At 37.1% G+C, this 144,179-nt stretch overlaps 7 protein-coding genes and 2 long non-coding RNA genes across 34 annotated transcripts in view; 4 read left to right on the plus strand and 5 right to left on the minus strand.

The window, feature by feature from the left end:
• The window catches only part of max (myc associated factor X), a 7,638-nt gene extending 5,667 nt beyond the window's left edge, over positions 1–1,971 (minus strand). For 2 of the 4 annotated variants that reach the window (XM_051874415.1, XM_051874414.1), the window contains exons 1-2: positions 1,733–1,953; positions 1,388–1,414 (exon numbers count right to left, since the gene is read on the minus strand). In XM_051874415.1, the coding sequence (XP_051730375.1) occupies positions 1,388–1,414; positions 1,733–1,768 (63 nt within the window). In that variant the 5' untranslated portion in view covers positions 1,769–1,953. Of the gene's footprint in view, positions 1–1,387; positions 1,415–1,732 lie in introns of all 4 variants that reach the window. The other 2 variants (XM_051874417.1, XM_051874416.1) reach the window with 1 other exon arrangement.
• A 3,002-nt stretch (positions 1,972–4,973) lies between these two features.
• Positions 4,974–19,372, plus strand: slc10a1 (solute carrier family 10 member 1). Of its 2 annotated transcripts, XM_051876528.1 has the most exons (7): positions 4,974–5,031; positions 5,169–5,570; positions 8,942–9,146; positions 13,498–13,680; positions 13,823–13,847; positions 13,956–14,019; positions 15,339–19,372. In XM_051876528.1, the coding sequence occupies exons 2-7, from the start codon at positions 5,206–5,208 to the stop codon at positions 15,433–15,435; spliced, it is 939 nt and encodes a 312-aa protein (XP_051732488.1). In that variant the 5' UTR covers positions 4,974–5,031; positions 5,169–5,205; the 3' UTR covers positions 15,436–19,372. The 2 variants fall into 2 exon arrangements, with proteins under 2 accessions (XP_051732488.1, XP_051732487.1); XM_051876527.1 differs by having other exon boundaries at positions 13,498–13,676; positions 13,823–14,019.
• srsf5b (serine and arginine rich splicing factor 5b) lies at positions 18,720–26,257 on the minus strand. 6 transcript variants are annotated; one of them, XM_051876529.1, is made up of 8 exons: positions 26,005–26,256; positions 25,616–25,744; positions 24,700–24,770; positions 24,384–24,512; positions 22,834–22,903; positions 21,317–21,390; positions 21,026–21,133; positions 18,720–19,887 (listed from the first exon to the last, which is right to left on the minus strand). In XM_051876529.1, the coding sequence occupies exons 2-8, from the start codon at positions 25,739–25,741 to the stop codon at positions 19,638–19,640; spliced, it is 828 nt and encodes a 275-aa protein (XP_051732489.1). In that variant the 5' UTR covers positions 25,742–25,744; positions 26,005–26,256; the 3' UTR covers positions 18,720–19,637. The 6 variants fall into 6 exon arrangements, 2 of the variants coding, with proteins under 2 accessions (XP_051732489.1, XP_051732490.1); XM_051876530.1 differs by having other exon boundaries at positions 25,616–25,741; positions 26,005–26,153; XR_007926982.1 differs by lacking the exon at positions 18,720–19,887 and adding an exon at positions 22,151–22,564 and having other exon boundaries at positions 21,020–21,133; positions 26,005–26,257.
• A 756-nt stretch (positions 26,258–27,013) lies between these two features.
• susd6 (sushi domain containing 6) lies at positions 27,014–56,576 on the minus strand. 2 transcript variants are annotated; one of them, XM_051876525.1, is made up of 7 exons: positions 56,319–56,576; positions 50,898–51,052; positions 35,597–35,788; positions 35,222–35,416; positions 33,693–33,831; positions 31,143–31,564; positions 27,014–29,361 (listed from the first exon to the last, which is right to left on the minus strand). In XM_051876525.1, exons 2-7 carry the CDS (start codon positions 51,007–51,009, stop codon positions 29,336–29,338), a joined length of 1,086 nt encoding a protein of 361 aa, XP_051732485.1. In that variant the 5' UTR covers positions 51,010–51,052; positions 56,319–56,576; the 3' UTR covers positions 27,014–29,335. The 2 variants fall into 2 exon arrangements, with proteins under 2 accessions (XP_051732485.1, XP_051732486.1); XM_051876526.1 differs by having other exon boundaries at positions 31,143–31,561; positions 56,319–56,574.
• Positions 56,577–56,744: 168 nt separating this feature from the next.
• acot20 (acyl-CoA thioesterase 20) lies at positions 56,745–71,501 on the plus strand. 14 transcript variants are annotated; one of them, XM_051876518.1, is made up of 4 exons: positions 57,090–57,889; positions 58,217–58,419; positions 58,558–58,958; positions 70,616–71,501. In XM_051876518.1, exons 1-4 carry the CDS (start codon positions 57,379–57,381, stop codon positions 70,818–70,820), a joined length of 1,320 nt encoding a protein of 439 aa, XP_051732478.1. In that variant the 5' UTR covers positions 57,090–57,378; the 3' UTR covers positions 70,821–71,501. The 14 variants fall into 14 exon arrangements, 13 of the variants coding, with proteins under 13 accessions (XP_051732481.1, XP_051732480.1, XP_051732484.1 ...); XR_007926979.1 differs by lacking the exons at positions 58,558–58,958; positions 70,616–71,501 and adding exons at positions 63,256–63,458; positions 63,606–63,796 and having other exon boundaries at positions 57,094–57,889; XM_051876517.1 differs by lacking the exons at positions 57,090–57,889; positions 58,217–58,419; positions 58,558–58,958 and adding exons at positions 62,354–62,906; positions 63,256–63,458; positions 63,606–64,006.
• Positions 71,502–73,245: 1,744 nt separating this feature from the next.
• Positions 73,246–84,431, plus strand: gpr176 (G protein-coupled receptor 176). The gene is made up of 3 exons (XM_051876327.1): positions 73,246–75,144; positions 78,942–79,194; positions 81,187–84,431. Exons 1-3 carry the CDS (start codon positions 74,910–74,912, stop codon positions 82,337–82,339), a joined length of 1,641 nt encoding a protein of 546 aa, XP_051732287.1. The 5' UTR covers positions 73,246–74,909; the 3' UTR covers positions 82,340–84,431.
• A 7,623-nt stretch (positions 84,432–92,054) lies between these two features.
• LOC127502963 (uncharacterized) lies at positions 92,055–108,072 on the plus strand. The gene is made up of 4 exons (XR_007926971.1): positions 92,055–92,332; positions 93,041–93,080; positions 105,467–105,613; positions 105,777–108,072. It is a non-coding gene; the product is annotated as an uncharacterized LOC127502963 (long non-coding RNA).
• Positions 108,073–108,158: 86 nt separating this feature from the next.
• LOC127502962 (uncharacterized) lies at positions 108,159–111,350 on the minus strand. Its single transcript, XR_007926970.1, has 2 exons — positions 109,064–111,350; positions 108,159–108,886 (listed from the first exon to the last, which is right to left on the minus strand). It is a non-coding gene; the product is annotated as an uncharacterized LOC127502962 (long non-coding RNA).
• A 10,586-nt stretch (positions 111,351–121,936) lies between these two features.
• Positions 121,937–137,405, minus strand: thbs1b (thrombospondin 1b). 3 transcript variants are annotated; one of them, XM_051874679.1, is made up of 24 exons: positions 137,277–137,405; positions 137,022–137,123; positions 133,182–133,265; positions 132,178–132,737; positions 132,018–132,093; positions 131,572–131,661; positions 131,359–131,468; positions 131,125–131,250; positions 130,231–130,327; positions 129,016–129,189; positions 128,751–128,927; positions 128,467–128,640; positions 128,255–128,382; positions 127,939–128,091; positions 127,631–127,849; positions 127,429–127,536; positions 126,851–127,010; positions 126,216–126,334; positions 125,354–125,588; positions 125,041–125,268; positions 124,341–124,612; positions 124,157–124,254; positions 123,914–124,053; positions 121,937–123,818 (listed from the first exon to the last, which is right to left on the minus strand). In XM_051874679.1, the coding sequence occupies exons 3-24, from the start codon at positions 133,243–133,245 to the stop codon at positions 123,811–123,813; spliced, it is 3,516 nt and encodes a 1,171-aa protein (XP_051730639.1). In that variant the 5' UTR covers positions 133,246–133,265; positions 137,022–137,123; positions 137,277–137,405; the 3' UTR covers positions 121,937–123,810. The 3 variants fall into 3 exon arrangements, with proteins under 3 accessions (XP_051730639.1, XP_051730638.1, XP_051730640.1); XM_051874678.1 differs by lacking the exons at positions 137,022–137,123; positions 137,277–137,405 and adding an exon at positions 133,362–133,541; XM_051874680.1 differs by lacking the exons at positions 127,429–127,536; positions 137,022–137,123; positions 137,277–137,405 and adding an exon at positions 133,362–133,541.
• Between the last annotated feature and the right edge of the window lie 6,774 nt (positions 137,406–144,179).

The following is a 144,179-nucleotide window of genomic DNA, read 5'->3' on the forward strand; positions in this document are numbered from 1 at the left end:
TGTTAAACTTCATAATGAAGGAAAAATTAGTCTCAGTCTAGTGTGTGAAGGGCTCTACAAACCCATTCTCTAGAAAAACAGAGAAGCCTGAGTGCATGCTGAGCAAACAGGTTAGGGTTACATATAAGACTTGTGTGCAGAAATGGGTACAAAAACAAAACAAAAACAAAAAAAACTGCATATAACTGCATTTCTACATATTTCTCATTAAAGATGCACGTTTAAGATATTCAAGCCAAGCTGCACTTGTGGAATTTGGATTTTCGTGATGTCATAATGGCAAAAACAAAAACAATGTGATTTAAAAAAAAAAAAAAAAAAGCCTATTGCAAATGCATGAGTAATTGTAAGGCGTGAAAGCTTGACAGAAACCAAGCGCCTTAATTCACTGGCCGGACTGGAAATTTTACAGTTAATTTAAAGTGATATTTCACTTTTTTTTAAATTGCATCATTATCATCAACGCCTTCACACTGATCCAAACCTGTATTACTTTAATAGAAAATATAGAAAATTTAAAACCGATTAATATTAGGGACTGACAAACTTAGTCAACATTTACATGCATCTTTTCTCATTCTCCCAAAGATCTTTTACATTTCAAAGAAAAAAATGTTTGGAACAGCATAATGATACATAAATGACAGAATTATCCTAATTAGTTCACACATCTAGATTGAATTACAAACCATAAATTCACACAAACAAATAATTTATATTATTTCGCTCTATATATACTTTTGTTTTTTTCCTCTTTTCTATCACTGTTTTGCATGTGTATTGATAATTTGGTATAATAATAATAATAAATTACTTTGAAAATTGAGAAGGGGGATGTTCCATAGTTTCAGGGTTAATATTTAATGTTGCTCATTCATACACAGTGTGATCTAAGAAAAACAAGATCTCATTTGGGTGAAAGGCATGTATTACAACCCTGCAGTCGCATGGAAATCGTCCAATAATATGCCATGTACACCTGCTAGCGTTGCGACACACTAGAACGCTCGAGTATAGAGAATTCGTTCGTTGATTATGACGCGAGCGTTCTAGCGTGTCGCGCCGCGCACTCGCATTGTAGATGCGGCTCTCTATAAGCCCTGCGCTCACGTCCCTCCCTCCTGCAGCAAGTGCCCTGCTGTCGAGCACTGAACTCCCTGAACCGACCCAAAACAAGCAGACTGTGTGCTCCACTGCTCGTGTTCATCGAATCCACCACATCTACCCCCTTTTAGGCTTGATTCTATCTTGTTTTGTCGTCCACCGATGCAAATTAGTTACGGCCGTTCAGTACCTACCCGGAAATAAATTGTAGCTAATCTCAAAAAGAGAAGATATTTTCGGCATTAAAGGCTAAACTGGATTAATTGCTCCGCTTATTACGCACCACAGAGTGAAATCTCGGTGATTCTTCCTGTAAGAAAACAGAACAGAAAGTACAATTGTAGCTACAGCTGTAAGAGTGATACTTAACTGGCTATTGATGGATGCAATGCACTGTTTTAGTACATAGCATCGTAAATGTACAAATATGGAGACAAGTATAGACTCGACCCCGTGTGTAATTACTCATCTGGCTGGATATTCTCATTAAGTTGGATAGAAAATAATTTCAAACGCTAGGTTGGCTAACTAGCTAACAGGCTAGCCTCGTATTGAGGCTCAAGAATCGAAAATAGAAGAGGTTTCATTCTCAAACATGCAGAGTACAAACACAAATAACTATACTCACATCACTATCGACCTCGATATCATCGTTGTCGCTCATTCTTCGGCGAAGATAGATAAAACTACACGAAATGTTGTTTTGAAAACAACATGAAATGGGGCCCAAATCAAATGAACAAACAGGAGAGATTCACTGCTTACACGAAACGAGATCAACGGACTCTCCACACGTGACTCGCCTACACACGGACATTTACCGTGGCGTGTCACGTCTGTGATTGCGGCGCAAAGCATTGTGGGACTTGTTGTTTTTTAGAACTATTCGGTCGGTTGATGTAACAACGAATCTATTATATAGAACTACAATACCCAGGCAGCATTTCGGGGTTTCGCCTCTACTTCGCGTTAAAGGAAAACCCTTTTATTGGGAATGCCTCATGGTAATTGAAGTTCATTTTATGTCACGCAACCAGCAAGACACGTGGAAAGTGGTCAGTGCTGTTTGTGACTAATGCGCTGATTACTAATACTACAAATATTTGTAAGTAATACTACACTAAAAACTTTTCGTGCATTGTTAATATTGTTATTTCATTATTATTATTATGCCTATTAGAATAATACAAACCACATGTCCATACTAAATAGACAGCCTAAATAGGTTTAAAACAAATCTAAATAAACTCCTAAATAAATCCCTATTTAGTTACTCTTCTGAAATACCCATTTTGATTTCTTATTGATATATTTTATATACACAAACAAAGCAAGTTGTAAAAAAAATAAAACATGAAAGGGTTGTCAAATTAGCCTTTTCATTCACTTTTATGAAATTTTACTACATAAAATCATGAGGTTAAAAATAAATTAAATAAAAACAGATTTAAAAAAAAAAAAAACCTTCTGCAGTTAATATAAAAAAAATTCCAGATGTCAATGAAAAATACTCTGAGAATATCAACATAATTTTTGTTGTTATGACTGTGAATGTCAAAAATTAAATCTGTATAAAGTAGGTTTTTTTTTTTTTTTTTTTTTTCATTTTGAAATTATAAATGCCTAAATAATGGTTTCAGTACTCTGACACACATACTATTAAAAATGCATTGTAACCAATAAAAAATACATACATCTTATGATCCTATCACACTAGATAAAATACAGCAGACCATTATCAAATGCATGTGCTGGTATTTTATAAGACCACATAACTTTTATATATTTTCTGAGAGACATGATTTAAAAATAAATTGTTCTGTACAGATTATAAATAAACAGTCAACATAAAGATCAACTGTCAGACTCCCTAAAAAGCAAGGCAGATAGTGTATTTTTTCCCTCTCTCCTCAAAATAGTGCTACAGATAAGGAGCTTAAACAGTGGATTATAAGAGCTGCTGGATCAGTAAAAGGGTAAAAACAAGCACATAGTTGTGTTCACTCCCCCACAAGGTCAGAGTACCAAACAGGGGGACTCGTGCAAACACACCAATACTGTCACTGACCCTTTCTCATTGCCCTATCTTTACTCTGACCCACCTTATACCCAAATAAATAATATGAGACCCACCAGCACCCTTCCCCCATAGTTCATATATATTAAGTAATCCAATTTGTTGGCTGTTATTGTGATTAAACATTCATTAACCAACCAACTTCTCATTTACTCATGCATTAGCTTTATTTCCTGCTGAAATTCTTCATTTAGGCCATGCACATTTTCTGAATCCATACTGTGGTAGAAGAATGTACACAAATGGGGTGTCAATACTGGGAATGCATTGCAGTCCTAAGGGCAAAACCCCTTTCAGTCATTTTCATAATGTTCCACCTCCATTAGTAATGATCCATTTCTGCACTTCCAACTGTCTGTTTTCTAAACACTAGTACTGGCTGTGGAGAATGAAACGGACTACAGGAGTCTGAAGCGGGATGAAGGGTGACTGCCTTAAAAAGCAGCTTTGTCTATGTGGCAGCTCACAACTATGAGCTCAGACAATCTATGTGACCCACCAGCACCCTTCCCCCATACCTCCTCAGGGGGGCTTTGCTTCACTGCAGGATTAATCTGTCCCACCCAGTGCCCTTTGGTGAACTGCAATGCCAGTGTACACACACACATTAAATCAGTCAAATTCAAAAATATAAGTACTGTCATAACCCTTCATAATGGTAGATGCACCGTTATATTAGATAAAAGCTTGCAAATACTTATAATATGACATGAATAACATAAGATTAGTAATTTAATTTTGTTGGACCCTAAAGTACAGTAACACTTTTTTTTATATATATATATATATATAATTTTATGTTTCCGATACATAGAATGTTTAGCAAGTATTTAATATTTAACACTAGATGGCACTATACATTAAGAATATGCCTAAGAAAAAGCTTTTCAGATTAAAATGATGTTCAAATGTTTATGATTGTTTGTTCAAATGATCTTGATTCATTGGAAGTACTGTATTAAAATATAATATAATAAAAAAACATAACTGGTCTTGATTTATTCATAGTACTGTTGTTGATAATATAATATAACATAACATAACATAACATAACATAACATAATATAATATAATACAATATAATATAATATAATATAATATAATACAATATAATATATTATAATAATCATGGGTTTGATTCCCAGGGAATGTAACCTGAATACATGTAAGTTGCTTTGGATAAAAGCGTCTGCCAAATACATAAATGTAAATTATAATACCTGGCCAGTTTTGTTTTTTCCCTTACCTGGCTGACTAACCTGAAATATACAGCTGCATTGTGTAGGATGTGGTTACAGACAGTGGGTAGCAAAGAACACGAGAATCTGAATCATGCAAAGATTTCAGCTTTGAAACATGAATGACAAAGAACACGAAAACTCATCAAGGAAATAATCTCCATAACAACAGAATTTGCTACAGAACAAAATATGGAGAAAAGTATGAGTGCAAACTGTCTGTCTCTGTTGGACTGAAACTTAAAGTAAAAAAGAATCAATAAATACAATCACTTTGCTAGTATAGGGTCGCATACATTTCTGATGCCTAATACATGTTTCAAATGAGTATATTTTCAATTATGTTCTCTTTTTTTGAAACAACTGCGTGAAAAAAGCTGAAATAAAATCTATGCGTGTTTGGTAATAACAGATCAGAGTACAACTGTCTGTTTTCAGAAATTATTACATTATATTAAATGTAAATGAGGTGAATGAAAATAATAAAGTCCTTAAAGGGTTAAGGATTAAATGAGCTGAAAAAAACTATACTAGATCAGAGGACAGATAGGAAACCTCTATTCTTTTCTCACTTGCACAGTCGCATTCACTCAAGCACTGCATGAATCAGAGGTAGGTTTAAGATTTATCTATCTACCGAAAAACAAACATACTACTTTTAACAATCTTAAAAAACTTTATTTGTTGTTGTTTGTGGATTACTTAAATGTTATTTTACACTTTAACTTTCTTTCTCTTCTATCTCACAGCTTATGAAAAACATAAAATAAATTCATCTAAAAAATAATGGACACTTTCAATCAAACAATCGAATCCAACTCTTCAAAGAATGTAAACACCACCACTGCACTGAATGAAAATGTGGAAAAGGTCATCGGTTTGGCCTTAATTGTCATTCTTTTTATCACCTTGGTGTCTCTTGGTTGCACAATGGAGATCTCAAAGATCAAGAATCATCTCACCAAACCTAAAGGGGTGGCAATTGCAGTTATGGCTCAATATGGTATAATGCCCCTCACAGCCTTCTGCCTAGCAAAGCTGTTTCGTTTAGGTTATATGGAGAGCTTATCTGTGTTGATTTGTGGATGCTGTCCGGGAGGAAACATCTCAAACATCTTTACTCTGGCCCTTCAGGGAGACATGAACCTCAGGTAATTCTTGAGACAATAAATACTTTCCAATAGTAGAATAAGGAAAAAGATGAGCTTCACCTTATTGAGATATCTGCTGCAAAAATGCAAGATCAATGGATTTCCTTTAAATAGTTTACATAGCCAATTGGGCAATAACAGATCAGTGACAATCAGCAAATCAGGTGGGTTTTTTTTTTTAGCCCAGTTGTTTGCATACCCTATAGAATGTTCAAGTAGCCTAGAGTGGTAGGTTAGTTAATTTGTTAAAACTATACAGCTTTTTTTTAATTATTATTTAGAAACCCTAAAAATAAAACAATTGCAGTTAATTTCATTATTTACTGTAGGTAGCACTCATTCCAATTCCAATTTTGAGGAAAGATAAAGCAAAACAGGATGTTTTTGTCACTGATTTGCTGCAGCCATCCTCTAATGCTTTCATACTAACGGAGCTTCAATTTATTGCATAAAACATATTGTTGGAATTATCTCATATATATTATCATATATAATGATGTGATATGGTAATAATAGCCACTTTAATAACATTAATAAAAATCGTTCCCCCGGTTTCACAGACAAGGCTTAAGCTAGACGAAAATGCATGTTTGAGCTGTTTTAAAATATTTCAAAATTATGTCTTAAAGTCCCCCTGTGGTGAAAATCAACTTTTTAATGTTGTTTATGTCTATGTGTTTTTAATCTTCTTTAAGACAAACCATGTGCAAATTCAAAAGTCAACACCATTGCTGAGTATTTTCTCTTTAAAACTGCAGTGATCTAAAGACAGTCTCAAACCCGCGGTTTGAAATCGCTGGTGTTTGTGACGTCACAAACTACCTTGTAACCAATCACATCAACGTGCCGGGGGGCTTTAGCATAACTGACCAACCAGGTTATCCCAGTATATTTTTTCTGTTGATATGATATTGAATAGATTTAGCACTATAGCAGGTGTATTACGATGCTATGATGAACTATATGCCTTTCTCCAATGATGTTCTAAGTTGTTCAAATCCATATTGATTTTTAAGCTGGGGACACACTTAATGACTACTGAGCTCAACACAGAAAGACTGTCTCCTTCGACTGAAGCAGATTTAAATACTTGCACACAGAATATAAACACTGACTGCAAACACCAACTGAATGCAACTGGCTGTAACTGCACGTTTGGGCATGCTCAGTAAGTATCAAATTACATTCATAATCGGCCTTACAGTAGTTAAGTGTGTCCCCGGCTTTATTAGAAGGCAGCTGTCTGACATGACGAACAGGAACATGGTTTGTGTAACATTAGCAACACATTATTAGCAGCTGTTTGATAATGTAGTCAAGCAAAAGGCCAATCATATTAATTGCATTATGTGGCTGACGTAAAAAGCGATACCATTGTGCAGCATTTACCTCAGTAAGTTGACAGAGTGGATCTCTGGGCTCACGAAAGTGAGAGGAGGCAGGGCTAATTAGCATATTCATTGATCTCTGTATAATAAATGAGACAAGGTGTAGAGTTACATTTAAGCTATTTTAAGGCATGAAGACATTTTTTTCACAGGAAAAAAACATTTAAATATGTAATTTTAGTGATCAAATATTAGTTTTAATCAGATCGCCTTATGCAAACACTCTAGAGCAGTCGCTAGCCAATTGCATTCATGCAACACCGGAAAGTAATGTGATTGGCTGTTATCACTATAACGGTCGCGTCGACACAAGCTTCAGACACGCCCTCCATCAAGCGTTAGCGCCGACCAGTGTTGCCAGACGTACGATAATTATCGTATTTGTACGATCATTTTGACCTCTGTACGATGTACGATCAATAATGAAAAAAATCCCATAATGTACAATAATTTCAGAATTTTGTGACACTTCAAATGATCGGCTTATATTCATTGATCTAGCTGTGAAACCTCTACGTCATGATTGTAAAAAGAACATAAACGTTGTTAGGCAGTTCTTCCATCTCATCTCATGTTACGTCTTCTCGGCCAATCATCATGGAGAATGACTCTCTCACGAGCACAAGTTAACGTTCCTGCCGCAGCGCTTTTAGGTCAGTTGATTCCCACTAAGGTAGGCTACGTCTAGTTATTTATCTATTGCGGTAATTTGCAGGTCATGTCAAAAAGTTGTTGGTCTAGATAGAAAGCTGTATTCTGTACGTTTGACTCATCAAGTCACCTTTATTTATATAGCGCTTTTTACAATGCAGATTGTGTCAAAGTATAGCTTTACAGAGATAGAGGGAACATAATTTTGGCTGTACAGCAGCTAAAATAGTGTGATTGTCCAGCTTGAGTAAGTTCAGTATTGATTCATTCAGTTCTAAAAATCACTAGTTATTAATTTAGTTGATTTACCTATACTAAAAACTTAACTACGATAATTTTCTTCCAAATACGATAATTTTGAGCTTCTGGTACGATACTTGGACATTTCCAATCTGGCAACGCTTACGCTGACGCCCCGTGTGAATGCAGCGTAGTGTGAGTACCAAGCAACATCTCCAGGTGCTCCCTTGAGAACCACACCAAAAAAATTATGTGCACCCCTGAAGATAATCGGACTGATTTTGGGCCGATTTTTCCCCTTCCGACAATCCCAAGTAATGTCCCTATTATCTTGATGGTTCTACAGATTATCTTATCAGATTTTCCTGTGGTGTGAGGTGTGTTAAGAGGGACTGAATCTGCTCGGAAGAACGTCGGAGGCGTCCTGATCGCGAATTGTAAATATTCAGCATGTTGGATATTTACGATCAGAAATCCTGATGTGTGGGGGGAACCCCGAGGACAAACGTGTGCAAGGAGATTATCACGTGAAACGAAACAATATCCACTCAGAAAGCGAGCTGACAGTAGACAAAAGCATAACAAACGGATTTGGACAGCAGAGATGGAGGATCAGTTTGTAGATTTGTGGCAACAGCACGAATATTTATACAACGTGTCCTGTAAAACATAACAAATATTCCAAACACTATCAACGCAATTTTTTTCCTGCCTATCGTCCGTCATGTTTATTCTGAAGTCTCAAGAGATTTTGCGAGATTTCCCGTGTTCACAGTTGGGATTCTGGTTGAAAATCTGTATGGTGTGCTGTCTTTGTCATATTACGGCACACCACACACTATAGGAGCAAAACGGTTAGATCTAGGATTTTTTTGTCCTCATGTTTGTGGTCTCTCACATTTTGAAAATCTTATAAGTAAATCTTTTAGTGTGTACCCAGCATAAGTTAGATGAATTGTATTCTAGTTTTTAGTTGTAGAATTTAGAGAAAAAATATATGTTTGCCAATATGGAAGGCAGCTTATGTTGCACAAAGTATTTCCTTATTTCTTAATTGAACTATTTCTCTTTCTCTCTCTCTTTCTCTCTCAGTATTGTGATGACTATGTGCTCCACAGCACTGGGATTGGTTATGATGCCCCTCCTGCTCTTAGTGTACAGCCTGGGTTTCCCAAACCTGGTGCAGTATGTTCCTTTCACTTGGATCACTTTGACCCTAATTTTGATCCTGGTTCCCTGCGGTATTGGGATCCTGATCAACTACCGAGTGCCCCAGTATTCTAAGATCATCATCCAGGTGTGTGTTAATTCATGTATGGATACTTTAACAATTTCTAGATTGTAATAATTTTGAAAAAAATGTATTTACAGTGCACAATATAAATACAGTATTTCTGTATTTACAGTGCACACACTTGCATTGTTCCTACGGCCGAATCACCGCCATGCTGATATTCAGAAAACAGCACCATAATGGGGTCATTCCTATGTTGCCAGGGTCTTATGTTTCCCAGATTAATATATGGCACATAATGAACACATGAAAAAGGGTCCTATGTTCCCAGTTCAATATCAATGTCAAACTGTTAACACACATTAAGTAAACTCCCACGACGACGAGTAACACTGCTTTTATCCAACAGTTGAGTAAACAAGATGATAACACTGCGTGGGGAAATCTTTTGTCCTTGATCATTTAAAAATTCCAGGGCCCTCATTTATCAACGGTGCGTACGGACAGATTTGTGCGTAATGAGTGCGTAAGAACAGTTTCGCGCAAAGTGTGGGATTCACCAACTTGTACTTATACGTAGAAATGTGTGTAAATATGAGCACACCTCTGAGCATGCTTACGCAGAGAATCTAGTGGTAGAATAGCGACACTACACATAAAAAGCATTTAAGAGTGTCACAGTAAGCAATCCACATATGTCCTGTGTTTCCTTTAATTATAAAACACTCAATTTATAATTTGTCTAGTTTTAAACATGATGCGTAATTGGTGTCAAACCCTATAAAAGACAGCTGTGAAAAATGTTTGTCCCAGTGCAATGGCTTATCTTGCGTTATTGGAAGACTTGGCAGTGAGGGGGTTTTCCAAGATTGTGCTGATCTGCTTGGCTAGAGCACAGAGTCCTCTCTGTCATTATTGCGGTGAGAAAAAAATACAATCACGTAATTTTTAAAGGGAAGTGTTGTCACCATATATGGTTAATTGGAGGCGTTTCCGAATGCTAATGACCGTGAATGTGAACGAGCAGGGTAACTGCGCACATGTGGGATTTATCAACAATGATTGCTTACTAATGTGCGTAAGAACTGCGTGCGCACATTTGATAAATGCGGATTTTCTTGTACTCTCTTGTAGAACCTTTTCTACGCACTGTTTATAAATGAGGGCTCAGATCCCGTGGAGTATTATTGAAATGACTGGATATTGCCTGTGAAAATTTGCTGAACAGCAATAAATGGGACAGCACTTTAACTTACAATTTAGATACAATTTCATTTAAGGCCCATTCACACTAAGGATAACTAGAACGATAACATCTCCAGTTACCAACATAACCTTGGTTCCCTGAAATGAAGGAATGAGATGTTGCATCATTCTATGGCACTATGGTGAAACACCTTTCCCCTAGAAATACTAAAGCCTAATTGCACCCCAATGGCCAATGGCATTCAAGCGGCCAAGTTAGGGGTGTGAAGACTACCTGACCAGCGTTTCAGGTGTTCAGTGTGAATGAGTTGGCTAAGAGACGGCAGCGCAGGCACTGCCTTGTTATAACAAACGTCATAGTAGAAGAGGGGACTGTGCTTACCCAGCCACTGTAAGCCAATGCCAAATCACAAGTAGGGATCGTTCAACCGTCTTGTGCTTTGTAGAAACTTGACCACCATGTCATTCCTGGCAGCTGATAAAATGATAAAAAGGCAGCAGCATATACTTTATAGAAGGCGTGCTGTTGCTGTCTAGGCGCTCTTGTAAGGACAGAATGACTGGAATTGAGCAATTCACAATGTTCTCCTCCCTTGAGCTGCACCAGCTCTCAAAATCTCTCCATTTATAAGCGTAAAGGCGCCTTGAAGAAGCTTCAGTAATCGTATTCAGCATGCACTGAGACAGAGTAACTAACGCCGCCAGATGTGCAGATCCACAATTCTGGATTGGGATGCCAGATTAAGCCCTTCGCTTGAGAGAGGAGGTCTTATCTGTTCGGGATGGACCGGGTTGGATATGAATATGATGGTGACAAGCCATTGTAGCATCTCTATACTTGAGCATGGAGGGCATACAGTCGCCGTCCAAGTAGGCCTACTGTTATATAAAAGACAAAGTAACTGATTCTGGGCAATTCTCCAGTGCTGTAGTCCCATGTTTCAGACCAGTTAGTGAACTCTACTAAAGCAACATCAGAAAGTGCCTGTGATGAGGGGCTGTCTGAACATGAGAGCAGACATATTTCAGGAACACAGATACACTATATTGCCAAAAGTATTGGGACACCCATCCAAATCATTGAATTCAGGTGTTGCAATCACTTCCATGGCCACAGGTGTATAAAATTAAGCACCTAGGCATGCAGACTGCTTCTACAAACATTTGTGAAAGAATGGGTCGCTCTTAGGAGCTAGGTGATAGGTTGCCACCTGTGCAATAAGTCCATTCGTGAAATTTCCTCACTATTAAATATTCCACAGTCAACTGTTAGTGGTATCATAACAAAGTGGAAGCAATTGGGAACAACAGCAACTCAGCCACGAAGTGGTAGGTCACGTAAAATCACAGAGCGGGGTCAGCGCATGCTGAGGCGCACAGTGCGCAGAAGTCGCCAACTTTCTGCAGAGTCAATAGCTACAGACCACCAAACTTTGTGTGGCCTTCAGATTAGCTCAAGAACAGTGCGTAGAGAGCTTCATTAAATGGGTTTCCATGGCTTAGCAAATGCACCCAAGCCTTACATCACAAAGTGCAATGCAAGGCATCGGATGTAGTGATGTAAAGCACGCCGCCACTGGACTTCGTTGGAGACGTGTTTTCTGGAGTGACGAATCACTCTTCTCTGTCTGGCAATCCGATGGACAAGTCTAGGTTTGGCAGTTGCCAGGAGAACGGTACTTGCCTGACTGCATTGTGCCAAGTGTAAAGTTTGGTGGAGGGGGGATTATGGTGTGGGGTTGTTTTTCAGGGGTTGGTTTGGCCCCTTAGTTCCAGTGAAAGGAACTCTTAATGCTTCATCATACCAAGACATTTTGGACAATTTCATGCTCCCAACTTTGTGGGAACAGTTTGGTGATGGCTCCTTCCTGTTCCAACATGACTGCGCACCAGTGCGCAAAGCAAGGTCCATAGTGGATAAAAGACATGGATGAGCAAGTTTGGTGTGGAGGAACTTGACTGGCCTGCACAGAGTCCTGGCCTCAACCCGATAGAACACCTTTGGGATGAATTAGAGTGGAAACTGTGAGCCAGGCCTTCTCGCCAACATCACTGCCTGACCTCACAAATGCGCTTCTAGAAGAATGGTCAAAAATTCCCATAAACACACTCCTAAACCTTGTGGAAAGCCTTCCCAGAAGAGTTGAAGCTGTTATAGCTGCAAAGGGTGGGCCAACTCCATATTAAACCCTACAGATTAAGAATGGGATGTCATTAAAGTTCATGTGCATGTAAAGGCAGGCGTCTCAAAACTTTTGGCAATATAGTGTATAATCCAGTCCCTTGGCCAATATGATAGTGAGGAAGAGCTGGAGGAGGAGCTCTGATACTGATGCACTTTGTGTTTGAAAATATACACATATATTACACCATCCAAAGGCGGGGAGTACTAACGCTCATGGATGGATGGGCGGAGTGGGAGGCACTCGGGCACTGAGATTGGTCACTGAGGTTAGAGGCCAGATGCTCATTCCACATGAGGGCTATCCGAATCTGGAGAATCCTGATGTTCATTACATCACAATAAGAGCAGTTAGAACCCTTATTGGTGTCTGATTACGAGTATTTTAAAATGTAATTATTTATAATGTAATTTGCATTTATAGGCTGTCTAAAAGCTGAAAAAGGCTGCGGACCAAGTTAAGCTCCACCCATTACATCCAGAGACGGGGTGCTGGACATCATTTGGCTCTTCAGTGAGCATTACTTGCTCTAACCCTAACCTTAACCCTAAACCTAATTAGGTTAAGCTCCACCCATTTGACCCATTTGACTCTGCAGTGAGCATCACTTGCTCTAACCCTAACCTTAACCCTAAACCTAATTAGGTTATGCTCCACCCATTTGACCCATTTAGCTCTGCAGTGAGCATCGCTTGAAAAAATCCCCAACACAAACAGACCGGAACATGAAAACACAGACATACGCAGGATTACAGTTATAATGAGATTTCAGTCTAAGGCTACCAAGTGTTTATGCCCTCACAGAACTATTGTCTGAACTTGTCATCTTGTAATTATGGTAATTCTGACATGTTGTGAAAACACTATATCACTATCAACACTTTAGAACACTGCTCGACCACGCAAAATGCTGTATTGTAAAGGATAATCCTCTTGCTAAGTGTCATCAGCATAATAGACAAATTATATAAATTATAAGCATGTTCTGCAACTATTTTCCTGTTTTATTCCCTGTTGGCTTGTAGGTTGGGTTGATGATCTTGCTGATCTCCTTTGTTGTCATTGGTGTTCTTGCTGGTATAACTGGTGGAAGAAAAATCTTCACAGTGCTATCTCCTCAGCTTATAGCCACAGCTGCATTGATGCCATTGACTGGATACATATGTGGATATTTCCTGTCCACTCTGTTCAGGATGAATGCACCGTATGTATGTCCATCGGGATATGAAATTGTATTGTATCTGGCCAAGGTGTAAATCCATTTTCAAGATAGTCAACCAATTGATTTATTGTTCAGTCACAGTGCATTTTTCATTAGTGTGATGTTTATTTGTGTCCTTGGGTCCTCAGTTGCAGACGGACTGTTTCTGTGGAGGTAGGTTGTCAGAACATCCAACTGTGTTCCACAATCCTGAAGGTGGCCTTTCCCGATAAGTACATGGGTCAGCTGTATTTCTTTCCTCTTATCTACGTTGTGTTCCAGATAGTAGAGGGTCTTATCTTCATAGTCCTGTTCAGATGCCTTCAGAAGCTGAGACCATCCCAAGGTACATGAACTCCAGTAAACTTATGAAATTGCATTTCTAAAGCCCAAAGTATACTTCACTTTTTACGCATACGCGAAGGTCAGCGTTTACAGTGCGCAACGCGAATTTCGTCATCAGAAGAGTATGCGCACCACCGCATTATTTTAACTGCACGTACTTTATACACGCAGGTCGCACATGCGCATTTAATTTTTTTTGCAGTAATTCGTTTTTCCACAAGGTGGCAACCGTGCCCTGGTGGTGTTGATTTACAAGGTAGTCGAAGAAAACCTGCATAAACAGAATAGACCGGAAAGCATGCAAGCTACAACGACAATGGCTGAATCCCAAATGGCACACTTCTATGCACTTTTGGTCTTGTGGACTTACAATGGCTGCGTGTCCATTAAGTCCACAAGACCGTAGAGTGTCCCATTCATCATTTTAGGTTTCAGAAGGGTGCTCGCGAGCGCCCACTTTGTGGCTGCTATGCGCACTTCAGCTGAGCCCGCAAGTTTGCGAGCTACATAGAGGACTTTACCTGGCAGTCAAAGCGGCATTACGTCACGAAAGTGCGGACTCAGAGGAAGTCTGTGAGGGTTTAGGGTGTCATTTGGGATTCAGCCATTGGCGGACGCACACACGGCAGCCATTGTAAGTTCACAAGACCGAAAGTGCATAGAAGTGTGCCATTTGGGATTCAGCCAATGGAGGCCTATAGATCTTATTTCCAGCAGAGAAATGTGCACGCAGCCATCTTTAGAATTTTGTCTTTGAGCTATTGTTTTTGCGGTAGCCCTGTATATTTCTATGGCATCTCTGTCAAAGAATAATTAGCTGGTGAAGTGGATTTACTTATTGTAGAGTTAACAAAAGTTATCATGAGCATTGTAATGTTTAAAGCAGATGTCTTAACAAATGTCAGTAGACCGGGAAGATTTTAAAACGAACAGTTCATTCGTAAATACATAAGATCGCTGTGGAAATACAAACCTGAAGTCAAAAGACCAACGAGTGCAGTGCTGGAAAGGGGAGGGGCTACATAAGGTGTTATAGACGACAGATTGTGCGAAGAGGTTAGAAAGTACCTTCATTTGTACAACTCTAGCATGAAAGAATACAAATATATTTACATGGGTTATAACTCGTGGCGAGAGATTGCTCAAAACTGCGCATGCGTCAAACACCTTGGTACGCGTACAAGTCAAGAAGTATACTTTGCAAGGATGTGCATTCGAACACGTACGCTAGTGTAAAAAAAAATTGATGTAGCACTTATTTTAAAATTATCATAAGTATTATAAATTCTAAAAAGAACTGTTTTCTCTTCTCTTACACAGGAACACAAGTGTACGCAGCAGTGGTGTACCCCCTGACAGTGACATCTTAGGGGACTCTATAGTGCTTATTAAGCTGAAAAAGCAATTTTATGACTAAATATCACTATACGCTGAATGGTCTTATTCCACTTTTTAGTTAATAGAAGAGTAAATAGATGAAACAGTAAGTGTAGAACTGAATGGTCAGTTTTAAAATGATTTTTGTTTACACTGAAATACTGCCAATAGCAATAAATTTGACTGTAGAACCTAATTGTTCTTTTGTACTGTCATCTAGTCTTGACTGAAACACTTTGTTTTAGGGTTAATAATTGTTTTAGGCTTAGTTCACCCAAAAATGAAAATTCTGTCATTAATTACTCACCCTCATGTTGTTCCACACCCGTAAGACCGTAAGTCCGATGGCTCAGTGAGGCCTGCATCGCCAGCATTAACACTTCCTTTTTCAGTGCCCAGAAAGCTACTAAAGACATATTTAAAACAGTTCGTATGACTACAGTGGTTCAACCTTAATGTTATGAAGCGACGAGAATACTTTTTGTGCACCAAAAAAACAAAAAAAAAAAACAAAATAACGACTTTATTCAACAATATCTAGTGATAGGCGATTTCAAAACACTGCTTCATGAAGCTTTACTAATCATTTGTTTTGAATCAGTGGTTCGGAGCGTGTATCATACTGCCAAAGTCACGCCCCCCAGTGGTGAACCATTGAAATTTCAAATTTCGAAAGACTAATGACATAACGAAGCCTCCTTTACTGAAATCTAGGGGGTGTCCCCGACTACGGATTTACATAGTCGAATCAGATTCGAATCAGATTGCCTAGAAAAACAGCAGTCCACTAGATAGTACGCACGAACTCTTTCCGCGCTCAAGGCCAAAGGAGTATAGGCTACTTTGACAGGCGCGCTCAACTGTGCACGAGATGGAGCGGGACGCGGAAAATGAAGTAAGGCCTACCGCGCCTTAAGACAACTTTTATTTTCTTTCACAAACAGAGAAACAACTTTCTAATAAAGCGACCAAACTGCCTGTCAAGTGATAGACGAAACTGATGATTTTTATCCTTTTTTTTTTTAAATGAAAGGCAATGTGGATAAACATTCACAGCCACGATGTACAGAACACCACACAAAGATAGGCTATAGAAGAAAATGAATAAAAACATTTTGGATCAATAAACCTTAAAAATATATATAAATAACTGCAGAAAGGCCACACTGCAGATAGATATGCATTTCACATGTCGGCAAATCGGCTAAATTGCCTGTGCGAGCAAGCTTTAACTCTACAGCGCAACATCGATGCTGAATTAGAACAGAAAATACCGTTCTAATAAATAAAAATGATTTAAAAAAAAATGAAATCGTCGTAATCAAGTCAAAAGTGCAAAATGCCTAAAGTGTAGGGGGACATATATTCAAAACTCAAGCCACAAATAGTTAAATTAGATAACACAGAGTGATCAATAAATAAATTAAAATTAAAGAAATTGTTAAAATAACGAAAGTATAGGCAGAATTGTCAACTTTGTCTTTTTAACTGCAGAGACAATAAACGCTAAACTGGAGTGGCAGTCTTTTTAGCTAAACATTCACAGCATCCAAAAATCAAATTAGAATCGGCTGAAATGTTTTGAAATCACTTGTACCCTACCTAATTGAGAGAAAAAAAATCCAGTCTTTCACGCGATCTGCCTGTGTCCGTTTGAGTCTTTTCAAATAGCGCGCTAGTCAGCTCGTTAACGTTGGCCGGCAGAAGTGCGCCGCAGTGTTTGTGGTTGTTAAATGGTAGGACATGAACTGCTGGCACAACTTGCATCTTACGTTTTTTGGATCATCTTTTACCATTTCAAAGTGCATCCAATTCTACTCTTTAGATTTTCTTATCCCAGACATTGTTAAAGATTTAATCCCTGCCGCCAAGATGCTCCTCTGTCGGTCACGGATCATGGAAAGTGAAACTTAAATCTGTCACAGGGGTGGTTAGATTTATTCACGCACATTAAAAATATTTATGAAAAACTTCTTTCTTTTCACATTTTTATTTACAGCATTATCATAATAGGTTGTATATTAACCTATTGGGAGAGAACCGGTATATGTAAAATCAGATATTGAGCACCCCCATATCTCGTCTCATAACACCTCTGCGAAGATTCAACTGTGAGAGTGAGATTGGTAGTATCGAATCGTCGACTATTCAGGTCACCCCTACTGAAATCACGTGACTTTGGCAGTTTGATACACGCTTCGAATCCTGTCTCTGAGCACTACAGGCAGTTCCTTTGACCTCATGGCTTAGTTTTTTGCTCTGATATGCATTTTCAGCTGTTAGACCTTTTATTGAGAGGTGTGTGCTTTTCCAAGTCATACCCAATCAATTGAATTTACACAGGTTAAGTCCACACGAAGTGTAGTAACATCTACAAGCAAAATCGGAATGCTCCTGAGCTAAATTTCGTGTCTCAGAAAAGGGTATGAATACTTATGCAATGTAATTAATGTTTTTTATTTTAAATAAATTTGCAAAGTTGTCACAAATCTGTTTTTTGCTTTCTTATTATGGTGAATTGAGTATGGAGTTTAGATTAATGTGGGGAAAAAAATTAATTTAGAGTAATTTAACATAAGGCAGTAACATAACAAAAGAGGTTTGAATACTTTTGCAAGCCACCTTATTTGTAATCAGTCAGTCAATCTATCAGTCGTTACATTCATCCTAAAAAAAAAATATATGAAGTATTAGGCTGTAAAACTATTTTTCTTTTCTTACACAAAACAAAAGTGTACACAGCAGTGGCAAGAACATCTTAAGAAACTAATAGATCCCAACAGTGACATTTGAGGGGACTGTATAGTGTTTAAATTGAAAAAAGAAAAGGAAGAAAAAAAGGAATTTGAGGCCAAAGTACAGTGGGTGCTGGGGACACAGAGAAGAATGAATGATATACTGAGGTGCAGAAAGTGCACTTTCTTTCTTCCTCCTTGATAAACAACAGCATCAGCCTGAAATGTTTCAACACAGTGTACAATTGTATGTGGTTGCACAACAGCACAAAAGTTACTGCTTTTTCAGCTGCCTTGAAACAAGTGCCTTTTTTTTTTTGAATTTCACCATATCTTATCACCAATCTTTTAATAAAATTATTCAATACATATCGAATCCATAAAACAAGTTATACAGAGAACAAATGACATATCATGAAGTAGTCTAATGCTTAATTTTTCAAAATAAATTATAACTTTTTTGTAATAAGTTACAATACCTACAGTAAATTGTGTAGTGTAGTTATTTTTTTATTTTATATATAAACATTATTGTCTAATGTGTAATGTTTTTGAGGTTTCAGATGAACAACTGACTCCATTACTAACACAGCTTTCAGGGAATTTATTTATTCATTTTGACAGTGCTACACAAACCTTATAAATGTTCAAAAATTTTTAATTAATATTTTTTAATTAATATTTATATCATGGTACAGCTTCCAATGAATGAAAAACATCAAAACATATCCAGACAAAACCTTACATTGATTCAACATGATATGATGTTCACATACTATAAAACAAAACAAAAAATATGAGTTTTATAATACATCAGAAATATGGCATATTAAAATCTCATCCTCTTTTGTTAAGAAAGAATAAGAGAATATGCATTGCAAAAAAAGCTGAATTTAATCGTACAAAAAAAAAATGTGTATACACAATAAGAAATCAAATGCATACATATGAATAGGCTGGTATATAATACAGAGATTCAAAAATGTGAAACAAGATCTCTTTATTCATGCGGCGTGAAGGGAACTCTTTCATTATAATTCAAGCATCTACATTACAAACAATTTGCATTATTCATAAAACCCTAATTACAAATTTTCAGAACACAAAGGGTCAAACTTACTGAAAACAATCATATTTACTGGCTTGTCCATAAATATGTTTATAGAATTAAAGAATCTCAAAAGAAATCAAACCTCACTCTTTATGTAGTAGGAAAAAAAAAAATATTACAACCACAACAAAACCCATTTCAGACATGAACTTAAAAAAAACAACACCAACATCAAAAATAGCTGTCTAGTCCTGATTTAAATTGATTCTCCTGTCAAATACCTTTAAATTAGCAACAGAGCCTGTGCTGTGAAACTCCTGGCATGGAGAGAGGACGTCCCTCCACTTTCGGGACCTAAATTGACCAAATGCGGGACAATATTGCTGCGATAAACATCATCAGCCTATTGCAGTGCCTGATCACAGACGCTTCCCTCAACACCCAGTGCAGCAGCGTCTAATGACGGCTGTCTGCAGACGGGGAACGAGACGGCGGGGGGCGCTGCGCTGGGGTCGGCGGGGATGCTGATTCAGCACGTGCTGCTTCTTTGGGCCGCACAGGAGAAGTACTGGCTGAACGGGACCGACTTCTTGAGTGGTTATGTGATTTGGGGCTGTGGGAACGGGAGCGGCTACGAGAACGGGATGCGGAACGCCCTCGTGAACGAGAACGAGATGAGCTATTCGAACGAGACCGAGTTCTGGATCTACAAGACAAGAGAAAGCAAGAGAAAATCAATTAATAAATGTATCTACACACTACCGTTCAAGAGTTTGGGGTTGATATGATTTTTATATTGTTGTTATCTCTCATGCTCACCAAGGCTGCATTTATTTGATCAAAAATACCATAAAACTGTAATATTGTGAAATATTATTACCATATAAAAGAAGTTTTCTATTTTTAATATATTTTAAAATGTAATTTTTTTTCTGAGGTGTCAAAAGTACCAAGTTGGTACTGAAATTTTAAAAATGTGACGCTTTGAGCACTGTTGAGTGGATTCGTAAACGCCTCTGATTGGCCATTGTGTTGACGTGCTCATCAGATATGTCTGTGATTGGCTACAATGATCAACGCTTCAAAAACGTTGTAAATAGTCATCAATGATGCTCTTCACCGTGTACTTATTCAGATACACATGGGAGCATTTGAAAGCAGGCGTGGACCAGTCCGCTGATAGACGCCTGCTTTCAAACGTTCCGGTTTTCAAAATGCTTTCAAATTCAAACACGCCCGTGCATTGATCATTGTAGCCAATCACAGACATATCCAATGAGCGCGTCAACACAATGGCCAATCAGAGGTGTTTACCGCTCAAAGCATCACATTTTAAAAATTTAAGTATCGATTGGTGCCGAAGTCGGTACCTTTGACAACTCTAGTTCTGAGATTGCAAAGCTGAATTTTCAGCATCATTACTTCAGTCTTCAGAATTCATTCTAATATGCTGATTTGCTGCTCAAGGAACATTTATTATAATCAATGTTTTTGTGGATTCTTTAATGAACAGAAATTTCACAAGAACAGCATTTATTTGAAATAGAAATCTTCTGGAACATAAATATTTACTGTCAATTCTGATCAATTCTATGCATCCTTGGTAAAAAAAACAACAACTTACTGACCCCAAACATTTGAATAATATTGTATAAATATTAGTAATAATAACATAAAATAATAGTAATCATGATAATTTTATATTTATTTAGATTTATTCCTTTTTATATATTCATTTATATATTGTATACAGTATTATATATTACATGTATTTTCATTAGTAATATATTTTAAAATAATAAACTTTAAACATTAACAGACAGCTAAAAACAAGAACAACTCACTTTTTCCTGGATGCCTCAACAAGTTTGATTTTCCTTCCATTGATCTCTTTCCCAGACAACTTCTCCAGGGCATTTTTTAGATCACTATGACTGGCAAACTCAACCACACTGTAGAAAGATACAATTATTAGATAAAACAGCCAAAAAGTATCAATTTAGACTCAATCCATGATTTGTCTTCATTGCGATATTCAATCATTTAACATATATTTACAGTTACTATAATTGATCGAATTCAATGCAAAAAAAACTTTACTGGAAGTGTAACAGGAAAGAAAATACCCAGCTCACCCCTCATTAAGCTTTGGTCGATGGGCATCTGCAAAAGTAACCTCTCCAGCTTGTCTCATGAAATCCTTTAAATCCTACACACAGTACAGCAGCATTTTGAGTTAGCTAGGTAACTTAGGTAAGCACATTTACACCTTTTATGAAGCATCAAGGTGAATTAACTATCAAAGTTGGGGTCCGAGAACCTCTCAGATCTTGCTCAAGCCTGGACCATGTTCAATATGCTATATATAAACATCAAAATGAAATTGAAGGTAAGAAAATCGCAGCACACAGATAGATTTGTAACCAACAAAAAGTGTAGGGTAACGTTCTGAATTAGTAAACAGAAAAGAATCGCAAAAAGCCAAGTGGACACTTAGAATCACAACATGGTGTGCAGCGAAGAGGTGAATCCAATTCACGGTCTTTCTAAGCTCTATTCAAAGGTTGTGATGGCAACCCTGGCTTCTCAAATGTGCAAACACAAAGACTTCTGTGTTTTATCGCCAAAATTAATGAGCACTGGAACAAAAAGTGTTGCCAGTGTTATCAAGGGAACAATGTTGACCTGGGAAATTTTGGCTTGCAATGCTGTGACATTCCCGGACCCCTGTAACTACAAGACTCAGACTAGCAGAGGAACTATGTGGAGCGGCTCGTAAAAAAAGGGCCCCACATGTAGTAAAATGTACATTTACATGGCAAATGCATTCTTACCAACACACAAGTGCATACAGTGTGGTAGAGCACAAGGCCTCCCTCCATCGATCGTACCCTATTTGTGCCGTCCCCTCAAGGGCACCGAGCGTAAACAGCGAGGAAGAGATTATAGACTAATACCTGGGAACGTACCCATCGGGCTGTTTTATCCTCGGCCACGTGTGTGGGACCACCAGAGAGCAGGGTGGGTGAGTATACCGATTGAAGCCTCTCAAATTACCGAACCCCTCGATTGACTGCGTAAGCCAGAGATTCGCTCTCTTTTTCTCTTTTTTTCGCTCTCTTTCTGCCCCTCTCTCTCTCTCGATCTCTCGATTTCACTCTCTGTCTCTCTCTCTCTTTCAGCTCGGCACCGTCACAAACTGCGCTTTGTAGCGGCAGCCGCTGCGTCTAGATCGAGAGGGCATCACTCACAGAGAGCTCTCGTGCGATCGGCGGAGGTCAACTAGGCGTGGGACACAATGGGAGTGGCTTAACCAGAGAGAGGGACCCTGTAGGGGTTAACTCCACCATTAGCGAGCTCTTCCATACGACACAACAGTCAGGCTGGTAAATAGAGGGGTGAACAATTGGTTAAAACAGAGGCAAAGACTCTTAACCTTACTGTTTCCTCAGTATTATATGACCTTGAATTTGAAAGTAATCTCAGAATGACAACTTCTGCCATTGACTTACATTTAATTGGGTAATAAATCAATTTAACTCTAAATATTCTAATTGTCTATGAAGGAATCCTTTTTTTGTGTGTGTTATTTGCAGTGTTTGGGAATACAACTGGCTCCCCAAAACATGACAGGAAATTGATGAACACTCACCTGCCAGCTGACTCTTGACGACAAATTCTCCACAATGAGACGATTCTCTGTGCGCATCGGTGGAGGGTTCCTGACAGGTGAAACAGTTATCGACTTGATTTCTATAAAATATAGTATGTTTACACAACCTTACCTGTGCAAACATGACTTTATGGTCACTTTTGATCAATTTAATGCATCTTTGCTGAATTAAAGTATTAAAAGGATAGTTCATCCTTTAAAAAATTAAAATTATCCCATGATTTACTCACCCTCAAGCTATCCTAGGTGTATATGACTATCTTCTTTCAGATGAACACAATCGGAGATATATTTAAAAATATCCTTAGTCCTCCAAGGTTTATAATGTTTGTGAATGGGGGGGCCGTGTTTTGAAGCCAAAAATAATGCATCCATCCATAAAAAAAAATAAAAATAAAGTAATCCATACGACTCCAGACCTTCTGAAGCGAAGCGATGCATTTTTGTAAGAAAAATATCCATATTTACAACTTCATTAATTCAAATTACTATCAAGTCGACTTGCGCCAAATGAATAATCCTCTGACGCGATGCATGACGCAGAATGTAGGAGTATTGTAAGCTTAGACCTCTTGCGGTTCAAACAAATATAAACTTATATCGAAATCCTCCGACATTTCTCTTTTAAAATTATTGTTTTAGACTTATAATCCGTGACCGGTGACTTGTTTTGCTCTATTCTCTGCGCCTCCACGTTCGTCATTACGTTGTGCGTTAGGTCAAAGGATACTCTTCCGCCGCAAATTGTCTTGCGCATTCTGCGTACGGTAGTGCGCCGGAAGCTAATTATTTCAATTTTTAAAGTTTTAAATATGAATATTTTGGTCACACTTTACAATAAGGTTCATTAGTTACAACATTAATTAATGTATTAACTAACATGAACTAACCATGAGCAATACATTTGTTACTGTATTTACTTATCTTCGTTAACGTTAGTAAATGAAAAATAGTTGTTCATTGTTTGTTCATGTTAGTTCACAGTGCATTAACTAATGTTAAAAAGATTTTAATAATGCATTAGTAAATGTTGAAATTAACATTAACAAACATACTAATAATAAATACTGTATAAGTGCAGTTCGTTATTAGTTCATGTTAACTAATGTAGTTAAATAATGTTAGTTAATGAACCTTATTGTAAAGTATTACCGATATTTTTCTTACAAAAACGCATCGCTTCGCTTGTCGTATGGATTACTTTTTTTATGGATGGATGCATTATTTTTGGCTTCAAAACACGGCCCCCCCCTTTCACAACCATTATAAACCTTTGAGGACTTAGGATATTTTTAAATATATCTCCGATTGTGTTCGTCTGAAAGAAGATAGTCGAATACACCTAGTATGGTTTGATTGAGGGTGAGTAAATCATGGGATAATTTTCATTTTTTGGGTGAACTATCCCTTTAATTTCTTTAAATAATAAAAGAAGTACTACTTAACCCAGATATAACAATATAATGTTAATGTGCAATAATAAAAAAAGGGGATGAGCAAAGTGTATTTAACAAAAAAATGATCCCTACCTCCGGCTGTCCTGGGAGCCACGACTATACCGAGCAGGGAAACGTCCTCCACCACCCCCACTACCTCCACCAGCACCACCACGACCTCGGCCCCCACGCAGGCGGACACGGGCATGTTCAATGGTCACTCTGCAGAAAAAAAAATGTTTCCTCATAGATGTGTCTGCCTTAGCTAAATCTCATTTCACTTCAAAGCTTCTTCTCTTCTTCTACTTAAACATCTTAGATTTTCCTTACCATTGTCGCCTTTTGGCTGTTTCGAAACATTATGTATTGTCAAAAGCACTATACAAATAGGCACTGATGTAAATTATACCTCTCATTGCAGAGCTCTTTCCCATCAAGATCATAAACAGCATCTTCTGCATCTCTTGGATCATCAAATTCCTGCAAAAAAAATAAGCAGTTAAGATTTACATAGGATTAATGATGCGTCTCCTTTCTTAAGCATTAGTTTATTTTCGTAATTAGTTATCCAATTAATATTACTTCAATATTAAAACAAATCCTTGTTGTTTTACATTTGTTAATTGTTCAATTTATTGTTGCAATTTCATATGTCAATATTATATGCACTACTGTTCAAATGGTTGGGGTCAGTAAGACATGTTTTTAAAAAAATGAATACTTTATTCTGCAAGGAAGTGTTAAATTGATTAAAAGTGACAGTAAAGACGTCACAGATTTCTGAAGGATCATGTGACACTGAAGACTGGAGTAATGGCTGCTGAAAATTCAGTTGTTTTGCAATCACAGGAATAAATTACCGTTTAAAATATATTAAAATAGATATTTTAAATATTTCACAATATTACTGTTTTTACTGTTACAGCCTTTGAGTTCCCCCTAACTTTTGAATGGTGATGAATTTGAAAATAAATAGTATTAAAATAACTTACTTATAACCTGAAATTATTTATATTATATATATATATATATATATATATATATATATTATATATACACACACACACACACACACATGAACACTTCATTAGGTGGCTGTCTAAAAACAAGGAGAGCTTTCTATCACCACAAGTGTCCCTGTAGACAGCTCACTAGGTTTTGAAACACAGCCCATGTGCTATTAATATTATTGAGGTTAAGCACTGACATACATACAGCACGTGAGCTTATCACTATAAATCACTATTAATTACAATGCAACACAAACAGCATGTTGTTGCAATATCTGTAATTTTATTAAATTGTTTACGAAAGGCAAAACGTACCACAAATCCGAAGCCTCTTTTCAGGTCAATGTCTCTGATTCTCCCATAACCCTTGAAGAACCGCTCGACGTCCTTCTCCCGAGCAGACGGGTTTAATCGACCGATGAAAATACGACAACCGCTCATCTTCTTTAAAACAAATGCAAACAATGTAAAAAAAACCAAAACAAAAACAAAAAAAAAACCAACCGTAATATGATGCTGTTATTTTGCAAGCGTCAAACACCTACGAAGGCTTAGAGGGCCTTTAAGAAGAACCACAACCCACATCCAAATAAAGCTCATTAACTGGTGAATCGCTCCACAAAACAGTCGGTTAAACAACACATCCCTTAAAAACTGAATTCATGCAAGTATGAAGATGAAAAGATTTACTCTCAGGTACAAACCTTTTTCTGATGTTTCTCCTCTGAATGAGTCGTGACTGTGCGAACAATCCTTTCACACAAAATGGAGTCAGTGAAGAGCTGCGAGATGCGAGCGACGCTTAGCGCTGATCTGAGATCAGTTCAGAACAGAACACTGTACTGTTCTACCGACAGACACAGTATACTCAATAATTTAAAGCATTATGTAGCTATATATGTGGAAATAATTAAATTAGTTAAAAATGTGTCAAATTTAATGCTGTACATGGTAGTAGTCCTATGATTTTGTTTAGAGACGAAACATATTCTGTAGTGTCAATGTTAATGCCAATAATTATTCTTTTTTACTTTAATAATCGGATCTGCCATATTTTTTCTGACCATAAAATACTTTTTATAATTGAAATGGCGTGTATACACTGCAGCGAATTATACTTTGATCGTCGGCTGTCTTCAATAAACCAGTTGAACCGGTTCACACAACAAGTGGTCTGACTGAATCGCTGAATTTCGACTCATTGTCTACATGTATTTTTGTCAATTTCGACTCATTGAACGGAGAACCGCGTCTTTTGGAACCGCGTCTTCCGACTCACATAAACCCGTCTGGTGGACTATTTAGCTTCTAGATGAGATCCATTATGGCTGCAGAAAATAAATTGTAAACAAGAAATTATAATAATTTCAATAGAAAACAGGTAATAAACAGCCGTGATGTCAGCAAAGACGTGATAAGTAATCGCGTCATGGGGTAAGTAGTTGCATCGTTCTTTCAAATCGGTTCTTTGAAAGAATTGTTCAAAAGAACCGATTCGCGGAAATGAGTCAGAATTCCTATTACTACTTACTTACAAAGCTCCACCACCAGATGGCATTAACGCACAACATTAATTACTTACTATAGGCATTTGCACTTTACCCTGGACACAAATGAATCCTTCGTCATATGACAATATGGATATAATACATCTAAAAGTGTTCATAGTGAACCATAACATAAAAAGCACCAAACTCACCAAAAATACACCACTTGTGCACTTCAAATGAAAGCTTTAATTAGAAATAGTTATATACACACTGTAGAATTAAATTAAACTTTATACAAATATTAAAATACTATCTTCACACCCACAGCAATGTACAAAGGAAAACCAAAAAAAAAAAAAAAGTTGTAATGGGGATGGGGAGCTGGGTGGATGAGTCAACTTAAATTACATTTGCAGAAAAACACCGTACAACAGTGTTTTACACACATCCTGGATATCCTTTTTTTTTTTTTTTTTAAATTGCGTCCTTTCTTTTTTTTTTTTAAACTTAAAAACATCCTTTGAATGAAACTGATAAACAAAAAGAAATAAAAACTCATAGGTTCATATTTCACAATCACTGGGGAAAAAAAAAAAAAAAGATTCTGAGGAAGTTCAGGTGGACAATCTTATGTCACATCCTCCAAAGGAGTAAAACCCTACGTCTGAAATTCAACAAGACATTGTTTATGCATAGAAAAAAAAAAAAAAAAAAGTAAGGCCATAAGGAAACTGAAGACAAATTACCATAAAGCCAGTGAGACAGAAGAAACATGTGATTACAAAGTGAGAAATGTATGAAATGTACAAGTTTTAAGGCAGCAGTAATATTTTGCCTTCAGTTTGCATGAAAAAATGTAAATCAATTTACAAAAACAAGCCAGGAACACAAAACTGAGGATGTGCAGATAGACAAACTGCCCTCTCTCTCCAGTCAGACACACACAAAAATATATATATGTAATGCATGATGACAAACATCAGAATCTCGCGTGAACCAGGGGATATACACATGAGGCCAAAGGGCAAGGATGTAAAACGCAAACAAAAAGTAACACAAACAAAAGATTCATTGGTTTTTCAAATGTTCATTTGCCAAAAGAACATGATGAGTGAAGAACAAGGCCATTTTCTAGAGCTGTATTTGAAAAAAAAAAAAAAAAAAAACATGAATATGCATTTAATTTATATATATATATATATATATACCTATACAGTGCATTACATCAATGCACAACCTATTTAAGATCTAATGGGATATCTGATTAATTCTTTATACAAATACCATCCTAACATCACATTACTCAAATTATTTATTAAGAAAACTTAATAGAAGGTGCTTCTATCTTTGATATTCATCTTTAAAATGTTAGCCACAGCTGGCTTTGCAAAGCATTCAAATATAATGTATGCGGTTTAATTTCCATTTAACAAATTAAAAGTGAATTAAACTTGCTTAAATTATATTACAAATATTATTAGTCCAAGTCAAAGCTTATAAGGTACAGCCCAGCAATGAACTTAGTCCACACCCAACCAAGTCCTCAGGGAAAAAGAACATACAAGTGAAAAAAAAAAAAGTTTTCTTTACTTGTGCGTGCAACACATAAACATGAGAGAGATATACTTGCTTTCAAAAGGAAGAAATAAAGTTGAATTATTTCTCTGATTGAGAACAGTGATCTCAGAGTACTGAACATACATCTCCCTCACTTTAGACAAACAGACATGTAGACAAGGAACATCCATCCTAGTTAAATAACATCTCGATTAGAAAATGGAGGTATTGAAAATGTTTCCTATTTTGGGGAAAAGAAGCCTAGATGATACTTCAGCCCTCTTTGAATCACAACAGCCACAGTCACACAGGCATCAGAAACACACACATACACACACACACACACACACACAGAGCACAGCACAGGTACTTCTTGACAAATAAAAAGGCAAGCATGTATTTGAATACAGTACAATGTAAATCAGTTCAACCCTGTGTCTCGCACAAGGGACAAGTGTCGAGATGGTGCTATGCGTCATGCTTCGATTGTGCCGTGCTCCTGTGTGTACGCGTGTAGAACGAAACAGAGAATAGAAATTGCACAGAACATGCAGCATCAAAGAGAAAAGGGCCTGGCTTAGCAAATCCTTGCTGAACTCTCCCCTTCGCAAGAGGTCACAGTCATTGACGGAGCAGAAGTCCACAACGTAATCTGAATGCATTCATTTGTAATTAGTGAATCCTCGCCATGACGAGGTAAGCCTGTGAGTGCAACTGGTTATTAAGCGCACCTGCAAGAAAAGTGTTAAACTCGAGCATTTGCGCATCCCTTTGAGGGGTAGTCCGGTCAAAGGTTCTTCCTGTGAAGAGAGCTGCCAGACTCCATGGGGGCCACGCAGCTTGTAGACTTGTTGGCAGAGGGACAGCTGACGAATCTTATTTAATGCTGTGTTCTGAAGGGTGGATGTGGGGTAAGTGTTTGGTGAGAAGCTTTAGGGGTTACAGTGCTGGCCAGCGATGACAGAGAGAGGGGGGGCTGCACACAGACTCAGGCTTCCTTTAGCAATGGAATATCTGAGGAAAAGACATAAAGATGGTATAAGGTTAGGCATAGAAATGAAAATGAGTATTGTAACAAAAAAAAAATGTGTAGCTCATTTTTTTAATTAAAGCTGCAGTCCGTAAGTTGCCTCTTTGTCGCCATCTCTGTTTGTAACCTGCAATTGCAGTTGTTTGCAGAATTATCATCTTTACGTGGGTTGTGCATCGGCACGGCTCCTCGGCGCAGATGAATCTAATGTTTGCTGTCAGTCACCACATCGGTGTGGATACTGTACTTCGGAATCACAGATTATGCGTCTTGAAAGTGTGACCAAAATAAGACTTTTCACCGGAAAATGTCATCTGAAAAAGTATGAAACAAATGGTCCACATGCCATATAGCCTACTAACTGGGACTCCTTCTTTATGTAAACAGACGTGACGTAATGATGCAAAGACGAACGGCTGCATGCTCAAATTTCCCGTGGAAACCCACCAGTACCACCCAAATTAGAAAACTTTATTACAAGCTTACCGTTGTGAATCGGGCTAAGGTAAAAAGATAGTTTTGAACACTGGCTGGTTATGTATTTGCTCAAAAATTGATTTTGGATCATTTTTAACCAAAAAAAGTTATGGACTGCAGCTTTAAGTCATGCACAAAATAAATAATTGAACCTTTTTATGACGTGGCCAGGTTAGTTCAGGTAGTAAAGTGTTGTTTAGTTGTAATAATACTACATAAATTAATAATACAGGATATTTGTAAAATAGAAAAAAAAAAAAAAAAAAAAAAAAAATATATATATATATATATATATATATATATACACACACACACACACACACACACACATATATAAAGAGCCATTACAAAAAAAACACTATGAGTAAGTATTTTAAAATACCTAATTATTTTATGATACGGTCAGGTTACTTCAGGTTGTAAAATATGTGGTGTGACTTCCCAAAACACTGTTTAATAATATAAGTAATTAATAATATTTGTAAAAAAAAAAAAAAAAAAATCAGAAATGTATATATAATATTTATATATTATATGGTATATATTTAATGATATTTGATATTTAATTTTATTTTATTGTAGCTCATTTTTTTTAAATTAAAAAAAATACTTTAATAATGCAATCCACATAAACAACGACTTGAATACACTTCTTCTATAATGAGTGTGTTTTTTAAATAAGGAATACAATTTATTTTGAAAGTTTTGTGGGAGCATAACATCAAAAATGTCTGGTGATACAACTGTCCTGACATTATAATAAAGAAAAAAGTTTTATTAAAAAAAAAAAAAATTAAGTCATGCATAAAATATAAAATAACTGAACCTTTTTCTGACGTGGCCAGTTTAGTTGAACAAGTAAAATGTTGTTTAGTTGTGATGCTATATCAAATACTAAATAAGTTAATAATACATGATATTTATAAAACAAATATTTTCATATATTTTTTTTTACAAACATTTTATATATATAATAAAATATGTGGTGTGACTTCCCAAAACATTGTTTAATAATATAAGTAATTCATATTTGTAAAAAAAAAAAAAAAAAAAAAAAATCAGAAATGTATATATTATACCTATATACAGTATTATATGTTATACATTGAATGATATTTGATATTTAATCAATAACTGAAATATAACCCTAAGATATATAGCATGCATTTTCCACATACTTTAGATTTCTTATTTTCTTTAAAGATTTTTTTCTTTATCAAGGACACTTCATGTTATATGTCATCAAACCACACATCACCTCTACATCTGGATTTGCAAGTTCACTCACCATCACCATAGTCTTCGGCAGAGGTGACTGAAAGCAAGCTGTGCTGATCGCTGCTCTCGCTGCTCTGCCTGCGGTGGAGAGGCGCAGAGGCACCAGGCTGCTCAGCAGCCCAGGAGCGAGAGGATGAGGAGGATGGAGAGGAGGAAGAGGGCACCTGGTGAACCAATACAGTCTCTGCGTGACACAAGGGCGCAGCAGTCGAGGTGGAGGGGAAACTGTAACTCGTCTGAGCCTGTTCGAGAGGTTCGTTCAAACCCTCTGCCTGCGGGCCCTCCGACAACACGATCTGAACCCGGGACTCAGGAGGTGGCACGGAACTGCCGCCTGCGCCATATACGGCCTCTTCATAGGAGGGCAGCGAGACCTGAACGCCCTCCACCATGATGGAGGTAGGCTGTCCTGACACACCCTGTTCCCGGCTGCTTTGAAAGAGAGAAGGAGAGATATGAGAATAAAAGTAAGGCTTAAACGGTATCAAATCATGACCTGTGGCTTACATCACAGTGGGCTGATTAGTGATTATGCAACAGAAAATTACTGGAACAAGAGCGCCGTAGGGGAAGTGCCATATTTGTTCATGTCAAACAGTTGGAATTAGGATTGACTTTAACCCTGCATGCTACTAAAATTAGTACATATTCTCATATAACACTTCAAGAAACTGTTTTTTTTTTTTTAACATTCTCAATGCATTCAGTGGGAACAAAAAAATACTGAAAAAGTACCAAAAGTAATGTATAATAAAATATCAAACCGAGTGGCATTTATTTGAAGGAAATAGAGCACAAACACACTTTTCAAGTACACTGTTTAAAATGCTAAAAACTAATATTTTGTTTAAAATAGTTCAGAATTAAGAAAAAAATGTTTTGGACACTTTCTAGTTGTCAAATGTTAGTAGAACACAATAGCAATTCATATAGCATATACGCTATAGTTCAAAAGTTTGGGGTCAGTAGGATTTTCCATATTTTTATTCAGCAAGGATGCATTAAATTCAGTGACTATAAAGACATTTATAATGTTACAAAAAATTCAGCAAAGGAATAAATTACATTTTAAAATATATTAAAATAAAATACAAAAGAATTATTTTGAATTGTAATAATATTTTACAATATTACAGTTTTACTGTATTTTGATCATATAAATGCTGCTTTGCTGAGCATAAGAAACTTTTTTTTTTAACAACCCCAAACTTGTAAACGATAGTGTAAATGAGGACAAATATCAAATATTAAATTTTTTAAGTGTCCTTTTTTAATATCCAAAAGTGTCTGAATAACGTTTTTACTTCCACTATTTATTTTTTTCCTGAAGCATTCTTATAACAACAAAATAGTCATACCCTTATGAAAAAGAAGTATACTTCAAGTTAATTTTTATCAAGTATACTTAAGTAATGTTCAAGTATATTTTAAGTATACTTTATGTAGTAAGTATACTAGTATCAATGTACTAGTAGTAAACTTGTAAATGTACTATCTTAATACCGCTTGGGACTGAATTGGCTCAATTGAAATATACGTTTAAGTGTACTATAAGTGTAAAGGTAGTAAACTTTAAGTACACAACTAGTTCACAGCTATGTTTCTCATTTGTACTGCATCTGTACTACAAGTGAACTTATAAGTATACTAGTAGTTTACTTTTTTTTATACTACACTTTGAAATATACTCTCAGTAAACTACTAGTTTAGTGCAAGTATACTTGTAAGTTTTCTTTAAGTGAACATAACATCACACTTATAGTTTACTTTTTATATATTATTTTTGCACTTTAAGTATACTACTATGTTCCTATTTAGGTATTATTTTTTTATACTTGAAATACCTTTAACTGTACTTTAACTCTTTCCATTTTAAAAACATTTTATTCTAGCTCCATGAATCCTTTTTTATCAACACTTATATGTGAGTAAGTTTCATAAAAAAAAAAAGGAACCATTTTAAACAAAAAGCTGAGAAAACTGCATTTTTGTCAAAGACTATGTCTGGCTGGGATTCAGAATGATGATCAAACACAGGTGGAGTAGATCGAGTCCATAAACACCACCAAAGCTTCATAGTCCTCATTCAGTAACGTTAGGCAGTTTTGATTAATATGCTGTTTAATGTTTGATGATCGCTTTATTTTCATTTGCGTAAGTAATCTTCTATCGCTTGTTTCAGCTTCTTCTTCTCCTGCATTTTGATCCGGAGATTCTGTGCTCTTTCAGAAGATGCGTAACAGCGCCCCCTACCATATAAGTCAAGTATACTTAAGTGCAATTTTAAGTATATTTCTCAGAAGTACATAAAGTATGTTTCTGAGAAGTATATGAAAAGTAGACTGAAAGTATACTTTATTATTTTTAGTTTAAAAGAAGTATACTAATAGCACACTTGAATAAACTTCATTTTCGTAAGGGTAATTTAGGTTTTCATGACCGTTTCCATCCTCTCCATTAAGTTTTTAGATCTACATGAGAACTCCATGTAAACTCCTTTGTGAAAATAAAACAATAGTCAATGAAAAAGATACGCTCAGTAAGAGAGACAGGGCCTCACCGGCTGTGGTGGAAGGACTTGAGTTTGGGTTGAAGCAAAACAAACAGCACCACCAGCAGCAGGATGAGGGCCACAGAACTGGCGGTGGAGGCCACAATAGACAGAGCCGGCATGGGCAGCGTAGAGCGCTGCTCCTCCCCTAGAAAAGAAACACGTTGTTTGAGTCACTGCAGTGCGTAAAGCCAAAAAACAAGGTTTATGGAAGTATATAACCAGATATGTTTGAAAAGCCAACTTAAACCAGCCTAAGGTGGTTAGCTGGTCTACCATCCTGGCTAAACTGCTTAACCTGGCCTGTTTTGGTAGTTTTAGAGGAGTTTGGGGTGATTTCATCAGGTTGTGATGGGAAACAGATAAAAAAAACCAGAAAACCACCTTGGGCTGTCCAGTGACTGAATATCCAAAACAATGAAATATGATTGTCCAACAAATAAATGATAGGTGATGATTAAAGGGTTAGTTCACCCAAAAATGAAAATTCTGTCATTAATTACTCACCCTCATGTCGTTCCACACCCGTAAGATCTTCGTTCATCTTTGGAACACAAATTAAGATATTTTTGATAAAATCCGATGGCTCAGTGAGGCCTGCATCACCAGCATTAACACTTCCTTTTTCAATGCCCATAAAGCTACTAAAAACATATTTAAAACAGATCATGTGACTACAGTGGTTCAACCTTAATATTATAAAGCGACGAGAATACTTTTTGTGCGCCAAAAATAACAAAATAGCGACTTTATTCCACAGTATCTAGTGATGGGCGATTTCAAAACACTGCTTCATGAAGCTTCGAAGCTTTACAAATCTTTTGTTTCAAATCAGTGGTTCAGAGCGCCAAAATCCCATGATTTCAGTGAACGAGGCTTCGTTATGTCATAAGTGTTTTGAAACCCCAATAGTTCACATGACTCTGGCAGTTTGACACGCGCTCCGAACCACTGATTCGAAACAAATGATTCAAAAAGCTTTGAAGCTTCATGAAGCAGTGTTTTGTAATCGCCCATCACTAAATATTGTTGAATGAAGTCGCTATTTTGTTATTTTTGGCACACTAAAAGTATTCTGGTCACTTTATAATATTAAGGTTGAACCACTGTAGTCACATGGACTGTTTTAAATATGTTTTTAGTAGCTTTATGGGAATTCAAAAAGGGAGTGTTATTGCTGGCGATGCAGGCCTCACTGAGCCATCGGATTTTATCAAAAATATCTTAATTTGTGTTCTGAAGATGAACGAAGGTCTTACGGGTGTGGAACGATATGAGGGTGATTAATTGATGACAGAATTTTCATTTTTGGGTGAACTAACCCTTTAAATGCTGCTTTCTGGGACCTAAAACTTCTGATGCTGTACTAAAGTCACAGCATGATCGGCTATCTACATTATTATAATTTAATATATTTCAATTGATTCTCTGTTCTCAACATTCGCCAAGAAGGAGGAAAACTTCTCATATGTAACATGACGGCAGAATATCCAAATGGCCGAGCGTGTGGATCAAGCTCCTGCTGCTGTGTGATGTACCTTGCACAGAGTGACAGCTGATCTGCATGGACGATTTCCACTCTCCATTGTCACAGGTTCGGAATTGGTACCCTCCTTTCAGAATATAACCCTCATCACAGAAGTACTCAATCACAGTACCCTGGGTCAGTCTGTGGCACGGCGAGGGGTGGCAGTTATATCCTCCGTTCTCCGGCTCACTCGGTGGTTGACAAACTATTGGGAAAAAAGCTTGAGGGTCAGTGTGACTGAGAGGAACCAGAGCTTTCATATTAATTTAGAACTCATAGAATTCATAATTCCAACATGACGTGAACACAGCATTAGCCTTCGTGAAATTAAATACTGATGAGAAAACAGGATCAGGGGACAAAGAGAGGGTTAAATTGAACATACCGTCATTTTTTATGCAGCGAGGGGGGTCAGAGGACCAATGGCCTGAGACTGTGCAGGTGATGATGCTGTAGCCATCCAGCGTGTATCCTGGATCGCAGCTGTACTGCAATAGTGTGCCAACAGGGAAGGAGCCACGGTTTGTTTCCGTCAGGTTCCCACGGCCATGAGGCACAACTGACGGTCTGGGACAACCTACAGGGGCAGAAAGAGCAGAGGTTAGCATAAAAACCATCACGCTCAACTAAAAAAAAAAAAGAGCCAGGCAGATTAAATTTCTCTTGGGGCCCGTTACTGTTATAGTGACCTTCAATAAGACTGCAGTACAGACTATATAAACAACAGTTTATATAGATGATGTTGGCAAGAAAGGCCATTATGAACAAATGGGTTGGGCATAGCCCTCCATTATATAGAGTTTGGCTAGTTATGATAAAGGATCTTATATCTTGAGAAAAACTTGAGTTTACCCATAAGATAGAACCTATGTCATTTAATAAAATGTGGGAAGAACCATTGAAGTACCTTGGGATTTGTAAAGATTCCAGTAAGTAACCCCCTCATTTATTTGACTATATACATATACTGTATGTTGATGTATATTGGATATTTGTTTGCTTCTTAGTTTTCCTCCATTGTGTTATAAAGAACATACTGCATATGTATTTTTTTTCTTCTTCTTATCATTACTATTATTACTATTATTATTTGGTTTGATTTTTTGTTTATGGTTGTGTGTAATACACTGGTTATTTTTTATTCATGTGGACATTGTTAAAATATCATTAAAAACAGAAACAAAACAAAAAAACAGTTATTTAATTAATGATACAAGCTACTTACTGACTGTAAATATAGGACAACAAATCCAACCTGAAGAAAAAGCTAAAGTCCTCATGAATTTGAAATTGAATCAAAAGGTGTGTTCCAAATTCACATACTTGTGCACTATTCTATGCTGTTTTGTAGAATGAATAGTGCGAGTAGCGTGTTCACACTGAAAATACCCAAAAAAAGTGCACTTTTTTGCAAAGCAACATTAATTGTGTTAATTGTGACTGCACCTTCAGGCTGCTTCGAAATGTTCTGAAGAAAAAAAAATAGTAATAAATTACTGTGTTTTCATGGTTGGTCATTTCTGTCACTTCCGAGTACTTAGGAACTAACATCACATGGTCTGAGGCTCACACCAAATGTTCAGAAGTGAAAGAACCCTAAATTTTATTTGCACTAACCCTAAAATTCATAACGTGTCAAAGAGAAAAAGGGGACACAAGTAGATCTTTTTCTCATATTGCTGTCTGGTATTTCATCCTCAATTTAACAAAAAACTTCACCCAGATCACACACATAATGTCCAGCTTTGAAAAGCATAACAGAATACTACATTTCTGCCCTCGGGCTTAATGGCATAAAGCCAGTGGTATCTCTTTCCCTCTCATTTTCTTCGTCTTTCTCACACAAGCAAAAAAACACATTTTTTTGAGCCTCTGAGCCGGAGCTTTATTCACACAATAGATCACTTGAAACACGTAAACATGTCTATCCCCTCATTACATTTATCCAGCAGAAAGAAAGAAAACAACTCAAACAAACAGGGTCTGTTTGGAGAGACCACCTCGGTCACTGTGTTCTCTAATCTGAGCTTTTAACATGCTCTTAAGCTGCGATCAGCCGATTATGGACTCAGAGGTCAGACATACAGCTCAATCTCTTCTGTTTTGACACTAGAGGAACATTCAGGATATGAACCACAGATGCAAAACTTCACAATCTATTATATCAAACGTGCAACATCTGTAAGCAGTTGTTTTTTTTTGTTGGGAGTCTACGATCTGTATTTTAATGCACTTTTTGAAATGGAAAGCTCTGATTCTGAGTGGATGAGCCATATTCGAAGTTGCCGTACATTACAATATACAGTATGATAAAAGTCTAAAAAAAGTGTACTGTTTCAGCTTAAAATTCAAATCTTAAAATATGTAGAAACAATTAGCCTACATGTCCCATACAGTCTTTTAAATGTAAAATAATAAAAAATTAAGTGTAAAAATATACATAAATTGTAAAAAGTACAAAAATGTAACTATAATATAAAATATAATAGTAATATTAATAAATAAAAAAGCCTGAAAACCAATTATTTGGCAAAAGAACATTCTGATTAATATAATTATTGTTTTTTATTATTAAATGTAACTACTTATTGAACTTGTCTATCGTGTTGGCTAGTTTTATACAAGCCACTATCAAATAATAAGCCACTTGAAACCATTTATTACATAGAGTTTACCATAATTATGTGGGTTTTAGGCACAACACAAAGCATTTTACCCCTTGGCCATGGTAAAGTCATTGTGCTTGGTTGGCTTATTGCTTTATTCTTGACTTATTTTGCAAATAATCATTTTACAAATGAAGACTGTATAACACAATAACCATGTGACCAAATGTAACTCACATTAAAGATATAATATATTGCAAACCTCAGCTATGTTGTTTTGCCTTAGGCCATTAAAACTGGATCTTCAAAACTGTGTTTTTCTTCCTTGTTGTCATTTCATTGTTAGTTCATGCGTCACTGAAAGCTAGGATCTATCAAGGGAAAACGTGAAAAGAATCTCAGATTTGCGGAAGAATGTTTGTAAATGACGGCTGCCCAGACCTGCTATGACAAGTTGGACTGGGCCTTCACAATATCTAAAACTGATTGTACACTTGACAATAGAGATACCTATCTAAGGAGTACCACATGGGATGGGTTATGTGTCAGGAAACATAACGTCCAAAATATGTACTAATGTTCCAAATGAAATCCCAACTAACCTGTTTGGCCGGCAGTAGTTTCGTAAAAGAAACTAGGTTAATTTAGTCTACCTTGAATAGCAGATCAAATTTACCACAAACAAGTTCCTAACGCACTCTAACTGGATCCTTGACCTAAACCTAAACACCAATAATCTGAATAAAATACACCTCATTTAGATAATGACAAGTGAAATCCCAACAATGAAACTAAATGTCAAGCACATGGTCCTGAACAGCCTTCACCCTCCATCTGTCCATGATGCAGCACCCAGAAGAAAGAAAGAAAAAAAAAAAAAAAAAATGAAGGGATTTACAACGGAATGAAATTCTAATTATCCTTCATTACAAATGGCTGTGGTCTAAAGCGGATCACATTACTGACCACTGCACTGCGCAGCTGCTCAGTGAGACCAAAACCCAGCGGTCCAGGCATGGATTAGACCCTGCTGTCTCAAAAAAATCCTCCCTGGTAAATATGTTTTGTTGGAGATCTCCTTATGACATGGGCTGATGTGTTTTTCCATCTCTATTGTTTTCCCCTCATCTCTCCTAATTCAAATCCCTTAGATTGTAAGCAAGCTGTCAGTAAATGTTAGGAGGGGGAAGTATTCTTGTTCCTCTCTCCCATTTATGGAATTTGTAGAAACTAAGGAGGGAGGATCTACCACGGACATAAACCCAACTACGGCATGGCTTGTATGACCGAAATCTTTAAATCACGACATGATTCATTTTATAATCTTATAATCACAACAACAGCATATCATGACTTCTTTTCGCTGGAAATGCAGCCCAAAATATTTCATAACAATGTGGTAATGTCTATTTTTAATCCTCTAGTCGAGTGACTTAAAATATTTAAAAAATGCTAATGACTTAATCTCATTAGAGAGAAGAAGAAGTCTGGTGTCAGTACAGAAACAGTTTCCATTTATCTAATACTTGAGTTTTTACTGAGTTCATTTTTGTTAACTGAAATTAGAATAAAAACTAACATAACTGTGTAAAACTGAAACCAAACTCAAATAAATTTGACAAAAATAACATAAAATCAAACAAAAATGGTACGCAGTACATTATAAAACATGAAATATTTACAACCTGCACGCATTAAGCTTGAAAATGTCAATAGATAGAAATAAAACTAGGCTGTTAAACATTTTTAAATTATACTAAAATACTAAAACTATACTAAATTAAAAAAATACATACTCAAAAATTAATCAATAAATAGAAATAAAAACTAAAATTAAGCAAAATGTTTCCATCTTATGCACGCGGCAAAACGGAATAGCTCACGTTAACATAGCTAATAAACAAAGGTTGGAAAAATACATAATTGTTCAAAAGTCTTTAAAAGAAATCTCTTATGCTTACAGAGGCATAAAACTCGTTAGCGTCAACTAGTGGCCGATTTCTTTCAAAATTCTTACAGACCTCTAGGACCATGAGTCAAACATACCCACTAAAGCACTAAAGGCTGATTCATACTTCTGCGTTGAATGTAGCCTGACGTGCACCTCTTCAAAAAAGTAACAACGCGTCAATTCTACACGGACCGCAAACACTGTGATTGGTCTGCTAGAACCACTTCCTCGGGTCAAAAAACTGGTGCGGAGCAATAGGAGAAGAGCGAGCGTTTTCAACTTCCATAGGAATGAAAAATGCTCTGTTTCAGGGGACACATGCAGTCAAACTGCACCAAAAGTCGTTACCTATTTGCTACTTCTCTGCCGCTTCTATTTGTAAGCTTCTCTGACAACGTACATGACAGCTGCTTCTTCTTCGGCTTTTGCCTTGAGACTCGACATGACCGCGGACACTGCCTGCTAGTGGTCTGCATGCATGTCAACGCGGACAACGACGCAGAAGTATAAATGAAAACAGACGCATAGCCTACGGCGCAGAGGCTCCGGCGTAGGTCCAACGCAGAAGTATAAATCAGCCTTAAGTTTCGTTCTGATCGGCCTCCGCTGACCTTGTCTAATAGGTGCCAATGGCGGCCATGTTGAGATACGCCAATGTCCTCATAGACAATCATGGCAACTTGGACCAAGACACTGCATACCAATTTTCAAGTCAATCTGACTGATGGTCGGGTGGTTATAGCTGTTTACGTGTTTTTTTTTCCCATGTTATAGCGCCACCAAGTGTCCAATCGACTAATTTTTTTTTTTACTGTGACCAAAGATTGAGCCCATACATATGTGTACAGAGTTTGGTGAAAATATCTCATTTCGTTCTCGAGTTATAGCCATTTTAGTAAAAGTGGCTCCTCCCATAACAAAGATTTTTACGCTCCTTAGCGACCATGAATCAAAATGTCTTTTTTTTGATAATTATTGATATTCAGACTCCAGAGAATCTTTCTGCACTGGTTTGGTTCTGATCGGGCGAAAAACCTAGGACTGCATTTCCAGCGAAAAGAAGTCATGATATGCTGTTGTTGTTATTATAAGTTTATAAAATGAATCATGTCGTGATTTAAAGATTTTGGTCATACCAGCCATGCCGTAGTTGGGTTTATGTTCGTGGTAGATCCTGAATATGAATAATACATACTCAAACACATACTCAAAAATAAATCAATAAAATTTTTGTGGAATTGGATTATTTAATGAATAGAAAGTTCAAAAGAACAGCATTTAATTGATCAATTTAATTATATTAACAAAGAGTGTTAAACAAATCTTACTGACCCTAAAAATCTATGGTATAGCAGAATCTATACCAGCTAACAAATTTTTGCCACCATAATGCACTGCTTCAATCTCACATGGTGATTCATTCATAATAGATGTTTGTTCATTAAACACTTAATACAGTTATCACCAAAGCCTGCTTTACAAACCTCCTGAGATATCCAGTGGCGTGGGCCAACGTGTTTATTGCAATGCAAGTTTGACGTTGTTGACGAAACAAGCACACCGCAGCTGCTGAGATATGAGACCCACCCGTGACAAAACATGTCTTGAATTGCTCTCAAAGGGCTAATAACAGTATGTGGTTTCCTTCTTGTAAGAAAATGCTGCATGAGGCCGCAAGATACTCGAGTCTCACGTTTCTGTGTACATAACACAGTTTGGATGACATGAATCCTACTGCAGGCGAAAGGGAGGAACGAGTTGATATGTGTGAGTGTACATGTCTGCGTCTACTGTTCCCACATGTGTTTGGAGCAGACTCAAAGGGTTAAAGGGAAACACAGCAGGGGCGTCGCATATCTGTTATGGGAAAAGCTGACTGCGAGAGATAAAGTGCACCCACAGACTCTCACGGCCGAGCAGGAAGGGATGTTAGGAAAGTTTCAGTGGAAGGGGTGTTATTCCTGCAGGGATAGAGGAGAGAGGAATGAGTTTCCACATGCACATGTCTAATAACATAGAAAAAAAAGACAGTTGAAACAAACGAACTTGGCTGCTAAAACACAACGAGCCCTGACAAGACATCCAGGAGACTCTCCCTGGATAAAACACTGATCCATCCAAAATGAAATCATGACTGTTTGAACAACTAATGCCTGAATCCACAGAATAATTAATATGCATTGACTCAACAAGCAAACATTGACCAAAATATAAAAAAAACTTCTCTCAGCCCCATAATAACAAGACAATTAACACTTGCAATGCCCAGAAAGCTACTAAAGACATATTTAAAACAGTTCATGTGACTACAGTGGTTCAACCTTAATGTTATGAAGCGACGAGAATACTTTTTGTGCGCCAAAAAAACAAAATAACGACTTTATGACAATATCTAGTGATGGGCGATTTCAAAACACTGCTTCATGAAGCTTTACGAATCTTTTGTTTCGAATCAGAGATTCGGAGCGCCAAAGTCACGTGATTTCAGTAAACAAGACTTCGTTATGTGTTAAGTTTTTCAAAATTTCAATGGTTTCACCACCGGGGGGCGTGACTTTGGCAGTTTGATACGCGCTCCGAACCAATGAATCGAAAAAAAGATTTGTAAAGCTTCGAAGCTTCATGAAGCAGTGTTTTAAAATCGCCCATCACTAGATATTGTCATAAAGTCATTATTTGTTTTTTTTGGTGCACAAAAAGTATTCTCGTCACTTCACAACATTAAGGTTGAAAAATTATTAGTTATAAAATTATTAGTATTTTAAAGATTAACTTTATTTGAGTGTTAGATGATGGCAAAGGTAATCTAAATTAGCATACACAATTAAATAACCAATATCAACAAAATAATAAACAAATACAAATACATTTAAAAATGTCCAGTATTGGCCCATAACCAAATTTGCTAAAATAACTGATAATATTGATTACTGGTCATTACAACAACAACAACAACAAAAGATAAAATAAATAAATAAATAAATAAATGACAGCTATCAATATCAGACAAAATTTCAATACCAATGCATCCCTAAAAAATACAGTATCTTTTTTATTTGGGAGCATGTGCACCCATCACACTCTGTTGCACACGGACAACAGAAGGGCCTTAAACGATGCCTGTATTCTGAGAGACAGAACAAAAGCATTAACCAAAGCTCCATGTGTTCTTTATTATACCCATTTACACCCCGAGGTCGGCAGCTGACTGATTTAAGCAGCTCGTCCTCACAAACCAAATTGACTAGGAGGGAAAACCAAGAGACACAATCTGACAGAAGACACAGAGGAAGACTCTATTGTTCCTTTAGCCTTTGTCACAGTGAAAAGTGGCAGATGGGTGTTTGCACCCTCCTGATTCTATTCGGACAGCTGTGAGGCACAAGTAACTCCTCTTCTGTGTACAGAGAAGGAAAAAAAGGAAGAAATAGAGAGCGAGAGGGGGCACCCGGTGCCCCTGCTGTGTCTGCTATCAGCGGATGGCTCTAGACACAGTGCTCTTGTGTTTGGGATCGGCTGTGCCTTGGCTCACCCACTCCAGGAATGCACTCGGCCCACAGCTAATGACAGACTGGAGCCTCTGTGGTGCACACAAGCAGTTGGAGCAAAAGCTGCTGCCAGTCAGCTGCCTGGATGGATCCTTGGCCAGCAGCTGTGCTCAAAGGTGCTGTCATCAATTGTGCTGGCTAATGGCTACTAGGATATTGAGTGCGAAAAGGGCATCTGTTTAAACGTCACTAGGTGACTTAGAGGGTCAACAGTGAATGCTATCAAACACTGTAAACAAAAACAGATGGTGCAGTTAGTTGTTTTGAAGCAAGGCTGGGTGAATTTTTTTTTTTTTTTTGGCAAGGCTGAGCAAAAAAGGGTGGAGTATTGTTTTCTCAGTAGTTTCACTTTTTAAATCTCACGCCAGTCACATCACGAGCCAAACCACCAAGGGATCAGTTCAGCACGCAACAGATACAAAACATTAGTCACAGCAATCTTACAGCAACTTTAACAGCAACCTTAAAATAATTGATACTGGTCAAAAATGTAATTGAAAAGTCTTGAATGGAAAGTTCACCTCATGTTGTGATTGATTATTCACAAACAGAACGAGATCAACCAATTCACTGAAAACATTCAACTTAAAAGAATGATTTGTTTATGAATCAGACATCCAATTCACATTTTCAGTGGAAAACAACTTTAATTGGGGGTTATCGTACAGGTTCAGTACTGCACTTTGTTATTCTTCTAGTTATTTACCCATAGCAACTAATAAATCAGAAGCCTCATACATTCACAGGAAATAACTTTCTTCCACGTTGAAAAGTAAGGTGGATACAAGCACTTTTATGCTGCTTTTGGATTCTTTTAGATGCCTGAAAGCTCCTGTCCCTGTTCATTGTAATTACATGGAAAAAAGCACCTAGAGCATTTTTCAGAATTTCTTCATTATTTTCCACAAAAGTAGACATACAGGTTTGAAATGAAGGACATTGTGCAACAAAGTGTATACTCCACATTTATGCAACTATTTAAATATCTACTAGGAGGAAAGAATCTAGGACAGTCCTCATATGAGGAACTGTGTCTGTTAGTCACTTTTACTTCCTCATAATGACTTTGACTGTGAATCAGTAACTCCATCTCGTCTGGCTATACAAGGCAAGACGTGGGTTCTGTAACAATTGAATCACTATAAGAGCCAGTGCCGCTAGAGTATTGTCATTGAAGGCGACAGCAGGATGAGTATGGGTTTTTATAAGCCCCAGCGGGCCAAACTGCATGATTTCCCTGATGTGTAATGAATATTTGAAATATTGACTGGTAGGTACTAAGCTACAAACAAGCGAAAATGTGAGCAAATAGATCAAAGAAATAGGGAGTAAATGTTATTTTTAGATTCGCAATGTCACAAATAGTTTCATATTATATCTACCCACGATAAACCAGACATCAATCTTTAAACTCAGTCATGCTATTGTGTTTGACAAGGGCGTGGATGGATAATAAACTGAACCAAACGCATCTTATATAAGATTATTAAAGGGTTAGTACACCTAAAAATGAAAATTATCCCATGATTTACTCACCCTCAAGCTATCCTAGGTGTATATGACTATCTTCTTTCAGATGAACACAATCATATATATATTTTAAAAATATCCTTGCTCCTCCAAGCTTTATAATGGTTGTGAATGGTGGGCCACATTTTGAAGCTAAAAAAATGCATCCATCCATAATAAAAGTAATCCATACGGATCCAGGGTGTTAATAAAGGCCTTCTGAAGCAAAGCAATGGGTTTTTGTAAGAAAAATATCCATATTTAAAGCTTTCTGCAGGCGGCCATACGCATAAATTTGCGGCGGAAGAGCAACTTCTGACCCGACACGATGTAATGATGAACGCGCAAAGGATAGAGCAAAACAAAACACCAGTCATGAATTAGAAGTCTAAAACGTTAATTTTTAAAGAGAAATGTCGGAGGATTTTGATATAAGAGAAGAGGAGCTTGAGTCTGTTGCACAGCCCTATTTGTTTGAACCGCGAGAGGCGTCTAAGCTTACGATACACCTACATCCTGCGTCATACATCACTTCGGGGGTTACTCATTTGGTGCAAGTCGACTTGCACAATATGCGTACACTCGTACGCCAGAAGGTAGTTATTTGAATTTATAAAGTTATAAATACAGATATTTTTCTTACAAAAATGCACCGCTTCGCTTCAGAAGGCCTTTATTAACCCACTGGAGTCATATGGATTACTTTTATTATGGATGGATGGACTTTTTTTGGCTTAAAAATAATTCCAGACGGCCTGTGCATAACACTGCTGGATAATTAATATCATCAATGTTTTTGAAAAAGAAACATCTTTTAGGAATATGACTGTCTCAAATAACCCAATCATAGTCAATAATGTCAGACGTTGGCGTTTGAGCTGACGCTGAAGAGTGAATGAACACAATAAACTGAAATGTGGTTAATAAACTCAACCAAACGTGTCTTATATGAGATGAATCAGATATATACACAACATAAAAGTAATATTACAACTTGCACCAGCACCAGCAAACTTGCGTGCTTGTCTGAATGCTCGTCTAACTCCCATTGTGGATGTGCTCTTCACATAACAACAACGCTGAAACACGGGCAACTAAAGCACAAACATTCTATTACAATAGTGTTCTCGTAGCGTTATGTATACGGCAGACTGGCGCCAGTCTGGATGGCATGCTGTCTAACGCTAAGAAATTAGACCTTAGGTACCGTCCATAATGCCGCAATAACCAATAAGAAAAAGATAAATATATTTTTTATATATATATATATATATATATATATATATATATATATACATATATATATATATATATATATATATATCATCGTTTTCCTGATTGATCGTCGCTGTCACATTCGCATACTTGAATACTCGTGCCCATCCCTAGTCCACAGAAGTGCTCATAGAAAACACGCACGGCCACAAGAGAGGCACTTGCAGCCTTCTGAATTATGAAATGACAAATGGGACATCCTACAGTCATATGTACTTCAACAACACTGAACTGAAGGTACAAAACTTCAAGTCCTCATTGACCGTTCAAAACACTATTTTTCCACAATGAACACAAGAGACACATGACCTATGATTCATATCATTTCTAATCAAAATTATTTGACGCACACAAACATCCTGTAAAATATTTGATATGAAATTTAGGGACTGCACAACATCTGCTAAACCTGTACTACTAGCATATTACAGCATAAAACTAAGTAAGCTTTGAAGGAAAAAAACATAACTTAGTTGGAGAGGGAAAGCAGACATTTACTGTTTCACACGGATTTTCCAAAGTATCAGGTCAGCCCTGAAACTCTTTTAAAGTTGCACTACAATATGATAGAACCGAAACTTGGGGAATGTAAAATTTATGATCGCAGTTCTCATTTTATTTTCACATGATGTGCCTCAATCAAACATCACTTCTATTGGGAAATTTACCATCGGGTAATGATGGGTACAAGGATTAATTTGCAAACATTTCTCAAACCCACACAAACCACTTCCTGAAGCATAAGAATGCTGCTTCTGCATTTATACAGAGAATAAATGACTGCACTAATACTTTTTTTCTAGCAAGGACACATTAAATTGATCAAAAGTGACAATAAAGAGATTTAAATCACAATTAATGATTTATTTAAATCACAATTAAATCACAATTATCACAATTTCCAAAAAATTACTAAGCAGTACAACATTGATTATTTGATGATGATTTCATGTGGATCCTGTGACACTGAAAAATTCACCAATGGAGCCTTGGTGACTTTAAGAGACTTCAAAATCTTGCCAACCCCAAATCTTTGAACGATATCTCGTCAAGTGATACCTCTAATGGTTTTAGCATGCGCATGAAAGTACCTGAAAAGAATGAATCAACATTAAACAATGTGTTGCAAAATTCAATTTAATTCTGCTTTTTAAAATTTAATTCTGCTTTTTGATTATTCACAATGGCTGAGGTGTAATCATCAGGTTTATGTATGTTAGCTCACTATGCCAGCACCTCATTCAGTGTCTTTCAGGTCATAATGGTTTGAAGTCTTTGCTGAAGTGAGAATTAACACTAGCTAACATATGGAACTATTATAGTGATAAATCAGAGTAAGAAGTGAGTAACATGGGAAATTCCTCTAGTTCACAATGTGCCTAGTGCTAAAAACAGAGCGACTTCAGCTGTGTGCCTTTAGGGAGCTGCTTTTCACTCTCACACTCTGAAATAATGTGAGTTGAGTCAAGCTCCAGAAACCCTAAGATCAGACCCTGAGCACAGTACGTTTTTTTTTGTTGCCTTCCTGTGCTACTTCCTCTTGTTTGTTTCTAGACACACGTGTGAATGTAGAGATTCAATAGCCGAGCCTTTTAAAATCGTTTCAAACAACATCATTTAATCAAGTAGGATCTGGTCCCTCTTTGTATCTAAGCTTTGTAGATCATTATCTAGGTACCTTGAAATGACATTGTTCAGTGAATATTTCAAGCAGTTCACTGTAAAGTTGTAATCCACAAACTGTGGCTTTGCAGGTCCTGTTCTGACATTAATGGCCTGCCAATCAATCTACATGACCAGAAGTATGTGCAGACCCAAACACCACAAATTATAGATACTATTAATTCATAAATAACAGCTTCTGCTAGTTGTTGGAACATAGCTGTGGGGATCTGCTCCCAGTCATATGCATTAATGTTTGGCGATGGTCTTCACTGGAATAGCAGAACCCATTAATAGAAGGGGGTGTTCACTAGTCGTAGGTTTCTAGTGTAGGATTCTTTGTTTTGGATCATTAGCCTACAAAAGCACCTACATATTTATCTATAGATCTCTGTCATCATCATCACTGTCTACACATCATTCTGAGGTTCCACTTTTATTACTCAGAAACTTCATATGCTTCCTTCAACATATTCTGCAACATTCAGACAAATATAGATCCAAGGTCCAAGGTTAAGGACTTCCCGTGAGGGGTCGATTTCATGCATTTATGCCCATTAAGACTTAAAAAGGACCTATTATGTTCATTTTTACAACATGTACTATAAGTCTCAGGTTTTCGCAGAATGAGACTGTAAAGTTTTAGCTCAAATGACCCCAGAGATCATTTATTTTACAATTTTGTAAATATCCTTTTTTGGGTGGAAGCAAAAACATACTGTTTTCATGTGTGTATTTTTAAATGCAAATGAGCTGCTGCTCCCCACCCCCCTTTCCAGAAGAGGGCAGAGCCTTTTAGAACTCATGCCTCCGATACTCTGCCAACAACAAACAAAACATCTGTTTGTTTGATTATCATTTGTTTGATTATTTGATGATCACAAGCAGATCATACAAAAACTTATAAATGAGATTGTATGAATTTATACAAAATCATGATTAATTCACCAAATTATAAAATACTTACAAACTGTCATGAGACTCTGTTTGGAATATTTTATAATGCCTTTTTTGCCTTAGATTAAAGGGTAAGTTCACCCAAAAATTCTGTAATTAATTACTCACCCTCATGAGGGGTTCCGTAAAACCATAAAGTAGTTTGGTTTTTTTCCCACACAAAAAGTATTCTCGTCGCTTCATAAAATTACAGTTGAAGCACTGTAGTCACATGGACTATTTTAACGATGTTTTCTTAATTTCTTAATTTGTGTTCAGAAAATGAAAAAAAAATCATACGGGTTTGGAACGACATGAGAGTGAGTAATTAATTAATGACAGAATTTTAATTTTTGGGTGAACTAACCCTTGAAGGATGACACCGTGTCCTAACCAGTCGTTTCTAAAATAGAATCGTCACGTGTCGCAGTCGCGGCTGGTTAGGACAAAAACTATGATTAACATGGAAAAGACACCTTTTATCGCGTGTCGCGGCGTTGCGTTGTGTCTTGTTAGGACACAGTGTGAAGCATGACATTTCTGCACCACTAGTGGCACCAAACTGAATTACAATCAGTTTCCACCATTGCAAAGCAACACTTAGTCAACTAATAGTGTAAAATTGTATCAGACTACCTGTTTGTCTAAAAAAATATATATTTTTAATACTGTTTATTATTATTATTTTTACTGCCACTAGTGGTACTGAAATTACTCCTTATTTAAGCACACTGAAGAGATGGACAGACCAAAAATGGATGCTTGGATGGATGAATGGAAAAACAGCCAAAAATATGGCACAATATCATCAACAGAATTTCATCAGATGACCTTGAAAAATCATCCCTTCTGTCCGCTGCTGGGTCTGTAGGAGGGCTAAACAAGTAGCTTCCAGCCGATGTACTAGATTCATGCTAAACACGTGTGAGCAGCCATACATCCATACATACACACACACACATTATTTGTAATCACTTGGGACACTTTTGTCCCTGGCTCGACTTTGTGGTGCTGAATCAATATGAGAATATGGCCATGTGGGATCAGCGGTCCAGCCCAATCCCACCATCCCTCAATCTATCCATTTCTATCATTTATTCTCCAAGTGCAACGCTTGCAATGACTCACATATTACATAACGCAAGAGACACTCATTTGCTCTTTGAGCCGCGTTCACGTGTTGTTAAGGGGAAATAGTGCACATTCACATAACATTTTTGTGGATAGATGATTTGAAATGGTGGGAATCAGCATTTCATGTCGATTTGTACAACACAGTTGTGTTACAATAGTAATATATTTCTATCTAGGAAATAATAATTGTACCATATTCCTCCCCATGTTGACTTCATTTGCCATTTACGTTGGATGGGATGCCAACAGTACTTCAAGCACCAACTGTTATTTTACCCAGAAAGTTTGCAGAAAGGTCTACAAGCACAAAATGGTAAACCACAAACTCATCTGACCTCACCAGACTAAAAACTAGTCCCATCTGTGTTAAAGAATAACTTAGGCTTTATAAAAACACACACACAAGTGCCCAAGTGACTAAGATCACACATACACACTTCAGTCTTTGAAACAACACATTGACCGCCTGTCAACATGGACATCTGTCTTAGTTCTCAGGCCAAAACTGCCATGTAGAGCATAATATACAGCTATTTTAGTGAGGGAGACTCTGGATGAGACTCTCAGAGACAGGGGCAACAGACATACACACTCCCTCAGTGGAGAGAAAGAAAGAGAGCGAGTGTGTGCCCAGCCCCCACCAACACCTCCCAGATGCTCGACTGAAAACAAAGAAATGATGCTCATTTTATTCCATCCAGTAGCTTAAGTCCAACGGCTATTTCTGTTATCAAAGCACTAACAGCGATAGAAATAAAAGAACAAAACCCTTTGTCTTTGACGTCAAGAATCATGGATGCCAACAGACAATACCGACCCACTGTAAACCATCTGTGACTCAGAATTATGCAGAAACTGAATTCAATATAATACAATGAAAAAGCATTCCGACACCTCCATCTTTGCAAGTTACTTTACATTTTTCATAATCTAAGGACATATTACTTCCTACAAAATCAATGAGGCAGCTGTCGGCATTTTAAATATCAATGCTTAAAGAGTGGATGGCAGAGGAAGGTTGAGGTGTAGAAGGTGTATGGAGGAGGTTTTTGTGAATAATCTAACCTGAAGCTTGGCCTGTGGGGAACACGCCAAGGAGAAGGAGCAGCAGGGATGTGGTGGCCACCCTGTGAGCGAGCGAGGCTCTCGTCTCACACGCTACCATTCCATTGCACATCTTTCAGCACTGCTTGTGCAGCAAGAGTCCTCTCCGGCTGAACCTGATGACACAAACACACAAGTATTACTACAGGGAGCTCAGTAGTAGTTAGTTTATTAAATGCAAAACAGAAGCGGTAGCTACAACACCCTTTATGAGCCCATTACCACACTCGCATGGAATCTGTGCTTGCAGAATTTCACCACAAATTAAGCAGAATTACACAGACTTCATAAAGTATTATACCAAGAATCAAAAACATTTTACCTTACATGGTGAATTGGCCATTTTTACTGGCTAATTCTCACTTTTAACTAGTTGCTTATTAGCTTGCATATTACTAGTATATTGGTTGTTTATTACTTATAAAGCATATATTAATGCTTTATTCTGCATGACCTTATTCTGCATCCCTTAATCATACCCAATACCTAAATTTAAACGTTACAAAAACTACCTTACTATCTATTAATAAGCAGCAAATTATGAGTTAATTGAGGCAAAAGTTGTAGCTAATAGTGAATTCGTGTTCCCTATACTGAAGTGTTACCTAATTTTTTAACCTACATGAAACTACTATATTTCATATATAAAAATATTTAGAATATAAATAGTATTTTAAATAAAACATTTTCAATCCCAATGAAAATGGGGTTTAGCCATTTAGCATCTAAGCCACTCAACAAACGTGACACACATACCTCACATATTTATAGTCAGATCATCATTCTTACAACATTATTTAATCCATGTAATGCTAAAGTTTCCAGTTATCAATCAACTAGTGATCATTATTTACTGGCCAAAGCTAGTTTTCACTCGCATTTGACATATTTTGTAATGTTTTTAGCTTCAAAAAGTGAATTTAATTGTTTAATTCCACAATTCTTTCGAATCACAATAGTTTTTAACATGTAAAAAACAGAGCATATAGCAGTTTAATAAACCAAACTAGGCAATGTTTTCAATTCAAGACAACTGGAACAAACATTTTAAAAACATCATTGTTCTCAACTAATGGATGATGTGAGAACTGAGGAACCTTGAGGAACTGAATTGCTCATGTCATAAAATACATTTTATAGTTTATAATAATAATAATAATCAACAAAATACAGAACAGATGCTGCAGGGTATCCATGTGGTGTATGGTGTTATTTATATTACATATTAAACCCATTAGCAAATATGCACTTAGGGAAAAAACTAGAGCACGGCCATCACACAAATGAGAGCAGGTGCAATGATGCTGCTAAGTAAGCACAAGCCATTTGTCAGCATTCTTCCAAAAGAATATGTGAGTGCACAAGGCAGATTAAGTTCAAAACATGGGGTGCACGAGTCCCAGAAACAAACAGGATGCTGATGGTGCAGCGACTGCTCCCACGTGATGGCAATCTGCCACCACCACACCTTTCTCCTCCTAGCTCCGGAGAAGCACTAGGGTGCCCAAGAAGCACAAGGAGTGTGACGCACATCCCACTGGCAGAGAAGAGCTTGCCTGCTGTCTCGTGTACCAAACAGACTGGTGCAACAGAACATTCTGCAACAAAATGCTCAGTGCCAACAGGATCCCAGAGTGGGGAAGCAGCAAATCAGCCTAGATTCAGTAAAAGTGACTAAGGTGTTGTACAGATGGCCACCCGAGTAAGCGTAATATTGTAATAAAACAAATATCCAAGAACAACTGCCTGGAATTTTTTTAAAATACAGATAAATGAGCGTATCACAAGCTGTTCAAGAACCAAGCTTATACAAAATGAAGCTAAAAACTCTAAAGTGGATTTAAAGTGTAATTTCCGGCCAAAAATGAAAATTCGTCATCATTTACATCATGTCATTCCAAACCCATAAGACTTTTATTCATATTCAAAACACAAATTAAGATATTTTTTTTTAAATGAAACCTGAAAGATTTCTGTTCCTCCATTGAAAGTCCATTACACCAAAACTTTTGACGCTTCAAAATGTTCATAAAGAGATCCATATGAATCAAGTTTAATTAAGTCTAAGAGGAGATATGAACAGATTTAATTTAGGCTTTTATTCACATATATACATCAATCTATGCACATATTAGAGCACATCAAATATGATAAATGGAAGCTCAAATGTGCTTGCTTGATGCGTGCAAAAAACCTCATTGGTTCTTGCTTGTCAAGCAAGCACAACTGGACTTACATTTTTGTTGGATTTATATTTTTGGTAACACTTTAGAATAGGGAACATGTATTCACTAACTACGACCTCAATAAACTCCTAATTTACTGCTTATTAATAGTTAGTAAGTTAGTTGTTAAGTTTAGGTATTGGGTAGGATTAAGAATGTAGAATAAGGTCATGCAGAATAAGGCATTAATATGTGCTTAATAATAACTAATAAACAGCCAATATTCTAGTAATATGCATGCTGATAAACAACTAGTTAAAAGACCCTAAAATAAAGTTACCATATTTTTATATAGGTTAAACTGCTTGATTTATATGGAAGTCTTTTAGAACCCATTTAAAGACTTTTTGAAGCATCAGTGTTTTAGTGGAATTGACTTTCACTGGAGGGACTAAAATCTCCCAGGTTTGACTAAAAATATCTTAATTTGTGTTTGCGAATAAGTAAAACAAACATCTTATGGTTTTGGAACAACATGAGGAAGAGTAACTGATTAAAGTTGCAATAGGTGATTCGCTACAGAGACATTTTTTGTAATACTGGTTGAAAGTCTCCTCATATCCTGATAGCGATCACTATGTTAAACGGTCTAAATGTATTTTTATAAATATATATCGTCTGTGAAAAGCGTAGGACCATAAAATGTTCATCCAATCATTATATTCAGTCCTAATGAAATAATACAATGTCCTACCTGCCTGTCAACGTATGTTTTTACATATGGGCAGACATCATATGTCATAATTGCGTTTCATGCTTTGTACAGTTTATACAGAAACTTCAAACACGGTGCACCGCAAACAAACAGCAGCCACCTTTTACAGTTCCTACTGAATCAAAACAAAGAGCTTATGCTGCGTTCAAGTCATAACTGTCGTAATTAAGAGATGGCAATCCGTGACGTTCTAACTGGAGCTGTTCAGTCAGACTAGGAATTATGCGTATCCATGTCAACACCGAAATGAATCTGCAGCAGTCAGTTACAAGCTGTCTAAGTTGTATACATTGGTTATTATTGTAATGTTATTTGCTTTGAGACAAGGTAGTTTAATGCCGTCTCTTGTGACACTTTGCAGAGAGCAGCTGTGTGTATGTGTGTGCATTCATGTGTTTTGGAGGAGGTGTGGCTTTGGACGGCGATTTGCAGGGAGGGTGGGATTGTATTGTCTAACGTTACCATTTCCCAGGTCACATACTGCACCTTTAATTTTTTTTTTTTTTGGTGAACTATCCGTTTAAGAGATCTATTTTTATTTTATTTTATTTGTTTTTGAAAGCATTTCTTTACCACTTTGTGGTTACATTTTTTTAACCACATTAGAAAGCCATAATCTTATCACACTGGTCACTTTTCTTTGAAGCAAAACAACAAAACAGGCCAGATGCCAAAAGTAACGTGGCACCACAGTTCCTGCTTCATCATACCAGAGCTGCCTTCAAGATCAAACATAAAAGGGTTTGAGCACGAAATATCCAAATACAGAGCCCTTTCAGGGATTTTAGTACAAGATGGGAGAGAGAAAGGGAGAAAGACAGAAGTACATAGCTGGGAATAGTGAAATTCATTCTGGCAAGAAGAGTCCAGGCTGCATGACAGTAAAGAAAAGGCCTTTTGTTGAGTATACTATGGCTCACACAGCCTCTTTATTAACACCTTTGCATACAAACATCAATGAGGAAGAGGTGATCATCCATAGGGAACCAACAAGAGTTTGTGAAGGGAAGTTTTTCAAAGCAACAATTACATTTGTCCACATGATATCATACTGAAACAACCTCTTGATCAAGTTTCAACATGAAGCTTCACATTTAAGTCAAGACATGCTACTGAGAAAAGCACAGTAAAGTTGTAGTTGGGTTACAAGTGGTACAAAAACAAAGCAACAACCAATGCATGCTGGCTCCAAATTAGAGATACCAGCAAATTATAAAGCAATTAGTCGTAGGCAGATGACACTAATCTTGTTTTCACTACGAGAAATTGCACTGACATTATCGCAAAAAAACAAAAACAAAACAAGCCGGGTATTTGGAGAGAACTAGAGTGCATTGAGGGACACGGTAACGTAGTTATTCTATGTAAGACAGAAATAAGCCCTAGTATGTCCTGGCTTAAAGTCACACGCGCCGACACGTGCAACTGTTCCGAGAGCAGAACAAGTACAACAAAGAGAACAGATCGCGTCCTGCTCTCCAACTACTGTAAACAGAACAATATTAACATATGCAAATCAAACAAAAACAAAGATGAATCACTAATGATCGCGATTAAGTTTCCTAAAGTAATAAACTTTGAGGTTGTTTCTCACTTTTCGATCACAAGTTTTTAAAGTCCTCCTGTTATGTGAACTGTTTACTGCACAACGCTTTGTGCATGTGCGCGTGCGTGCGAATGTATTTGAGCGTGTAGGAGTCCAATGTTTCGACATGTCGTTTTTGCAACGGTAGAAAAAACAAGATGTATATTACAATTACATGTTGACTGTAACTCTCTAACGTAAGATATTCACACAACGCAGGAAACCGGTTGACGCAAGCACAAAAGACTACAAGGAGGTCCGTTGCTGACCGAAATATTATTGTAACACAATGACGAATATACTTGTCAATGTATCTAAAACAAAAACAGCCGTTTAATAATACACATACAAATGATATTTAACAGTCTAGTAAAGTAAAATGGCAGCCTATGGGTAATAGGAAGCTAACAACAGGCTTTGTCCGCATCGCCGGACTGGCGACTTTAGTAATCGCGTTATGACACCCTAATTAACAGCCACATTTCTACTTTAAACTCGCCAGATAATGATCTAAGGACAATGTGATTTACATATACAACAAATACTTGTCTTGGTCATTAACAAAAAAGACCTTTCGCTCTGAACAGAACAGTGCTTTTGATTGGATTAGGATTCACTAGCGAGCTATATGGCTGGAATCGCTTCCTATGTGAATATTAAAGTCGTTATCAATCAATAACTTACCGACCTACTGTTTCTATATTCAAGTACACAGACTGAATAATTTGGCTACCGATATCTGTTAGCTTTTACGCTAACTAGTGATTCAGATCCTAAAGACCCCGAGTAGCTAACCGCGTTCAGCTAACTCGTAGCTCAGCTAACTAACCTTCACAGCGCAAAAAAAGAGATCTTACCAGTGAATGCCCTCCTCTTTAAAAACAGTATCGGGTCACCATGGAGCTGCGTCGAATAGATGGAAATCCCAGGGTTACTGTAAACGCGGTATATGTTGGTATGGAATATATTCTGAGAGTCTGACGGCCCTTTTCGATATGATCATCCGTCTACGAGAAGGTTGTGAACAGCCAGCGGGGCCAGATCGCAGTACCTCCTCCCAACAGTAGGAAAGAGCTTCGAGCTCCACCAGCGGCCTCGCTCTCACACCGTCTCCATGACGACCATGGCGAGTACGCGAGAGGGGCGGGATTTACCGAGGTCTGCTAGTTCATGAGAAATCAGCTGTAACTTGGAAGAGGGGAGGGGGGATACGATCCAACGCAGATGGGTTTGGTTTAGACTAGCATACTGCAATATTGCTACTTAATATTTTTGCCTGGTCATTGACATGGAAATACATTTGCACTCTTCTAACTGACGATTTTTGCAGTACCTTTCATAAATATCCAGTTTAAGAGAAAATGTAATTCTGGCTTCACAATTTATAATAAGGATAATTTAATTTTATTTATATATTATTATAATATTATAGACTGAACAAAAAGCCACCAAGTGAATATATGTGAAGTTTGCTAATTATTTATTTACTTATGTAGTACGTATCTTATTTTGCCCTTTTGTGTTTTTAAACGGTCCCTTATGCTCTTTTTTCTTTTCTACTATCATTTTCTCTTTGTTTTATTCGCAGTGTTAAAAAATGGGAATTAAAATCAATGTAAATTGGAAAAAAAAAATGAGAATGGCGTTTTTATGTTTAGCTTTTTTTGTTCTTATACAGTTTAAATGATGTAATTGCTCAATTTCATAAAAAAAAAGAGGTCTAGAATTTTAATATCTTAATTTTAATATCTGGATCTGTGAATGTGGCACCTGGCAAGCAACAGGATCCGATTTATTACTTCTTTTTTTTCTTGCAGTGTTGTTAATTTCGATTCTCTTCCGGGTTTTGGACTAAAAAGAGACCCCGAACACTAGACGGCAGCAACAACACATTATTGCAGTAATCACACAGACGACATGTTTTCAGTGCTGAAGTATGTATTTACCCCTTTCGCAAGAAACGCTCTTGCAAAAATGCACTACAGTTCGGGGGTCAGCATTAGGCTTTTGCCCAGTTATAAGTGCTCTTTTGAAGACCCAGTGCACGTGACCGTGAGTGGCTTAAATCCACAACAGCCCGTGGATCTGCGCTCTAAAATCACGGATGAAAATGGACTTGTATTCAAGGCTTCGGCCACCTACCAAGCAGACGGCAGTGGTCAAGTTGACCTCAACCGCGACCCTTCTCTTGGTGGAAGCTTTACCGGAGTTGAACCAATGGGCTTATTCTGGGCACTAAAAGCAGACGTCGTAAGCTGCAAGTTTGCCCTAACGGACGTTACGCGCCCTGCTCTCGTTGACATTGAATGTGTCAGTGACGATAAAGTCATCGCCAAAGTAACAAACGAGAGACACTGCATGACCGATGGTGTACGGAGAATCCCTGTAACCGAAGGCAGGATCAGGGGAACTCTTTTTATGCCACCTGGTCAGTTATTTTAGCTGTATTAACTACTGTCTTAAAGACTATTAAAGACTAGTTTGTAAGGCACTCCATATAGCAGTGGTTCTCAAACAGGAGGCCGTAGGATGACTGTAAATATTTAAATTGATCTAACTCTAAATTATAATGCAAAAAATTTACTTATACAAGTCTTTGCTCATACTTAGTCGACTGAGATGTGAAAGTTTTTGGCCATACTCGATCTGTTTTGTAGCAGCGCCTTGTGGTGAAAGCGGAAAAGTGCAGCGTAACACACTTTCAATTAAGCCTGTAAAATGTAGAGTTTTTAATTCTGATGTTTTAATTTTTCAGGTAAAGGACCATTTCCTGGGATTTTGGATACATATGTGTTTAGAGGAGGTCCATTTGAGTTGAGGGCAGCTCTGCTGGCAAAAAGAGGCTTTGCTGTTTTTGCCTTGGCTTTTCAAGGTTACCAAGATTTACCCAAAAGAGCTGACAGATTTCACCTCGAGTACTTTGAAGAAGGTATAGATTTCCTGCGACAACAGCCAGAGGTTAGTGTGAATAGCCATTCATGTGCATTCCTTATTGTTCTTAAAATCTCTAAATAAAATTAAGCTAATTACAATAGGAAATTTATGAGAATCACAGGTTCAATTCCAACATCTCGGGGGGTTTTTTTTTATTCAAAGGTCAAAGATCAAAAAATTGGCCTAGTGTCCATATCAAAGAGTGGAGATCTCGCTTTGTCAATGGCAACATTCCTGCCTGGTATATCGGCCACTATTTGGATCAACGGATGCAATGCCAATACTTTGGTCCCAATCTACTACAAAGACATCTGTGTTCCACCCCTCCTGTTCGACGTTAAAAGATCAAAAATGACACCGTCAGGCCTTGTGGATATTGGGGATGTCATGAATGACCCAATGTCCAAAGAAGGCCTTCCTAGCGTTATTCCCATTGAGCGTGCCTCTGGTAACTTCATGTTTATAATGTCAGAAGCCGACAGGAATTGGCAAAGTGCCTATTATGCAAAACTTGCATGCGACAGACTCAAAGCACACGGGAAAAATAACTATGAGCTGGTGAGGTATGAAAAAGCAGGTCACTTTATTGAGGTGCCTTATATGCCCTTTTGTCTTGCTAATTTTCATGCTGCAGCTAACCACGTGGTTTTCTTTGGCGGGGAACCTAAGGCTCATTCAGAAGCACAGTTGGACGCATGGGCGAGGATGGTGATTTTTTTCAAAAAACACTTAGCTGCTGCTGATCACAACTGCAGATCTATGCTGTAAGAAAAAGGGCATGTAAAGTACATAATAATAGTCATGACATCCAGTTATAATGTTGACTTGCATTTCTAATGTAGTTATCGAGTATTAAAAAATTATCAAACTAGTGATAATGGTTGATTTGCGTCTAAATCTACTGATGCTTATATCATTCATACAAAGTATGGAGAAATTGTTTGTAAAATCAAACTGTTTAGTATGTGTGTTTCACGGTTCAAAAATTTGGGGTCAGTATATTTTTTTCTCTTGTGCTCACAAAGGCTACATTTATTTGATCAATTACACAGTAAAATGGTTAGATTGTGAAATATTATCACAATCATTACTCCAGACTTCAGTCACATGATCCTTCAAAAATCATTCTAATATGCTGATTTGGTGCTCGAGAAACATTTCTGATGTTTAATGAAAGAGAAACATGTTATTAAGGTTGAATGAAAACAGTTATGCTGCTAAAGGTTTTTGAAAAGAGCAGAATTTTTTAAAATGGAAATCTTTTGTAACAAAGTAAAATTCTTTACTGTCACTATCAATTTAAAGCATTCTTGCTGAACAAAAATATTCATTTTTTCAAAAAAATTTTATGTACTCTTACTGCTGTGCCACATTTTTGCATTATAACAACACTTATTTTAAATCATAATACACACTTTACTGCTGCTGTTTATCTGCATTCTCTCTGTCAGTATCTCTACACTAGGTCTGTTTTATTGTACAGCCTTTGGTGCTTTCATTTCAAAGAAACCTTGATTACATCTTCAGCCTTAGTGGAGGGTAAAAAACAGGTTGTTTTCTTCTTCAGTAGTTTCTTTCCTGGTGAATGTTTATGTCTAGATAAGCTTTCCATCAGGGTAAAGACTCTGTGATGGAGAAATGCAACCATGGGTATTGGTTACAAGCAAGTTACTGTATTCACTTTACACATACTGGAGCTTCCAATAAAGTACAATTAGATATCTTGAGATGATGTCTGTTTTTTATTTGTTTAATTATTCTAAGTAATTATTTTATAACTTTTGGTTGATTTCTAATGCTGATTCTAAGAGGTGACCTCCTATCTGTGTCTGATTTGCATTATTTTGATTTAGATCTAACCCTAAAGTGTTGGTTGATGGAATACTGATCAGCATCCGCAAATGGTTATTAGGAATCCAATAATTCAAAATAATCTTTCTGTGCCACAACAACACTAAACATTACAGTATATTTAGCAATACTATATGATTTAAAGGGATAGTTCACTCCTAAATGACAATTCTGTCATTTACTCCCATCCCTCAAGATGATTTTGAAGAACGTCTCAGCTGTTTTTTGTCCTTACAATGAAAGTCAAAGGAGTTTACAAAACATCTTTTTTATGTTCCAGAGAAGAAATAGAGTCATGCAGGTTTAAAACAAGATGATGGTAAGTTAATTTTGACAGAATTTTACTTTTTAGGTGAACTGTCCCTGTCAAGTTTATTGCAGTATAATTGCCATGATTCCACATACGCCAATACATGAAAGCCAAACTCAGTGGATGAATGCTGAGGACAGGTTTCTTTCAGATTTATCATGTTAAAAAAAAATAAAAACATGAAATTTGATGAGATCTTCTCTGTGCAAATCTCCAGTGGTACTCATTGCAAATCATTTAGAGAGCGCTATGATAAGGAAACACTCTAGTGGGCCTTGTCGCTTAACCTGGACTACTTCAGAGGAAGCTCTTGCATGCTGATTAACTGGAAAAGGTTCATTTTATATTTATAGAGGAGCTGTTATTATAACATGACATTCCCTTGAATTGATGATTGTGTTCTTGTGTCGGGAATCGCATCATAATTCAAATATTTATTTGAATATTAATATTGTCCAAAGTTAAATAAAATAATGGTAATATGGAAAATCCTTTGCAGTTTTACAGAAACATTTGGTTACTGAAAATTATGTTGAATACATGTAAAGAATATTTTCCAGCCTCTTCCCAGATAAAAACACCAAGGATTACTGATGTGGACGGCAGTATGAGCTCTACAACAAAGAAAATCTATATTATGGTAATGAATACAATAGATGAGGGTCGGTTGCTAGCTAACATGTTCTTGTTTTCTATAGGGCCTGTAGCATGTGAGCTACAGAGGTCTTTCGCTCTATTCATGAACTTTTTAAATATATATATAATGATTTACTTGTCTTAAAATAGTCATTGGACAATGTTAGGATTTACTAGCATGAATAAAGTCCTTTATGTCTAAACAGAAGTAGATGATATCTAGTGCTGAGAATAATATTGCAGATTGCAGTATCCATAAATCACAATCACTTAAGAGAAATAAAAATTAAAGTCTTAAATCAGATTTGCTTCAAATTGACAATTGAGGGTGAAAAAAAGGCCTACTAAACTTGACTACAAAAACATTTGTTATAATCTATCACAGATGATATCCTATTTAGTATAGAGAAAACTTTGATTTGATTTAGAATGATTTTAAATAGTTTATTGCCTTTTGCTGCTAAATCACAATGCTGGAGCTGCATGTTATATTCAACATATAGGGGGAGGGGGTGCTTCACAATTTATAATAAAGATGAGTTTATTTATATATTATTATAGACTGGACAAAAAACCACCAAGTGAATATATGTGAAGTCTGCAAATTATTTATATGGATTACTTGTGTAGGTACCTTATTTTGCCCTTTTGTGTTTTTAAACTATCCCTTATGGTCTTTTTTCTTTTCTACTATCATTTTGTCTTTGTTTTATTCGCAGTGTTTAAACAAGTGTTTAATTAAAATCAATGTAAATGGAAAAAATGACAAGTTTTGAGAATTACATGTCACTGGAAAAATGAAAAGAATGGCTAACAGACTGTTTTTATGTTTAGCTTTTTTGTTCTTATACAGTTTAATTGATCTAAAAAGAGGTCTAAAATTTTAATATTTGGATCTGTGAATGTGTCGGCTGGCAAGCAACAGGGTCAGATTTAATACCCTTTTTTTCCTGCAGTGAATTGTTAATTTCGATCTCTTCCGGGTTTTGGCAGTAGCCCCTCGCTGCAAAACACACGAGATCCAGGGGGCGGAGACGGGTAGGTTTAGGGATATGTAAAGTGGGAGGAGTTGGATCTAGATCCAACCCTGCCCCCTGGATCTCATGTTCTGCAGTGAGGACCATCTCGGTTTTGGACTTAAAAAGAGACTCCGAACACTAGACGGCAGCAACAACATATTACTGCACAAGTCACACAGACGACATGTTTTCTGTGCTGAAGTATGTAGTTACCCCTTTCGCAAGAAACGCTCTTGCAAAAATGCACTACAGTTCGGGGGTCAGCATTAGGCTTTTGCCCAGTTATAAGTGCTCTTTTGAAGACCCAGTGCACGTGACCGTGAGTGGCTTAAATCCACAACAGCGCGTGGATCTGCGCTCTAAAATCACCGACGCAAATGGACTTGTATTCAAGGCTTCGGCCACCTACCAAGCAGACGGCAGTGGTCAAGTTGACCTCAACCGCGACCCTTCTCTTGGTGGAAGCTTTACCGGAGTTGAACCAATGGGCTTATTCTGGGCACTAAAAGCAGACGTCGTAAGCTGCAAGTTTGCACTAAAAGACGTTACGCGCCCTGCTCTCGTTGACATTGAATGTGTCAGTGACGATAAAGTCATCGCCAAAGTAACAAACGAGAGACACTGCATGACCGATGGTGTACGGAGAATCCCTGTAACCGAAGGCAGGATCAGGGGAACTCTTTTTATGCCACCTGGTCAGTTATTTTAGCTGTATTAACTACTGTCTTAAAGACTATTAAAGACTAGTTCGTAAGGCACTCCATATAGCAGTGGTTCTCAAACAGGAGGCCGTAGGATGACTGTAAATATTTAAATTGATCTAACTCTAAATTATAATGCTAAAAATTGGCTCATACTCAGTCAACTGAGGTGCGAAAGCTGTTGGCCATATTCTGTTTTGTAGCAGCGCCTTGTGGTGAGAACGGAGAAGTGCAGGGTAACACTGTTGCTTGACACTATTGTCAATCACAAATTCATGCTGGCCATTATTTCAATCAAGCCTGTCAAATGTAGAGTTTTTAATGCTGATGTTCTAATTTTAAGGTAAAGGACCATTTCCTGGGATTGTGGATACATATATGTTTAGAGGAGCTCCTTTTGAGTTGAGGGCAGCTCTGCTGGCAAGAAGAGGCTTTGCGGTTTTTGCCTTGGCTTTCCAAGGTTACCAAGATTTACCCAAAAGAGCTGACAGATTTCACCTCGAGTACTTTGAAGAAGGTATAGATTTCCTGCGACAACAGCCAGAGGTTAGTGTGTATAGCCGTTTATGTGCATTCCTTATCGTTCTTATAATCTCTAAATAAAATGATGCTACTTACAATGGGAGATTTATAAGAACAACAGATTCAATTCTAACACCTTTTTTTTTTTTTTTTTTTTTTTTTAATTCAAAGGTCAAAGATCAAAAAATTGGCCTAGTGTCCATATCAAAGAGTGGAGATCTCGCTTTGTCAATGGCAACATTCCTGACTGGTATATCGGCCACTATTTCGATCAATGGATGCAATGCCAATACAGTAATTCCACTCTACTATAAAGACATCTGTGTTCCACCCCTCATGTTCAACGTTATGAGATCAAAAATGACACCGTCAGGCCTTGTGGATGTTGGGGATGTCATGAATGACCCAATGTCCAAAGAAGGCCTTCCTAGCGTTATTCCCATTGAGCGCGCCTCTGGTAACTTCATGTTTATAATGTCAGAAGCCGACAGGAATTGGCAAAGTGCCTATTATGCAAAACTTGCATGCGACAGACTCAAAGCACACGGGAAAAATAACTATGAGCTGGTGAGGTATGAAAAAGCAGGTCACTTTATTGAGGTGCCTTATATGCCCTTTTGTCTCGCTAATTATCATGCTGCAGCTAACCAAGTGGTTTTCTTTGGCGGGGAACCTAAGGCTCATTCAGAAGCACAGTTGGACGCATGGGCGAGGATGGTGAATTTTTTCAAAAAACACTTAGCGGCTGCTGATCACAACTGCAGATCTATGCTGTAAGAAAAAGGGCATGTAAAGTACATAATAATAGTCATGACATCCAGTTATGATGTTGACTTGCATTTCTAATGTAGTTATCAAGTATTAAAAAAATGATCAAACTAGTGATAATGGTTGATTTACTTCTAAATCTACTGATGCTTATATCATTCATACAAAGTATGGAGAAATTGTTTGTAAAATCAAACTGTTTAGTATGTGTGTTTCACCGTTCAAAAATTTGGGGTCAGTATAATTTTTTTTCTTTTGTGCTCACAAAGGCTACATTTATTTGATCAATAACACAGTAAAAATGGTTAGATTGTGAAATATTATCACACTTTAAAATAACAGTTTTCTATTTTAATAGATTTTAAAATGTAATTTATTCCTGTGGTGAAATCATTCTAATATGCTGATTTGGTGCTCGAGAAACATTTCTGATGTTGAATGGAAGAGAAACATGATGAGAAACATGTTATCAATGTTGAATGAAAACCGTTATGCTAGAGATATTATTAGAAACAACAACCTATTTTTGATTTTTTTTTTTTAATGGAAGTATTTTGTAATAATGTAAAATTCTTTACTGTCACTATCAATTTAAAGCATCTTTGCTGAAAAAAAAACAAAAACAATGTACTCTTACTGCTGTGCCACATATTTGCATTATAACAACACTTATTTTAAATCATAATACACACTTTACTGCTGCTGTTTATCTGCATTCTCTCTGTCAGTATCTCTATGCTAGGTCTGTTTTATTGTACAGCCTTTGGTGCTTTCATTTCAAAGAAACCTTGATTACATCTTCAGCCTTAGTGGAGGGTAAAAAACAGGTTGTTTTCTTCTTCAGTAGTTTCTTCCTTAGTGAATGTTTATGTCTAGATAAGCTTTCCATCAGGGTAAAGACTCTGTGATGGAGAAATGCAAAAATGGGCATTGGTTACAAGCAAGTTACTGTATTCACTTTACACATACTGGAGCTTCCAATAAAGTACAATTAGATATCTTGAGATGATGTCTGTTTTTTATTTGTTTAATTATTCTAAGTAATTATTTTATAACTTTTGGTTGATTTCTAATGCTGATTCTAAGAGGTGACCTCCTATCTGTGTCTGATTTGCATTATTTTGATTTAGATCTAACCCTAAAGTGTTGGTTGATGGAATACTGATCAGCATCCGCAAATGGTTATTAGGAATCCAATAATTCAAAATAATCTTTCTGTGCCACAACAACACTAAACATTACAGTATATTTAGCAATACTATATGATTTAAAGGGATAGTTCACTCCTAAATGAGAATTCTTTCATTTATTCCCAACCCTCAAGATGATTTTGAAGAACGTCTCAGCTGTTTTTTGTCCTTACAATAAAAGTCAAAAGGAGTTTACAAAACATCTTTTTTATGTTCCAGAGAAGAAACAGAGTCATGCAGGTTGAAAACAAGATGATGGTAAGTTAATTTTGACAGAATTTTACTTTTTAGGTGAACTATCCCTATCAAGTTTATTGCAGTATAATTGCCATGATTCCACATACGCCAATACATGAAAGCCAAACTCAGTGGATGAATGCTGATGACAGGTTTCTTTCAGATTTATCAACATGTTAAAAAAAAACAAAAACACTGAAATTTGATGAGATCTTCTCTGTGCAAATCTCCAGTGGTACTTATTGCAAATCATTTAGAGAGCGCTATGATAAGGAAACACTAGTGGGCCTTGTCGCTTAACCCGGACTACTTCAGAGGAAGCTCTTGCATGCTGATTAACTGGAAAAGGTTCATTTTATATTTATAGAGAAGCTGTTACTATAACATGACATTCCCATGAATTGATGATTGTTCTTGTGTGGGGAATCACATCCTAATTCAAATATTTATTTAAATATTAATTTTGTCCAAAGTTGAATAAAACAATGGTAATAACATGGAAAAGCCTTTGCAGTTTTACAGAAACATCATTTGGTTACTAAAAATTATGTTGAATACATTTGAAGAATATTTTCCAGCCTATTCCCCAGATAAAAACACCAAGGATTACTGATGTGGACGGCAGTATGAGCTCTACAACAAAGAAAATCTATATTATGGTAATGAATACAGTAGATGAGGGTCGGTTGCTAGCTAACATGTTCTTGTTTTCTATAGGGCCTGTAGCATTTTATGTGAGCTACAGGGGTCTTTCGCTCTATTCATGAACTTTTTAAATATATATATATATATATAGTATCTCACAGAAGTGATTACACCCCTTACATTTTTGTAAATATTTTATTATATCTTTTCATGTGACAACACTGAAGAAATGACACTTTGCTACAATGTAAAGTAGTGAGTGTACAGCTTGTATAACAGTGTCAATTTGCTGTCCCCTCAAAATTACTCAACACACAGCCATTAATGTCTAAACCGCTGGCCACAAAAGTGAGTACACCCCTAAGTGAAAATGTCCAAATTGGGCCCAAAGTGTCAATATTTTGTGAGGCCATCGTTATTTTCCAGTACTGCCTTAACCCTCTTGAGCATGGAGTTCACCAGAGCTTCACAGGTTGCCACTGGAGTCCTCTTCCACTCTTCCATGACGGCATCACGGAGCTGGTGGATGTTAGAGACCTTGCGCTCCTCCACCTTCCGTTTGAGGATGCCCCGCAGATGCTCAATAGGGTTTAGGTACCCTCAGCTTCTTTAGCAAGGCAGTGGTCATCTTGGAGGTGTGTTTGGGGTCATTATCATGTTGGAATACTGCCCTGCAGCCCAGTCTCTGAAGGGAGGGGATCATGCTCTGCTTCAGTATGTCACAGTACATGTTTGCATTCATGGTTCCCTCAATGAACTGTAGCTCCCCAGTGCCGGCAGCACTCATGCAGCCCCAGACCATGACACTCCCACCACCATGCTTGACTGTAGGCAAGACACACTTGTCTTTGTTCTCCTCACCTGGTTGCCGCCATACACTCCTGACACCATCTGAACCAAATAAGTTTATCTTGGTCTCATCAGACCACAGGACATGGTTCCAGTCTGCTTGTCTTCAGCAAACTGTTTGCGGGCTTTCTTGTGCATCATCTTTAGAAGAGGCTTCCTTCTGGGATGACAGCCATGCAGACCAATTTGATGCAGTGTGCGGCATATGGTCTGAGCACTGACAGGCTGACCCCCCACCCCTTCAACCTCTGCAGCAATGCTGGCAGCACTCATACGTCTATTTCCCAAACACAACCTCTGGATATGACGCTGAGCATGTGCACTCAACTTCTTTGGTCGACCATGGCGAGGCCTGTTCTGAGTGGAACCTGTCCTGTTAAACCGCTGTATGGTCTTGGCCACCGTGCTGCAGCTCAGTTTCAGGGTCTTGGCAGTCTTCTTATAGCCTACGCCATCTTTATGTAGAGCAACAATTCTTTTTTCAGATCCTCAGAGAGTTCTTTGCCATGAGGTGCCATGTTGAACTTCCAGTGACCAGTATGAGAGAGTGAGAGCGATAACACCAAATTTAACACAACTGCTCCCCATTCACACCTGAGACCTTGTAATACTAACGAGTCACATGACGCCAGGGAGAGAAAATGGCTAATTATGCCCAATTTGGACATTTTTATTTAGGGATGTACACACTTTTGTGGCCAGCGGTTTAGACATTAATGGCTGTGTGTTGAGTTTTTTTTTTGAAAGGACAGCAAATTTACACTGTTAAACAAGCTGTACACTCACTACTTTACATAGTAGCAAAGTGTCATTTCTTCAGTGTTGTCACATGAAAAGATATAATAAAATATTTACAAAAATGTGAGGGGTGTACTCACTTCTGTGAGATACTGTATATATATATATATATATATATATATATATATATATATATATATATATATATATATAATGATTTACTTGTCTTAAAATAGTCATTGGACAATGTTAGGATTTATTAGCATGAGTAAAGTCCTTTATGTCTAAACAGAAGTAGATGATATCTAGTGCTGAGAATAATATAGCAGATTGCAGTATCCATAAATCACAATCACTTAAGGGAAATAAAAATTAAAGTCTTAAATCAGATTTGATTCAAGTTGACAACTGAGGGTGAAAAAAAGCCCTACTAAACTTGCCTACAAAAATATTTGTTATAATCTATCACAGATGATATCCTATATAGTACAGAAAAAACTTTGATTTGATTTTGAATGATTTTAAATAATTTATTGCCTTTTGCTGCTAAATCACAATGCTGGAGCTGCATGTTATATGCAACATATCGGGGGAGGGGGTGCTTCACAATTTATAATAAAGATGATTTTATTTATATATTATTATAGTATTATAGACTGAACAAAAAGTGAATATATGTGAAGTCTGCAAATTATTTATATGGATTACTTATGTAGGTACCTTATTTTGCCCTTTTGTGTTTTTAAACTATCCCTTGTGGTCTTTTTTCTTTTCTACTATCATTTTGCCTTTGTTTTAGGCCTATTCGTTTAAAAATATGTTTAATTAAAATCAATGTAAACTGGAAAAATGACAAGTTTTGAGAATTACATGTCACTGGAAAAATGAAAAGAATGGCTAACAGACTGTTTTTATGTTTAGCTTTTTTGTTCTTATACAGTTTAATTGATGTAAAAAGAGGTCTAGAATTTTAATATTTGGATCTGTGAATGTGGCGGCTGGCAAGCATCAGAATCAGATTTAATTTTTTATTATTTTTTTCCTGCAGTGAATTGTTCATTTCGATTCTCTTCCGGGTTTTGGACTTAAAAAGAGACCCCGAACACTAGACGGCAGCAACAACACATTATTGCAGTAGTCAAACAAACGAAATGTTTTCAGTGCTGAAGTATGTATTTACCTCTTTCGCAAGAAACGCTCTTGCAAAAATGCACTACAGTTCGGGGGTCAGCATTAGGCTTTTGCCCAGTTATAAGTGCTCTTTTGAAGACCCAGTGCACGTGACCGTGAGTGGCTTAAATCCACAACAGCGCGTGGATCTGCGCTCTAAAATCACCGACGCAAATGGACTTGTATTCAAGGCTTCGGCCACCTACCAAGCAGACGGCAGTGGTCAAGTTGACCTCAACCGCGACCCTTCTCTTGGTGGAAGCTTTACCGGAGTTGAACCAATGGGCTTATTCTGGGCACTAAAAGCAGACGTCGTAAGCTGCAAGTTTGCACTAAAAGACGTTACGCGCCCTGCTCTCGTTGACATTGAATGTGTCAGTGACGATAAAGTCATCGCCAAAGTAACAAACGAGAGACACTGCATGACCGATGGTGTACGGAGAATTCCTGTAACCGAAGGCAGGATCAGGGGAACTCTTTTTATGCCACTTGGTCAGTTATTTTAGCTGTATTAACTACAGCTAAAAGACTATTAAAGACTAGTTCCATATATCAGTGGTTCTCAACCAGGAGGCCGCAGGATGAGTTAAAAATATAAAAAATTTATCTAACTCTAAATATAATGCTAAAAATTAACTCATACTCAGTCAACTGAGATGTGAACGTTTTTGGCCATATTTTGTTTTTTAGCAGCGCCTTGTGGTGAGAACGGAGAAGTGCAGGGTAACACTGTTGCTTGACACTATTGAAAAGGTCTCCTATTGTCAATCACAAATTCATGACGGCCATTATTTCGATCAAGTTTTTAATGCTCATGTTCTAATTTTCAGGTAAAGGACCATTTCCTGGGATTTTGGATACAAATGTGTTTAGAGGAGGTCCTTTTGAGTTGAGGGCAGCTCTGCTGGCAAAAAGAGGCTTTGCGGTTTTTGCCTTGGCTTTCCAAGGTTACCAAGATTTACCCAAAAGAGCTGACAGATTTCACCTCGAGTACTTTGAAGAAGGTATAGATTTCCTGCGACAACAGCCAGAGGTTAGTGTGTATAGCCATTCATATGCATTCCTTATCGTTCTTATTATCTCTAAATAAAATGAAGCTAATTGCAATGGGAAATTTATAAGAATCACAGATTCAATTCCAACATCTCTTTTTTTTTTTCTTTTTTTTTTTTATTATTCAAAGGTCAAAGATCAAAAAATTGGTCTAGTGTCCATATCAAAGAGTGGAGATCTCGCTTTGTCAATGGCAACATTCCTGTCTGGTATATCGGCCACTATTTCGATCAATGGATGCAATGCCAATACAATAATTCCACTCTACTATAAAGACATCTGTGTTCCACCCCTCATATTCGATGTTAAGAAAGCAAAAATGACACCGTCAGGCCTTATGGATATTAGGGATGTCCTGAATGACCCAGTGTCCAAAGAAGGCCTTCCTAGCGTTATTCCCATTGAGCGCGCCTCTGGTAACTTCATGTTTATAATGTCAGAAGCCGACAGGAATTGGCCAAGTGCCTATTATGCAAAACTTGCATGCGACAGACTCAAAGCACACGGGAAAAATAACTATGAGCTGGTGAGGTATGAAAAAGCGGGTCACTTTATTGAGGTGCCTTATATGCCCTTTTGTCTCGCTAATTATCATGCTGTACCTAACCACGTGGTTTTCTTTGGCGGGGAACCCAAGGCTCATTCAGAAGCACAGTTGGACGCATGGGCGAGGATGGTGAATTTTTTCAAAAAACACTTAGCGGCTGCTGATCACAACTGCAGATCTATGCTGTAAGAAAAAGGGCATGTAAAGTACATAATAGTTATGACATCCAGTTATAATGTTGACTTGCATTTCTAATGTAGTTATCAAGTATTAAAAAAAAGATCAAACTTGTGATAATCGTTGATTTGCGTCTAAATCTACTGATATTTATATCATTCATACAAAGGATGGAGAAATTGTTTGTAAAATCAAACTGTTTAGTATGTGTGTTTCTGTATCACTGCTTTATGGAAAGAGCAGCATTTTTTTTTTTGTAACAATGTTCAATTCTTTACTGTCACTGTCAATTTAAAATTCTTTGCTTTATTAATTTAAAAAAAAATGTTCTGGACGGTAATGTACTCTCACTGCTGTGCTGCATTTTCACATTAAAACTTAAAATTGAATTTTTAAATCATAATACACACTTTTCTGCTGCTGTTTATCTGCATTCTCTCTGTCAGTATCTACACTAGGTCTGTTTTACTGTGTTTTATAAGCCTGCATTTCAGCCTTAGTGAAACGTAAAAAAACAGGTTGTTTTCCTCTTCAGTATTTTCTTCCCTGGTAAATGTTTGTCTAGATAAGCTTTCCATCAGGGTAAAGACTCTGTGATGGAGAAATGCAACCATGGGTATTGGTTACAAGCAAGTTACTGTATTCACTTTACACATACTGGAGCTTCCAATAAAATACAATTAGATATCTTGAGATGATGTCTGTTTTTTATTTGTTTAATTATTCTTAGTAATTATTTTATAACTTTTGGTTGATTTCTAATGCTGATTCTAAGAGGTGACCTCCTACCTGTGTCTGATTTGCATTATTTTGATTTAGATCTAACCCTAAAGTGTTGGTTGATGGAATACTGATCAGCATCTGCAAATGGTTATTAGGAATCCAATAATTCAAAATAATCTCTGTGCCACAACAACACTAAACATTACAGTATATTTAGCAAAACTATATGATTTAAAGGGATAGTTCACTCCTAAATGACAATTCTGTCATTTACTCCCAACCCTCAAGATGATTTTGAAGAACGTCTCAGCTGTTTTTACAATGAAAGTCAAAGGGTTTAAAAACAACATGACGGTGAGTTCATTTTGACAGAATTTTACTTTTTAGGTGAACTATCCCTGTCAAGTTTATTGTAGTATAATTGCCATGATTCCAAATACGCCAATACATGAAAGCCAAACTCAGTGGATGAATGCTGAGGACAGGTTTCTTTCAGATTTATCAACATGTTAAAAAAAAACAAAAAAAACATGAAATTTGAGGAGATCTTGTGCAAATCTCCAGTGGTACTTATTGCAAATCATTTAGAGAGCGCTATGATAAGGAAACACTCTAGTGGGCCTTGACGCTTAACTCGGACTACTTCAGAGGAAGCTCTTAAGAGTTCTCGCATGCTGATTAAATGGAAAAGGTTCATTTTATATTTATAGAGGAGCTGTTACTATAACATGACATTCCCATGGATTGATGATTGTTCTTGTGTGGGGAATCACATCATAATTCTAATATTTATTTGAATATTAATATTGTCCAAAGTTGAATAAAACAATGGTAATAACATGGAAAAGCCTTTGCAGTTTTACAGAAACATCATTTGGTTACTAAAAATTATGTTGAATACATGTGAAGAATATTTTCCAGCCGATTCCCCAGATAAAAACACCAAGGATTACTGATGTGGACGGCAGTATGAGCTCTACAACAAAGAAAATCTATATTATGGTAATGAATACAGTAGATGAGGGTCGGTTGCTAGCTAACATGTTCTTGTTTTCTATAGGGCCTGTAGCATTTTATGTGAGCTACAGAGGTCTTTCGCTCTATTCATGAACATTTTTATATAGCCTAATGATTTACTTGTCTTAAAATAGTCATTGGACAATGTTAGGATTTATTAGCATGAGTAAAGTCCTTTATGTCTAAACAGCAGTAGATGATATCTAGTGCTGAGAATAATATTGCAGATTGCAGTATCCATAAATCACAATCACTTAAAGGGATAGTTCACCCAAAAATGAAAATTTTATGTTTATCTGCTTACCCCCAGGGCATCCAAGATGTAGGTGACTTTGTTTCTTCAGTAGAACACCAATGATGATACACCACTATGTCCAACTGCTTTGAGCATCTGGTGTGTGAGGTCTGAATGCACTCTGACGCCGGACGCACTCATTGAAACATACGCGCGAGAGATCACTTCGGGCATCACAGCGCGTTTTCAGACCTCACACACCGGATGCTCAAGGCAGTTGGACATAGTGGTGTATTAGAGGTAAAAAATTATATAAATACTGTTCGGTTTCTCACACAAACCGATCGTTTCGTGTCTTAGGACATCAATGTGTCGTCACGAGCCGCAGGGTTTAATTTGGATTTGTCTGTACATGTTTTTTTGACTCTTATAGATTGTGTTCCCGTTGACATGCATTATAAGACTGACAGACTGCAACGGTTGGAGTTAAAAATCATCATTTGTGTTCTACTGAAGAAACAAAGTCACCTACATCTTGGATGCCCTGGGGGTAAGCAGATAACCATCAAATTTTCATTTTTGAGTGAACAATCCCTTTAAGGGAAATAAATTACAAATGACAATTCAAATTGACAATTGAGGGTAGCATCACAGATGATATCCTATATATAGTATAAAGAAAACTTTGATTTTGAATGATTTTAAATAGCTTATAGCCTTTTGCTGCTAAATCACAATGCTGGAGCTGCATGTTTATCACTGTTGTATTAGATGTAGAATTCACAAATATTTAAGAGGTGTTTGAAATATTTAAAACCATTGCTAGAGAAAAAGACATGCCTGGAATTTTTACTCAAAACCTTATAGTTACTGAGATAGGCTATAACCCTTGTGACAACATCCTTCTGTGACAGCTAATGTCTCATTTCATGCAGGCTTTAGAGATTCCTCATGGGCTGTCTAAAATTTCCCCTGACCACAAGGAACACTGACCTTCCTATTATAGAAACAAACAAACTAAAGCAACACGTAGACAAATTCAATGCAGTGTGAGTATAGGATACCTCATCTGTTTTCGAGGTTTGCAAACTCAGTAGACACTGCAAAGAATAGGCTAATTTGTGGATTTAGTAGGCTATGCTTGGTGTTTTGCTCACTGGATAAATTATTTACTATTATTCACAATAAGGAAAACTCTTAAAATACCGTATCTGTTCTGAGGATTCTGTTAATACCTTTGTTCGCGTGCAGTCAGTGCGTGTCTGCAGCAATCTCGCCAAATACAGGCTCAATACCTCTCTTTCAAATTCTCACGCGCCTCTAGAAGACGCCGACGGATGCGGTGACGTTTTATTGTAAGCGCCCACCTTTCATTTTAAGAAATAAAGCGCTATTGTCACTCTCAGTGAAGCATGTTCGCTAAAAACCGAGTAGTCACACTGACACGTTATTTAGCGTGATATGCGTTTACTCGTTTTTTTTTTTTTTTTTTGACACTTGGATTTGGCTATGATCATTCATAACGATCTCATACGGGTATGTTGGTAATTTCTCTATCGTATTGTCTATGGCTCATCATATACACTGTTTAGACATCATTATTTGCATACAGTTACATATTTTAGTAACCCAATGCTCTCGAAATATTGTAGCCTATATGACCCGTATTATTGTATACCATGTTCGTATATTTACACAGCTAGTGAAATGAAGTTGAGTGATGTGGCATGAGACAAGCGCGTAAATGACGCCGTCACTACCGTATCGCTCCATCTATGACATTCATTGTGATCTGTGCTGTGAAAACAAAATCATGCCTTTTTATATCTGAAATATGCCTTTCAATATCGTGATTTTGAAAAGGCAGCTGTTTAGCGATAATATCACTACGTAATGCAAATTTAACCAATTCTGCAATATGCAGTCCTGTCTGGGACATATTATGCTCGGGAAACGTATTTCCAAAATGTTTCACGTTTTCGATAATTTTGAGAAACTGGAGAAAACGCGCGTGTTAATCATGATGGACAAGACATCATAACGCTCCAGCTCTAGTCACCATAACGTGCGCGCGGCGAGAGTCGCGAGACCCTAGCCGAAGAATTATAGTGGCGCCTCAGATATGAATGATGATGGAGGCGGAAAACGCGGAGAGCTGGTTTCCTCTGACAGAAAACGGAACCACAAGTTTAAACGCCTCGAACCTGGGTTTCCTAAACGCGTCGTCTCCGGTGGGTCTGTGGGGTGATGCACAGAATACAGAGGTGACACGGCTGGAGGAGATCCTGCACGCGCAGGAAAGAGCCTACAAAGATTTCACCACCACCATTCAAGTTTTCATCCTCATCGGCTCTCTTTTGGGTAAGTAGCCTATACAAACACGAGAATGAAAATGTTTGGCTGTTCGTCAGCAAATGTGTGGGGGCTGCACTAATCTCTAAATATATTTTAATAAAACAAACAATCACATCTAACTGGTTAATTGATGTGATAAACTGCATTATCCAATATAAGGCTATTAGCCAATTGCACTGTACATCTGAATGAATATCCACTCTCAAGGTTACAGTTGGTGCACATTATATTTGGAATGTGAAAATTTAGCAAACATGATTAGGCTACATATTTTCCGTGATAAACAACATTCAAGCAGATAGTACAGTATATGTTCAGATCATTTTTGTAATTGTAAACAAATGCTGTTCATTATTGAGCATTCACTGAGGCACAGATGTTGTAATTTGTCATGCTGCAGCAAGTTTTTTCTTTCACAATCTGTACACTGTAACATCAGGCTGTCCATTTAAACATTATTTAACAATGTCACATTTTGAAATCTGTTCCTTGAATCATTTTTTTTACTTAAATATTAAAAACAATCAAGATTTTTTAGTGTTAATAACTCAAAATATGAGTGAGAAATGCCCATCCCACAAGTCTTTGTCTAATAATATATGCTATTCAAAGCATGGGAACTTATGGGAGGAATTAAATACTTGTTATTAAGAATTTAAAGAGTTTTTTTTTCCTTTTTATAGCATTACTGGTTTTGTTCAAAATAACTGTTTTGTGTGATTACAGTTTTCTTTTTCGTAACCTGTTGAATATACATCTCTGCCATGAAGGTGTATATCAGAAGTGCAGTTTTACATTCACTTCTTTTGAGAACGAGTTAAATTATTGACCTCAGCTCAGTGATCATTTCCTTTCATTATATTTCTATAATATGCAGTAATATTAGTATCTTTCCTAAATAAAACTACAAGTCGTTCATTGCAAATGCTGATTCTTAAATTAATTTACAATATATAGACATCTCTATTATTCTATAGATTTTTACAGTATCACTAGTCACCTGGAGAACTTTTGCTGAGATTTAAATTGTTTTGATGACAATTTATGCTGTCGCTGATGCTTTGTGCAAACAACTTGTTTTCACTAAAAGTAAAACTTTTAAAACTTAGAAAATATATTAGATAGCACTAATCAAATGATTCGCCATGCCCGTGATGTTTCCTGGAAAATGTGTTAAGATGACTTTGTGATTTCTTACACATTGCAGCAACGTGATTATCACATATAGAAGCCACTGACCATGTGACAAATCAGGAGCAAAGAAACTAGAGGTTGTTTTTGCTGGGTTCATTCATGCTTCAATCGATACAAACAGTAATGTTTCTACAATCACTATGATGTCACATGGCAGGTTTCTAAGGAGAATTTTTACTACACGGCAGCCACTCACTAATGCTTAGGACAGAAAAAAGCCAAATTACACAGAAGGCTGTTTACACAGATTAGGTGCTGTGGAACATGATTGACAATCTTATCTTCCTGAATGTGTTTTCACACCATACTGTGCCAATGGAAGTGAAAAGAGAAAGAAAAATATTTCAGAGCCCTTCTCTGAATAAATGAGATTTTAGCAATGATTATAGTATAATGTCCCTTTGTTCTGCTTTTTTCCAAAGGGAGGCAAATACGTAAAAATAAAAAACAAATGAGACATCACATGACTAATGAGCTTGCAGAAGGCTTAGTATAAATGTTCGTAATCTGAAGATTTGTCTTTGCACTGGATCAGGGCTTAAGTTTCAGAAAAGTTGGGAATTTTGTGTTTCTGACATTCATTGTGATAACTAGAAAGTCATTGGCAATGGTTTAGTCATTACTGTACTTAAGTTTTATCCTTGGCATTCATTTAGCAAACAGCTTGGCTCATGTACCCTCCAAATAAAAAAAGATTACAGTTGTTTTTGTGATAGCATGATATTCCAATAACATTTTTTTATGCATCTGTTAGCTGTTTATACATTCAAGTTCAATATTACATACAGAAGTAAAATGCATAAATATTGAATCATTCTCAGACAAAAACTTTAAAGGGATAGTTCACCCAAAAATGAAAATTCTGTCATCATTTACTCACCCGCATGATGATCCAAACCTGTATGAGTTTCTTTTTACTACAGAACACAAAAGAAGATGAGTAAATTATGACAGAATGTTCATTTTTGGAGAACTATCATTTTAAAGACATGGTAAGATTTGATAATACCATATGTTCTGACAATTTCATTACTTTTGAGTGATTTTTCAGTGATTAAGATTCATTAAACATAATAATTACAGCTAAGTTAGTTGTTTGAAAATGTCAGAAAGGGCAATTACCATCCATTTTCACACTTCAGAATTCTTAAACATATTAGAAAGAGTTGAGAAACCACTAATGGAGCCCCTGTGAAGTCTAAATACCACTGTTAACCACAAACTTTCTGGAGACCTCTGGGAACAAATGGACAATTGTCCGGCATGTCAGTGTGCACTCTAAATGTCACCAGGGTAATAACACAGAGGCAGCTGCAGATGGATTCATCTGTGCTTTGCCCGTTACACCTGCATGGTAATAGAAAAGATGAAAGTCACGATCTTCGCAAGAAGATGCACCTTCCGAAAGTGTGTCAAGCGTAATAATGGGGCTAGCTAGAGCACCTGTCATCTAAGTGCTCCGTTCACATCAACATCCAAAGAGAGAATCACCTCAGGCTCCATTTCAATTCAAGGCGTGTGAATTCCTGATGCCCGTGCATCATTTCTTCAAAGAAGAAAAAAATCTTGGTTTTCCACTTGAAATGACATGTTTCATTTTCATTTAGCCGCAAGTAAAACATTTTACATGCTCTCACTGATTGTTTTAAATGCATATCTGTGGTATGAAGAAAGTATGGAAATGCTTTGGTAATGCTTATCTCTTACAGCTGTGTTGTCATGTGTTTAAAGGAATATTCTGGGTTCAGTGCAAGTTGGAGCATTTGACTTTCAACCTGAAATCCATTTCCACATGAAATCCAATCCACAAGTGAATAGGCCCATTTCTTGGAGGATTTAAAAGCAGAAATGTGAAACAATTATATAATCTTCTGTTAAAACTTGTTCAAAGCTGTTTAAATCATACAAGATGTTTACAGGTTTTAGGTGTTCTGTTGAAATGGCAATGAAACTATGTAATTTTACACAAAAAAGTGAAACTTTCACACTAAAATCATGTTAACATATACGGCTATACTACTACTGCAACAATTATTAATGTTTACAGATTATCCCCACTCACTTCCATTGTAAGTGCATGACTGTATGGAAAATAAATTTTCACTTGTCCCTCCTTTTCTCTAAAACAATAAAAAGCAAAAATATGGGTTATATTTTTGCTTTTTTTTTTTTTTTTTTTTTTTTAGAGAAAAGGAGGGACAAGTGAAAATTTATTTTCCATAAATGGTAATCAACATTATACCACAAATGTACTCAATTGAGCTCAACATCCATTGAAGCTGGAAAATTCCTTTAAAAAGATGAAATACCCAACCAGTGTCTCAAGAAAACATCTCAATATTGCAATCACTTGGATTCTACGTGTCTGTGCATGCTACTATTTAGCTTCTTCAACAAATCTTCTGTGCTGTGAGGCTTGTTTGTCCTTCATAACAGCATAAGAATAACATACTGTTTCTTGCAGGAATCAGGCTTGCAACCTTCATTGACATGGGAACTGATGTTGTAGACAATGAGATGAAGGCTGCACATTGAATTGTGTGTCCTTGAATACTGACCTAGGCTTGTGAACCTTCAACCTTTTCTCCTTTTCATCTCTTTGTCCCCAGGCAATATTGCAGTGCTATGGTGCACTTGTTACACCAATGTCTTCAAGTCTGTCACAAATCTCTTCATCAAGAACCTGGCGTGTTCTGGCATTTGTGCTGGCTTGGTGTGTGTGCCCTTTGACATAGCCCTGAATGCCAGTCCCCTATGCTGCCTATGGGTTCATACACTCCTGTTGTGCAAAACTATCAAGTTCCTACACAGGCTTTTCTGCTCCGCCACTGTGCTAAACTTCGCTGTCATCGCCATGGACAGGTGAGTCAGTGGATATGCATTTTGTGTAAATGAAGTGTAATTGTCTCAGCTTTGATGTCAATATTATCAGTCTCAACCAAACAATCATTAAAAAATTGGTTAAGATGATAATATGAAAATGAAAAAATCTGGAAACTTTTACAGTTGTACTCAACCCATGGGCACCAGCTGTTTCACATACTAGTGCTTCCATAGCAACGTACTCTGCCAGACCCTTTATCAATTCATTGAATAATTTATTTTGCTTAGCACAGAAGCCTTTCTTGAAACCAACATTTTTTCACATTTTCTTTTACACAAATCACATAATAAAACATACTGATATTCATATTTTGCAGATTTGTTTTGATTTTGTTTGGTATTTTCTGGGATTTCAATTATGAATCAATAAAATACATCTACTATGTTTTTGCACACACATAAGGCATTTTAACTGCTATTATAATAAATAATTTAGTCCTCTAAACAGTATCAAGGCTATGTAATTCAGGCAATTAGGGCTGGGAGCTGACAAGCGATTCTAATTCAGAACCAGAACCAAAAAATACATTTAGCACATCTTGTCTAGTCCAATTCCCAAATGGTTGGCTCTTATGAGTCAGTTCTTTTTAGTGATCAAATCAAATCAAAACTCTTCAGAGCGACCAGTGTTGTCCAACCGATCCTTTTACAGAATGAACTGATTCTTTTTAGCAAATCAAATATATAGCTTACTACTGTATGTTCTAATGCTTGTGAGACTTAAAGGGGACCTATTATCGCCCTTTTCACAAGATGTAATATAAGTCTCTGGTGTCCCCAAAATGTGTCTGTGAAGTTTCAGCTCAAAATACCCTGCAGATCATTTATTATAGCTTGTCAAATTTGCCCCTATTTGGGTGCGAGCAAAAACATGCCGTTTTTGTGTGTGTCCCTTTAAATGCAAATGAGCTTCTGCTACCAGCCTGCTCTCAAAAAGAGTACTGACAGCTCGTGCTTCAGTTGCTCAACAACAACAAAGCTGGAGAATCTCATGCAGCCAAAATGACGATTGTCAGTAATGGTGTTCAGCCTTACATTGTTCAAACTGGAGTCGGACACTGATGGAGAGACTCAGGAAGAAGTTACAACTTTTAGAATGCAACTGGACGTTTCTGAATGGTTAGTGGATAAATTTATGTAGTTATTTATAGCTGCTGTGGAGTTGATTCAACTCATCGACTAGCATGTGCTGTCATGTTAATCTTTTTTGCAAATCCAGCATTAACCCTCGTTTGTGAAGCAGTCCGGCGTAAAATGACATCACATTAGTAATCTAAGCTGTTTTGTGGTTGAGTCATAAGTAACACTGATACATTTCTGTCAAACACAACTTCTGTTTGTGCTAGCATCAAGTAATAGAGTGTATGGAGGCTAAGGGAAAGCACAAGGAAAGTGGAGCTGCCTGAACCGAAGAAACACATTGCATTACTTAAAAATACTTACATTTTCTTCATCTGCAGCTTTGCCTTGCTTGCGAAAACAAAATGGTGGCATCCTGGGTGGAAATGTGCAGATTAAGATTCACTAGGGGGGCGAAATCTGAGTGGCTCGTTTTTTTCACATGCATGCAGAGAAAGGCTTACCAAAACAAAATTACTGGGTTGTACTTTTTCACATTTTCTGGGTTGGTAGATGCACCGGGGACCCGATTATAGCACTTAAACACAGAAAAAGTCAGATTTTCATGATATGTCCCCTTTAATATTGCTACAGATTGGTTAATATGTGCAGTCAATGTAAGCAGATGTGGTGTACATGCTCAACTAGGGCTGGGAACCAACAACCAACAATTCTTTTTTAGAACTAGTTCCATTTAAAAAAAAAACAAAAAAACATTTAACTAAAACTCTGCATTCCCCACGCAGATTTCGCTGCATTGACTAAGAGAAAGCTGCTTGAAAGACAGACAATAGACCTTTTTTGTTTGCAAAATTTCACCAAAATGTAACTGCCCCTCTCTTTCTCTTTCAGGTACTACTCAGTGTTGTATCCACTGGAGAGAAAGATATCAGATGCCAAATCCAGAGACCTGGTCATCTACATCTGGGTGCATGCCGTGGTGGCCAGTGTCCCGGTTTTCGCCATAAGCAATGTGACGGATGTCTACGCCACCTCGTCTTGTTCTGATGGCCAATCGCTTGGACATCTGGTTTACATGGTCACATACAGCATCACCACACTTATTTTACCACTAGCAGTGGTGTTTCTAGCGATGGCACTAATCCGCCGTGCATTAAGCAGCAGCCAGAAGAAGAAAGTGATCATCGCAGCGCTGCGCACCCCTCAGAACAGCATTTCTATCCCATATGTGTCTCAGCGTGAGTCTGAACTTCATGCCACTCTGTTGTCTATCGTCCTAGTCTTTGCACTCTGCAGCACTCCCTACGCCGCTCTGGTGATATACCGTGCAGTGCTAGGGGCTGCAAAAGCCTCGTCTTGGTTACAACTTACTGCTATGTGGCTGCCAAAGGTCTCTCTCCTCACCAACCCATTGTTCCTCCTCACAGTAAACCGCTCTGTGCGACGTTGCCTTCTTGATATGCTAGCACGGCTGCATCGACGCTATAGCCGAAGGAACATGGTCAACGTTGGAGGTCTGGCTGAGGTAGGGCCACTAGGGGGCGAGACTGTGGTTCGCTCTGGTAGTCAACTCCTGGAGATGTTCAATATCGGCCAACAGCAGATCTTCAGGCCAAATGAGGATGAAGAAGATGAGAATGAAATTTCATCTGTGGCTTCTGCCAACTTCCAAAACAAAGATGAGGGAGAGGGTGGAAATGGAATGGCGGCAGGAGATGTGCGTCAGCCACAGTCAGGGGACGGGGTTAAAGAAGAGGGCTTAGTCTTACCAAAACATTCCCCTATTCAGTCGTGTGCCTACTCCTCTTCGCAGGTCGCCCCCGCGACTCCCACGGACCCCGAGGATGCAACTCAGTTTGGTTTTGGGCCGTTTGAGCTGCCTCCTCAATGGCTGCCTGAAACCAGGAACAGTAAGAAAAGACTCCTGCCTCCGTTGGGTAACACACCAGAAGAGCTGATCCAGACCAAGCAGCCTAGAGTTCGGTCCGAGAGACGCATCAGTAGAAACAATAAAGTTAGTACCTTCCCTAATGTGGACCCCTAAAACACAGAGTGCCATGGACCAAATCATAAGAAGCCAAGAAGAAGGACTGTCTGTTTTATATCTGAAGTTATTTTGGGATCGTTTTCTATGTGAGTGCAAAACAATGAAGGAGAGAACTCATGAAGAGTTTACGTTTACAATAGGAAGTAGGCAGAGTTTACATGCTTTCTTGCTGTCTTTTTGGGCAATTTAATACAATCGTTCATCTCCGTGTACTGACAGAACAGGAAATTGATCTTTCACAAGAAAATGCAAGAAACACCATATGGTAGGCATGGATTGTTTGACATTTGTTTTGTTGGAATGGTGAATAAAATTAATCACAATCGTTATTATGTAGATATGTCCATGCTGTGTTGAATGTTACTAATGTGTCCGGCTCAACTTGTTGAAACGTCACCCCACTGCCGACATTTTATTTAAAAACATAATCTATTTCAAATATCTTGAACAGCTAGCTAGCTAGAAACGAATTTACTCCCAATTCAAATATATAAATGTATTTTTATGTACACTACCATCACAATGCTATTAAAATGCTGCTCTGGAATATGCTGGTAATGGAAAACCAATGTGGGTTTATATGCACAAATACTCAATAATGCTGTTGGCAAAGATGATTTATTATTGACAAAAAATGGGTAAGGAATGTTTTAATCCCATGCACTGAAGTTTTCATATTCTACATCTTTGCAGCTATAAATTATTATTTCAGTTTGTTTGTGGAGGGATATGGCTTTCCTGTTAGAAAACCAAGACCTCAGATTTACTGTTTCTATGGGGTGAAACAAAATGAGAATTCTTGACAAGTGTTGTTTGGAACAAAACAGTTTAATCATACTACGTAAGCATTGTGACTCACAGGCTTTTGTTTGGCTTTTGTTGTTATAATTCTTCAACGCTTTCATTTAATTATACCTTTTCTTCAAAAGCCAGGCCATTCTCAGGCTAATTATACTTGTATTTGTATTTCTTACAAATCAGTTATTTTGAAGAAATCCTTTCTATTCCAAAAGTATATGTCCAGCTGTACTTAAAATCAACATTGGGTTGTTAAAAAGCTATAACTGAAATACTTGAATTCTAGCAAAACAATGCAAAAAGGAACATTGTTTTAAAACCTAAATGTTCAGAAAATCTCTAAAGCCTATTTCTTGGTAGTGGTAATTAAATCTGTTCTACTGAGTGACCAGTTCCTCAATAATTGACCCGTATTTATTATAAAGTATGTCTCATTATACGCAATTCATAAAAAGGAAACATTGTTTCTTTGAGTTAATCTTCTTTTATGGCAAACGCAAAGCTAAAGATTAGGCTCTTGCATGTGACTGAGAAGAAAAAACGTATTAAAAAGGGCAGCGTATTTCCCCCATATGCCAGTTTTGGTGTCATTAATTAAAATGTCTTGATGTATTTTGAAGATTTATTGTGTTTTATAAATCCAGAAACCGCTAGCTTGGATTTCTATAACTACAACACAACGGGTATGTGGAATTAACATAATACTTTCTGCTTTTTTCCCCCCACAATGCTTGAATGTATAAAAGGTCAAGTGAAAGTTTTGTTTGGAAATACAGTGATTGTCATCCATTTACTTGGCACTTTTAAAACATTTTTTTAAATGCCTTTTTCATGATTTACAAAACATTAGTTAAATTGATGGAAGCAGGACATTTCTATCAAATTTAGCTAAACTAAATACCTCAAAATTGGAGGCAAGGGTTTATTTAATTAGAGTTGCTTAGCAACTGATAACCCAGCTTGTGCCATGCAATGGTTGACTTAATTGGATGAGAGTTTCCTGGCTTTTTGTTGCGTTCTTCCAATGGCTTTCATTAAATAGCTCAAATAATAATGTCTCTGATGTCAGCTTTGATATTAAATCTGTATAGGTCCTCAGAGGCTGGTCATATTATTTTTTTGCTTGCACTTGAGTAAGCATACAGCAATTTCAAACTTTAGAAACTCTATTATTGTTAATATGTTGGTATGTTTCCATTATTACTTAGACTTAATTTCAAAATGACTAATATAATAACATTAATAACACTACTTATACTACTAATAATAAATTAAACTTATTTGAATTTAAGTCTACAAGTCTTTGTATTTGCATTACTTTTGTTTCTATGTGAATACCAATAGCTGTTTACGGAAAATCAGGTATGCAAAGTTAATTAAATATGATTTATGTGCTTATGAACATACTTTTAGAATCTACACTCTAAAAAAAGATGGTTCTTTAAAGGTTCTTTACACATAGTAACAGTTCTATTTAGAACCGCATGACTCTGAAGAATCCTTTACATGCTGAAATGGTTCTTTGTGTTAGAGTTTAGGGTTCTTTTTCCCCACCTTTTGTTTTTCAAATCTGTAACTGTCAAAGCCACATCATTACTGGTTTTCTGAAGCTTAGCCATTCAATTACATAGACTGTCAACACACTCTCAACAGGTAAATGATTTCTTTCTTAAAATGTCTACAAATTGTAACTTTCAAATTGTAACTGATTTCCTACCAATCACCTTAATCACACTATTGAGGTCCTATAGTACTTTCAAAGCATGGTTCTTTATGGAACCTTATAAAAGTGTTCTATTTAGCACCAGAAAGGGTTCTGCTATTGTTACAAGCTGAAGAACCTTAATTGGTACTGTTTTGAGCCATTTTTCTTTAGAGTGTGTGTGTGTGTGTGTGTATATATATATACAGGTGCTGGTCATATAATTAGAATATCGTGAAAAAGTTCATTTTTTTATTGTAAATTATTTTAAAAAATGAAACTTTCATATATTCTAGATTCCCTACATGTAAAGTAAAACATTTCAAAAGTTTTTTTTTTTAAATTTGTTGATTAGAGCGTACAGCTAATGAAAGTCCAAAATCCAGTATCTCAAAATATTAGAATATTTACATTTGAGTTTCATTAAATGACAATCCCTACAGTATAAATTCCGGGTATCTTTTGTTCTTTGAACCCACACTAATGGGGAAGACTGCTGACTTGGCAATGGTCCAGGAGACAATCATTGACACCCTCCACAAAGAGAGTAAGTCACAGAAGGTCATTACTGAATGGGGTGGCTGTTTACAGAGTGATGTATCAAAGCATATTAAATGCAAAGTTGACTGGAAGGAAGAAATTGGGTAGGCAAAGGTGCACAAGCAACAGGGATGACCGCAAGCTTGAGAATACTGTCAAGTAAAGCCGATTCAAACACTTGGGAGAGCTTCACATTGAGTAGAATGAAGCCGGAGTCAGCACATCAAGAGTCACCACACTCAGACATCTTCAGGAAAAGGACTACCAAGCCACTTCTGAACCAGAGACAACGTCAGAAGCATCTTACCTGGGCTAAGGAGAAAAAGAACTGGACAGTGAACAGTGGTCGAAAGTCCTCTTTTCAGATAAAAGTAAATTTTGCATTTCATGTTGAAATCATGGTCCCAGAGTCTGAAGGAAGACTGGAGAGGCACAGAATCCAAGCTGCTTGAAGTCTAGTGTGAAGTTTCTGAAGTCAATAATGATTTGGGGGGGCGTGACGTCTGCTGGTGTTGGTCCATTGTGTTTTATCAAGTGCAAAGTCAATGCAGCCATCTTCCAGGAGATTTTGGAGCACTTTATGCTTCTATCTGCTGACAAGCTTTATGGAGATGCTGATTTCCTTTTCCAGCAGGACTTTAGCACCTGCCCACAGTGCAAAAACCACTTCCAAGTGGTTTGCTGACCATGATATTACTGTGCTTTATTGGCCAGCCAATATGCCTGACCTGAATCTATGGGATATTTTCAAGAGAAAGATGAGAAACAGTCGATCCAACAATATACAGATGATCTGAAGGCTCAATAGTGCCTCAGCAGTGCCACAGGCTGATCACTTCCATTCCACACTTCACTGATGCAGTAATTTGTGCTAGGAGCAAGTCATTTGCTGTAATATGTCCTGCCGATCAAGTATTGAGTGCACAAAAGAACATACTTTAAAGAACTTTAACTTTTCTGTTTTGCAAATCCATTTTTTGATTGATCTTAGGAAATATTCTAATATTTTGAAATACTGGATTTTGGACTTTCATGAGCTGTACGCTCTAATCATCAAAATTTAAAAAAAAACTTTTGAAATGTTTTACTTTACATGTAGGGAATCTAGAATATATGAAAGTTTCATTTTTAAAAATAATTTATAATAAAAAAATTAACTTTTTGATGATATTCTAATTATATGACCAGCACCTGTATATATATATATATATATATATCTGTGTGTGTGTGTGTGTATATTTATATAATATCAAAGTCAAAATTCTGTCACAGATTCTTTGCGTTTGAGTGCTCCTGGCAGCTTTCTGCAGTTATCAATAGCACATTGACCAGCTGGGGCCCCTGGCTTGAGGATGTCAGCCTTTTTCAAGAGATCTCAGCAGCAGAATTGGACACATCTGATGGAGGCTCACGGCTATAGACTCCTAGACAAGTGTCTTCTCGGAGTGAACTGAGCCCATCTAAATTCTGCCTGCCCACCAGCATCTTGCTGCATGATCTGCTCTGCCTTGAAGGCGATAGCGGGAAGCATCCTCATTACATCTCAAGTATCTGGATTCAGGGACACCGCAGGCAAAAGGGCTCAGCAAAACCAGCACATAAAATGAAAATACAATGCATTTGCGCTTGAAGTAACCTATCTCTTGAACAACATATTGAAGAATGCTGGGGAATTTGATTGATATATCTCATTAGCAATATCTACAGGGTCAAATAGAATACATTTAATCTCTGTTATGTAACTGTGTGACCAAGCATATGGCTAGACAGGAACTTAAAACACTGTTTTATTGGTTTGCTCTCATCCTGTCTGAGAAAAACACAAGGGAATGCGATCCATATGCGCCACGTCCTCGTTATTCACCTCAGTGTATGGAAACGTGGATCACTATCAATGAAATCCTAAGCCTTCCTCCTCAAAGTAGAGCCAGAGGACAGTATATCCACTGCATACATATTTTCATGAAGTAAAAATGCACTAGATGTCCCTTTTGAAAATGGTAGCAGGGAAGAATGAAGCCTACTGTGTCCATAGCCAAAAATATATATAGGCAATGTTCTTCTTGTGATTATGGTGTTTTGAAAAATGACTGTCCTCTTAAAAAGGCTCCTCAGCCAGTGATGACTGTTAAGTAAACACTATTATCCAGTGTGAATGGGTGACCCAGGACCGCTCTGTAGATTACATTTGAAGAGGCAGCCTCCCTTTGAGTCATAAATCAATGAGGGCTTGAGATACCTAGACCACATACAGCTACTTGAGAAATACATCAGGCATTCAACGTCATTCACCAGAAACAACATAATGCTTATGCTTTATGTAGGGATATACGCAACGTTTTCATATCATGCACAGTATAGGGACCACAACCTTTGGACATCTACGGCTGCAGGAATCAATAACAGAGAATATCAGGGGAAATTAGAGCGATTTTATGACACATTCAGCTTCTTTTGCTTTTTCTGTCAGGAAATATGAGTTCATTTTCTATCTGTTGGTTCATGCTCTTTTATAACTTGAATCAAATCACTTATTGTTAATGTTTTATGTTGTACAGAACATATACTGAAAATATATAATAATTAGTTTGCATAACATGAAAATATTGTGCATTTTCAGAGCAAGTTTATTGGCTGATTGTAGTTTTGATTAAATTAAATTTGGATAAACACATTTGATTTTATCAAGCCTAATTGAGAATTTGGCTCATTAATGAACACTGAATTAAAAACAACTTTTATTAGTCTATAATGTTATTTGTCTGCAACATGTCCACTTGCTGTCAGCTGTCACACAGTACTTCCATTTAATTGCATTAGAGGGCAGTGTAACTTAAGAAAATTTGGCCATATGAAAAAAAAAAAGTATTTGGTTAGACTGACATCATGTTGTGAAATTAATTATGCTCTAAGACAAACATCTACATGCTTAAGGCACCCACAAAATCCATTAAAACATTTAAAAATAAACATCTTGTGCTTGTCATGACTCACACCAATGAACAACATAGCAGTTTCTAATCAAACTAATTTAGTTCTGTACTGAATGGATATGGTTATAACTTTTCCCATTTCAAAGCTGAATGAAACAGATGACTCCAATCAAAAATCTTCTTCTGAAGGTGTAACATGTAAGTTTAATTTAATAAATGATCACAATACTACCACAAATAACTACAAAAAAATATAAAAAAGACGGATTTTGTTTGTCAAATTGAAAGTAGTTTCAATTTGACAAGTTTTCAGGCTGCCATTCAGCTGGAAATCAATAGCAGCCTTTGGCTTGAACTGAAGATTATGTTAACCATCGAACGCCTTGAAAATTCTTTTAAAGGGCTTAAACAAAATTAAATGTAGGCTAAAGATGGGCATTAAGCACTCGAAGGTTAGCCTTCTATAATAACCCTTTCATCTTAACATACCAAAGGGCAAGAGCTGTCATTTACCAAATATGAACTGCAGTTATGCAAATACGAACCGTAGTTGTGTTGCAATCCACACTACACAAGACCTGGCAAGTTTTGAGCAGAGCAAGCAAAGGATGGCTATATTTTTCAATGCAAAATGGTGTCTGGTCATTCAATAGCTTGAAGCAAAAAGCAAAAAATAAATGTAGGTAAAATGAGAGTTACACTGGTATCAATAAGATGTAATGAGCTCTAAGGAAAGACAACAAAACAGACTAGAAAGGTCATAGAGTATTAGACTGCCAAGTGATTTACGCTATGTCTCTTTAGCCAAGTTTTCTTTAGAAGTCCTCCATTATCATCAGCCAATCAGAAGCACAAAAGCGCCAATTCCTATATAAGGCTCTCACGATACTGACAGATGGGACCAATCTATCAGAGTCATAACAAAAACTGTGTGACCTCATTGTTATTGATTCATTTTAAATCTAAAATAAAAGGACAGTGTAGACTACTGAGTCAGCCCTCAATGTCAAGAATTTAGATCATCTCTGTGTGTCATTAATATCGCATTGTTTATGATTATGTATTCTGAAGTGGATCATTGTTTATACGATTTATTATTATTGGAGATACTTTAGGGTCTCTTCACTCTTCCAAGATCATGAATTTGGATGACTTCTCAGATGAAGAAGTTTATGGAGTCTTGTTTAAAAAAAAAAAAAAAAACTGCTGGCAGAGTATTTTTTCCAAAAGACAATTTTATTAATTATATATATAAAAAATGAACCATAAAATAAGGGACATTTGTTTTTTTTACTTAAGTTTTATTGCATAGTTGGTCTGTGACTCACTCTTTGAGTCAAATGTTGAGTGTTTAAGGTCACAACAGTCACGTTTCTACAGGTAGCATGGTGTGTTGTCTCTGAAGAAGCTGTCCTGTAGAGTTCTTTCACTGTCTGTACTTGAACCTCTCATAAAACCAAGCTCATTTTCCTCAAGAGCTTTCCTCAAGAACATTCCCACATTATTACTTGGTCCACAAAGGTGAGTCACAATTTCCATTCAGCCAACCTGGCGGTCCAATCGAAAAACAGCTTTCTTATGTGAATTCCTTTTATAATGCTGCCAGGCACCACTGGTACATTGGATTTACTGCATATTTACTGTTTCACACATAAAATGATGCACAAAAGACCCTTGACAACGTACATTAACCTCCAACCCCAGACACGCTTGACTGAATAAACTCAGGTGAAGTTGCTTAAAATATCCCTATTCGACTTACATTTGCAATGCATTAAACTTCATCTGCTATATTTATTTACAGTATTGCTAGTGCTGAGCATGATATTTGCAAAAAAAGAAAGAAAATGATTCAGCACCCAGTTATGGCTTGCTTGTAAAAGCATTATAGACCTCTAAACTTTATTTTTTTATGCACATTTTTAAGATGCACTGTTACCTAGCATCTGACTTTTCTTTAGCTGCATCAGAACCATTAATTTCATTCCCTTGTAAAGCTGACAACTGAACAAAAGGTTCGTGAGCTGACTTTGCACTTCAGCAAGTTTATTGGGAGCTGTATGACATTATTTAGTTTTGAGGTCAACACTTTAAACTTGAACTCTAATTAAAATTTGTTCTGACCAGAGCTAAATTAAGATGAACTTTCTTTATACAGTCTTTATACATTGCAGATCCAAATATGAAGGAGTTCAATTACATTGTGTTATGTCGATTTTTTTTTTGTTCACATTCTATGCAGGTGGCAGAATATAGCACTTAAAAACCATGCAACCATATGGTTTTTTAAAATGTTTTTATTTTGACTAGAAGACAGCCTTCTTTAGACTTTTCTTTCATCTCTTCTCATATTTCTTGTGTAGTAGCCTATCTGTTTTGGGTGTCTGGCTTGGGATCAAGTTTGGTGAGCCTGTAAACTCAGGTACTGGTTCACTGTCATGGAACCATAAATGTTCCTACAGCTTCCATACTTTAATAAACATTATTGTTCAAAGCTGCCAATACTTACACTGTATTTTGCACCACAACCGCTTCATTTTGAACTCAACTGTTGAGCATTTTTCAGAGTTCAGGGACATGGGCATAGCTTGCATTTGGAAGTCTGATTCAAAATTCATTTAAAGAAACACAAATAGCTATGTTTCTACGATGAAAAACAACTTTTAGAACTAAAAGTTAAGCACTCAGAGTTAATACTTTGGTTTACACAGCTCTACTTTGAGCATTGGACAACCCAATGAAACAGCTTTCCATCCACAGATGATTCCTTCATGGATGGGCAAGAGCTTTCTTTCAATTAGTGAGAATGACTAATGGAAAGAATGAGCTGAAATAATGGAGGGTGAGAGAGGGAGAAACAGCTTGAGGCGGTTGGGTACAGTCAGACCATTGACCTGATGACAAACAACATTTTTATTGCCCCTCTTGATTGGAAACGACAGTCTTTAACCCAATAAATAGGAATAGGTTTCTTTAAGTGTAGACTACTTTAGGTAGCCCATGAAGTCATGCAAGAGTAGAGCTATGAATATGATGCTTGCCATGAATCAACAACCTTGGAAATATCTTATCCCTGATATTGTATAAGATTTAAGGGTTATATTTTAATTTCTACATTGGATATATTAGGTAAGTTTTCTTTTTATCACATATTTAAATGAACATAGAGTTGCATTTGATTTCCCGAAGTAAAAACTCCATTCATTTTCTCTGTAAGGGAATTTATTGGTTTACGTTATGCGTTGGTTTACGTTATATTAACGCGAAAAACAGACTTCATTTGCGTCAATATAGTGTACTATGTGCCATTCACCATGTAGAATAGTAAATGTATGAACAAATGACCCATTTCAGCTGCAGCTTCAGTGTCTGTTGATAGTGTAGGAGGGGGCGGGACTTCAGATTCTAAAAAGCATTTGATTGGACAGAAGATTTGATAAGAAGCTGAAGTGCGATGTGATGTCATGAAAATCCGTGATCCATTTTAGCGGAAGTGAGAGACTGTAAGTTTTGAATGCTTATATCTCCTGAATGCGAATTTTGTCATTGTTTTGGAACACACCAGCTTATTCATAACATTAAGGCTAACATATTCATACTAAAAGCTAAAAAACTTACATTTTGATTTCAGGGGGACTTTAACAGTGGAATTTGTGGTTAAAAAAAAAACTACATTGCCCATGATGCTGTACAGAAAATTTCACCAATCAGAAGTTGTCTACCAAATGACGCACTAAACCCTATGACTAAACCGTTTAGTGTAATAATTTTATGAGGTTGTTTTGTCCTCCAACGTCGGTGTCTAATAGCCTTCCCCCTCCGCTATGTAAGGAAAGCTGCTACAGATGAGTGAAGTGTTTCGTTTTTATCACCATCCTACCACAGTTTCATTATAATCATCATCCTATTTATTTTGATTATTGACTATTTTATTTTGGCGCTCCCGGCGAGTGATGTCATGTTAGCGCTGACCCTCCGCTCTTCCCTTCCCTTCAGTGACGTTTTGAGCGGGCCCAAGTGAGTAATGCACTGGTAAAACATCTACTATAGTATAATGAAATATTACATATTATATTACAGACAGATACATATATATATTTTTTCCAAAAATAATTTAGTAAGAATACACAGGAAGTTACATTGTATTTGATGGGAAAACAACATAGGCTAGGCCATATCAGTAAGTAGCCTAATAGCAACATAGTTTTATTTCTGTTATGTTTTGTGATATTAGTTTGTTTGTCTCAATCCAAAACATTACATCACACCATTATTTAAAACCTTTTACCGGCAGTCCTTCACTGAGGCTAACGTTAAGTTAAATGGCTAAATCCAGCTCTTTGTTAATTGTTCATTTCCTTGTAATTATGTAAATAATCTAGGTATAATAAATAAAGTGCCTATGCTTGACCAGATTTTCTGAATGTCTGGTAAAGCTTTTCATAAAAATATTTCCTTAAATTACAATCCAGGCATATTCATTTTTTAAAAGTTAAAGTGTTTAAAAGATACTTAACAAGAATGATGCTTAAAAAACTTTTACGCACCCAGTGCTGTAACAGATGTATTGCTATATAAAAGTCAAACAGAACAAAATAATAGGCAATAGTTGTTCAGATAATAACCCAGAAGTAAGTCAGAGGACCTAAACATGACATAAAACAGGTACCTAAAAAGCCATCAATATGCACAGAACAACACCCAACTGTCATCTCTTTCTTTCAGCATACATACACACAAGGACCTCAAACATGTAAAAGACTGGGTAAGCATTTATCATCGTTATCTTCTCCATTTGTGTCATTTTTATTGCTGCTAGTAAAAGGCAAAGTATTTTCTTCTAGAGTCATAAAGGACCAATTTTCAGCCAGCTATTCATATTGAGAGTGATTTTAACCTTTTTATTTAAAACTGATGATCAGAAGCTAATCAGGGGCCAGGAATCCATCCACAATCAAAGATTAGTATGATCCAGAGGTGACAGGGTTTCATCTGTGCTTTCTAGGTCATCCTTCCACAAAACAGAGGTATCAGGTATATTGGGTTCATTCTGCTCAGACTTTGCATATTAGTTTCAATATGATTAGAATGCAGCCTCTTTTTCCTTAAATTATTAACTCACTATTTCCAGTGGTTCCTGGAAGATTGATTGTGACAGAGTTTTTAGACTAATGCACGTGCTACCATAACCAGTATTAAAAGTGAAGAGGAAAAATTTGTGTTCAGCTGAAGTAATGACACATTCCAACCTGCTCTTAACAGCAGGAAGAGTACTTTGACCAAGGCTGTTTTTAAAAGCATTTCTTTCCTTGTTGAAATGGACAAGATGTACCAATGTAAGCACCTGGTTTTCTTCATGCTTTCCCTGACCTGATATTTAGGGAATAGACTGTATCTGGTCACATGCAATGGAGCATGCAAAGTAATTATATATTAAAAAAAAGTAAACTGCTGTTTTTCTTTGTCACAGTGACAGAAGGCAGTGAACAAAAAAAAAGATAAAGAGAATGCAAAATGGATCAGGGCCTTTACACACTGAGTGCAGATTTCGCGGACAGACCGGGCAGATCACAGCTTGTTTAAATATTTTTTTGGCAGAGCTCCAGACAAAAAAGCCATTGACTTTTAAAATAAAACATTTAGGATTCACATGACTTGGAAACTAATGAATCACTTGATAAAGATGGTTGTACAGAAGTGCTTCAGTTCATTGCATAGTAGCTGCTTACTTTAGGGCCCGTTTACACGACAGCCTTTTCAACAAAAAATAAAAAACTTTTTATGCATTTTGGCCATTCATTTACATGACAACAGCGTTTTGGGGGCCTGAAAACACAAATTTTTAAAAACGGGTTTCAAAGTGTACATTTTTTAAAAACATTATCGTCTTCGTATAAAGTACAAAAACGCGAATTTGCGAAAATGGTGACGTCATGCACGTTACGTGTTCAGTCTATGGGCGCGTAGTGTTTCTTTACAAGGTGACATCGCCAACTACTGGCCTGGCAGTATAATACAGCGTTTTTAATAGTTTTCGCTGATCCGTGTGACTGGGGAACATTTTGACAACGTTGTCTACAGTAAAGGAAAATCTTTTCTGTTTTTAGTATATTGATGTGTACTCATTGTTTAGTACATACTGTGAACTCAAACAGAACCTCTTGAAGTTTGGATTTTTTCTTTTGATTTTTAAATTTACACCTGGACATTCTAGATTTCATGTTTTTTTAGATTACATGTAACAGTCCCTATGTAAGTTGTTAGTACATCATTATTATAGGTGCTTTTGAGTGAAAAACTGGTGTTTTTTATTTACTGACAATGTAGATGTGTCCAAAAAAAGTTCAGGAAGTAAAGTAAAACAGAACACTGAAGCAAAAGTAACATTGTGAAGCGACTTGTTTGAAAACATAAATTTGCCTCATCTGTTGTGTAGAGCTGGTTAATACTTGTTTTTGATTTGTGTTATGGTTTGTCAGAGAGTGCTCTCATGCAAATCTGTAATTTTGTGTTTGTTTTCATGCACACAAAGTCACAAATATGCACAAACGCACGTGCATATTTGGCTCAGAGGAAGAAACCGCACGGGTTTCTTTGATGAATCAATGCTGATCAAAACTTGATGACGCAATCATGTTCACTACGGAGCCTCTGAATGTCTAACGGAGACAAACGTGATACCACAGAAAAGCTGGGAATCTCCTCTTTACGTCTTTACAAGACTTTTTAAATCATACAGATTGGATTAGCGGTTCCAAAGTTATTAAACATTTAAGAACAATAGTTATTTTTAGCCACGGGCGGCTGTCTCTGTCTTTAAGGGTTAATGACCAAACATATCTTTATAAAAGTTCACAGTGCTGTTGCAGATGAAATACAATGTGCATAACATTAAATAAATCTTTTCGTTAGATACTGATTATTAATCACTACGGAGCCCGGCACGTCACCTATAGGAGAAAAAAAAAACAATCCGTGCCGACGGTTTTGCAATCCGTTCCCTCAGTTTATAAACCGTGCTCACGAATTCTTAAACTGTTCCCTCGTTTTAACAAATCATGCCCACGGATTAATAAACCGTACCCACGAATTTCAAATCCGTGCACTCAGATTTTGCAAACCGTACCCTCGGTTTTTAAATCCATTCCCACAAATTCATAATCCGTGCGCATGCTTTCGCAAATCCGTTCCCACGGATTTGTAAAAACTGTACTCACGGATTTGTGGCCCCGCCTCCAATCTTTGCCAGCAGATTCAACCAGCCACCTATTTAGGTGAGGGATGCATAGGCTATTGTTAATAAATAAACTTTATTTTACAAAATGGAGAATTTACTGAATTTCCATTCAGAATTCATTTGAGAATTTCCATTGTTTTTATCTTTTAAAGTCCATTTTGGGCAAAAAGCTTAGTATAATAAAATCACCAAAACAAGTTTTCATGTTAAGAATGAATAGTACACAAACATTTCTAAAACTGTAAAAAGTTAAAAAAATAAATAAATAAAGCATTCATTAATTTTTTTATGATAAACATACTGTCTTAAGTGCACTCATTTATAGTCATAAATTAAAAATAATTGATAAATAAATACATTTAAAAAATAAATACAATAAATAATAATAATTGTTGTTATTATTATTATTATTAGCCTATTGTTGCATTTAGGCTACATGCATTTAGAAGAAGAAAAGAGGAACAAAGAAATTAAAAGTCAGTCATATTACACAATGCCAGGTTTATTATGCAATAATAATAAAGTGCTAAGATTATCACAAATAAACACAAGATTTTGATGCACATAATTCTTATTAAATCGTTGTATTCCGCTACCCGTTGATAGAGAATCACTGCAGTTAATATAATTTGATGAATAATACACAATAAAACAATAAGATTCGTTAACACGTACCTGGCCCAGGTGAAAAAATACTATAGTAATTTATAGTAAATACTATAGTGTTTTTGAACCATACTATAGTAAAGTACTTGAATTAATTTACTGTGGTAATCCTATAGTTGCTGTGATAATATAACAACTATAGTAATATAAACAAATTACTTTACCCAATATTGTACTTAAGTTTTCTACAACTTTAGGGTATATTATACTACAATATACACTACAGTTTACTGTAGTAAAAACTAAAGTATACTACAGTATTTATACAGTTTTAACACTTTTTATTCGTGTTTGTAGTTCCAGTCAAACCCTTGTCCAACATGCAATGGGTTGTGGGCAATGTTAGCCATTAGAGTGTGCATGGATCTGCACTTCAGATTCTAACCGAGAAAAGTAGACCATCCGGGTATCTTTGGAATACTCATTGCAACATACTACGATTTTGGACAAACTAATTCTAATTTCAAATACTATTTAGGATGGATAGTATGTGAATTGGGACACGGCAATTATCTACTATAAAGAGTATGAGTATGTAAAACAGTATGTGACAAATAAAAGAGTATTTAAAAGAGTAGGCAAAAAGTACTTGGATGTCCTACTATTTTCCTACAAGATTCTGAAGATGAGATTGCTTACGATGGACACTTTACTGGCCACTGGAGAGGATTTGTGAATGGCAGTGAAGTTACACAACTGACACTGTACGTCACATGACAAAGACAACATGGCGGATGTAGTATGTCCAAATTACATTCATACTACACACACTCATACTTTTTAGAACATACTTTATTCAGTGGTCGTTAAGTAATTACTTATGGTGCGTTCGAGTCCTCCTGGGAAGTTCCTATTTAAGAGGTGGGAAGGTGTGTTTACGACGGCAGGTGCGTTCAAGTCACTTTCATCATGGTAAGATGAAAGTGTACATTTTCTTAATTAATTAAAAAAATACAGCACTTTTACTTCTACAAAATGAAGAACAATGAATGTGCATCAGGTGTGCTTTGCTTTTTAATTTTTTTAATTCATTTATGAATCCTTTGTAAACCTTATCGTTACATATTATATTGTTATATTATAATGCTATCATATTTTGTGCAGGCCATTAGTTTACTTCATTGTAAATAGAAAAGCCTGACAATGTCACTGCTAAATACCTATAAGTATTGTTGTATTCCGCCATGATTCTCACTGACATGCCCCCAACTCGTACAGATCGGGGCTTAAAGAAACAAGTTGAAACCTCTGACCCTCGGAAAGCTTTTTTTTTTTTTTTGCACATTTTTATTTTCTAGTCATTTTAGTCACAGTCTGGAGCTCTGCTTGGGGTAAACAGAAAAGATGCAGGATTTTTGTATTTTGATGTTGATGAGAGAATATCATCGTTTCAGTTTATTTAAAGAATGTTTTGTGACTAAGTAAATCATGGCTGTTTTTCAAAAATACAACTGCAAATGTACTGTTATGCACCTGTTGAGGGTTATTTTTATTCTGTCTTGAGCTTATCTCACTCTTAAAAAACAGCTTAACCTGTTAGAAGGCATTCTGTGGTTTTGATTTAATCTAGAGAAGCCCTTGCTCTTAACCCATGCATTCCAGCACCACAAGAAGTTCAGAAAGTAATACTTCTCCTCTTTGAAGTGCCCCCCAAGATCAAGTATTTGACATCACTAACTCATTTCATGTCGAAGCAAATAACCCTCACCTTCTTGAAGTTCCAGGCTCTGATCATGTTGTAATAAAGTGAATTCATGGTCATCTGGACTTCTGGCTGACTCGCTGTGTTGACCCTAGTTTTTCGTCACTCAATTGAAAGAACATCTGCTGCTTTTATGAAAAACCTATTGGCTCAGGACCACAGTGTGTCACTGACGATTGACAAACCAGTTAAAACCTCCTGTATTCCAATTCTTAATGTGGTTTTGAGAGAAAAATGTTTAAAGAGATTGAGAGGTTTTAGAGACTTGAGATATGGGGCAAGCTGAGCTTAAAGTTGTCTTAATTGAAAGCATCAAAGAGTAACGAAACACCAAAGAAATTGCTTAAATCTTGAATTATCCATTGCAGATCTTTAGTAAACAGGCAGGGGCCCTACTGGGCTGGTTAACCACACACACTGAACTGGGAACAGGCCCTTAGAAGCTACGTTGAGAAACATCTGTCAGTGCGGTGCAGTTCTCTCTCACTCAGTATTTGTGGGTGGTTTGTTGTGCTATTTTGGATTGGGTGCTGCTGCTAAAGGCCAGTCTGGCAGAGAGGAGTGTAGGGGAAAGCCGCAGTGGCGTCTGTCTCCTGGGGCCCTCAGCTGAAGGACCCAACCATTACTTTCTGATGACTGCGATGCTCTAAAAATGACTTGGGGGTTACATCCAGACAGATTTTATGAACTTGTAATAGCATAGATGTGATTATTTGTGACAATATGTCATCTTGCACACAAAGTAGACTATTTATTCACCCTGTCTTTTTATTTTTTATTTATTATATTAATTTTGGTTATAGTGTGCCCTCCCACTTTTCAGTGACCTTGGTTCAGGAAATATTTTTTCCATAAGTGTTTGTTAAAGATTTAAAAGCCATGAACCAAACTAATCAGCTACAAAGTGAATCACAACATTACAAATTTTGATTTGAAGTAAAGGTCTGCATTCCCGCGGCTCTCCCGCGGGACCCGATAAGATTTCTTGCTGCGCGGGATTAAATTTTGAATGAAAGGCGGATTGCGGTCGGTAACTTTAGTATACTTTAGGCGGGAGCGGGCAGTCTGACAATAACCCGGTCGCTCCCGAGACGCTTTGACATCAGCGCATCTGTGCTTGAACTTGAAGTGAACAAAACTTTCTGCAGTGGTGGCGTTCACACAGTCCCCAGTTCCCTGTCCTGAGAAACCTGGCAAGATATGTCATTTGCATTAGAGGTCTGCGCGAGTGCACCTTCAGAGAACGTTCAACCTTTGTGATCGGATTTTGAAGGAGAGACGTTCTGAAATGGTCGTCAGTCAGCGTCATTCTGTTCTTGCGTGGATGTTAAAAAAGATTTCATTTTGCAGTATAGCTAGTAAGCCAACAGTTTTCGTTTATGTAATTTTGGCATAGCCTATGGTTTTGAGGGACATGTTGTAGGCTATTTAATTTAGCCTATTTTTCTCTGTGATATTTAGCCTATTATTCTTTGTGACATTTTTTCTCTGACATTTTTTAGGGTGTTGACAGCATCGTAAGACAAATAACAAATAAAAATCTTGTATATGCAACATTTTATATTTGTTATCCCCAGTCACTCTCTTTCTTTAAGGGAAGTTTAAACGCGAGATTCTGGAAACGATCTTTAGCGGGACCCGTTGGGTCGGGAAGAAAATCACTATATGCGGATAGCGGGTGAACACAGAGTGAATTTTAGGCAGGAGCGGGTGCGTGCGGAATAGAACCATTGCGGGAGCGGGACGAAAAAACAGTCCCGCGCAGACCTCTAATTTGAAACAAAAAAAGTATTTGAAAATCGGACCAAAAGACAATGGTACAAGCCTGTGTTTCTATTTAATGGCTTAAGTGAGGGAAAGAACAACAATCCCATGCAACATTGCAAATGACAATCAAACTCGGGGATGAGTTTTATATTTGAGAGTGTTATATATTTGAGAGTGCAGGGAAACTCTATTACATCATTTGCAATGATTCATGGGAGTGGGTTAGTGCTAAATAATTCTTTTGACAATTTGCTTGTGTTGGTTCTCTGATTGGTGGAGATTTCTTTGAGGAATCATGAGTAGGCGTAATGTATTTTTTCACCAAGAATTCTGCTTTTACAGTTATTTTAAAATGATACATTCAACAAAAGCATATACCATCAATTAACAACCTTGTAGCTCACAGCATGTCTGTCTTTAAAGGTTTATATGTTGCTGTTAAAAATCTGTTCCCCTATTGAGAAAGTAATGGGATTTTTACTTCCGGAATCTGACTCTTCACAACAGAATTACATTGTTTGGTTAAATACTGTTGTTTGTTTAATTTTGTGGTTAAAAAAAGAATCAACCAATGTGAAAAGCCCAAGCGTGTACCCATTTGAACTGTTTTTCCCACAGCTGGCAAGCTTGCTAAAACAAAACAGAGACAGACCAATAAACTTGGGATTGAATTTCATAATTCATAATATATAACGTAAATGCACAAATACTGCTTGTTAAAATCCCGATGAAGGAGAGGTGGTTCATCGGTCAAGAGAAGGACATTAATATGGATTAGCTCTCTGTGGTTTTGATCATTTGTCTATAGTGTGCTCTGATGACCACCATTAGCATTTGTTAGGGGTTTCTGAGATAAAATGAATTATGGTCATCATTTGCTAATTTGCTAGATACATGTGTAACTCTGGTTTCAACTGGTTCAGTGAAGCAGATCAAGGTGACAGTGGAATCAAATCTTCAAATCTTTACATATTTTCTGGAATACTGTATCAGTGTGTTGTGATTGGTGAACCACTTTGGGTGTATTTCAGAAATGTCACACCCTTTACCATAACCACATTTTCTGGGATTCAACTCATCCTGGCCTCGTCCCCTTTATTTTGCTTATGCCTTGGGCAGGAATTACTTAAATGAGGAATATTGTGACGTGTACGTTCCAGGAAGAAAACTTAAACATTAAACAACTTAAACAACTTAACTACAAAGTTTTCAGAAACAATAGTCAGAAACAATGCTATAAATTAAAAAAATATATAAAGAATAACTTCCTTTGGAGTGGACTTTGTGCTTTGTATCTTTGCAGACCCTATTTATGCTCAAACAGCAAATCGCATATCAACATTTCAATCAATTGACAGATCTAATAATGTTACAAATGTTTGTCTGTCTTCACAAATGGGTACTGATTTAAACTAAACTCTCACATTAAGTTCTGTGACATTTCAAACGATTCCGGTAAAGACATTTTAAAGTCAAAGCAGCTCTTGCTTCATGCGCCAGTTCTCACTTGGCATGTCAATAGTGTTCTTTCTCTTTATTTGTAGCCCAGTCTATGACAAATTTGAGTCAGTAATCTGTCTGAAACCCTTAATTTCCACCTCGACATTAGAAAGCCCCAATAATATTCATTTACTTGATCCAAAGGCTTCAGTCACAGGTTAGTGCTTGTTTCTCCAAGAGTCCACGTGAACTGTTTTGCTTGTATTAGCGAGCGCAGTCTCTCTCACAGTTCTTGGAGCATTGTGTTACATCGGGACGCTCGCCCTTGCTCATAAAAGCATGCAGTCATTTAGTTTGAAGCATTCTCCAGATTACTTCCAAAAGGCTTAAATATCATTATGAGGCAGACCTGGCTCTGCAAATACCGTATCTTTATTACCGTTGCTTTAATGGCTTCTGTGGGAGTGAAGTCATCTGCTTACATCCATCTCAGAACCATGAATGGCCTGATGTGTGGCCAGAGTAAATGCTATGCAAAGGTCCTCCAATGTCTTCTGATCTCATTTCCTCTGTTTAAGGGAATGGTTCATCAATGAAAAGATGCAGCACACCTGCAAAAATGTGTGTCTGCAAAAATAATCAAGAATGGCATGTCATGCAGATTTGCGTCTGATCCAAAATTGTGACAAACACATAAGAATATAATTTGGTCATTTTTATGAATTGAATTACGCTAGTCAGTTCTGGCAGGTCTGTTATCTACTTTCTAAGATGAGATAAAGGTCGGTGAAATCACATATATGGCTTGTTTTTGTCTGCTAACTGATTTACTTTTTATGTTATGCTGGATGTGACAGTTCTGTTTCTGATGACACTAAATCAGTTTTAGGTTGTACTAAAAGTCTTTTATATAAATCAATGCTGTGTCTTATTAATGTCTTTTTGAATGATTATGATATTTTATCTGTTGCCAGGGATTACTTTGGGTGGATTCTTCTGGGGTGAAGAAATGATGGATCTCATGTGCTCTGAGTGTGTCATTAAAACAACATTGTTTCTAAGAAAAATGATACTTTGGGTACTTTTTTTTTTAAAGACAGGCCTGCCACAAACATGGTGGCATATTATTCATTATATTATTATTGGCTTTATTCAAACAATTCCTGAACAAAATCCCTATCCATCAAGTTAATCAGGAGTGCCTGCTCTATAATTTTACTCCGTGTTATTTGGACAGTCTTAAGCGGTGTTTGTTCCAAGTTCTTTTGCTCGTCAACTGGTTCTGAACTGACGCAGAGGTGCACAAACCACAGGATTGGCCGAATACTTGTCAAGCTGTCAGGCATGGGCAGAGCAGTTTGGCTCACTCTGAGTTCCTGCATTCTTAAGCTTGCTAGGTTCTTAATACATGGCAGCCACTCTTCCGCCACGTGGCAAGTGCCATAAAGAGCAGCTTTCTTTTAGTTTGAGGTGTATAGTGTTGATATTCAGCTCATGCCGAATCTATTTCCCCTGTGCCAGACTCCAGCCTGAGGTGAATCTCAGTGCACAAGTTCTCCATGTAGCAAACCAGGTACCACCCTTGAGAACTGCACTGTCTGGGCCAAATCACTTTTATTTTTGGTGGGTTTATGTAGCATTTAGAACAATATCCTGGCTACTTCTTTCCATATAATGGACAAGTTTGTCAACCACAAAGGCAAAATTGCACAGAAAAGTGGTCCAAATGATTCTGAACATCTTCTGAAGCCATACGATAATTTTTTTTTGTAAGGAACTGATTAAAATTTAAATCATTGTCCTATTAAAATCTTCATATCTGTCCTAGCTTTCCTTAGTGCATTGATTAGAGAATAAATGATGTCTAATTCGTGAACAATGTCTTGTGACGGATCTTTTCTGTGACTTGGATGATCCAGTTCATGATCCAGTCCATTATCAGTGAATAATGGCTTAAATCTTAGTCTGTTCCAATCTTATTGCTTCGGAAGACTTGAAATTTGACACACAAGTTGTATGAATTGCTTTTATGATACTTTTGTTTTGCTTTTTGTCATTTTGTATCACAGCCCAGTCCTCGTTCTCATTGATAAAAAAGAGTGGCCTGTATGTTCAAAATCCCGAAAGTCATACAGGTTTGGAATGATATGACGTTGAGTAAATGATGACAAATTTTCTTTTTTGAGTGTACTATTTCTTTCTGGTATCTGTTTTTGTGGAAATGAACGCTCAGCCACCCGTGGACACAAATGATAAATTATATGCCTGCTCAGGAGAACTTTAAATATCAAATGCTCCGAGATGGGAACGTGATACCTATAATTTACAGACATGGTTAAGCCATGTTCAGTTTTATAGTAACCTACATTAAGTGGCTTGTGGTCTTAATTCAGATTAAATATATCTATTTGTCTGACAGAGTCTGCAAAAAAGAAATGGAGATGGATTCTCGCCTCTTTTTTTGCATGGACTACTAAACATGTTAGGCTCTTAGACAAGGCAAGTGAGTCTTTTGGTATAGAAACTTAACTTCCGCTTATGCATTTACACCATCCAGCCATCCAGGGCTTACACACCCTTCCACAGTCCCTCCTGACCAGACCCAGGCATCAGATTGTAAGAAGAGAGTACAGACCAGGTGCAAACAAAATGTGAAATACTTTCAGTGGGTGGAACTGCAGGTCATGGAGGAGAAGGTTTACCATACCTCTTTACATTTTTATAGGCCCTGAGATTTACTGTTTCCCTCTAAGGGACTGAGATTCTCCCCCCACAGCATAGGATTCCTCTCTGAAAGATTGAGCTGACACATAAACAGACTGCCAAAGATGATCTGGATAGTTTATAACCAGTCACCATTTATGTATTTAGTCCTTCACTTATGCTGCTGCTTTGCATTAATATCTAATGACCTTGATGCTTATCTGAGAAGTTTTCCCCCAAAGTAATAAAGCATGTTTTTGTTGATTGATAGTGTCTACAGTGGGTTTAGTTGTTTGTTTCATTTCTATGGCAATATTTGGAGTTCGTTTAACTTATTATGTTGATACTCAAGCAAATTCCTTTGTGCAATTACATTTAAACCTCATTCATTTTATTACATCATTTAATTATTTAATTTGAACACCTTTGGATTCACACACTGTTTTTTAAGCAGTCTTCCTGAAGAGGAAGTCAGTACTTGTTGTTTCTTAGGTTCTTATTAGGAAAATTGCACACAGCTTCCTCACTCTTTTTTACGTCTGCCAGTGCAAGCTATTTGTGAAAGTCATCCCTGTCTGTATAAATGTTTCTGATGGAGCCCAGACCGGAGGAAATGCCAGGCGTTCCGTGATAAGCTATAGCTTTCCTCCATTCTGGAATAAAGCACATCGCAGACCGGCCACATTCTCCCAGGGATCAAATAAAACCCACCCAGTGAAACCTACCGTGACCTCTCTGCTACCATTCAGAAATATTTAGACTCTAGAATAGTATTTGAGCCACTTTCTGGCAAAATCCTCATAATGTGCCTTTTGAATGACTGTAAGAAGCCTTTTCACGCTCAGTAGGAGCCATCCTATGGCCAAGTGTGACACTTTGATATTATACTTGGCATTTGAGGATCATAATAAATGTGCTTGAAGACAAATAAGCATTTTATGTGAAGTTACTATTGAATCAACATGCAACAAATTAGCTTTTCTAAGTTTTCATTTTGATTAGAGATATTTACACTTCATTAAAAGTTAGAACAGCAAGGAAACTTGTAAAAGTCTGGGCCAGGGGTCTAATGGGCCCTTAATTTACAGCAGGCAGCACAACCATTTGCCATACTGATACAAAGTGGAACTGGTCCAAACTCTTCTGGTCCAAGCAATTGTGCTCAATAAGACTGAAATGGAGGTACGGCTACAGTAAATGTGCTTTTAGCGTATTATATGCTGTCCTGAAGACATTTGTGACATTTAAGCTCCTAATACTTACCTTGCCATATATTTACTCTGGGGTAATTTCTCCACGGGGAGCTACTGAGCAGTATACTTTGCATTAATATATTACTGTGTTGGTTAATGGATTGCAGTATGTTCCTTGCTCTCTGCTTTATATTATTTGCCTTGTATCCAAATAAACATGAGGACTGTACACAGAACGTAACTTGGAGTGTTGCCCTGGTTTTAGTAAAACATTGAGCTGCATTTTATAATGAAATGTGAGACTGGCATGAGCCTGTAATATGGGTGCAAATTATTTATTAGCATGAGGATCTAGACCTTTCCTTACTAGTCTTTACATTCTGTCTATGTAAATACTATCTAGATAAAGACTTACTTTCTCCATTCTGTTTTCGCCTTGATAGACGATCATCAGAAGCCTGAAACAATTAGCCGGTTGGCAGAGTGAGAAACCCGGATGGTATAAATCAGCAGGGAGGCAACAGGCTCCAGGAAGGTGAAACCAAAGAAACCACATCAAAAATGTCTGCTGTGCCACCTATTTTTTCATGGTATGCTATCAAAATCTCATTTTCTGAAGTACACCAACTACAAGAAAAAGTACACAATAGAGTTGTGATTATAGTGTGATTGTAATAGTGTGATTGCACGAGAAGAAATGTATAACAATCCTCTTTTCTGGTATTAGAGAGAAATGTTTTTTTGTTTTTGCAGGAGTTCACTGAGCGTTTATAGTATTGTGTGTTGGAACTAGCTTATGCCAAACTACACACCCTCTTGCAGTGTGGTTACTACCGGAGAGCACAACTGAAACTGTCCATTCAGCAAGGTTGTATGGTGGGTCAGCGAGAAGCATGACGGAAGCTTCACTAAATAAAGGGGAAATTTGTGGCCGATGTGAGATCCTCCCACTTAAATCAGCTATTTATATGGAATCGTAAGGGCTATAATCGTGGTCACCTAAATATGACCCTCAGCTTTAGGAATGGAACGGTTTAACTTGCTTCATGGCAAAGAGAGAAAAAAATAGCACGCTAAAGAACACGGTGAAATAATGTTTGGCTGTAATCAACCTGTGTTTGACTCAAATATTTTGCTCCAAGTATTCCTTTTCTATAGTTACAACAGTGGTGCTGGTAATCACAGGTTGAGAAACCCAACCATTTGAATTTAGAATATGCTATTATTTCCCCCAAAAAACAACAAAAAAAACAGTGAAAAACTGTAATGCCTCAAACATATGGGATGTTTTGGATGAACATGCATTTAAAAAAAAAAAATGTATATATATATATATATATTTAAAATATAAATTTTATAGTTTTTAAATTTCAAATATAAATATTTTCCTGCCATTATTTATGCCAAACTAATAAAAGCAAAAAAGGCTAAAAAGCTTTTCATTTTCTTATATATGTTTATAACTTTGATCAATTAATTTGAAAGAACTATAGAAAATATTGTTTATTTCTATATTTCTTTCAATTGAATTCTGAATAGCACTCAACTGAATAGCACCCAAATTTCCTCTACATTTCCTCTTGGTAGCACTTCATGGCCTTTGTGGCCTAAAAAGCCCATAATTGGATGATCCACAGGTTCATTAGTCTCATTCATCAGCCGTCAAATCAGTTATTTTTGTATTCACCCAATATTCAGATGACTGGGGTCCCCTGGGACGAGCTGAGCCCCGCCTCACTCCAGACTACTCTCTATGACATTGAGATTGAGCACAATTGATGTGGCTCCCAAAAGGCTTGGTTGCCAAGATTCAAAATGAGGAATGTTTTTGGAACAATGAACATATAGAGGCTGATTTTCAATTGTGATTTTTCCATTGCACGTGAAGGTGGATGGAATAGAGAGCTTAAGTGTTTTTGTGGGCCGTTTCAAGACTTCCAAGAGCAAAACAAAGAAGCAGCTCTTCTTGTAATGCATTGGCTATTTCTTGAAATGTCATTCTAGTTCATTGGCTTTACATAGTGTTCATGATGCAAAAATCACATTCTTACTGAATGACCGTAATTATGTAACAAATACAAAATATGTTTGTGAATTGTCACTCACGCTCATATTGCGCAATACTCCTGTCTGAAGTCTGATAGAACATGTTCTTGGTTTCCAGTAGATTTCCAGGTTTATGTAATTGCTAAAATGTAAGGTGGCCAGTCTGTACAGACTGTTCATTCTTCACAATCGGATTTTACTGTTGCCAGTGTGGCATGACCTTTGCAATAATCCCTCTGTTCCAAAAGGAAGTGATTCTAAATCTTAATAAGGAGATTTGAGTGGCAGCCCGGCCTGGGTTTAATATCTCTATAAATTATTTCAATAATTATCTTTCAATTTATTTAGATTCTTAAATCTTAAATGCATTTCTTATATTATTTGTGTTTTGAATAGAAAAATTTGACTGGCTTTATTGGTGAAGTGGTTTGGTGGTATTGGCCTGGTCTCTAACCACACTGTTGTTACACCAGTCGTCCAGGGCATTGAGGGCTTCCCTCGAAAGGCTTGCATATAAATAAGTGTGAAGGCTAGAGGAAAAACAGAGTTTTGACAGAGTCTGTTTTTATCTGAACAGGAGCTTTCCAGCATTCTGTTTTTGTTGTTTCCTTTCCCCTTTAATTGGGAACCTCCTTGATGTTTTGTTGTTAATTTCAACTGCTCCCTTTGGGAACCAATAATAATTCCATTCCAAATGAGTTCTCAGACTGTGTATTAGTTGCAAGTTGTCATTTTGTGAACATGTTTAATGTGTCATAGTGCTGGACTTGTTGTGATGATTTAATGTGCTTGCTGTTGTTGCGGTCACAGGCTGCTTTGTTGCTAACAGAGCTCTTAGCAAATAAAACCTATAATTTAAAGACAATTTTAGTGAACAAAACATATTTAACTCTTTCACGGTGTTGAAGGGAGAAATTTACTGTTGTGATCTTGTGCTGCAAATTTAAAATGAAAGGAAGAGGTTGGTGTCAGATGTTTATTCATAACCATTGATTAGGAAGTCTAATTTTTATTAGACTGTTTAACGTACATTGTCTTTATTGATGAAAAAAAAAAAAAAAAAAAAAAAAAAAAGTTTATGCCTCTGACATAAAATTAAAATGATAATTTATTGATGCTAGTTATAAATTTAAAAGTGACTAGAGTCACATATATTTGGAATTGTTGGAATATTAGTACCGAAGGGATTTATGATGTTACAAGAGGGTGTCACAAGTGGGTGTTGTATTCAAGTGGTTAATGAGACTAAATTAACAAGACACACCTGAACTGAAAATGCTCAGTAACCAGGCTGACTAAGAGTATTAGGCAAGGCAGGAAGCCTCCAGGGTGGTATCCGAAAAAAGTATCGTTACTTGGGCGGAGCTATGGGTATCTGGACTACGGGGGCTGAAGCTGTCACTGGACTCTGGTCGGGGATGGTTTTTGGCTCTGATCAGCCATAAGTCATCCATTAGCTCTGGAGAGGACTCAGGCAGGGTGGCCATTTTGGAAAGTCTCATTCTCAGCGGCAACCATCTTAACCAAGGGCTCAGGCGTGGCAGCGGCCATCTTAGGACGAGGCTCTGGACTGGCGGCCATCTTGTGACGAGGCTCATGGATGGTGGCCATCTTGCGACGAGGCTCTGGGATGACGGTCATCTTGCGACGAGGCTCATGGATGGCGGCCATCTTAAATCACTTTACTGAGGACTTGGTGAAGTGCCAGAGGACAGATGGATGGATCCACTGGAGGGAACCGACTTAGGGTGATCTGCCGATGCTACGTGCATCTTCGATGGGGCTGGATGAGACATACTTTTCTTTTACTGCCTCAGCTTCAAAATTAGAACCGTTTAACAAGAGAATAAGATTAATAGACTCGACTAGGGAGAAATAACAAGCAGGTTCGCTATACCAAATGGTATTCCTATCCAGTCCCATATGAAAACACAATGAGAGAAGCGTCAGGCCAGCTCACCCGCTGGGAGAGCTTAAGAAACTCCTCCACATACCTCTCCAAAGGACGACCTCTCTGCCTCAGTCCCCACAGGCGGCCCTCAGCCAGGCTCATCTTTTTCTGTTTGAGGTCCTGTATTCTGTCACGGGTGGGTGTTGTACTATTCAATGCACAACAAAGGAGATATATTCAATAACATTTAATAGAATACTAGGAACAAGGAAAATCACCAGGAAATTATACCACAAAACACCATGTAACTTAAACAATACAGGATAAAGACTGGACTGAAACTGAAGGCTTAAATACACAGCAAACAAGGGGTTAACAAGACTAGATTAACAAGACACACCTGAACTGAAGACACTAATTAATCAGTAACCAAGGAGACAAACAGGCAGGCACACAAGGAGAACTGAAACAATTAACAAACTAGAAAACTGACTAAGAAACTGAAGACAGGGGAAAAGCATGAAAAGAAATCAAAAACAAACGCAAAACGTGACAGAGGGCTTTTTTCTACCTTGATGATAAGTTTTACTCCCATTGCGACAAATCATTCAACTGACCAATTTCTGTACACGTTCCAGCAGTGAATTTTCCTAAGCCTAACCACACTCTAAACCTAACCATGATTTTAATTTGGGATCTGTAAAGAACCAAAATTCAACCTCAGAAGAGGCCACAGGATTTTCTGATGACTGTAATCTGAATAAACTCATGTTTTGAACACGCTTGACAGCATGTAAACAGCAACATGAGGAAAAGAGGTCTAGAATGAAATAGATCTATTGGGATATAGTTTATTCAAAATGAAAATTGTTATCATCTGCTCACCCGCAAGGTGGTCTTTCCAATGAAAGTGAACAGGAAATGTCAGTGGGAATAAAAGTCATATGTTTTGTATGAGGCAAGTAATATAAACTCAGCAAAAAATCAAAAAGAGAACATCCTCTGACTTTCAACTTGCTTTTTGTCAGCAAAAATCTTGACGTGTAAATATTTGTATGAACATAAAAAGATTCAACAACTGGGATTCACAGACATTTGAAGAACAGAAATGAAATAATGAATCCCTGAACAAGTGAGGGTCAATATCAAAAGTAGCAGTCAGTATTTGATGTGGCACCAGCTGCTTTAACTAATATTAGTGCATCTCATCCTCATGGACAGCACCAGATTTGCCATTTCTTGGATGCGAGATATCACTCCACTCCCAAGGCACTTGCAAGTTTTCAAACACGTCTGCGGGGTTAGCCAATATGTCCTTTCTGTCTCCCTGTAGTACTGTCTTAGGTGATTTATATTCTGTACATTGCAGTTAATTGCTCTAGCCACATCTGCAGTCCTCATGTGTCCCTGTAGTTGGACTGTGCCATGTTCACACAGGTGATCAGGGAGCCTGGGCATCGTTCTTCTGGTGTTTTTCAGAATAAGTAGAGAGGTCTTTTATAAGTAATGCATTACAATATTGTTACTCCCTACAAAAAAACTAATTGCGTTACTTAGCTACTTTTTATGAAAAGTAATGCGTTAAAAGTAATGCGTTACATTACTTTTGCATTACCTTTTCTCACCTGAGCTGGGCTTGCTTGTTTGTTTTTACTAACAACAACAACAACAACAAAACAAACCTCAACAAAACAAACAAACCGAAATATAGGACGTTGGAGAAGGAAGTTCAACACTCTTACTTCAGCAAAAAAAACAAAAAACAAAACAAAACAACAAACAAAAAAGCCCCACAAATTTGATGTTTATCTAAAGTAATTTTTGCTTAATAGTATGGTTAAATTAGATTATGAAAAGTCAGCAGCAAAGACATTGGTTATTAAAGTGAGATTAATACATAACGTATATTTGTTTAATTTAAAGGGATAGTTCACCCAAAAATGAAAATTTGATGTTTATCTGCTTACCCCCAGAGCATCCAAGATATAGGTGACTTTGTTTCTTCAGTAGAACACAAATGATGATTTTTAACTTCAACCGTTGCAGTCTGTCAGTCATATAATGCATTGAAATGGTAACACCATCTATAAGAATAAAAAAAACATGCACAAACAAATCCAAATTAAACCCTGCGGCTTGTGATGACGCATTGATGTCCTAAGACACGAAACGATCGGTTTGTGCAGTTAGTGAGGTCTGAACGTGCTCTGACAACACACTCAAGCGCGAGACATCACTTCCATCATCAGAACGCGTTCAGACCTCATCAACCGGATGCGCAAGGCAGTTGGACATAGTGGTGTATTAGAGGTAAAAAATTACATAAATACTGTTTTACTATTCATGCGCATGATTTATAAATCGAGGGAACGAAATAGTAAATCGTGCGCACGTTTTAGTAAATCGAGGGAACGAATTAGTAAATTGTGTGCACGATTTAGCCTACTCTTTTTTTCCTGCATGTCATGTCCGTGGCTCCGTAACATTAACAAAGTTAACTTAAAAACCGAATGATTATGTGTTTGTAATGAGATTATGTTGGCCATACAGATTATTTACAGATATTTCTTGTGTTAGACAATCAGAATTTTTGTTTACAGTTTAGACATACAAGTAAAGATAAAATCAAAAACTGTTTTGTCTGACTGTTTGCTTGACTAAAGTTGTATGGCCTAAAGAGTGTTCAGCACACAGCTTTAAATCTTCCAACAGGAACAGAAGAGAAAAAAATCACTTTGTGTTGTGGTTGGCAAGACTAAAAAAAACCCTCTTTAATTTTAAGATGCATGTGCAGATAATTCTACAAAAGCTGCGCTACTAAAGTGGAACGGTTGAAATATTATAAACAGTGTAATTAGAGGGCTTTTATGTCATTTATAACACCAAACTTAAAAATAGAAAGCATGCAATTGTGTATTTGTGCTGTCTGGCTCACGGATCAAGTAGACTCAAGTAAATTGCTGTTGTTTCTGTTAGCATGCAGCTGCGCTGCCAGTGATTCTATATTGACCTATTACAGGAGCCGCAATTTTGCCAAGGATGTGTACCTATATCAACATCCTTTGGTGGTCCTTAAACAACTGTCAAGCTTAATCCAAAAGTCAAACCTATAACCATTAAACAACTAGCCATCACCAGTCTTGATGCATCAGCTCAATAACATACCAGGATTAGAGCCTTTTTATGGTCATTCAAGGTGTTTAGGTTGTATAAAGCTTATGGATTCACCTCTCTCAATTGCAGTTTCAGCAATCATTAATCACAGAGCTATAACTACAAATCATTTGGGCCCCAAAATGAGGTGAATCTGAAGTGTTTGTCACATTTGACACTAATAACTTTCTACATGGAAAGTGAACTGCTATTATATGAGGCATTGGAAAACACTTGTATATGTCAGAACTACATTAATTTTCAGCATCTACTGTGCAAGCGACCTGTCAAATTACGGGTCATCAAACACTCTTCAGTGACTGGAGAACCCCCTCATGAATGCCAGAGTATTGTATTTCAGTAATGTTATTTCAGTACTCAGAATTATTTATTTCTGAAATTGATGGTTATTTGAACCTAAGATTAGGTTTCATTTATAGAATAAAAGTAACAGCTTTTTTGCAAGTATTTCCAGTAAGCTGTTTCACAAAATGTATTATGCGCAGGTATTTTCCTGATAGCCTCAAGGTGGTTCAAAGCTCTGTGCTATAAATTTGTCTGGGTATCCTGGACTCTGTCATTGCTGGCCAGCTCTACAGTTTTCTCAAGCCAACACGCTCTTTAAATAAGACTCAATGTTTTCTACCACTGGTTTGGGCTCATAATGTTTTCATTGTTTCCCTCGAGTGAAATTTTCCCCCTTTGAGATTTTTTAGCTAGTGACATTTTCCATTTTTGGGACTGCTCCCATAAAAACAATGCTGAGGCTTTCAAAGAGCTGCTATGATTAGTCTCATACTTTTCTTTAGTATAGATTTTTTATATTCAATCAAATAAAATATTATAAAACCTATTATTATTATTATTATAATAATAAAAAGTGTCAAATAATAAAATAATAGTAAATGGTAACAATAATAATAATTATTAATTATAGTTATTATTATAGATAAGTGATAAATAAATATGCATATTGACAATAAACCAGAGTTCACTGAATTTTTGTACTATGCTGTTTTGTCCTTGTTATTTACAACCCAGATAAAGCATTAAAATGTCTGTGTAAAGCATTAAAAAGTGCAGCAACTGCTCAAGGCTCAGAATAAGGTGTTTAGTGTTTGTGCTGCTCTCTAAACAGTAGCCCACAAGGAATGCTGGTAATTAGCTCTGTAATCACAGGCTTTGGAAAATCTGCAAAAATACACAGCTGATCTCTGTGTGAAAAGGTTTTATCTGTGGTTTGTGGCGGTTTTGTAACATGTGATCAGTAGTTGTCTTTTAGTTCTCAGTGATGAATATCATAGCATGACCACAAATTAGGACTGTAACACAAAAAACTTTCTTTCATATTTGGATACTGAGAGCAGGTTAAAAGGTTAGTTCACCCAAAAATGAAAATTCTGTCATTAATTACTCACCTTCATGTCGCGTGATTTCAGTAAACGGGGCTTCGTTATGTCATAAGTGTTTCGAAAATTCAGTGGTTCACCACTGGGGGGCGTGACTTTGGCAGTTTGATACACGCTCCGAACCACTGATTCGAAACAAAAGATTTGTAAAGCTTCGAAGCTTCATGAAGCAGTGTTTTGAAATTGTTGAATAAAGTTGTTATTTTGTTTTTTTTGTGCACAAAAAGTATTCTTGTCGCTTCATAACATTAAGGTTGAACCACTGTAGTCACATGAACTGTTTTAAATATGTCTTTAGTAGCTTTCTGGGCATCTGAAAGTGTTAATTATCTTGCTGGCAATGGAGGCCTCTCTGAGCCATCGGATTTTATCAAAAATATCTTAATTTGTGTTCCAAAAATGAACTTCATCTTACAGGTGTAGAACGACATGAGGCTGAGTAATTAATGACAGAATTTTCATTTTTGGGTGAACTCAAATCATTTGCTGTCAGCGGTTATCCAGGTAAATTGATCCAATTTTAGCAAAAACATCCAAATGGTTTTCTCATTTTTTAAAATGTATGTCATCCCACATTCTGTTTTATCTACCGCAGGTGTGTGATACGAGACCGAGCGGATGAGATCAATTGTATAGATTGGCTATGTTTGGATAGATGGTTGGATGATGGGGGTGATGATAAGCAAAGCTTTGCAAGTGAAGGTACCCTGGATCTGCAGTGGACTTGAATGCTAGTGATAACATCCCCAGCATTCACATTCTCATGTTATGCAATGTTTGAGCGCATATGGGCCTCTTGTTTTGATCAATTTGTTCCTTTCAAACATTTCCATTTGGGAGCGAGCTGCAGGAATGTGTGCGCAGATGTCTTAGATCAAGGTGTGATATTGCTCATGTGGGACTGTAAGTGAGCACAGACAGGTTTGATGGAGACTTTGCAAAAACTTTGGTTTCATTTCGAAAGGTGAATTATTGGAGTGTCACCAGAGAAATGATTGTTTGATTTCAACCCACAAGTGGATATGTGCCTCGACATTTTATCCTCTTGCATCGCGGTTTTATATAAGTATATTTTGTAACACCCTAGTTTACAAACTGCCATAATCTTTATAAATAGACTTTTTCCACAGTTTTTATGGATTGTTTTGATTTTTGCAAAGGAGACTTGGGTGAGAGACAAGTAAGAGTGTCCAAGATAAAGAAAAAGAAAAGTATTTTAAAACATATGTACCAAGTTCCTAGAAATTTACTTCTTCTAAACATTTTGATTTCATATGGTTTAAAAAATGTTAAATTTATTGACTCTAAAAATGTCATGTGGTGCAACCATCGGAATTCTTTTGAGTTTTTTTTCTTCGTTATGATATCAGGACAGTTGTATCCCCAACATTTTTTACTGTATGCATTAGAAAAAAAAAGTCAAAATGAATTTTAAAAACATGCTTGTCATAGAAGAGGTCAATTCAAGTCATTGTATGTATGAATTGCCTTTTTAATGTATTTTTATATAAGTTAATTTGGACAAAAACGAGCCATGCTCCACTGTGAGGAAAAACTATCATATTGGCCAGTACATTATAGTGAAATGAACACTGATTTGAATGTCTAAACATGCACAAACCAGGTGTTCATGTACAAAGACTTTGTTGACAAATTTTCTATAGAGCTCTCACCTGGTGGGCAGCATTCTGGGGTTTGGTGAAATCAGAAGAAATTTCCCACACCGGGGACAAAAGCTGCGCTATTCTCTTTCAGTGCCTGTTCCCGCTAAGTGTATATGAGAAACTGGATCAATAGATGGTGTTGATTTGAACAGTGGCTACAACAGCAACAAGTATTTGTTTCAGTAAAGTAGCTGTTCAGACAAAGCTCTGGTTTCATATTAAAGTAGGATATGCAGCGTTCTCCTTTGAGTGACTGAATCAGATGGGCACAGCTGCTGAGCAGCAAGTGTTGGCAGTGTTGTAGGTCTAATGTTCATTGTTTGAGTGAGAGCCCGAGAAGGATTATGTGTGTGAGAGTGTGTGTTTTTTATCTCGTTCAGCACTATGTGTTGCTGTGAGGTGTTCGCTCCAGCCTCACTCTCTAAAGGAGCTCATTCATGCATCTGAGGCAAAAAGACCTGCACTCCGCAGGCTCACATTTCTGTGGGCCTTTTGTCTGGCCCCGCAGAGAGTGCTCGGGAAATAGGGATGTGCGCAACCCAATATTAGCCCTTATGTTTGTTCACTCGCTCCTCTGTTCTTTGGTATCATACCAAATGGGCGAAAGTGCCCTGGAAATAGAACAAGTCTTAGCATGTATATTTATTCCTATCACTAATGAAAAAATGAACAGAGAAATATAATATATAAAAATAGAATAAAATAAACTATATATATATATATATATATATATATATATATACACACACCAATCAGGCATAACATTATGACCACCTTCCTAATATTGCATTGGACCTGATTTTGCTGCCAAAACAGCCCTAACCTGTCGAGGCATTGACTCCACTAGACCCCTGAAGGTGTACTGTGGTATCTGGCACCAAGATGTTGGCAGCAGATCCTTTAAGTCCTGTAAGTTGCGAGGTGGTGCCTCCGTGGATCGGACTTGTTTGTTCAGCACATCCCACAGATGATCAATTGGATTGAGATCTGGGGAATTTGGAGGCCAAGTCAACACCTTAAACTTGTTGTTGTGCTCCTCAAACCATTCCTGAACCATTTTTGCTTTTTGGCAGGACGCATTATCCTGCTGAAAGAGGCCACAGCCACCACGTTTCCATGAAATGGTGTACATGGTCTGCAACAATGCTTAGGTAGGTGGTACGTGTCAAAGTAACATCCACATAGATGGCAGGACCCAGCAGAACATTGCCCAAAGCAACACAGCCTCTGCGGCTTGCCTTCTTCCCATAGTGCATCCTGGTGCCATGTGTTCCCAGGTAAGCGATGCACACGCACCCGGCCATCCATGTGATGTAAAAGAAAACGTGATTTATCAGACCAGGCCATTGCTCTGTGGTCCAGTTCTGATGCTCACATGCCCACTTTCGGCGGTGGACAGGGGTCAGCATGGGCACCCTGACTGGTCTGCGGCTATGCAGCCCCATACACAACAAACTGCAATGCACTGTGTATTCTGACACCTTTCTATCAGAACCAGCATTCATTTCTTGAGCAATTTGAGCTACAGTAGCTCATCTGTTAGATCAGACCACATACAGGCATAAAGGGTAACCTATAGCATTGTTTATTTAAAAAAACAAAATAAAAAAAGAAGAGGAAATATTTTTTAGGAAAGATAGAGATACAAGCCGGTTTCCGCCTGAACACCGACAATATTTTCTTAACTGTGTAGCTTTTATTATGTTTAAACAACTATATTCTCGCCTAAAAAACTCTTAAAACTACAGTTCGTGGTACAAGTGTAGTATTTGCAAAAATTACGGTGGATTTGCTCGGCCGCCATGACAGTAGCTTCAAGCGGAGTGATACAAAAGGTAGGAGTGCTGTTATCACTAAAATATTGCACAGCTATCAACCAATCAGATTCGAGAACCAGAAAGAACTGTTGTATAAATATATATACATACATTAAACCTTTAAACAAGTAAACAATTAAAAAAGAAATTAAAAATTATAAAAATATAATAAAATAATTATGTGTAATAATAATACCAATAATATAAATAGTAAAATAATAATTAAAAAAATAATAAATAATAAAACTGTTAGGTAAATCAAGAGCACAAATTTAGCAAATTTACATTCAATTTACTCGTTTTGAAGTAAAGCTTTAAACAAGTATACAGTGCAATTCTCTGTCAGTTTCAAATATGGAAACCAAAATATTTGCAGGGTAAATATTGTGGCAGAGAGGCATCTCTCAGCTGTCTGTGGTGGTCACTTAAGAAGGGTTCACACTGTAAGTTGGCCAGACCTTATGCAACACGGCACCTCAGTTCATTCATCTTATCCAGACAGCCGCTCTGCCCACTGTTCAAACACTGGAGGATCTGCTTCAGAGCTTAGGTAACAGATGAGTTAACAAAAAGAAATCTCATTTCTGAGGTGATTCACCCAGTGTGTTAATGCAGATCATCAGAAGACAATTTGCTAAAGTTAAACTGACTTTAAATCAGTTTGTTAACACGGAAGATTGGGGTGGTTGGTACAGGGTTAATTTCTGGGTCATATTTAGGGTGCCGTCACAGACATGGAACATCTGAATATTTGCTCTCTTGACCCACACTTATTGATCTTATTAAGGCATTAAACAGTCAAAGGCCATTGAGGTGAAGATATTTTATATAAATACTGTGTATATATAGCCAAAACATGAATGAACTCACAACTGTTATAAAAATAATCTGGAGGAGATGGTTGAAGTTGATCAGTATGGATTTTTCCTTATTGATTGCTGATTGTTTAAATAATAGCTTAATAATAAATAAAGAATTGCTTCATTAATTAGTTCCCCATCGTGAATTTGTGGACAATTAATTAAAAAAGCAACTAGGAGCTCCTAAGGGTTATTAGTTATTAACAAGTGATTAAAGTCATTGTAAAATATTATTCTAATTATTCATCTAATTAATCACAAACTGCCCCACAAACCCCATAAACTGCGCAACGTAACTTTAATCATGACAAGAAAATGTTACATCAATACACCAGTAGGTAGCAACAAGTGACTGTATTTATGAGTGAGTCGAATTATTCTTTCGACCAATTCAAAACAAATGATTGAGTAAGTGAATTGTTCCTTCAACCGATTTGTCCAAAACACTGATTCATTCACTTTACCAGTGAGTCATTTAATCATTTACTCAACCAATTTGTTCAAGAACATTGATTCATTTACTACTGTGTGTCTGTCTGAGACGCGATGGTTGATTCTTCTGTTGCGGATTCGTTTGTAACTATTTCCGTTGCAGGAGTTAAAATAAACAAAATACCTGACCATATTTTATCTAAAACATTAGTTATTCAGTATTAACTTTTACTAGCATTAATACAGAGTTTCTAATGTGACCAGTGTTGTGCAACGCTTAGTGAGTATACTGTGTGTTTATAGGAGCTGTGAAACCTGATACAGTTTAAAGAGATGGAGTTGACTTTAATAGAGACACGTGTGTCATAACATACTCCTCAAACTGTGTTATGCTATGGAAAGTAGGTATACAGAGAGCTCTTCTGTTCTGTCAGGCCAGAATGAATGTGTCCATTTATGACTTGCGTTTCTCTTAAGGGTGACTGAAAGTGGCGATCTCTGCACACGAGTAATGCTTCTCAGCTGTCTGTCACACAGCGAGCATATGATGTCACAACCATGTCCAGCCTTTCCTGTGCTTGAAACAAAATGGAAAAACAAACAGCTGTAGGTGTAACATCCCCTCTCACGCGATGTCAAGCGGGCTGCAGGAGAGCATGGTCAGTACTAAGGATGTATGCATATGGCAGGGGAGCCTGGTATTTCACACATCTGTGAGGGCAGCGTGTGGTTGTAAACTGTAACGACATGCTCTCGCTGAAGTTTCAGGCTTCCTTTCACTGCTCAGCATCTATTCAGTCCTAACAGCCCATCATTGCATGTTATATCTTTTTAAGATACTCTGTTTCTCAAAGTCACATTTTGGAAAATTATCATCCAGCATCTGTGGCTAAATGAGATCTTTGAAACTAAACTAGGCATTCAAATAACTGGTTAGTGGTAAATTTTTGCCTTTGGTGGAATATGGCAACCACATTTCCTTGTACAGTTGCAAGAAAACATATACAAAGCAGTGTTGTTATTGTTAACTAAAACTTTTAAAAATCATTTTCACTAAGTGAAATAAAGTCGAAATAAAATAAAATATAAATATTAGATAAAAACCCAAACTTGAAATTAGAAAGGTTGAAATTACTCAGATTATCTTTGCTGCCATCTAGCATTTACAAAGATGAATATTTATTAATGCTAATAAATGTAATCTTTAAATGAATATTAAAGCGATAGTTCACCTAAAAAATAACATTTTGTCATCATTTACTCACCCTTAAGTAGTTCCAAACGTGTATAAATTTCTTTGTTCTGTTGAACACAAAGGAAGATATTTGGAAGAATGTTAGTAACCAAACAGATCTCGCCCCCATTTACTACCATAGTAGGAAAAATAAATACTATGGTAGTCAATGGGGGGCGAGATCTGTTTGGTTTCTGACATTCTTCCAAATATCTTCCTTTGTGTTCAGCAGAACGAAGACATTTTTACAGGTTTGGAACAACATGAGGGTGAGTAAATGATGACAGAATTTTCATTTTTGGGTAAACTATCCCTTCAGTTTTTCTTATACTGTACATTATAATGTTGTGAAGCCTAAATTCACTTATATAAAACCAAGAGTTCATATACTTGTCCTGCAACTTTCACTTTGAAAAATAAGCATGAATGTCATAATTCATCACATGTGCTGTTTTATTTTCACATGTAGGCCTATAGCAGCTTTGTCCCGTGATTTGATCTGTTTGTTGCTGTCTGATACAGTACAGTGGGAGCTGCATGAATTACAGGATCCACTTTAACCATGAGTTAGCAGACGCGCTCACTGCAGGAAATTAAAAGCTAGAGCTACTTCCTTTCAACTTCCCGCACGGCCTCTCATCTTGTGCCAGTGCCTTAATGAATAGTAAATTATTAGTCTCTGGCTTCCTTTTTGCCACAGACAGTTTACAGTAGACATTCACCTTGAAATAGACATTTCATGCTATTGTACATCTAAATAAAACATATGGGATGCTGTGCACTATGCACAGTGGTTTCATATTGGTCAAACTGAAAAAGAAGATTGACATTACAGTTTTCCTATTGTTAGACAGCAACTAAATGGTCAAAATTACCACAATAAAGCCACAATAGCTATAGCTTTCTGTTCAAACTAGGTGTCACACAATGTGTGATGGTTTCCACAAAAATATTAAGCAGCACAACATAGTTTAGATATTAAGAAATGTTTCTGAAGAATCATGTGACAATGGAGTAATGGCTGCTGAAAATTCAATTTTGCCATCACAGGAATAAATTACATTTTAAAATATATTAAAATAAAAATACAAGTTATTTTAAATTGTAATAGTTTTTTTTAATATTATTGTTTTTACTGTATTTTTGATCAAATAAATGCAGGCTTGGTGAGCGTAAGAGACGTTTAAAAAAAAAAAAAAAAAAAAAAAAAAAATATATATATATATATATATATATATATAAGTAAAAGAAATCTTACAACCTAAAACTATATTTCAAACTACAATGTTCTCTGTGATGCTACTTATATAACACCCACACTTTAATTTCTTTCAGAAATTTTATATATTTTTTGTTTGAATATATATGGCTACACATTTAAAGAACCACACAGATCATTTTGGTGACAAACCATAAATTACTAAATTACTGCCCAAATCTCCATTGTCTCCATTGTTAAAAAAATCAGCACACGCACTAAATTTAAAAATAATTCAAACATAGGAACTAAAACCTCTGTCTGTTGAACAGAGCAGTATTACCTCAAAAAACAACCTCAAGATTTATATATAACCAGACAGTACCTCAGACATTTTAAATTGACAGCTTCTATTCATATAGCAACATAATTTTTATTGCACGTTTATTTAAGTCGTAAATATGAATGGGAGGCCTGACCACCATGAGCATAATGTAGGAAAGTTATGGAACACGACCAAAAAGCAGACTTAGAAGTAGACTTTAACTTCCCAGTAAGCAGATCATCTCCATGATATACATCTTATTAAGGTCTCTCTTTCAGTTTTTGCCTGTTGGAATTTTGGACAACGAATACAAAGGGCAATTTTTCAATCTTGTGCCCAGATTGTCTCTGGATCTCCACAGTAACCCTGAGATCTTCTCTGATCCCTGGCCAGTGTGATATGAATGTGTTTACAGACCCAGACCTGTCAGAGGAGCACTAAATCAGCCAGATCTGTGTTGAGTAAACCCAGAATGCCACACAGTGGGTCAGGGAGGTTCACGCTCCCCCACAGGCAAGTGAGGAATTAGAAGATTAACCCTGAGGAGAGGCGCTGCAGCAACATTCCACACTTCTTCTGAAGACATGTATGCCTCTCTTCAGAAAAAGAAGGTGGACTTGTCTCAGCCTTCAACTTGGAGCTAACATTGACCTAGGTCTACATAATCTATTTTAAGCATCTTTTTAAGGCATTTATGCCATGTAGAAGTTTGCTTTCAAGCACATGTTAGGGCCAAAGATGCCCTTTATGAACTTGTTTTATAATCACTTCGACCTTTCGTGCCGTGCACAGAAAATTTCAGTCATTTAGACTTGCTTTTGCACAGCTAAAATCTCATGAGACACAAATATGCAGTAATAAAAAGCAGCCACAGCCAATAAACATCTGTTTTACAATGTGTATCATCTGTTTATTATTCTGAAGTATGTACCAAAATAATTGCTATAATGTAAAAATAGCATTGTGTAACTAAGTAAAAATGTTTACAGTCAAGCATCACTAATTGTACAAAAATAACAACACAATAAAGATACAAACAATGAAGAACAGAACATCCTCACGTCAGTGTGCAAACTGTTTATACAGATGGAAATGCATCCTTCTCAGGTGGCACTCCTTGATAAATTATTTAAATAGCATTTATCTACACACACACATGAAACAGTCTTACAAACAGAGACAACAAATAGAGCAATAATTTATCAACTTAAAAAAAAAACAAAAAGGACTGGACATTGAGGCACTGGCAAATGTATTCCTAAAAAAATTGTTGTCTCCCATTTTACTCTATTTTCCATTGGGATGTGGGGCTGGCTGTTTGTTCCATATACTATTTACAACTTGTGCTACAGTAGCAATAAGGCAACCGATTCGTTTTCTTTAAGCAAAGGAAAAAGTATTTAAAAGCTTTTGCTTGATCAAATTACAAAACAGCAATGAGGTAATATTTGTACATTAAAGTTTTCCTTTATCTCTCTCTCTATAGAAAAGGCAAACAGGTCAGAAGATCGTCTCCTTTGGAAGTGATGGATGAATGAATGTTTCTTGACTGGAAAGGCTTGGATGAGTAGCATTGGACAGGCCCTTGGTTATGAAGGTTTATTTTTCTTTTAAATGTTGAAATAGTTGTTTTTTTAATGAGGCTTTTCTTTAGAAAGACCCTCTCTTGTGCTTCTTGAAGCAAAATCACAGCACAGTCTAGCCAAACGCGAAAAGCATTTTGTAAGTGCTACATAAATAAATCTATATATATCTATATATATCTAATATATATATATATATATATAGAAGTCTGAAAGACTTGAACTCAACTTTCCCTTAGAAATTAGCATCTCAAATAAAACCTCACATTTTATTTAAGAAGGAGGCTAGAGTACTTGGTAATCTAGTATCCGTATGTGGCGAGTCGTTTCCTGTAATGGAGAATCTTCAATCCTGTGTCTGTCCAATTGCTCTTCATCCAACCTTTCATTATGCCATTTCTAATGTATTGGTAAAATGGTTTAACCATCTAGCCCTGAGAAAACTATGCCCACTAAACCATGAGTTATCTCCCGCCAGACCTTTATGAATGTACATTATACTTAAGATGAGCCTCTGCAAAGCAAAACTTTAAGACAGACAAACAGAAATGTAGATAAAAATCAATAAATGACAGAATGAGAGATCTTAAAAATCCCCTTAGACTGTCTGCAAAAACAAAAATATTCTTTTACCTATATGATGTTTAACATATTGTTGATTGCTTCAATATCTTAAACATTCTCATTGCTTTGTTTCTAGTCAAGAAATCTGTTTAAAGTTTTGATAAAATACTGAATATTATAATAGTAATCTTTGTGCGCTCTCTCTAAAGTAACCATAATTTGGAGATCTTTTCAGGAAGAGAGCATGAAAACACATGAGAGAGAGAGAGAGAATAAAGGTTTTGAAGTGCATAGCTGTCTGTTGGGAGCTCTTCCCACACAGAGCCGAATGAGGTTTTTCAGAGAGAGATCTCAGTCTTCCCAATTAAGCAAAGCGAGGAAGACTTTCTTCTGCTCTACCTGCTAATGGTGGAGGAGTCCAGATATTCTGAATCGGCAGCCACTCGGTTTCTATCCCAACCAGTGACAATTACATTGAAATTGACCACTTGCTTTCTCACTCCACCGGTGTGTGAGCAGAACAAGTAGCATCAAATCTGTCCCTGGACTTTGCCCGGAATACATATTTATATGGAAAGGTGCATTCTTTGATAAACTTCCTGACTGTGCAATTACGCATCTGAAAATGAAGCGAAAGACAGAAAGTGTCAATATTGAGTATGTAAATAAAAGCAAACATTTATTTGGATGCCTATGCGATGCGTTAACGCTCACCTCTGCATTCGTATTTGAGGTCTGAGAAGTACACCATCTCTTGTGAGAAGACAAAGAGACCCAGTCTTCCGCCTGCATATGTTTTGTCATAAATTCTGCCGGAATCTGCCATGATTTTTTTGCCTTCATACATGACCACTCTGAAATTTACAGAGAAAATTGTTAGCACATTAAAATATCCTCAGAGGACAAATATTTATATCAATAACAATATATCCTCAAGGGATTTATATTAAAATATACCTTATATGTCCAGTTCTTGGTCTATGCGTCAGGTGCCATCTGTAAGCAGTGAAGTCCTTCCATCCCACGTTCTTCGGGTCATGCCACAGTGTGCGCACCTAAAATGAATCGAGTACAGAAATGTTGGTACTCATATGACAGCTTTCAAACCTGATTTCATCACAGTGACCTTGGTGAAATGTACCTGTCCTGGAGTGTCTCCGGTGTGCCAGAGGGCGTTCCTCAGATGTTCGCCTGGCCCTGTGGTGGAATTAACCACTTTGATTGACAGCCCTGAGTAACCCTGTGCCTTGGTAGGTGTGCTGGACCAGTAGGTCTGTGTGATCTGTTTCCACATGACCACATAGAAGCGAGAGCTGGATTGGTATCCGAAAACAAAGCCGGCGTAGTCATCATCCCTCTCTGTGTTGATGAAGAATGTTCCACTGAAGTCGACTGAATTGAATTCATCAAAACCTATAAAGAAATTTGGAAAAACAGGTCAGAATTTAGTATGTATACGTATATGTAGCATACATATTTAAATTTTTTTTGGCTGCACATTTTGTTTTTGAATGCCTTTATTTTAATTTAGTTTGTTTTGGATGCATGAAAATGTGTTTTAGTTTAGTCTGTTTTTCCTAGTTACTTTTTTTTATTTCAGTAGATGAAAATGTTTTCAGTTGGTTTTCATTTTAGTGTTCGTTCACGAATAATGACTAAAACGTTGCATTAATATTGTCTGTTTTTGAAAGCTATGATACTGTGTGGGATATTTCTGCTCTATTTATGATATTACTTTATATTTTTCACTGCCTAGTATTTTTCTATGTGTGCAAGGTATTTCTATTTAATGTTGCTTAAGTGAAATTTTAGTTCTATGCTTTTTTAAAGAATAGACGTACCAACAGCAATGCCGGGGTCGCAGTTGACTGTCTGAACCAGTTCTTTTCCTTGATGACGAACCACCCAGTTGGGGTCAATCTGAGAAGTGCCCTTGGGATCCAGAGGTACCATCTGGAATTTGCGGAAGTCGGTTTCACTAATGTCAAAGTTCTCAGGACACACATCATAGATATCTAGGACATTGTCCTGGTCAAAGTCGTCTTTACAGGCATCACCACGTCCATCGCCTACAAATGGAAAAGTTAAACTCGTAAGTATAAATCTTTACATTAAAAAATGCAACAGTTATGAATATTCAGATGCAAAACTGACCATCAGAATCCAGTTGATCTGGATTGGAAACCAATCTGCAGTTGTCTTTGTCATCAGGGATGCCATCATTATCATCATCATAGTCACAGGCATCTCCTTTACCATCCTTGTCGTGATCAGCCTGGTTCGCATTGGGGATGTACGGGCAGTTGTCTAGGTTGTTTTGGTGACCATCCTCGTCGATATCCTGGTTGCTGTCACATTTGTCTCCAACACGGTCCGCATCAGAGTCGAGCTGTTGGAGTAAGAGTGCAGAATCAGTAAGTATCAAAATGCCAATGTTTTTCAAGTGAATCTTTATGGCTTTCTTAATTAAAATATTTAATAGAATAGAATGGTTCTTTTTTCTAAAAGGCACAAAGTTCTGTCCTAGTTGGCCCATCTGTGTAGGATTCCTCAAAAAGCAATCTCATGTTCCTGAAGCTTGGCACTACCACAGTCACATTTCAGAGTCTAATGAGGAAAGGAGGGGTGCATTCCTTCTCTTCAGTTAACCATGGCACAGGTGTGATCCACAGGGATTGAGTGCCGACAGGGCATGCATAAACCCACCGGCAAATCTCTCACTCCTCACTAATAACCATTCTTTACCTCCACATATCCTTTGGGTTAATTGAACACTAGTGAGTGTCCCTGAAAAGCCTCCTAGTGCTTTATTGTGTGGCTTTGGCTTCCAGGAGAAGAGGATTTACTCCTCTCATACATAGCTTAGTAAAGACTGCGACTACCCTCTGGGTATTTTTTTTAGCAGTGGCTCTGCAGCTGAACTGAACAGCACATAGATCTCCGAGGATTATATAATGGTTTGAAAACACCTGCAGTATTCACTCACTCGTTCTAAATCTCACATACATATACATACCTGGTCTGGGTTGTGTTCCAGAGGGCAGTTGTCACACTGATCACCAACTCCATCGAAATCCGTGTCTTTCTGGTCGACGTTGTACAGATATGGGCAGTTGTCATTCTCATTCAAAATACCTGACAAAAAGAATGGTATTATAGTGAAGACTGAATGATGTGCATAGCTAAAGTTCTGAGTCTGAAGTGAGGATTCTCATAAAACCTGTCAAAAAAATATCCAGGTCATATTTCACAAATTCCACAATCGAAAGAAAGAAATTCTATTTTGCTTAAAGAAAGTGAAGCATTTATTATTATTTTCATGACAATTAAAAGGATTTTTGTTCTCATATTCTTATTACCATAATGCCAAAAAAAGAGATTCTTGTTTTCATATATTCTTAATTTAAATGTAAATAATAATAATAAAAATAATAATGGGAATAACAAAAGAAAGAAAAAAATCAGGATTTATTATGGTATTGAGAATTGCTGGGGTAAAATATGCTAAATAGTCCTGAAAAAAATCTTTATTTTATTTATGCAAAATAACATTACTTTTATTTCTTGATTATGGAGCGAAATATAGACATTTTCTTGACAGGTTTGTCAAGGAATGGCCCATGTATGGATAAAAAAAAAAACTTTTCGTACCATCTCCATCAATGTCCACAGCACAGGCATCACCTTCACCATTGTTGTCGGTATCAGTTTGGTCTGGGTTACTGTTGTACGGACAGTTATCACAGCGGTCTCCCACGTCGTCGCGATCATAGTCATACTGTCTTGGGTTGAAGATCAGTGGGCAGTTGTCCTATTTTAAAAGAGACCACAGTTCAGATGGAGAAATAAGGCAAAGCAGTTCTGCACAGGGCCCTCTCACACGAAGGTTACTACTTTTAGATGTTAGGCTTGTAATTTGGCTGCGGCTGTGTAGGTCTATTTTGAGGAGCGCAACGATAAAAACGAGCCTTATTTTAAGATTTGGACCAAGGATAATATTGGATTAGCAAGATACACTGCAGGTCTTTCAGAAAGGTACTTCCTTGGAGAAATTTGAGGTTTGTCTCCAAGAGAAACTAAGTTTACTTTACACATTTTTTCCACACCTCAGTCTGAATTTCAAACTGTAAGCTCTGTAAAATTTGGGCGGCTAACAAATATGTACAAATATTCACTTGACTGGATTGAGCATCTGTGGAATATAGAGAGTATTGCAACTATATTTTTACCCTGTCATCAGGAATGCCATCGTCATCATCGTCATCATCACAAGCATCACCAATTCCATCCTTGTCGTAGTCCTCTTGCCCAGAGTTAGGAAGATTGGGGCAGTTGTCCTTCAAAAAAAAGTAGCATATGAAAATTAACAATAGCCACAATGATGTTATTTGTATTTGTTTTTAATAACAAATGAATCCATTAAATGCCAACCTTTTTGCAGTGATAGGTTGCATTCTCGACACACACAAGATCAGCATTAGGCCAGCCATCAAGATCAGTGTCCTCTCCACAGATGTGTCCATTTCCAGCAAAGCCAGGTTTGCACTCACAGCGGTACATAGGGTCTGAGAAATGGCCCAGGTAGTTGCAGCGAGCGTTCTTATTGCAGTCGTGGCTTCCATCGAGGCAGGGATTACGAGGCGTGCACACCTGCAGCAAAGATAAATCAGTCAGCGTGCATCAGTTCGGTGTGCAGGTGCACAGGTAATATGTAATCTTTCTGTGTTTCTTTCAATTACCTGTTTCTTGGCAGCAGCATCTTCCACTCCTTGACCAAACGGCTGTGGGCCGGTGTAGCGAGTGGGACATGGCAGGCAGTTGTAGCCTGGCACTGTGTTCTCACACCTATGGACTCCATTAAATTCAAAGCAGGCGTCAGGGACTTCCTCACACTGTAATGAAGAGAAGAGGAATAATTAGATTTTTGCATCTCACTACATTGTAGTCATAAGAGCATAAGCATAAAGAATTAAAATAAATAAAAAAAAATAGAATTTTAGAAAAGTAGGGATACATGATATATTAATAATATACTGATTTGAATTTTGACTGCACCTCATTGATATCCTTGCAGTTAATTCCATTTCCAGTGTATCCAGTGGGGCATTTTCCACATTTCCAAGAGCCATCTGGGAAGCTTGTACACTGGGCTCCTTCAAAGCATGGATTTGAAAGACATCCATCTGTGGAAAAGAACATAAGTGATTGATTTAACTTGGAAATACAGACTAGTATCATCTGAAAGGTTGAGTGACACTTTAACTCACCAATTGGACAGGCTTGTTTGTTACAAAGCTGGCTGGCCTTTGCGTCTCCCACGCAGTCTTTGCCGCCATACTTGGGTACTGGATTATTGCAAAGACGCTTACGATTTTGGACGCCACCGCCACAGGTAATGGAGCAAGTGTCCCAGGGTGACCATGGTCCCCAGCCACCATTGACTGTGAAAAAATATACAATAAAAAAATTAAAAAATGAGACAAATATACCTTTCAATTAAAAAAAAAAAAAAAAAAAAAAAAAACACACACTGTGCGCGGTGTTCACTTACTCGGACATGGTGATTTCTCACACCTCTCAGTTTGCCGACCTTCACCCTGGCAATCTTTGCCTTCCATCTGAGGTGTTGGGGAGTTGCAGAGACGGATGCGAGTGATAACGCCAGCACCGCAGGTGACCGAGCAGGAGGACCAGGGTGACCAGTGACTCCAGCTGCCATCTTGCTTAACTGTTGAAATGAAAGATGCAAAGTGTTACTTTTCCTCTCAACTGTGAGGAAAAACCGTAGACACTTATTGTCATTGGACACCACTCACAGCGCTTGTCACACTCCTGGAGGTAGCAGTCTCTCGTTTGCACAGACGTGCCCTCGCAGTTGTTATTGATGCGGTCGCAAGAGCGGCCGCGCTGCTGAATGCCCCTTCCACAGGACACAGAACAATGGGTCCATTCAGACCAGGGGGACCAGCCATCCTCAGCGGAGTCGCTCGCTGTCGAGAGAGCAAAACAAGACAATAGCAGAGCTATTCCTTCTTTCTAAAGCAGCAAAATGGAGAAAAGCTTTTAATACTGGGTCTTAATGGACTCAATTTAGCCTGGGCAGCTCGAGACAGAGCACTCCAGGGAACCCTGGCATGAACCAAGCAGTTGGAATGCTGGGGAAATGTCAGTGTACTTAATGCACAGGGATACCTTTGAGTCTTTCTCCAAATGTGGAAATGGTATTTGCAAACACCCTTGATTATGCCATAAGTTCAAACACTAAGGCTTATATTAATGTAAATCCTTGCTATGCATGGCAAGGCCTTAAGACGTGAGGAGAATGCTGTTTCTTTTTTGAGTCCCTGCCAAACAGCACTAATTTTCCACCTCTCTTTAACCAATTTAGACAATTATGGCCATTTAGCGATTCAGTGATGCACAAAGCTCTAGTGTTCCTTTCATTAGTTAAACTTCAGTTGAAGTATTGTGTGACGCAACAATGTTTGGGTAGCAACAGCTCTTTCAATACAAAAGCTTTTAAAAGTCAAAATGTTGCCTGGTTTACAATACGTTCAAGTTTACACTAAAGTTTTTTTTTTCTCGCTTGTACAATCTCTTATGCTCACCAGTGCTGCATTTATTTGATCAAAAATACAATAAAAAGAGTAATGTGAAATATTATTACAATAATTAAATTAAAAGCTGTTTTCTATTTTAATTTTTCGGCAGCCATTGCTCCAGTCTTCATTGACACATGATGAACAGAAATCATTCTAACATGCAGATTTGGTGCTTAAGAAACATTTCTTATTATTATTATTTTGAAAACAGTTGTGCTGCTTATAGATATATTCGTGGAAACTGTGATGAATGAAATCTTTCGTAACATAAATGTCTTTTGATTACTTAATGTGTCCTTGCTAAAGTATTGTTTTAAAAAAACTAATGTATATATGTAACATATATATCTAATACATAAATTATATTATTAAAATGATCACAATTACAAGTATGTAAAATTTGTTATGAAGTAGTTGAGTTGCACTTACGGGTTCCACAACGAGGGCAGCATTCCCCATCAGGCACTGTGGCGTTTGCACACGGAATTAGGGGACATGAAATCTTGCGGCACAACGTTGCAGAGTTCTGCGGTTAACAAAAAAATTCTCATTAATCATTTGTTAAAGGATCTGCCACAACTTGTCCATTTGGCATTGAAAATCATAGCCTCTGACTGTAGTGCAACACCACATTCAACATTACAATTTTGATTTAAGTGGATAACATGGTTGTGGTTAAGTCTGTGCAATTAGGCATGTAAATATTACTCAGTGTTGATATGATGTGGCACTTCAGAGAAACTAGGCTGAAGGCATGTATATATTTTAAAGCCCATAGTATACTTAAGCAGTCTGCGTCCGTGCACCATCCGCATGACGTAATTTTCATCCGCACACCCCATCCGCGTGCAGCCAAATTTTTGAGACCGCGCGGTCGGTCCGCGTACAATAGCGCATGTGCGAGTGACTTGAGCGTTTGAAAACAGCAGTCCACTAGATAGTGCGCATGCGCCAAACACCTCTTTCCACGCTCACGGCCAAAGGAGTGTACTTTGAAAGAATCGCGAGATGGAGCAGAACGCGGAAAATGAAGTATACCTGGCTTTAACACAAATACCATGAATTTAATTTATAAGGTTTTGTTCAGTTGACTGTATTTCTTTAGTTACATCCATTACCCACTTTTAATTAGAGGCCAGGCAGTTTAGGGAAATGGATACACCCAGCTTAAGTCTGCCATAATGGACAAGACTAAGACCAGTACTGTGTATTATAGCACCTAGACTGACATTGCTCCCATCTCGCTAACACACAAATTAGTGGCTTAATGACAGAGCAGACAGCTCTGAGAGTCTAACAGGTACATGTCTGTAGGGTTCTTACCTGGCAAGTGCACTCTGTGCAATCGTCCACCGTCCATTCCTCCTTGTTTTTGTGCACAATTCCATTGTGAAGACAGACACCTTCATGAATGCCCATGCTATGCATGATTATGTTTTTCTCTTCAGTCTGGAAAACCAAGCAAAAATTGGGGTTTGATTATGTGGAGCATGTTAATCTGCAGCATGTCCACTACACAAGTTCAATATATCTACATGCAACAGCTTTTCTCCTTACCACTTTGCGGAGTTCTTTAGACAGTTCTTGCACCACCACACCAAGACCTTTCAGTTCCTTGAACATGCCAACCAGGTCCTCACATGAGAAGCCACAAATCATCTGCAGATCTACATAGGAGAAATATGCAGTTTGCAAAGTTTAAAATTGCATTCACATTCTCAGCTTACGTGTATATTTTATTTGTATGGATTACTGAAAAGGAAGGATTACCTTTTGTTTTGTGGCCGGTGTAATCAGTCCTGATTGCAGGTCTGGATCCATTTATGGGATTGTCAAGAGTGATGATATCAGTCATAATTGCTGCAAGAGGAAAGGGCATTCAGGTGGCTTAAAGTTCATTATAAAAATTATTGAGTCGATGGAAAAGTTGAATGAAAAAATTAATGGAAAAGGCTGATGACAGTAAATGGAGCTTAAAGTCTTTATCTTATAATGCTATTGTTCATTCATGGCACACTGATGGGATGCTTTTTTTTTTTTTTTTTGCCCAGATCTATTTCTATATCTGTTATTTCTTCTTTTAAAAAAGTGAAAAATATTGTGTTTAAATATTATTTATATTTAAGCAAACGAATAAACTGTGTGTGAAACCGACATGGGGACAAAAACTCCATTTATCATCTTGATTCATATGCATGTTTTTGCATTACACTTACAGTTTTGGCATCCTTTATTCCTCAGAATCGCTTCCAGTGTTGTTCCGAACACAAAGCGCACATTTTGCAGCACCCCCTAAAAATCCACAAGTGATTAATGCTTCTCACTGCATTTACCATGCAAGAAGATTCATACAGTAAAGTTGAACTGTCCACTCACCATGAACCTGTCCTTCAATGCGCCCTTGCCGATCCTCAAGCTCGCCACACTTGGGGTCTCCTGAGTGAGGATTGACTGGATAGAAGCATCGAGCTCCGCTGCATTCACCTCTTCACATCCCACATAGAACTGAACCCTGTCCTCCTGCACGAAAAGAGTGATGTTTTTCCAATGTCCCACCGCCAAATCCGCTTCCTCGATGGACACGACCTGTTGCTTGTTTTCAGTGGAAAAAACAATGTCCAGAGTGTTGGCTTTCCCGTTGGAAACGATTTCGAAAACGGGTCCGGAGCCGTCATTCTTCTCCACGGTCAGAAGGCTTCCCCTCGTGTGCTTGAACTGCTTGAAATTGACCAGGAGCAGAAATCCTCTCTCGGCGTGAATGGAATCGATTAGGTCCCTGAAGGCGCTCTCGGGAACCGGGGGAATCAGGTCGGGGTTCAGGATCTTGTAGGCGGGGCTGTACGGGTCGTCGCCTTTCACCAGGGTGACCCCGTGGTTTTTCCTCGGCACTTGGACGAGCTCAAACAGATCGTAAACACTGTTGTCGTCTCGACTTTCTATAAGGAATTCAGAAGTTAAAGAAATATCATTATAATGTGCTCAATTGTAACGTATATTTTTAATTTATTACACGGTTCTTTAGAATACTTGATTCTGATTGGTCAATTCAGCGGTCAAAATTTTCTGAATAAAGAACATTGCTCATAATAACAACACTATACTGACCGCTCATAAGCGGGCTCCTTTATAAAAATTTATACATTTAAATCAGTATTTTATTATAATGTATTTATATCTTGAGTAGCCGTAAAAATTGGCATAATGTATAGACAGCCCAAATAAACACATTCATAAAACCCCTTGACCCAGCTGGAGTTTATTTTGCGATAATTAACAAGTGATTGTCAAATATTCCAATAATATGTAACAGCTAGTTATACTATAAACCATAACAGCACTCACTAACCGCCATCAGTTGGTCTACATTTTAGTTCGCTCACCTGCGACTCTCGCGCTCTCGCAGTTCCAAAGCATCAGTAGCAAAAAGATTGCAGTTGACTTCATTTTGTCACTTATTCTTTTACCTATCGGAAATCATAAAGGTATAAGTTATTGAAAATTCAGCAAAATGTAACCTAAACAGGCTGATCAATAAATGATTAAAAATAAGAAAAACGCACCTTCCACACGTTTAAAACAGTAGCAAATCCAGGGAAAAGTGATATAATTCCTAAGATGCGTCAATGAAATGTCGTTTCAAAATAAAGAAATGATTTTCCTTTTTAACAGCGATCTACAGCATTCGGTGTTCCTTTGCTGTAGTTAGAGTGGTCAATCTAACTATCACTAAAGAGAACAAAGTGCTATTTAAATAGTTTCATGACATTCCTGAGCACGCGTCTCCTCCAATCAGATGCTGAAGGGGAAAAGGGACGAGCTTGCGTTACCTCACAGAGCGTTTGTCTGAGTTACACACGAGGGGAAAACGCACCACATTCCAACGAACACATTCCATAAACATACTTTTGATTTTCATGACCGCTGCTTCCGTTTAGTACCTTTTTATTTGCCGCAGTCCTGATTATTTTTGTATCCACGTTCAGCTTCTTTCATTGTCATTCAATAATTCCTGTTATTTCATGAAGGCACTGAAGGCTCTGTTCTACCCTTGTGTAGCCTACTTTTGTATTTTAATGGTAAAGCATCTATAATGAATGACTAAAGCTACGTTTTCATGTTTAAGTGGCTACTTTGTTTTAAAGAAAGTGTTTCTTATAACCAGTATCTGATTATAATCTGAGTGCTCGGTACCATTCGCAGCATCTGATAGGATGCTTGTGAAGAAAAGGCTGCAGTAACACGTCTCTCCGCTAGAGGCCGTTCTGTGTTTATTTGAGCACTTGGGTCTACCAAAATGTTTTCTAATGTTGATTTCTGTAAATGTTGCTGTTGTTTTTATGTTATAATAGCTTAAATCCATAAAATCAGTTAATAACGGTGTGTTTTGTCACATTATATGTGGTATGTTGTCACCCTGCCATTAAGTATTATAGACTTTTTAGCAAAAACACTTGAAATTAGTTATAAAACACAATTCACAAAATTGTTAAAAAACGTAACCTTGAAGTACCCATGAAATTAAAATGGACAATTCTTATTTTTTATGGAATATTGAAGTATTTATTAGGATTTATCTGTGCACGTTATGTTTTAAATTTCATTTGTCATCATAGTCTTTAATCAAAATAACTTCCCCACCCTCTTGCAATGCCTTCTCTTCTCTAATGACTTGTTTACCGGTGCACGGGCGGGACAACTTGTCGCTCACAATGACATCACAGCAACAGCAAACCACAATGATCCAATCAATTTCCAATAGACAAAATCAAGCCTTGTCCAACATTTTTTCTTGTTTGAGAAGCCGTTTCAAAACTACTGATTTTTGCAAACCAATATTGTAATGAATAAATGTTTAATGATTCATTTGTATTGAATAAATGTTTAATAATTGTACATTTGTACGACCCGAATTCCGGAAATGTTAGGACGTTTTTTAAATTTGAATAAAATGAAAACTAAAAGAGCCAATATTTTATTCACAATAGAACATAGATAACATAACAAATGTTTAAACTGAGAAATTTCACAATTTTATGCACAAAATGAGCTCATTTCAAATGTGATGCCTGCTACAGGTCTCAAAATAGGTGGGACGAGGGCATATTTACCATGGTGTAGCATCTCCTCTTCTTTTCAAAACAGTTTGAAGATGTCCGGGCATCGAGGTTATGTGTTTCTGGAGTTTTTGTGTTGGAATTTGGTCCCATTGTTGCCTGATATAGGTTTCCAGCTGCTGAAGAGTTTGTGGTCATCTTTGATGTATTTTTCATTTAATGATGCGCCAAATGTTCTCAATAGGTGAAAGATCTGGACTGCAAGCAGGCCAATTCAGTACCCGGACTCTTCTACGACGAAGCCATGCTGTTGTAATAGCTGCAGTATGTGGTTTTGCATTGTCCTGCTGAAATACACAAGGCCTTCCCTGAAATAGATGTTGTCTGAAGGGGAGCATATGTAGCTCTAAAACCTTTATATACCTTTCAGTATTCATAGTGCCTTCCAAAACATGCAAGCTGCCCATACCGTATGCGCTTATGCACCCCATACCATCAGAGATGCTGGCTTTTGAACTGAACGCTGATAACATGCTGGAAGTGTTCACATATGGCTTCCTTTTTGCATGATAGAGCTTTAGTTGGCATCTGCAGATGGCATGGCGGATTGTGTTTACCAACAGTGGTTTCTGGAAGTATTCCTGGGCCCATTTAGTAATGTCATTGACACAATCATGCCGTTGAGTGATGCAGTGTCATCTGAGGGCTCAAAGACCATGGGCATCCAATAAAGGTCTTCGGCCTTATCCCTTACGCACAGAGATTTCTCAATTTTTTTCTGAATCTTTTGATGTTATGCACTGTAGATTATGAGATTTGCAAAGCCTTTGCAATTTGACATTGAGGAACACTGTTTTCCACAATCTTTTTCCACACTCTTTCACAGATTGGAGAGCCTCTGCACATCTTTATTTCTGAGAGACTGCCTCTCTAAGACATCCCTTTTATAGCTAATCATGTAACAGACCTGATATCAGTTAACTTAATTAGTTGCTAGAAGTTCTCCCAGCTGAATTTCACTGCTGAATTTCTTGCTTTTTCAGCCATTTGTTGCCCCGTGCCAACTTTTTTGAGACCTGTAGCAGGCATCAAATTTGAAATGAGCTCATTTAGTGGATAAAAGTGTAAAATTTCTCTTTTTAAACATTTGTTATGTTATCTATGTTCTATTGTGAATAAAATATTGGCTCATGTGATTTGAAAGTCTTTTAGTTTTCATTTCATTCAATTTAAAAAAAAACGTCCAAACATTTCCGGAATTTGGGTTGTATAAATTTATATTATTTAAAAGACATCTGACAACTTGCCTTAGCCTGACATTTATGAAAAATAGTCAGGTCAGCATTTCAGTTAAAATCCACATTCTTGTCTGAATATATCTTGTGGTTTTATCATGTTCACTTATTTACCCAAAGATATTACAAGAATGTTAAAAGTGAACGATAGTCATACATAAATAATTATATCATAAGACATTTTAAAAGTCTGAAAATTTTGAAACCAGCATAAAAAACTGCTACGTTTAGTCCTTATAGTCCCCATATAGCGACTAGCATGACAGTTTCTGTCTGATTTGTGTATGAAAATCTATCCATATGAAGCGTAAAATGTTTGAATACACATTTTTAAGGTGAGAGATATGGAGCTTTTTTAAGGTTCCGCATTTTTGACCGGCTGAGTTAAGTTGAGTAAAAGGGGAGCAGCCAACCATTTCCCATTCCTACTCAAAACAGTCTATTTGGACTATCTAAGGATTTGCAAGAGGAAGTATGCAGACTTCTAATACTTAGACCTGACGCCCACCATGGTGGTTGTTGATTTTTCAGTGAAACATAACAAGAATTAAGACACTTCTTCAACTGAATGTGAATTTTTGCTTTTCACAGTGATGAATGTCTCATTTGTGAGCAGCTGTAGAAGTTAGTTGAAGTTTAATCTGGATGATCCTGGGAGACGTCAGACAGGGGTGCTAGCTGTATTGTTTGGAGGGTCAGAGTGATAAACCTCACCTCAGAGACCTTTCTGGACAGATGTAACTGATGATCAGCCACAAGGTCCATCATTGCTTTGTGTTTACTCTCTGTGCCCCGTGGCCTATTATGCTCACAGATACGGCACCCGGTCTCAAGAGATGCTGTCAGTCTGAGCGTCTGCGACATAACTTACCTAAATGGCTTCCAAAGCTCTGTCATGGAAACCATACTTTCTCCCAATGACGCACACAAGCTTCTCTAAGTTAACAGCTTCTGTGGAACTTGAGTTGACCGGCTGCAAAGGTGAAGGAGAAAATATTCCAGTTATGGGACAGCTGCTTACATTTGGTTTAAAACATCATAAATAAAGACATGACTAGAAAATCCTTCCAAAATGATCACATTTTCACAGGTTTATGCATATTTTCTGGATTCTTTTTAAGCTTACTTGTAAGCAGTAATCTAGATGTCTAGATGATGTCTGAGCTGTCATGGCCTGCACAAGTCCAGGAGAAAAGTGAGTAAGATATGACCCATCAGACTGAGTAAATATCTGCCCGATAAATGCAGGAGGGGCAGGCAATTTCAATCCTGTTATTAATCATCGCTTTTCCTTGAGATTTAAAAACAACCTTGCACAATCACCATTTCAACAACCTTTGCAAAAAATGCCATGGGGGTTATTTGTAAGCTTGTTTGGACACTTGCATGCACAAAAACTTAGATTAGTTTTGTGAAGTGGTTTGAGGGGGTTACAGAAGGTTTTGAGAAGTTCATTCCAGACAGAATAAACTACGAGTTCTATGTGTATAAATAAAGCATGTTTCTTCTCTAAATATGTTAACCTAAAAATTCCGAAGTAGATACACCAATAACAAAATCATCTCAAGACATCCAAATAATAATTAGATACTTCCAGTATCCAATGTGTACTTATATTTTTTAAAAATATGTAATATTAATTTGTATTTGCACAAAAAATGATAAAGTATATGTGCAGACTGTATTTAATATTGTTTTAATACTGTCAACACACACACACACACACACACACACACACACACACGTAAATATGTTCATTTTTAGTCCATCTCCTACTCTAAAGTATGTTTTGCAGAGATGGACTAAAAATGAACTCCCAAAACTTACTGCCAGATTCTGGAAGATGAATTCTTCAAACAGTGGTGCAAGAGGATGTTGTGCTGGTCCTTTAAGAGTCACTCTCAATCTGTCTGTCTATAAAGCCTATAAAAAAAACAGTCTTCATGTATTTCACAACACTTCAGCTTGTGATTCTTATTAAGTGTGGGTCATTTTTTAGGATTCTTTACCTAACCTAAGTCTCTGAGATTCTGACACTTCGCACTTCTGTAGACTCCATGGTAGGTTGCAGTTCTGAAAAACGGTGGCGCTGGAGACTAAAGGGTTCCTAAAGGTTTCACACTTAATTCTTCACCTTAATTCTTAATTCTTTTGCAGTTAACATGTGTCTTTTCTTTTCCACCTGTTTTTGTCTGACCCTGCTGACCCAATGAGCATTTCACTCTCCCAATGGTCATACCTTAAAGGATTAGTCCACTTTCAAATAAAATTTTCCTGATAATTTACTCACCCCCATGTCATCCAAGATGTCCACGTCCTTCTTTCTTCAGTCCAAACGAAATTAAGGTTTTTGATGAAAACATTCCAGGATTATTCTCCTTATAGTGGACTTCAATTGGCCCTAAACGGTTGAAGGTCAAAATTACAGTATCAGTGCAGCTTCAAAGGGCTTTAAATGATACCAGACGAGGAAAAAGGGTCTTATCTAGTGAAACGTTCGGTCATTTTCTAAAAAAAAAATAAAAATAAAAATGTATATGCTTTATAAAGCATAGACCGCCTTCCGTATTCTTCAAAAAGCTTACGCTGCATGTCCTACACCTTCCCTATTCAACTTACGGAAAAAACGGAACTGGCGTCGCGTTCGTTCCGTAAGTTGAATAGGGAAGGTGTAGGACATACAGCATTTATTTGAAAGTGGACTAATCCTTTAACTGCAATTTCTAGTATTGCATTATTATTGCATCCTTCTCATGGGCATTTAATAATTTTTGACTTTTCAGTCTGAGTTAAATGTCTTTTTTGGCTCATTTTATCTGTAAAAGAAAACATAATTCTTCAATAATTATGCACACCTGAATATAATGCGTTTTTCATTTCCAGCCTTCATGAACAATTATATATCACTTCTAAATGATTAAATACAAAATTAATAGTAGTTATTAAGATTGATGTGGTTTTGAATTGGTAAGATGTGCCTGGAAAAAAATATATGATCAGAAAATCAACGTACCTGATAATTCTGCACGCACTGTATGTATGTATGTATATATATATATATATATATATATATATATATATAAATCATTCACAGCATTGAACAGGAATACCTTTCCATACTGAACCAAAACAACCTCTATCTGAGACCAGCCAAGCATTGGAGTGTTGATTCAGAGACACTTAAGCATCTTGTTTATGCCTCTCAGCAAGTTATGTGCAGGAAAAGCTGTGTTGAAGAGCAGTGAATCAGCAGAATGGCATGTTCAAATGAATTCATCTCTAATCCCAAGGTTACAGGCCACACAGGCCACACATTAAGTAACTAAAGAGGCAGATTTGGTCTACATGTTTTTTCATGGACTATTTTGTATGACTATTTTGAGCCTGAATGTAGTAATTCATCCTTAAACCAGTCTTGAATTAGAACAAAACAGCTGGACCGTTTCAGATGTAGGATTAGGATGGACCGTGACCACCTGTGCAGCTGTTCCAGTAATCCACACTTTACCTGTATAATATCAAAGTAGAGCCATTAGACCAGAGACACTCGGGATCATGGCCAGCAGATCTCCCAGATGAAAGGAGATTTGTTTCCACAGGTCCTCGTATTATGCGAGTTGCTAAATATCTTTCATTGTCAGAGAATGTTTTCCGCGTCTGTTCCATCATCTCTCTAGCAGAAGGTCATGGTGTGCCAGCTCCCTTTTAATGTGTTTCCATGCACAATGTAATTTGCATTCCTGAGTCTAGTTAGCGGTAAAAAAGAAACACACTATGTTCTGAATAATTTTGCGGTGGTTGCCTGAGAGCAAGACATTTCATTCCACTCCTGAAGATTCACACCATATTTGGCCAGTCTGAACATCAGGTTCTTTAAAGGGAACACTGTGACATAACAGTCGTGATTGGTAATTGCACAGTAGCCTGATTGGCATCTCTGATTTGCATATGCTTAAGCACAATAATATGAGGACAAATAAAGTCAAGTTTTTGTTTGTATAGTGAATGATGCACTTTTTTCTAGAGTTTGAGCACCTGCTTTTAAATTTTACATTTTTGTAAAATCAGATTGTATCATCTTGGTAATTTCATAACCAGAAGTTTATTGACCTCAGTGGTGTTGTGGTCTGTTCTCAGGATGTAGTTAAAATTCAGTCCTGTTCAGAGCGTTCCTTACTTGTGTAACTTAAAAATGGACTTGACATCATCGCACTCTGGCAAACTGATTAATTCTCATCTGTTAGTTGCTTATCGCAGCGTTAACTTTACCAGAGAAGTGGAAACATCTGTATATTTTCGACAGAAGCACGACCTTGTTGACCCAGGTGGCAGGAGACCACATGCCGTCATCATTCCTAAGAGCTTTTATCATTCTGCTACTGTTGTCAATGATCTTATCGCTACCAAACCAGACACAGTGATGTTTTACCGACAGACAGCCATGAATTGACTCCATCAAACCAGACAGAAGCACACTGTTTCCTAATAGCCTTTAATTTAATCTGATTTGAGCAACATTTGTTAATACATCATTTTAAACTTCTTTAATTATTTGAATTAATCCAAAAATTTAATAATTCATATAAATGTACTAATTACAATGCATTTAAAGGCACAATATGTAAGATTTTTGGATTCAAATATATATTATATATTTTGTTGACTTGTGTACCTATCCCAGATGTTTCCAAGAATGTTTAAATCCAGAGAAATAAGCAATTTTAACCAGGACACAGATCATGTCCGTGCGTCACCTATCAGTGACATTATACCTGCGTTAGCCTCGATTTCCGTTTTTATTTTGTAGAAACTATGAAAACACAAAAGACGCTTTAATATATTACTTGTTTTATTGGACAAAGGAAAACAACTGTTTGGATACATTTATAGACAGAAAACTAATCATTGTACATAGCTCAACACATTTAGTCTTATTGTTTGAATCTTGTTTTCTTGGTTTTCCGTGACTGCATGTTTTCACCATGCCTCAGAGAAAACACTATTTTCTCAAGTGGCTAACATTGCATAATCAGATGCAGCTTTATTTTTAGTAACAGTAATACAGCATTTTCTCTGTCATACAATACGTTTTAAAATTAATTGCATGCCATTTATCAACACAAGCCATCCGGCATTTATTAATATTATATTCTAATATCGATCTAGCTTACTGCAGTGTGCAACAAGTGTCTCATAGTAGCCGCAGAGCGAACGCTTAGAGTAACGTTATAACATAATTTTCAACACACAAATTTATCTAGTATGATAAAACAGCACTGCGTTACCCCATATATGCTTGAGCAGAAGAAGAAGCGGAAGCAGCGACTGCGGTGTAATAAAAGTTCTGCTGCTCTTGAGGCGTGTCGCACTAATCTCTCATAGCATGATTTCTGCCTAAGTCCCGTCCTGATTCTTTTCCATCGGCTGTGAGGTGAAGACGACAACTCCTAAGATTCCGCACTCAATCTCACCATCATCAAGCTACGCCTTTTTTTTTTTAAATAGGCGACCTCTAGTGGTGAAAATTTACATAGTGTGCCTTTAAAATTTTAAATAAATGTAATTTATTTTGTAATAAATATATAATAATAATTTTATACAATTTATAATAAAAACAATTTGTATGTTTTTTTTTATTAATTTAAATTACGTAATTCAAAAGGATCTCTGCAGCACGGCTTTTTTAAAATTTTTTATTTATGAATTTTCAAAATGAATATCATAAACTCTCATGTGGTTCCTTTTTATTATTTGTAGATCAGAACGCAGCCAAAAGAAACATGCAGCAGTATGTACTATGAGAAAATATTGGTTTACTCCAATGTCTATTATGTTTACCTGTCAAAACAAATATCTATGTTTGTGATGATGGTTTCTTAAAGTCGGTAAGAAGCGAAAGTTGTGATAGTCTTTTCTTCTTGAACAAAAAAAAACTAAAATTTGGGCGGGATTTGTTTTTGTCCATTGGGAATTCATTGGATCATTGGATGGTTTAGTTTGCTGTTGCTGTGATGTCATTTGAGTGGCATGTTGTCCCGCCCTCGCACCGGTAAACACATCATTAGAGAAGAGATGTCGCTGCAAAAAGTTATTGTGAATTAAGTTTAAAGCACAGATAAATAATTAATAATAATATATACAGCAATATTGCATACAAAAAATCAAGAATTGCCAATTTTGTTTTCATGGTCACTTTAACATGAATCGGCAAGGAATGTTAAGCCATTTCCTCTCGATATACAAATGAAAATTCCACCTACACATACACAAACACTCCAATCCCAAAGTACCAACTGTAATAAACATGACTGCACCATCCATATTTGGGGATATTGGAAGTTCACCTGCCATGCCCACATTCCTGGCATTGTTGCATACTATAGGAAAATATCCTAGGAGACATTTACACACACTGAGTCATTCCAAGCTCAGAGCAGCAGACAGAACATCACTTTTATTTATCCTGTTTGACTCAGCCGATGGGATGTTTCAAAAGTGGTAGTTTGGAGTTGTCTCAGTGGAGATGGTGCTCCAGCGTTACTTCTGTAATTGCCCCTGGGTTCATACCTACTCAGAATTGTGCTGTCCTGCAAACTGTTTTCTGGAAGTACCGGCCCAGACGTGTTTCACATCCCAAGGCCCAGTCATTGAGAATCAACAAACACGCAATTAGCCAGAAATCTCCCTCATGTCTTGCTCAGACTAGGCGTAAAGGGGTGTCAACCTTGTTCTCAGTAATCATACACTGATAGATTTTACTCAGGTACACACTTGTGCTGTATTCTTTTTTTCAAGACATGTTGCTAAGTTATACCTAATTCATTAAATATGTTTGTGTACCTGATGAGTAAGTGCACAGAATCCATGCCCTATGATAATTATATTTTTGAAGAAATGTGCTTGTTTTTTTTTTTAATGAATTTTCTTTGTATATCTAACATTTATTTCTCAGTGATTAAATATATTTGCTGAAATATGTGACAAATGTGGCATTTGGCATCCTTTTAGGGTCACATCACTCATAAAAATCACACTTACAGTAGGAGTTGGCAGTAAAGAAATGGAACAGCACAATATTTATCAAGAAATGGAAAGACATTTTTAGGACATTTTTCCTAATGTTAGTAAGTTAATTTTGGAAACATGATACTTAATGGCATCTTGTGAGGCAATAAAGCATGGCAAACGTTTTCCAGTAACCTATAACTAAGGTATAGAGACTGAAAATGCATATGTCTGTAGCTTTGAAAATGAATGCTGAAAGATTTGGCTTCCTAGAAAGGTATTTTTCTGTGATATATTACTCTCCACCATATTATCAACAGCATTTTTAGACTCTGCAGCTTTTGATTAAGATGACCTTTGTTTTCTGATATCGTTGCTCTGTCAATATTTAGACGTTTCATTGTTTTCTGGCTGCACACTATATGTAATGGAAGAAAGTTGTTTTATTTATCAGCAAACAGTGGGAGTATTTATGTCATTGCTAAGGGTTACTATGACTTGAAGATCTAACACTGCGAGATACCTGACATAACAGAGACACCCGGGAGACCGAGGCAAGGTTATTAGATAAGAATGCTGGCGGCTGTGAAAATGAAGTGAAATTTTTATATAGTTTTTAATTGATACTTGCTATATTAAAGTCCCCCATGGTGAAAATCAAGTTTTTAATGTTGTTTATATGTCTATGTGGTGTTTTTAATATGCTTTAAGACAAACCATGTGCAAATTCATAAGTCAACACCATTGCTGAGTATTTTCTCCTTAAAACTGCAGTGAAAAAGATTCAAACCTGTGGTTTGAAATCGTCTGACGTATTTTTCTGTTGATAAGAAATATCGTGTAGAATTAGCAATATGGCAACAATATGATGATGTATAATACAATATTATGATGAACTATATGCCGTTCTGAGTCGTTCAAAGGGTTTATAAGGATACTGATTGTTAGAAGGCAGCTGTCCGACTCTGAGATGAAGAACGGGAACATGGTTTGTAACATTAGCAACACATTATTAGCTGTTTGA

This window comes from Ctenopharyngodon idella, chromosome 20 (assembly GCF_019924925.1).
Source record: "Ctenopharyngodon idella isolate HZGC_01 chromosome 20, HZGC01, whole genome shotgun sequence".
Lineage (NCBI taxonomy): Eukaryota > Metazoa > Chordata > Actinopteri > Cypriniformes > Xenocyprididae > Ctenopharyngodon > Ctenopharyngodon idella.

Coding starts and splice junctions, on each gene's coding strand:
- slc10a1 (XM_051876527.1), top strand. CDS start 5,206: ATGGACACTTTCAATCAAACAATCGAATCCAACTCTTCAAAGAATGTA. Junction 5,571..8,941: donor CAGGGAGACATGAACCTCAG/GTAATTCTTGAG, acceptor TTTCTCTCTCAG/TATTGTGATGACTATGTGCT. Junction 13,677..13,822: donor CTGTTCAGGATGAATGCACC/GTATGTATGTCC, acceptor TTGGGTCCTCAG/TTGCAGACGGACTGTTTCTG.
- srsf5b (XM_051876529.1), bottom strand. CDS start 25,741: ATGAGCGGTTGTCGTATTTTCATCGGTCGATTAAACCCGTCTGCTCGG. Junction 24,771..25,615: donor AAAGAGGCTTCGGATTTGTG/GTACGTTTTGCC, acceptor TTTTTTTTGCAG/GAATTTGATGATCCAAGAGA. Junction 21,134..21,316: donor CGACCAAAGCTTAATGAGGG/GTGAGCTGGGTA, acceptor ATCTTTCTACAG/TGTGGTTGAGTTTGCCAGTC.
- susd6 (XM_051876525.1), bottom strand. CDS start 51,009: ATGTGCAATGGAATGGTAGCGTGTGAGACGAGAGCCTCGCTCGCTCAC. Junction 33,832..35,221: donor CAGCTGTCACTCTGTGCAAG/GTACATCACACA, acceptor TTTCTTTTCTAG/GGGAGGAGCAGCGCTCTACG. Junction 31,565..33,692: donor AAGTCCTTCCACCACAGCCG/GTGAGGCCCTGT, acceptor TCTCTTTCAAAG/CAGCCGGGAACAGGGTGTGT.
- acot20 (XM_051876510.1), top strand. CDS start 69,013: ATGTTTTCAGTGCTGAAGTATGTATTTACCTCTTTCGCAAGAAACGCT. Junction 69,524..69,721: donor AACTCTTTTTATGCCACTTG/GTCAGTTATTTT, acceptor TTTGTTTTTTAG/CAGCGCCTTGTGGTGAGAAC. Junction 70,065..70,214: donor TCCTGCGACAACAGCCAGAG/GTTAGTGTGTAT, acceptor TATTATTCAAAG/GTCAAAGATCAAAAAATTGG.
- gpr176 (XM_051876327.1), top strand. CDS start 74,910: ATGATGATGGAGGCGGAAAACGCGGAGAGCTGGTTTCCTCTGACAGAA. Junction 75,145..78,941: donor CCTCATCGGCTCTCTTTTGG/GTAAGTAGCCTA, acceptor CTTTGTCCCCAG/GCAATATTGCAGTGCTATGG. Junction 79,195..81,186: donor GCTGTCATCGCCATGGACAG/GTGAGTCAGTGG, acceptor TTTCTCTTTCAG/GTACTACTCAGTGTTGTATC.
- thbs1b (XM_051874679.1), bottom strand. CDS start 133,245: ATGAAGTCAACTGCAATCTTTTTGCTACTGATGCTTTGGAACTGCGAG. Junction 132,738..133,181: donor CGAGAGCGCGAGAGTCGCAG/GTGAGCGAACTA, acceptor AATTCCTTATAG/AAAGTCGAGACGACAACAGT. Junction 128,928..129,015: donor CCAGGAGTGTGACAAGCGCT/GTGAGTGGTGTC, acceptor TCATTTCAACAG/TTAAGCAAGATGGCAGCTGG.